This window comes from Ranitomeya variabilis, chromosome 4 (assembly GCF_051348905.1).
Source record: "Ranitomeya variabilis isolate aRanVar5 chromosome 4, aRanVar5.hap1, whole genome shotgun sequence".
NCBI lineage: Eukaryota > Metazoa > Chordata > Amphibia > Anura > Dendrobatidae > Ranitomeya > Ranitomeya variabilis.
The window spans coordinates 606,511,031-606,653,105 of record NC_135235.1 but is presented as its reverse complement, the minus strand read 5'-3'; the positions used below and the strand labels follow the sequence as shown (position 1 = coordinate 606,653,105).

Sequence of the window (142,075 nt, the reverse complement as noted above, 5' to 3'; positions counted from 1 at the left end):
ATAGAACATCTGGAAAAAAATGAGAAATGTACCAGATATTTCTTCAAAAAAATGAATGGGAAAAAAACGGACATGGATGAGTTATTGGATGAGAATGATGAGAGTGTAACTGGGGAGGGTGTGATGAAAGAGGTAAAGGGTTTCTATGGTAGACTGTATGAAGAAAAATGGATTGACTCTGGATTGATGACTGAGGTGTTAGACAGCATGGAGAAAAAATTAAATAATGATGAATGTGAGGACCTGTGTGATGATGTGATTCTGGATGAGGTTAAAAAGGTGGTGTTTAGTGCTCAGAAAAATAAAACACCAGGGAAAGATGGGCTACCAATTGAATTGTATGTGAAAGCGTGGGAGTGCATGGGTTCGGATCTGACAGAAGTATGTAAGTATATGTGGGAGAATGGAGAACTGTGTGAATCAATGAAGGAAGGTGTGGTTGTGCTCATCTATAAAAAAGGGGAAAGGAAAAAATTGGGGAATTGGAGGCCAATTACACTGCTAAATTCGGACTATAAAGTCTATAGTAAGATATTAGCGAATCGTATGCGTGAAGTAATTGGTAAGGTTGTGGAAGATGACCAAGTATGTGCTGTGCCTGGGAGATGTATAAATGATAACCTGATGTTGTTGAGAGATGTACTGGGTGACTGTAAAGATAGGAAACAGAAGTGCATGGTGTTGGCTTTGGATTTTGAGAAAGCTTTCGATAGAGTGTCGCATGTGTTTATGTTTGAAGTGTTGGAAAAAATGGGTTTCCCAAAAAAATTCTTAGATGGTGTGAGATGTCTGTATGGTGAGGTGTCGAGTGAAATTTTAGTGAATGGATGGTTGAGTGATAAATTACTGATCAGGTCTGGAGTCAGACAGGGGTGCCCTATGTCCCCTGTATTGTTTATCAGTGTGATTGAACCATTGTTATGTATGATTAGGAGAGAAAAACTCATAAGAGGAATGTTAATACCTGGAAGTAAAGGAATGAATGCCAAGGTACTAGGATATATGGATGATGTGGTGATTGTGAGTGAGAGTATTGCGTCAATGAGTAGAGTGAAGTTATTATTGGATTTTTTCTGTGGTGCGTCTGCTTTTAGGGTAAATTGGGATAAATGCTGTTTTAAATGTTTTGGTGACAGTAGAGTTAGGATGGACGGTGTGACATGTATGGAAGGTCCAATTAAAGTGCTGGGTGTATGGTTTAATGAGGATCTAAGCGGGACAGAAAGCTGGGATGAGTGTGGCTTAAGGATAGAGAAAAAGTTGAATTTTTGGCGTATGCGTGACCTGACACTGAATGGGAAGATACTCATAATTAAGGCAGTGATACTGCCCATTTTACTGTATGTGGCTGGAGTTTTTCCATCCCCATACAACAAAATAAAAAGAGTACAAAAATTAATATTTACATTCTTTTGGGGTAGTAAAATGGAGAAATTAAAAAGAGAACATCTATATAAAACATATGAGAACGGTGGTCTGGATTTTCCAGACATTGGAATTTTTTTGAACCTCCATTATATTAAAACAGTGGTAGTCTTAATGGAAAAAAGAAACAAAGGTGCATATATGGTGCGATATATGGCTGGATGGATGTTGTATGGGTTATGTTGGGTGAAAAGAGATGGAAGAGTGCCTGTCGCCTTTAAGTGTCCTGTGTGGTATGAGGTGATTGAGAGTTTTATTAGGAAGAATGATTTGTTGGCTGTGTCTATGAATGAGTTTAAAAAACCAAAAGTAGTAAGGAAAAAAATGAGAGCAAATGAGATTGAATGTGACATCAAGGATTTGAGTTTCAATGAGGGAACGGATATATGGAAAAAGTTGGGTACATGTGGAATGTCAAATAAACAGAAGGATGTAGTATGGATGGCCATGCATGATATACTGCCTGTAAGAGAGGTGCAAAAAAGAAGGGACTTGATTAGAACGAATGTATGCCCAAGAGACGGATGCGGTGCGAGTGAAACTGTGAGACATGTGATGTGGGACTGTGATTATGCGTATAGTGTGTGGAAAGGTGTGGGTGGTCTTTGTAAAGAACTAGCTGGTGTGAGTTACATTAACTGGAAGGTAGCAATGTTTGGAATGGGGGCATGTGGTAAGATGAATGAAAGAATTTTATGGTTGATAATGGTGTGTGTAATGGAAAGCTTATGGGATGTGAGGAATTTGGGATTATTCAAAAGAAAAATGATTCCTGTAAATGATTGCATAAGGATAATTCTATCTAGACTATATGTGATATACAAGTGGGACAAGAGTAGAGGTGGAGAAGGATTGGACGCTGAAGGCATCTGGAAGGTCTTAAAATGGCATTATCTGGTGAAGTACCAGTAGCTCCAGGACCCTAAAGAGTGCATTATTGTAATTATATGCTTGATTTCTGTTCCTGTTTATGGAAAATTTCTGAACTATTAAATAAAGAATAACCATGATGATGAGTTATATTTAAACAACAACAATGATGGTTTTTGGAAGACTTACATACTGTTGTTTATAAAACAACCTGAATGGTTTAAAAAAAAAAAAAAAAAAAAAAAAAAATCTGTTCTTATCAGTTTAATATCTGATACGTCCCCTATTTGGGGACCATATATTAAATGGATTTTTGGAACAGGGAGATGGAAGAAGAGCTTGCTCTGTCCACTCCACGCATTGACCCGTTATTGCAGTATCTCCGGGACCAGTGCACTCCTTCTCTGATCCAGTTTCTAAAAACAGATTGAATTGAAATCAGCGTGAGTTGTCTTTTAACCCTTTATGTGAATTGATTTCAGGGTCAAAGAAGCACTTTTCTCAGGCCAAGTGTAGCATTTTGTTTGATTTCTCCTGGCCAATTGCAACATTTTCTGCGCCTTGCCTGGCCTTGCTTTCACCTATGTCTGTCAAACATTGCATTGCATTCAATATGCAATCAATCAATCAATCAATTTGTCTTTACTGGTTGCTGCAACAGGTGTGTTAAGATTTAGGCCTTTCTTACAGTGTTGCAAATATACTGTGTCGGCTACCAAACTAGGCCCCTGTTGTCTGTCAGCACTTGCTATTTAAATTGAAGTATCCAATGAGTAGTTCTGCCATACATACTGCATTTCTGACCGCAGGAATTCTTTTTTGAAACATTGTCTCCCTCTTGTGGACCACCGGCTTTTCAATGCGTTGTATTATATGCATTTTTAAAAGAAAAAAATAAGTAAAAATGGTGCCTGTGCTGATCTTGAATAGGCTTGTCTTGTCCATCTACACCTGTGTGTGTGAGCATTCTAATGCTTTTCACCAACCAGGTGCGCTGCCCGCAGTAGATAGAATCTTAGCACGGAACATTCATGTGCTGTCACAATGGGGCTGGCTGGAGGGTGTGGTCAAAGTAGGCGGAGTTATGCAGATTCAAAACGCGTCGTGCACAGCTTGAACAAACACTCACACACAGACAGACAGACAGACAGACACACACTCTCCGTCTCTCACACACAGACACACCTACACAGCAGAACTGTCATTGACAGCAGAACTGTCATTGAGAAGGCCTCCAGAGTTTCTGAAAATGTCCTCCCTGCGGCGGCAATCTTTTGCTCTGTCTCCACAATGGGTATTGGTGGTAGGCCTTGGTGCGGCCCACGGGGCACAGCGGCTTCAGTATCGCTTCTCGGCCTTTTGGCTAAGATCAAGTGTAGTATCTTTTGAAAAGGTGGCCTGACCCCACCACCCTAGTAAATTGATACATTAATACACACTGGGATAGTGCACTTGCTAGTATGCCAGGTGGCTCGTATAGTCATCTGGTGGAAAGCATGGCCCCCAGGATCGAAGTCATTGGGCTGAGTAAGTGTGAGGGCTTATGGTGCAATGTGCCCCAGGAGTGGTGACCCTGGTGGGAGTCTGAGCTTGCTTGGAGTGGAACCCGGGGAAGTCTTAGATTCCGTAGCACGCCGCACCTAGCCTTTCATACTTTCTTTAGCAACCCCTCCTATTCCTGGCCTTCTGGCCAGAATGGGAAATTTTTACAAACCCGGTCGAAGGTCTGGTCAGCTTTGGGCTGAGAAACCAACACGAAACAGGGCTCCTAGCTCCACCAGAGTGGCAGTCTGGTTGGGCGCTGGGAGCACGACAATGGCTATCCCCCGGCTTCGGCTAGGGAGAGCATCGAAGATCCCTGACCCTCGCTGGGCCTTCTGGCTCGGAGGGACGGGGATGATTTATTGGGGACCCTCTCCTCCGGGAAGGGTCCACATGAATCCTCGCCTTGTGCTCTGTTTTTGTGTGACTTCGGTCACATTTTTCAGAGCCTTGGAAAGATGCTTCACAATAAAAAAAAATCTGTTCTTATCAGTTTAATATCTGATACGTCCCCTATTTGGGGACCATATATTAAATGGATTTTTGGAACAGGGAGATGGAAGAAGAGCTTGCTCTGTCCACTCCACGCATTGACCCGTTATTGCAGTATCTCCGGGACCAGTGCACTCCTTCTCTGATCCAGTTTCTAAAAACAGATTGAATTGAAATCAGCGTGAGTTGTCTTTTAACCCTTTATGTGAATTGATTTCAGGGTCAAAGAAGCACTTTTCTCAGGCCAAGTGTAGCATTTTGTTTGATTTCTCCTGGCCAATTGCAACATTTTCTGCGCCTTGCCTGGCCTTGCTTTCACCTATGTCTGTCAAACATTGCATTGCATTCAATATGCAATCAATCAATCAATCAATCAATCAATTTGTCTTTACTGGTTGCTGCAACAGGTGTGTTAAGATTTAGGCCTTTCTTACAGTGTTGCAAATATACTGTGTCGGCTACCAAACTAGGCCCCTGTTGTCTGTCAGCACTTGCTATTTAAATTGAAGTATCCAATGAGTAGTTCTGCCATACATACTGCATTTCTGACCGCAGGAATTCTTTTTTGAAACATTGTCTCCCTCTTGTGGACCACCGGCTTTTCAATGCGTTGTATTATATGCATTTTTAAAAGAAAAAAATAAGTAAAAATGGTGCCTGTGCTGATCTTGAATAGGCTTGTCTTGTCCATCTACACCTGTGTGTGTGAGCATTCTAATGCTTTTCACCAACCAGGTGCGCTGCCCGCAGTAGATAGAATCTTAGCACGGAACATTCATGTGCTGTCACAATGGGGCTGGCTGGAGGGTGTGGTCAAAGTAGGCGGAGTTATGCAGATTCAAAACGCGTCGTGCACAGCTTGAACAAACACTCACACACAGACAGACAGACAGACAGACACACACTCTCCGTCTCTCACACACAGACACACATACACAGCAGAACTGTCATTGACAGCAGAACTGTCATTGAGAAGGCCTCCAGAGTTTCTGAAAATGTCCTCCCTGCGGCGGCAATCTTTTGCTCTGTCTCCACAATGGGTATTGGTGGTAGGCCTTGGTGCGGCCCACGGGGCACAGCGGCTTCAGTATCGCTTCTCGGCCTTTTGGCTGCGATCATTTTGGTTGCAGCTGAATTTGGTGCGAGTTATCTGGAGGAATCCAGGCCTTTTTGCAAAGGATTTTGCGTCATCTGTGGTTTATACCGACAGTTATTTGGAAGCATGAATTTCGTCAGGAACACCATCCGAATTGGAGTGGACGCAAGGAGTTCTGAGAGGAATACCGTGAAGTTTGTCGTGCAGGATCTTCTGGAAGGTAAAGCTGGGGCAAGGCGAGGGGATTTCTACAGCGTCAATGAGTTTCCTAGGCAAGGGACTTATGATGTGACTTTTGTAGAAGAAAATGTCTGCCTTGATGTGTTTGAATGGCTGCGGAGTCATTCTAAAGATCCCTTCTTGGAAGGAATAGAGTTTGAGCCTTTGTTTGGGCTGCAAGAGAAAACTGTGTGGGTAACTGTGTATAACCCTTTTACGGACCCAGCTTTACTGGAGGGCTTCCTTTCGCGGTATTGCGAATATGTACGGAAAGGAGAGAGGCAGGTGAACTGTCTGGGGATTTTCAACTGTAAGTATAAGTTTCGTGTGAAACTTAAGAAGGACCCCGAGAGTGTGGGAGGCTTCAGGCATCCTCCGGCGAACTTCTCCGTGGCGGGACATAGGGGTTTCCTGTCTTATGCAGGGCAGCCCATGTTTTGCAGGAAGTGCTTTTCCTTTGGCCATGTGCAGGCTACATGTAAAAAAGGGCAGTGTTGCCGCAATTGTGGAAGGGAGGGACATGTGGCGGGCGAGTGCCCGAGACCCAAGTCCTGTGATATGTGTGGTAGCGAAGATCACATGTTCAAGGATTGTCCGAGGGCTATGCCCAGGAAATCGGATAAAGAATGGAAGGAGGAGGAGGAAAGGAGGAGGATGGCGGAACGGATGAAGCGTGAGACTGCCAGAGTGGAGAGGGAGGAGAGGAGGCGGAGGGAATATCTTGCCTCTCAGGCTCCTGATGACGTTCTCCTGGCACCTGCTGGATATAAGAAGAATTTGGAGAAGGAGCTTAGAAGGGAATTGAAGAAAGTGGAAAAAGGCTTTGAAGGGGCGGTAGGAGGGGAGCGCCCGGACATGTTGCAGCTTCGGGACGCTGAAGATGTTGCGGAATGTATGGAAACTGTGGAAAGTTCTGAACATCTCTCAGACCCGGAGGTTATTGAAGAGTTTTGGTCGGATGATGGTGGAGGGAGTGAAAAGTGTCACAGGGAGGGTGGTGGGGAAAGTGACGAAGAAAAAGAAGGTGTGGCACCTCAGAGGAAAGCAGGTGTCAAGAAGCCAAGGTGGAGTGAGAGTGGAGAGGCCAGTGGGTCGGAAACTAGCCACTCACTGCAGACGGTGGAGGACGATGGTGGGGGGACTGTTTAAAATTGTCTGGAATTATGCATAAGTTTTTTTTCCTCTGTCTTTAGAGCTTTGACTTAAGTCAAAGGCTTTCTGTTTTTGTATAGTGCTTGGACCTTTTTAAGTATGGTTTTCACTATAATCTCTCAAAATGTGAGAGTATTTAAAAATAGGTGCAGAAGGGCTGCAATTTTTTATTTTTTAGCTATGAAAAATGCATCAATTTTTTGTTTGCAAGAGTGTGGGGTGGTGGATGGTGTGAAAGGGGATGAATGGCCTTATGGGGCATCTGTATGGTCGGGGAGTGCATGTAATAAGAATGATGGTGTGGGATTTTTGGTAAAGGGGCGGGAGGTTGTTTTGAATGATTATGTGGTTATTGAGGTGGGTAGGTGTATATTAGCAAATTTTGTGTATAGAAATGTTAAATTTTGCGTTATTAATGTTTATGCACCGGTGGATAAGAATGAGCGGAAAAATTTATTTGAAAAAATTAAGTTTTTTGTGCCGGGGAGAATGCCTGTGGTGATTGTGGGTGATATGAATTGTGATGTGGGGAAAGCGAATGTGGATGTGTCTGGAAAGGTTTTATTAGATTTGGTTGGTGATTTTGGGTTGAGAGATATGCAGCGTTTGTGTAAGGTGAATCCTTTGTTGAATACCTTTTTTTCTGAGAGTGGAAAAATACAATCTAGATTGGATTATTGTTTTGTTTCCAAAAATATGGCTTCTATTAGTTATAAGCAGGAGAGTGTTTTGTTTTCAGATCATGTGTGTGTGTCATGTGAAGTGGATATAGATGTAAATGGGGTGTTTGGTAGGGGCTTATGGAAATTAAATAGTAGCTTGTTGGAGAATGTGGAAGTGAGAAAGATGTATGCAAGACAATATAAAGAGTGGTGTAAGGGTAAGAGTGGTTTTCGGGATGTGTGTGATTGGTGGGATTGGGTCAAAAAACAGACCAAATTTTTCTTTAAAGATTTAGGTTATAAGGTTGCTGCAATTAAGAGAGAAAAATTTGAAGCTTTAAATGCGCGTTTAAATTTTTTATATAAATTGAGGGAAGGAGGAGTGGTGGTGGAGGAGGAGATTTTGTTGGTTAAAAAGGAAATTCATGAATTTTTGATGGAGAGGGGAAGGAGTATTGTTTTTAGGTCTAAGGTTGATAGATTGGAGCATGATGAGAAATGCTCACGTTTTTTTTTCAAGAAGGTTTTTGGGGAGAAACAAAGTATGAATGTGCTGTGTGGGGCTGATGGGAGGGAAGTATGTGGGGAGGATATGTGTGAGGAAGTAGCAAAGTTTTATGAGGATCTGTATGCGGTGAAGTGGAGGGATGGAAATTTGGAAAATGAAGTGTTGAGTGTGCTAGAGAATAAGTTGAGTGAGGTAGAGAAAGGGAGTGTGATGAGTGAGTTGACTGATGATGAGGTATGGAAGGTGATGAATAGTATGGCGTTAAATAAAACGCCGGGGGAAGATGGTCTTCCGGTAGAGTTTTATCGAGTGATGTGGGAGGTGATTGGTAAGGATTTTGTGGAAGTTTGTAAATATATGTGGGCAAATGTGAAGGTAGCTGAGAGTATGCGTGCGGGAATGGTTGTGTTAATACCAAAGAAAGGTGATCTGAGAAATATAAAGAATTGGAGACCGATAACGTTATTAAACTGCGATTATAAGATCTATGCAAAAATAATGGCAAATAGAATGCGTGATGTGATAGGGAGTGTGATTGGGGATGAACAGTGTTGTGCGGTGCCTGGAAGACGTATACATGAGTGTGTGTGCATGTTGAGGGATTGTTTGTGGGATTGTAAGAGTCGCAAGAGAGGCGTGTTTTTGTTAAGTTTAGATTTTGAAAAAGCGTATGATAGGTTGTCGCATAGTTTTTTGTTTAGAGTGTTGTTAAAAATGGGTTTTCCGGCTGAGTTTGTTGGGAGAGTGAGAAGTCTATATAAGAATATTTATAGCTGTGTTTTGATGAATGGTTCTGTTGGGAGGAGAGTGAATGTTTTTTCGGGTGTGCGTCAGGGGTGCCCTTTGTCCCCTGTGGCTTTTATTTGTGCTATTGAGCCATTGCTGTGTATGTTGAGAAAGGATAAGGTGATTCGGGGTGTACAAGTGCCGGGTGGAGGGGGTAGGGAATGGAAGGTTAGTGGCTATATGGATGACGTGTGTGTATTATGTGATTCGGAATGTTCAGTGGGGCGGGTAAAATTGTTAGTGTCTATTTTTTGTGGTGCGTCTGCTTTTAAAGTTAATTGGGAGAAGAGTGAATGTAAGAGTTTTGGGGGAGGATCTTTGAGTAAGGATGTTGGTGTGAATGAAGTAAAAGGGCCTATCAAGGTATTGGGTGTAAAGTTTTCTGAGAGTCTGGATGGGAAGGAATGTTGGGATGATGCGAAAGAGAAAGTTGAAAGGAAGTTGTGTTTTTGGAGGTTGAGAAACCTTACCTTTTTTGGGAAAATTTTGATTATAAAGAGTGTGGTGCTGCCTATTTTTTTGTATATCGCTCTGGTTTTTCCACCAGGGCATATGTGTCTGAGGGGGTTAAATAGGGTATTGTTTGTTTTTTTATGGAATTCTAGAATGGAGAGGGCTAAGAGAGAAACTTTGATGAAGCATTTGGAGAAAGGTGGTTTAAATTTTCCTAACCTTGAAGTGTTTTTTGGTGTAAATAGCGTGGTGTATGTGTTGAGGATGATTAGGGCGGATGGAAAATATTCATGTATGTGTAGATATTTGTTTGGGGTTTATTTGTTTCGTTTAAAGTGGTGGGAGAGAGATTTGCGGTGTCCGGTGGCTTTTGAAGTGCCTGTATGGTATGTGTGGGTTTATAAATTCTTGGTGAAGTATGAGCTGTGTGATGTGGATATTAGGTTGTTGAGTAATAAGAAGGCTGTGTATAGGATGATTGGGTGTAGAGAGATGGAGTGTGGAATAAATATGGTTAGAGGGTCGGATGTACAGGAGGTGTGGAAGAGGGTACGAATGGATGGTATGACAAACAGACAGAGTGAGATTGTGTGGCAGTCATTGCATGGAGTGTTACCTGTTAGAGAATTTCAAAGGAACCGTGGTTTGGTGAGAAGTGAGATGTGTCCGAGAGAGGGTTGTGGTGGAAGTGAGAGTGTGATACATGTTTTTTGGAATTGTAAGTATGCTAGGAATGTGATTGCAAGAATGGGGCCTTTATGTAATGAATTGGGTGGTGTGAGTCTGTTAACTTTTGAGGTGTTCATGTTTGGTTTGGGAATGTGTGATGGGGAGAGAGGAAGAGTGTTGTGGTTAATGCTTGCGTGTATAAAGGAAGTGTTATGGGATGTAAGGAATGTGTATGTTTTCAAGAGAAAAGCTATTTTAGTTAAGGATTGTGTGAAGGTGATTTTGGGGAAATTGTATGTTTGTTATTTGTGGGAGGTGAAGAAGAGAGGAGAGCTTGATGCTGAGGGCATTTGGAAGGTAAAGAAGTGGAGATATTTTGTTAATACTTCTTGATTGTTTTTTCCTGTTGTGTAAATATGTATTTTGAAAAAAGAAAGAAAATTTTTCCGATGATGATGGGAACGGCTTTTTGTGTTTGAATTTTGACACAGCTGTTTGGGTATGTTTCTTCGGTTATGGTTTTCTAGACCGTGAAATTCCCCATCTGAGGGAGAAAAAAAAAAAAAAAAAAAATCTGTTCTTATCAGTTTAATATCTGATACGTCCCCTATTTGGGGACCATATATTAAATGGATTTTTGGAACAGGGAGATGGAAGAAGAGCTTGCTCTGTCCACTCCACGCATTGACCCGTTATTGCAGTATCTCCGGGACCAGTGCACTCCTTCTCTGATCCAGTTTCTAAAAACAGATTGAATTGAAATCAGCGTGAGTTGTCTTTTAACCCTTTATGTGAATTGATTTCAGGGTCAAAGAAGCACTTTTCTTAGGCCAAGTGTAGCATTTTGTTTGATTTCTCCTGGCCAATTGCAACATTTTCTGCGCCTTGCCTGGCCTTGCTTTCACCTATGTCTGTCAAACATTGCATTGCATTCAATATGCAATCAATCAATCAATCAATCAATCAATTTGTCTTTACTGGTTGCTGCAACAGGTGTGTTAAGATTTAGGCCTTTCTTACAGTGTTGCAAATATACTGTGTCGGCTACCAAACTAGGCCCCTGTTGTCTGTCAGCACTTGCTATTTAAATTGAAGTATCCAATGAGTAGTTCTGCCATACATACTGCATTTCTGACCGCAGGAATTCTTTTTTGAAACATTGTCTCCCTCTTGTGGACCACCGGCTTTTCAATGCGTTGTATTATATGCATTTTTAAAAGAAAAAAATAAGTAAAAATGGTGCCTGTGCTGATCTTGAATAGGCTTGTCTTGTCCATCTACACCTGTGTGTGTGAGCATTCTAATGCTTTTCACCAACCAGGTGCGCTGCCCGCAGTAGATAGAATCTTAGCACGGAACATTCATGTGCTGTCACAATGGGGCTGGCTGGAGGGTGTGGTCAAAGTAGGCGGAGTTATGCAGATTCAAAACGCGTCGTGCACAGCTTGAACAAACACTCACACACAGACAGACAGACAGACAGACACACACTCTCCGTCTCTCACACACAGACACACATACACAGCAGAACTGTCATTGACAGCAGAACTGTCATTGAGAAGGCCTCCAGAGTTTCTGAAAATGTCCTCCCTGCGGCGCCAATCTTTTGCTCTGTCTCCACAATGGGTATTGGTGGTAGGCCTTGGTGCGGCCCACGGGGCACAGCGGCTTCAGTATCGCTTCTCGGCCTTTTGGCTTCGATCCTAGTGGTTGGAGTTAGAGGGCAGGTGGTGGTCACCAGATATCTTTCTCGGCCTGTCTTTTTAGACTGCTGCTATTGGGAAGGAAGGAAGGTGTTCTACTTACCTTTTGGCGTGGAAGGATTCCTGGATCGTGGAGGATCTGCTTCAGGAGACGGGAGTTTCTGAATACGCTGGACGGAAGGGATCGAACCTGGTGAAGTTATTTACGACCTTACTGGGTTTTTTTCGTTCTATTGGTGGAAAAATGGAGCAAGAGGTGGAAGAATTTTTCCTGAAGGATACAATCCGTTTTGTGGTGGAGAAAGATTACAGGCAAGTTAAAAACCTAAATTTCTTGCATTCAAGAATCTTCTCTCCCTTATTGAAGATTGACAATGAGGATTATTTTTGTGTGCAGTCCTTTTCAAACAAAGGTGTACATGATGTGACTTTGAGATCATCAGGCATGTGTGAGAGGGTTTTTTCTCGTTTTATGCAGGAGCAGCAGGCGGAAGTGATGAGAGGTATCACCGCTTTGCCTCTGTTCCGGTTTGAGAAAAGAACCCTGACTATCCACATGTATAATCCTTTTGTAAGTGATGAAGACATAAAAGCATATTTAAGGAAGTTTTGCTCAGTTATTATATTTATGAAGAGATGTTTAACTTCTTTTGGGGCTTGGAATGGCAAGAGAATGTACCAAGTCGTCTTCAAAAAAGACCCCGATGAGGAGGGAAGTGTATTAATGCCCCCTCCAACTGTTTTCATAAAACGGGATAGGGGTTTTTTGTTTTTTTCTCATATGCCACCATTTTGTAAAACATGTCAAAAATATGGTCATGCCTTTGAAGATTGTGTGGTATGTAAAGAATGCCCGAATCAAATGCATCAAACTGATATGTGTCCGAAGAGGCGTGGTGGTACTTCGGAGATTTGGGCAGAGAATATACAGGTAGCAGCAGAGATGGAAGTCCAGAAAGAGTCATCTCTTGATGGTGCTTCACAGGAGGATACGTCTCTTTCTTCCATGAGCAACAGGGAGAAAAGAGAAGAAAGGAAGAGGAAAGAAGAAGAAAAAAGGAAGATGAAAGAAGAAAAGAAGAATGAAGAAAGGAAGAAGGAAGAAAAGAAGGAAGAAAAAAAGAAAGAAGAAAAGAAGAAGGAAGAAAAGAAGAATGAAGAAAGGAAGAAAGAAGAGGAGAGAAGATGTGAAGAAGAGAAAGTGGTGGTGGGAAGTTTAGTAGGGGAGACTCCGGAGTCTCACTTGGTGGAGTCCAGTGGTAGGGCACCGCCGGTAGAGTCTCAGGAGTCATCTGATATTCCCTGTGGTCAAGAAGAGATGGATTTTGGAAGAGATACTTTAAAGAGAAACACGGAGGAGAAAGAATCTGAGGATGTAGTGGAGGATATGAGTGGGAAGAGGGCTCGGGGTGGGTTCTCACCTACTCCTGAGCCTTTATCCCCTATTGCCACTTCGGAGGATGGCTCCTTAGTAATTGATGAAGCAGGTTCTGTGTCTGATGAGGGTGGGGGAAGCCCTTCTGTAAATGTTATGAGATGATCACCATATGTTCCCTGAATGTTCAGGGGTTAAATAACTTATATAAACGAACAGCCTTATATGATTTTTTAAATAATGAAAAATATGATTTTGTTTTTTTACAGGAGTGTAATTTACAAAGAAAGATGAGTTATGAGTTTTTACGTGGGATTTGGAAGGGTAATATGGTTTTTTCAGGTGGGAATGAATCAAAGAGTGATGGCGTGGGGTTCCTGTGTTCAAAAGAGTGGGAGGTGGTGGGACATGAGGAAATTTATCCAGGCCGCATTCTAAGAGTTGATGTAAAAAAAGATGGGAAAAAATGTCGTTGTTTTTGTATATATGCTAATGTGGAAAAAAGTCAGAGGTTGCATCTCTTTGAAATCTTACAGCTTTTTTTACCAGGTACGGATCCTGTTTTAGTTGGGGGTGATTTTAACTGCCAATTGAAAAAAGAACGGGATGGGTCTGTATCATATCTTAAAAGTATTATTTCCTCATTTAATCTTAAAGGTATGGTACCGCGATTGTAGATTATTAATAAATCACTGTAATGTAGCATAACATGCTGCTATAACCAAGTTTTAAATGCATGTGAAACAGATTTCGTGTGTTATATGTGTTTAAAGAAGGAACTGGGGGCTGACATCTTGGTTTCACAGCAGTAGCACGTCACTAGCAGTGTCATTTTACAGCACCCCATGGACATAGGAGACAATAGACAGGTGCTGACCCTATCTATAACATTGGAGGGGTGTTAGCAGTGAGCTGGGCACGCCTCTGTGGGCTGCACAACTCACTGCTGTAGGTGTGACTAGCAGCCATTTTACTATAGCTCAGTGCTCTCTGCCCAGCTCCACTTACTCTCTATCGCTGCAGGACAGAAGCGCTGACTGGAGCCGGAGAGATCGGGTGATTTACCTCCGTGCTGAGCTCCTCTACTCCAGGCACCGCACGTCCTGAGCAGACATCCTCTGCTCCTCACACGCTGCCCTGTGTCCTCCTGCTCTGTCTCCACCTCCCCACTTGCACACAGTCCCAGACTAGTGATCTCCGGTAAGCTGCACTCTCCCCCTGTGTCGCTCTGCCTCCTCCCTGCGTTCTCTCCCCGTGTCCTTCTCCCCCCCCCCCCCCCATGTGCTGGCTCTCTGGCACCGAGGACCCTGCTGATCCCGACATGCGGGAGGCACAGACCTCAGTGCGGTGACATTATCTCCTGCTCTGATCTCTCTGCTTTCATTTGGCAGAGAAGGAGATACCGGGGGAGGTGCCAGAACAGAGCTGCTGTGAACAGGAGAACTGGAAGAGCTGCATATGGACATCAACCTGCTCTGCAACACAGTGACAGAAGTGTGTGTGTGTGTAGTCTGTGAGTGTGTAAAACATGAGTGTATGGTATCTGTACTGTGTGTGTGATGTGTATGCGGTATCTGTAGTGTGTGTAATTGTGCGGTATCTAGTGTGTGTGTGATGTGTGTGCGGTATCTAGTGTGTGTGATGTGTGCGGTATCTGTAGTGTGCGTAATGTGTGCGGTATCTGTAGTGTGTGTAATGTGTGTGCGGTATCTAGTGTGTGTAATGTGTGTGCGGTATCTGTAGTGTGTGTGATGTGTGTGCGGTATCTGTAGTGTGTGTGATGTGTGTGCGGTATCTGTAGTGTGTGTAATGTGTGTGCGGTATCTGTAGTGTGTGTGATGTGTGTGCGGTATCTGTAGTGTGTGTGATGTGTGTGCGGTATCTGTAGTGTGTGTAATGTGTGTGCGGTATCTGTAGTGTGTGTGATGTGTGTGCGGTATCTGTAGTGTGTGTGATGTGTGTGTGGTATCTAGTGTGTGTGTAATGTGTGTGCGGTATCTGTAGTGTGTGTGATGTGTGTGCGGTATCTGTAGTGTGTGTAATGTGTGTGCGGTATCTGTAGTGTGTGTGATGTGTGTGCGGTATCTGTAGTGTGTGTGATGTGTGTGCGGTATCTGTAGTGTGTGTAATGTGTGTGCGGTATCTGTAGTGTGTGTGATGTGTGTGCGGTATCTGTAGTGTGTGTGATGTGTGTGCGGTATCTGTAGTGTGTGTGATGTGTGTGCGGTATCGTGTGTGTGATGTGTGTGTGGTATCTAGTGTGTGTGCGGTATCTGTAGTGTGTGTGATGTGTGTGCGGTATCTGTAGTGTGTGTAATGTGTGTGCGGTATCTGTAGTGTGTGCGGTATCTAGTGTGTGTGTGTGTGATGTGTGTGCGGTATCTGTAGTGTGTGCGGTATCTGTAGTGTGTGCGGTATCTGTAGTGTGTGTAATGTGTGTGCGGTATCTGTACTGTGTGTGCGGTATCTAGTGTGTGTGTAATGTGTGTGCGGTATACTTCATCGCGGTAATGTGACCGCGACGTCATCGCAGGTCCTTCACACACACACCACGGAAGCCGCTTAGGAGGTCGGGCCGCCAGAAGGTGAGTATATCGCTATTTTTTATTTTAATTCTTTTTTTTTTACCGTAATCTGATTACTTCCCGCATGGTGTGCACAGCCCCGTGCGGGAAGTAAGCAGATCAATGCACTCCTAGGTGTGCAGAATCGCCGCGATTCCGCAATTTTAATGAACATGCTGCGTTTTTTTCTGGATTGCGATTCCGCTCAGGAAAAAAATTCAGCATGTGCACAAAAAATGCGGATTGCATTCTGTTACATAGGATGCTTAATGTTAGGGGTTTTTTCGCGGTTTTATAGCATTTTTATAGCGGAAAAACCGCGAAAAAAAAGCAAAAAATCTGCTACGTGTGCACACAGCCACATGCTTGTGTGTGTGTGTGTGTAATAATGAGTAATGTGTACATAATGAGCCTGTGTTGTCCACCATGTGTGCTGTGTACATGTATGATGTGTGTGTCTGTGTGACTATATGAAGTGATGAGCCTGTGTTGTCCAGCATGTGTGCTGTGTACATGTATGTGTGTGTCTGTGTGACTATTTGAGGTGTATATAATGAGGTTGTGTTGTCCAGCATGTGTGCGGTGTACATCATATATGAAGTGTATGTAATCAGTCCAGCCCTGGACCTGATCCTGCAGTCCAGCGAGCCCCGTCCCGTCCACACGGAGAGCGTGGAGTCTGATGAGGAGAGCGAGACAATTATTGAAATTTCTTTTTTTTTATAAATTTAACAGATATGCCACGCTGCATTGTTAACAATTGTGGTAGTCATACCAAGAAGAATTCGTCTGAAGGAATAATATTGCATGGGTTTCCATACTCCATGGAAAGAATAAAACTGTGGCTGCAGCAGACAGGACAATTTACTAACATTGACACAGTTGCCAAAAGAATCCGCATTGGGAAAATGCACAACAAATTCAGAATGTGTTCAAAACACTTTGAAGAAGATTGTTATATTTCTGTATCGGAAAAAAAGATTCGTTGCCTAATGGATTCTGCAGTGACCACTATTTTTCAAAATAATTGCGCACTTCAACCGCCATGTAAAGTACGTAGAGTGTATGAAGAACACAACTACTTTTCTGTAAAAAAAAACATGGTAACTACTTCTATAACATCTACATCTGGTCATATGGACACATCTGGTGAACTAAAAAGAAAAAAACAACCTACATCTAGACATCTTTAAAATTGGGCATGCAGGACATGCGTATGCGTTGTTTTGACACTCCCGCCAACTGCATGGGAACGCAACAAGTTGCATTCCCGTGCTGTCGGCGTGAGCGTCAAAACGACGCATCCGCATGTCCTGCATGCCCAATGTTAATGATAGGTACGCAGGAAGCTTGTAGAAGTAGGCGGGGCTTAACGGAGGAAGTACGCAGCCCTCCAGAGCCCCCGAACGCTAATGTGAACCCAGCCTATGTGCCTATAACACCCACATAGTAATCCAAACGTTTCAGATGAAATAAAATGACAGTATTTTTGTATTAAACACACTTTATTTGCCAAAAAACATTTGTTTGAAAGTTGGGTTGCACCTTATATTCGAGTTGTGCTGTACCTGGCTGTGCTTTCTGGGTGTGAAGGCAGTGTGCAATTCTCTAGAGGCAGCCATAGGCGATCGTGTGTGTATATTCACTGCATCCCTCGCATTGTCATTGGCGTGTGAAGCATTGAGTATCACGGCAGTGGATCCGCATGCCTTTTTTGTGCGTTTTTCTCCCCTTTTTTTTTTTTTTGTGGATCTTTCGCTTTTTTTTTCTTGAGGTTCCCAATGCAATAATATAGTTGGAAATCCGCAAAATTAACCCCTTCACTCTGCAGCCCTTTTTCGTTTTTGTTTTTCGCTCCCCTCCTTCCCAGAGCCATAACTTTTTTTTTTTTTAAATATTTTTTTTTACATTTGCCATGCTTCAATAGCCTCCATGGGAGGCTAGAAGCTGGCACAACTCGACCAGCTCTGCTACATAGCAGCGTTCATCAGATCGCTGCTACGTAGCTGAAGTGCAGGCTTGCTATGAGCGCCGACCACAGGGTGTTGCTCACAGCAGGCATGCATCAGTAACTATAGAGGTCTCAAGGACCTCTATGGTTACTGTCCTGACGCATTGCCGACCTCCGATCATGTGACGGGGGTGGACGATGCGCTCATTTCTGGCCGGAAGTGGTAGTTAAATGCCGATGTCAAATGCCGCTGTCAAATGCTAACAGGTTAATAGTGGCGGGTGAATTGCGATTTCACCCGCCGCTATTGCGCGCACATGTCAGCTGTTCAAAACAGCCGACATGTTGTGACTTTGATGTGGGCTCACCGCCGGAGCCCACATCAAAGGGGGAGACACGGCATGCGCAGAACATGTTGCGTTTTTTACTGCAATGCGTTTTTTTCCCAGAAATAACGCAACATATGCACAAAAATTGCGGAATGCATTATAAATGATGGGATGCATATGTATGCACTTTAAAATTGTTTTTATCGCATTTTTATAGAGAACAAACGCTAAAAAAATGCGTAAAATCCTGAACGTGTGCACACAGCCTCAATGTGTATATCCCCATCACACTCCATATGTGTCTCACTCATCATACTTCATGCCTTTTTCTCTCCCATCAGTCACTCTTAGGGTATGTTTCCACATTCAGGAAACGCTGCGTTTTTGACGCAGCGTCCAGATGTTACAGCATAGTGGAGGGGATTTCATGAAATCCTGTCTCCACTGTGCAGGAAAAAAATTGTGCGTTTTTCAGCCTGAAGCAATCCTGAACGTGGACACATACCCTTAGCCATACAATGTATCTTTCCCCTCCCTCCATAATGCCTGGCTATTCACTGCAGACCTGGAGCTCCTTCTAATCTTCTTGAGGGATGAGTCAGACAGCTCCTAATGCTGCTCCATGCACACCAGATGTCTTCACTCTTCCTCGGGTCCAGATGCTGCTGAGTCCACTGTGTTCTGCTCCTCTGTAAGCAAGCTTTGCTTCTAATGCAGTAACTGCTGGTGATAGCAGATCACAGGTCAGTCACACACAAAATGGCGCTGCCCTGTGATGCTGCTCTGCATTCTGTCCCAGGAATATTAGACCACCCAAAAGGGGAGGGAAATGCTGATGTCAGCAGTTACTGCCCAGATTTTCCAGCTAACAGTAAAGCTGGTGAGTCTTACTGTAGCTGCTTGAGGTCTAAAACGGAAAATGCTCCCCCTAGTGGTAAATATGTATATTTCTAAAAAAAAATATAATATTTTTCATATAGAAATGTTTGCAAACAGTGCAAACATTGCATTAATACATTTTAATTACTATTATAAGCTTAATTTCACAAAAAAAAAAAAAACAAGAAAACTGGTGGCACCTTCCCTTTAAGGATGTTTGGACATTGGATGGGAGTAAAAAAGAGTTTGAGGTCACATGGTCGGCTAGAGGGTGTTCGTCCAGGATCGAACATTTTTTTATATCTGATGCTTTTAAATGCTCTTCTTTTAAAACAAGTAGTAATCCCTTTTCTGATCATAAGTTTATTATATGCACTTTAATTTTGAATCCTTCTTATAGTAAGAAATCTTCCCATTGGAAGTTGAATACTTCCTTATTGCATGGTGAGGGTTTTAAAGAAGTTTTTAGGTTATTTTATGAAAAACTTAAAAGTTGTAAGGATGGTTTTAAGTGTATTTTGGAATGGTGGGATTTTATGAAGAGCAGGATTAAATCTTTCTTTATTAAGTTGGGTAAAAAAGAAGCTGAGAAAAAACGACTTTTTTATAATTCTTTAAATGCTAACTTACATTGTTTTTATATTTTTAAGAATAATGGTGTTGAAATGGAGAATTGTATTAGGGAAACTAAAGAGAAAATTACTAAGGCTCTTAAAGAAAAAGGAAGAGAGATCATATTTAATTCTAGAGTAAGAGTGCTAGAGGAGGATGAGAAGTGTTCAAAATTTTTCTTTAAAAAAATTTGTGAAAAGAAAGATTTTATTGAAGTTTTGGAGGGCGAGATGAGTCCGGAAGGGAAAGCATCGAAGGCCAAGAGTTTTTATGATGAGTTATTTTCCCGGAAAATAGTTGACGCTTCATTTAAAAATCATTTTTTAGAATGCCTTGATAAATGTTTTAGGAAAGATGATGTAGACGTTTTAATGAAGTGTTTTACAAAGGAGGAGGTTTTTAATTCAATTAATACAATGCAGAATCAAAAAACGCCAGGGGTAGACGGACTCCCAGTTGAATTCTATAAGGCTGTATGGGATATTATTGGAGAAGATTTTTATGAGGTTTTTTTAAAGATAGAGTCTTCCTTTAGTACTCCTAAGTCGTGGGAGGAGGGTCTTATTGTTTTATTACACAAGAAAGGGGATAAGGAGCAACTAAAAAATTGGCGACCCATTACATTGTTAAATACAGATTATAAAATTTATGCTAAATTGCTAGCCAACAGATTAAAAAGGGTGATTGGATCGGTGATTGAGACTGATCAATCATGTGCAGTGCCAAATCGTAAGATCAGCAATTCTTTAATTCTTTTAAGAGACATTATATGGGATGTGGCCGATAGGAAACAAAGGTTGGCACTGGTTTCTTTAGATTTTGAGAAGGCATATGATAGGGTTGCTCATGAGTTTTTATTTGCTGTATTGGAAAAAATGGGATGCCCTGGTATTTTTATTGATCGTATTAAATGTTTATATAAATTAAGTTTTAGCCGGATTTCAATTAATGGGGTTTTATCAGGAAATATTAGCATTGACTGTGGGGTAAAGCAGGGGTGCCCTCTGTCTCCAATTCTTTTTATTGTTGCAATAGAGCCCCTTTTATCTGCTTTTAGGAAAGATAAAGTGATTAATGGTTTTTTTATTCCTGGCAGTAATAAAGATCAAGTAAAAGTGATAGCCTACATGGATGACGTGACGGTGTTGGTGCAAGATCTCAGAAGTTTTAACAGAGTTGTAAGGACGGTGGAATGGTTCGGTGGGGCATCTGGTTTTAAAATAAATTTTGAGAAATCAGGTGTTTTAACTATGGGTAATTTTGTTTTAGATGCTAACTGTAATCTTATGAGATTGTCTGAAATTAAGATTTTAGGGGTGTTCTTTACGGAGTCTTGTGGGAATGTGAAAAATTGGGAGTCATTACTTGAAAGGGTGAGAAAGAAGATCAGTTTTTGGAATTTGAGAAGTTTGACACTGGAGGGGAGGACTCTGATAATAAAACAGGTTTTACTCCCAATAATTTTATATGTATCAACTATTTTTATACCGCCAGTTAATGTTATGAGAAAAATTATTAAATTATGTTTTAATTTTTTATGGAATTCAAAAATGGAGAGGTTGAAAAGGGATGAGCTTTATAAGTCAAAAAGGAAGGGAGGGAAAAATTTCCCGAATATTAGGGAATTTATACATGCTAAATACCTCTCTAATTGTGTAAGCACTTTATTAGGTCCCGATTCTAGACTTAAATTTTTTTCAATTTATAATCTGGGTTTCTTCATAAGAAATTATAAGTGGCTTAACATGCATCGAAATAGACCGTATAGGTTTTTACCATCCGAAAACTATGTGGTTTTAGAAAGCATTTTAAGGGAGTATGTTTTGAAAAAGGTGGATGTGAATATTTTAAGGAATCATAAGAAGATTTTAAAAATACTGGAGGGGAGAGTGATTGCAAGCCCAGTGGAGCGGTTTTCTTCTAGTATCGTTGATAGGATTTGGTCGAATGTGAATGCCAGTTACTTGTCTAATGAGCATAAAGACTTGCTATGGTGCAGTATAAAAGATTGTTTGCCGACCAGAGAGTTTCAGCACAGGAGGGGACTGGTAAGTTTTGAGAAATGTCCCAGAAGGAAATGTGCTGATCCAGAAACTCCCTTACACATTTTTTGGAATTGTAGTTTTGCACAATCTGTATGGCATAAAATGTGTAATTTAATTAAGGTTTTAAGTAATATGAATTTTCTGGATTTTAATATTATCTTTTACGGGATGGGGATAAAAGAAAACGTTTTTAAGGTAGTGTGGATAATTTTAACGTGTGTAAAAATGGCACTTTGGAAAGCTCGGAATATTATACTTTTTAAACATGAGGTGCTGTCTGTGGATCAATGTGTTAAATTATGTTTAAGTTATATGTATTTATATTTCTGGAGAGATAAAGTGCTATTAGGAGAAAGTAAAGCTAATGTGATATGGAAACCAAAAGATTGGAATACGCTTACCTTATGATGTTTTTTGAAATCTTGTAACCCCCTGTGAAAAGGTTAGATATTTATCGTAAAGTATATGACAATAATAATAGAAATTAATATATAATAAGAAAACTTAAAAATCAAAAGAGGATAAATATCAGATGTACACGATGATGGATTTATGAGTTTTCATTCTTGGAAGACTTTTGTAATCTGAGTGTAAAGAAAAGAAAAAAAAAAAAAAAAAATCTGTTCTTATCAGTTTAATATCTGATACGTCCCCTATTTGGGGACCATATATTAAATGGATTTTTGGAACAGGGAGATGGAAGAAGAGCTTGCTCTGTCCACTCCACGCATTGACCCGTTATTGCAGTATCTCCGGGACCAGTGCACTCCTTCTCTGATCCAGTTTCTAAAAACAGATTGAATTGAAATCAGCGTGAGTTGTCTTTTAACCCTTTATGTGAATTGATTTCAGGGTCAAAGAAGCACTTTTCTCAGGCCAAGTGTAGCATTTTGTTTGATTTCTCCTGGCCAATTGCAACATTTTCTGCGCCTTGCCTGGCCTTGCTTTCACCTATGTCTGTCAAACATTGCATTGCATTCAATATGCAATCAATCAATCAATCAATCAATCAATTTGTCTTTACTGGTTGCTGCAACAGGTGTGTTAAGATTTAGGCCTTTCTTACAGTGTTGCAAATATACTGTGTCGGCTACCAAACTAGGCCCCTGTTGTCTGTCAGCACTTGCTATTTAAATTGAAGTATCCAATGAGTAGTTCTGCCATACATACTGCATTTCTGACCGCAGGAATTCTTTTTTGAAACATTGTCTCCCTCTTGTGGACCACCGGCTTTTCAATGCGTTGTATTATATGCATTTTTAAAAGAAAAAAATAAGTAAAAATGGTGCCTGTGCTGATCTTGAATAGGCTTGTCTTGTCCATCTACACCTGTGTGTGTGAGCATTCTAATGCTTTTCACCAACCAGGTGCGCTGCCCGCAGTAGATAGAATCTTAGCACGGAACATTCATGTGCTGTCACAATGGGGCTGGCTGGAGGGTGTGGTCAAAGTAGGCGGAGTTATGCAGATTCAAAACGCGTCGTGCACAGCTTGAACAAACACTCACACACAGACAGACAGACAGACAGACACACACTCTCCGTCTCTCACACACAGACACACATACACAGCAGAACTGTCATTGACAGCAGAACTGTCATTGAGAAGGCCTCCAGAGTTTCTGAAAATGTCCTCCCTGCGGCGGCAATCTTTTGCTCTGTCTCCACAATGGGTATTGGTGGTAGGCCTTGGTGCGGCCCACGGGGCACAGCGGCTTCAGTATCGCTTCTCGGCCTTTTGGCTAAGATCAAGTGTAGTATGCCTTGGTTTTAGTCACTATATGGCTTAAGAAAGGAGTGGAGGAAAGAGAAGGCGATCTTAAAGAAGATGGGAGTGGTAGTCCGCTTCGCAGGGACCGGAGACGCCCGGGTCCGTAATGGATTTCGCATTGATGTCGCGCAGGAGAAGAGGATGCATTTCTCGCTGGGATACCTGGTAAATATGATCCTGTATGATACGCTGAAGGTGAAGAAGGAGGACATTGTCTGCCTACAGGAGTTCAGGAAGGATGGACGGTATGTACTTATTTTCTCATCTGCTGGAGCCTGCCAGAATTTATACAGAGCACTGAGAGACCATACTGAGAATGCCCTACTCACAGGACTGACTTTTACTGTCCTTTATTCTAGAGGGGACATACCCCTAGTAGTATTCATGCACAATCCCTTTGTGCCCCTGGAGGAAATAGTGAAATTCCTTAAAAGACACTGCTCCTATGTCCAGTACGCCCACAGAGTCATCAGCATGGAGTCTGGGCTCTGGACTGGAAAGCACAAATTCTTTGTCCGTTTTGGTGTGGACCCTCAGGGCCCTGGGGGGATCCATTATCCCCCTCTAAACTTCTCTATTGGGAGGGATAGTGGGTACTTGTTTTTCCCTGAAGCCCCCTTCTACTGCAGGAGATGCAATGAGTATGGACACATTGTGGATAACTGCCCCACTGCAATGCTCTGCAGAAAGTGCAACTTACCTGGACATTTTGCTAAAAACTGCACCAACCCCATAGTGTGTAATGGCTGTGGGGAGGCAGGACATATGTATAGGGATTGTAGGGCAAACAGTGCTGCTGGAGCCAGGCTGTATGCCCAGGTAGCGTCTGCCAGCCCTACAGTCTCTGGTGGCAATGCTCTGCAGGAAAGTCGACCTCATGGCAAAGCAGGAGCCATTTCTTCTGAGGAGAAAATCTCCCCTGCAGCTGCAGGTAATCATCTTACCTCAGGTAATCAGCTCCCCTCAGGTAATCAGCAGCCAGCTGTGTGTGACTCACCCAGAGCTCCGGACACAGACAGGCAGCCTGAGGAGAGAGCAGGGGGCGTGGCTACAGAGGCTGAGGAATCTGTGACTGCACAGGAGGTGTCACGGGGGGCGGAGCTAGAAACAGAGCTCAGCTCACAGCTCCCAGGACATCTCTCTGCCTGCGGGGAGGGAGACATGGAGGTGAAAACAGCACCTCAGGTCTCCTGGGACACAGTGCAGACAGAGGAGGAGGAGGATGGCAGTGACAGTGAGTGTGAAGTGAAGGAGCAGGGGGACTTCACAGCAGCAGGGAGGTCCGCAGATGAGGACACTGGCCAAGCTGTGAAGAAGCCCCGTCTGTCATACCATTATGCAGAGGAGAGCAGTGCAAGTCCCATCAGTGACAGGGAGTACCCTGCCATCAGCTTCTCCCCTGACATGGCTTTTTTAGAGGGGGTTCCTTCTCCCAGCGTTTACCTGTCCGCCTGCCTGCCTCCAGAAGGAGAAGGCTGACACAGAAGTGGAGTGTCTGTAAAAACCTTTATCAAAAAGTGCTGACATGGCTGCCAAAGCTGCACTTAATGTCGTATCCCTGAATGTGAGACAGATTAAATCTAAAGGACGCAGGGCTACTGTGCTGAAGTATCTGAGAAATCTGGGAGCGGACATTTACTGCCTGCAGGAGTGCGGATTATCGGAAGTTCCGAATGACCAGGACTGGCCTCATGGACAGCACATATGGTCTGGGTCACATGTAAATAAAAATGATGGTGTGGGGATCCTGCTGGGAAACAAGCAGTACTGTATGGACAGTTATACAGTGGTGGAGGTGGGGCGGTGTGTTATAGCGGTTATTAAGTATAGGGGGCTGCGGTTTAGAGTGGTGAATGTATATAGTCCTACCGGTAAGGAAGAGCGTCTTGCTCTGCTAGAGAAATTAGCTTTATTTTTACCAGGAAAGATTCCTACAATTTTTGTTGGTGACTTTAACTGTGTCACAGATGATAGCGGTGATGTAACCGGGAAAAAATTATCTCATTTAATTTCTGATTTTTCTTTTTTAGATGCCGCAATGGTAAGTTCAGACAATCCACCACCTACATATAGGGCAGACAGAGGGGGGATTGAGTCAAGGATTGACAGGATGTTTTTTTCCAAAAATCTGGAGTGTTTTAATTTTGATCAAGGTTCTGTCCCTTTTTCAGACCACGAGTACTTGAGGGTAGGGTTGAGCGAAACGGGTCGATCATTTTCAAAAGTCGCCGACTTTTGGCTAAGTCGGCGTCTCATGAAACCCGATCCGACCCCTGTGCTTGTCGGCCATGCGGTACGCGACTTTCGCGCCAAAGTCGCGTTTCAATGACGCGAAAAGCGCCATTTCTCAGCCAATGAAGGTGAACGCAGAGTGTGGGCAGCGTGATGACATAGATCCTGGTCCCCACCATCTTAGAGAAGGGCATTGCAGTGATTGGCTTGCTGTCTGCGGCGTCACAGGGGCTATAAAGGGGCGTTCCCGCCGACCGCCATCTTACTGCTGCTGATCTGAGCTTAGGGACAGGTTGCTGCCGCTTCATCAGAAGCAGGGAGAGCGTTAGGCAGGGTCCACTAACCACCAAACCGCTTGTGCTGCAGCGATTTCCACTGTCCAACACCACCTTCGGTGTGCAGGGACTGTGGAAGCTATTTTTTTTTTTTTTTCCCCTCAGCGCTGTAGCTCATTGGGCTGCCCTAGAAGGCTCCGTGATAGCTGTATTGCTGTGTGTACGCCACTGTGGAAACCAACTGCTTTTTTCAAAGCACATATCCTCTTGTTCCTTCCTTTCTGCACAGCTATCTTTTCTGTTTTTCCACACTTTTTATTTAATTTGTGCATCAGTCCACTCCTATTGCTGCCTGCCATACCTGGCTTACATTACTGCAGGGAGATAGTAATTGTAGGACAGTTTTTTTTTTTTTTTTGTTTTTTTTTTTTGTGGGAGATTAAGATTGGCATTTCTGCTACAGTGCCATCCCTGTGTGTGCCATCTCTCACTGAGTGGGCCATAGAAAGCCTATTTATTTTTTCCGTGATTTGTGTTCTAAAATCTACCTCAACACAAAAACAGTACATCAATCAGTGGGAGAAAAATATTGGCCTCAGTCAGGGCTTGTGTGCCACTGCTGTGTGTGCTATCTCTCATTCAGTGGGCTATAGCAAGCCTATTTTTTTTTTTTTTTTTTAATATTATTTGGTTTCTAATTCTCCCTGAAAAAAAAAAAAAAAACCTAAAAAAACAGTGGGAGAATAATATTGCCCTTTCAGCTTGTGTGCCAGTCTTGACTCCTGGGTGTGCCACCTCTCTCCCTCTCATTCAGTGGGCCATAGAAAGCCTATTTATTTTTTTTTTTAAATATTATTGGGTTTCTAAAGTCTCCCTGAAAAAACAAAAAATACATAAAAAAACAGTGGGAGAGTAATATTGCCCTTTCAGCTTGTGTGCCAGTCTTGACTCCTGGGTGTGCCACCTCTCTCCCTTTCATTCAGTGGGCCATAGAAAGCCTATTTATTTTTTCCGTGATTTGTGTTCTAAAATCTACCTCAACACAAAAACACTACATCAATCAGTGGGAGAAAAATATTGGCCTCAGTCAGGGCTTGTGTGCCACTGCTGTGTGTGCTATCTCTCATTCAGTGGGCTATAGCAAGCCTATTTTTTTTTTTTTTTTTTTTTTTAATATTATTTGGTTTCTAAAGTCTCCCTGAAAAAAAAAAAAAAACATAAAAAAACAGTGGGAGAGTAATATTGCCCTTTCAGCTTGTGTGCCAGTCTTGACTCCTGGGTGTGCCACCTCTCTCCCTTTCATTCAGTGGGCCATAGAAAGCCTATTTATTTTTTCCGTGATTTGTGTTCTAAAATCTACCTCAACACAAAAACACTACATCAATCAGTGGGAGAAAAATATTGGCCTCAGTCAGGGCTTGTGTGCCACTGCTGTGTGTGCTATCTCTCATTCAGTGGGCTATAGCAAGCCTATTTTTTTTTTTTTTTTTTTTTTTAATATTATTTGGTTTCTAAAGTCTCCCTGAAAAAAAAAAAAAAACATAAAAAAACAGTGGGAGAGTAATATTGCCCTTTCAGCTTGTGTGCCAGTCTTGACTCCTGGGTGTGCCACCTCTCTCCCTTTCATTCAGTGGGCCATAGAAAGCCTATTTATTTTTTGGTTTTTTTAATATTATTTGGTTTCTAAAGTCTCCCTGAAAATAAAAAAAAAAAATACATAAAAAAACAGTGGGAGAGTAATATTGCCATTTCAGCTTGTGTGCCAGTCTTGACTCCTGGGTGTGCCACCTCTCTCCCTCTCATTCAGTGGGCCATAGAAAGCCTTGTTTTTTTGTTTTTTTTTTAATATTATTTGGTTTCTAAAGTCTCCCTGAAAATAAAAAAAAAAAACATAAAAAAACAGTGGGAGAGTAATATTGCCATTTCAGCTTGTGTGCCAGTCTTGACTCCTGGGTGTGCCACCTCTCTCTCTAATTGTGGGCCATAGAAAGCCTATTTATTTTTTGGTTTTTTTAATATTATTTGGTTTCTAAAGTCTCCCTGAAAATAAAAAAAAAAAATACATAAAAAAACAGTGGGAGAGTAATATTGCCCTTTCAGCTTGTGTGCCAGTCTTGACTCCTGGGTGTGCCACCTCTCTCCCTTTCATTCAGTGGGCCATAGAAAGCCTATTTATTTTTTGGTTTTTTTAATATTATTTGGTTTCTAAAGTCTCCCTGAAAATAAAAAAAAAAAATACATAAAAAAACAGTGGGAGAGTAATATTGCCATTTCAGCTTGTGTGCCAGTCTTGACTCCTGGGTGTGCCACCTCTCTCCCTCTCATTCAGTGGGCCATAGAAAGCCTTGTTTTTTTGTTTTTTTTTTAATATTATTTGGTTTCTAAAGTCTCCCTGAAAATAAAAAAAAAAAACATAAAAAAACAGTGGGAGAGTAATATTGCCATTTCAGCTTGTGTGCCAGTCTTGACTCCTGGGTGTGCCACCTCTCTCTCTAATTGTGGGCCATAGAAAGCCTATTTATTTTTTGGTTTTTTTAATATTATTTGGTTTCTAAAGTCTCCCTGAAAATAAAAAAAAAAAATACATAAAAAAACAGTGGGAGAGTAATATTGCCCTTTCAGCTTGTGTGCCAGTCTTGACTCCTGGGTGTGCCACCTCTCTCCCTTTCATTCAGTGGGCCATAGAAAGCCTATTTATTTTTTGGTTTTTTTAATATTATTTGGTTTCTAAAGTCTCCCTGAAAATAAAAAAAAAAAATACATAAAAAAACAGTGGGAGAGTAATATTGCCATTTCAGCTTGTGTGCCAGTCTTGACTCCTGGGTGTGCCACCTCTCTCCCTCTCATTCAGTGGGCCATAGAAAGCCTTGTTTTTTTGTTTTTTTTTAATATTATTTGGTTTCTAAAGTCTCCCTGAAAATAAAAAAAAAAAACATAAAAAAACAGTGGGAGAGTAATATTGCCATTTCAGCTTGTGTGCCAGTCTTGACTCCTGGGTGTGCCACCTCTCTCTCTAATTGTGGGCCATAGAAAGCCTATTTATTTTTTGGTTTTTTTAATATTATTTGGTTTCTAAAGTCTCCCTGAAAATAAAAAAAAAAAATACATAAAAAAACAGTGGGAGAGTAATATTGCCCTTTCAGCTTGTGTGCCAGTCTTGACTCCTGGGTGTGCCACCTCTCTCCCTTTCATTCAGTGGGCCATAGAAAGCCTATTTATTTTTTGGTTTTTTTAATATTATTTGGTTTCTAAAGTCTCCCTGAAAATAAAAAAAAAATACATAAAAAAACAGTGGGAGAGTAATATTGCCATTTCAGCTTGTGTGCCAGTCTTGACTCCTGGGTGTGCCACCTCTCTCTCTAATTGTGGGCCATAGAAAGCCTTTTTATTTTTTTCCTTCATTTGTGTTTTAAAATCAACCTCAACACAAAAACACTACATCAATCAGTGGGAGAAAAATATTGGCCTCAGTCAGGGCTTGTGTGCCACTCCTGTGCGTGCCATCTCTCATTCAGTGGGCCATAGAAAGCCTTGTTTTTTTGTTTTTTTTTTAAATATTATTTGGTTTCTAAAGTCTCACAGAGAAAAAAAAAAAAATAAATTAGGTGGGAGATTAATATTGACATTAGTGCTTGAGTGACAGTCCTGCGTGTGTGTCATCTCTGTGATTTGGTGTCACAGAAAACAGAGTGTGTAACATTGTGCCTGATTTTCCTTGTGGTCTCACCAACCTGTTAAGGGATATTGAAATCATACTGAAGTTATAGCTCACCGTGTAAGTTGTTTGACAGCAACAAATAAAGTTAGTTTGGTTACGATTTTTAAACAATGAGGAAGTCTGGTGCAAGAGGTCGTCGTGGGCGTTCATTGTCAGCTGGTAATGATGGTAGTGGTAGTGGAGCATCAGGTGGTCGTGGGGATAAAAATATTCCACCTAAGTCTGGAGCTGTGGAGCCAGTTTCGTCGTCAGGCTACACAAGGCCTCGAACGCTCTCTTTTCTGGGAGTAGGAAAACCGCTTTTAAAGGCTGAGCAGCAACAGCAAGTTTTGGCTTACATTGCAGACTCAGCCTCTAGCTCTTTTGCCTCCTCTTCCGAAACTGGTAAATGTAAAAGCAGCGCGTCGCTTGTGGATGTTCACGGTCAGGGACAAGTCGCTTCCTTGTCCTCCTCAGCAAAAACTACAACAAGAGAGAAGGATGCAGCAGGCGACACAACGGGTCACTCCATGGAGCTCTTTACACATACCGTCCCTGGCTTAGAAAGTGAAACATTTAACAGGCCATGCCCATTACAAGTAGATTCTGACATGGAGTGCACTGATGCACAGCCACAGCCAGAGTACTATGCTGCTCCTTTGACTCAGACCACCACATTGCCCTCTCAGGGTACAGATCCACAATCAGACCCTGATGAGACTATGTTGCCCCGCCACGAACGCTATACCACCGACCGACACAGTGACACAGACGAAGTTGCACACGAGCTCGAAGAGGAGGTAATAGATGACCCAGTTATTGACCCCGATTGGCAGCCATTGGGGGAACAGGGTGCAGGCGGCAGTAGTTCAGAAGCGGAGGTGGAGGAGGGGCCGCAGCAGGCATCAACATCGCAACAGGTTCCATCTGCCGGGCCCGTATCTGGCCCAAAACGCGTGTCAAAGCCAAAACCTGTTGGAGGACAGCGTGGCCATCCGGTTAAAGCTCAGTCTGCAATCCCTGAAAAGGGATCCGAGTCTAGGAAGAGTGCAGTCTGGCATTTTTTTAAACAACATCCAACTGATCAGCGCAAAGTCATCTGTCAAAAATGTTCAACTAGCTTAAGCAGAGGTCAGAATCTGAAAAGTCTAAATACTAGTTGCATGCATAGACACTTAACCACCATGCATTTTCAAGCCTGGACTAACTACCAAACGTCCCTTAAGGTTGTAGCACCCTCGGCCAATGAAGCTAGTCAGCAACGCAACATCCCTTCCGTCACTGTAAGGCCACCATTTTCCGCACCACCGGCAGTATCTGTGCAGGTTTCTTTGCCAGCCAAAAGCAGTCAGGGTCAGGGAATCACCAGTTTAGTAGGAGGAAATATTGCATCTAGGGCACCGGCGGAAACAATACCGTCTCCAACCGTCTCTCAGTCTGCCATGTACACCGGCACACCCGAAAGTTCCACGATCTCCTGCTCTCCAGTCCAGCTCACCCTACATGAGACTCTGGTTAGAAAAAGGAAGTACTTATCCTCGCATCCGCGTACACAGGGTTTTAACGCCCACATAGCTAGACTAATCTCGTTAGAGATGATGCCCTACCGTTTAGTTGAAAGCGAAGCTTTTAAAGCCCTGATGGAGTACGCTGAACCACGATACGAGCTACCTAGTCGACACTTTTTTTCCAGAAAAGCCATCCCAGCCCTGCACCAGCATGTTAAACAGCGCATCGTCCATGCACTTAGGCAATCTGTGAGTACAAAGGTGCACCTGACTACAGATGCATGGACCAGTAGGCATGGCCAGGGACGTTATGTGTCCATCACGGCACACTGGGTGAATGTGGTGGATGCAGGGTCCACAGGCGACATCAATTTAGGGACAGTTGTGCCTAGCCCACGGTCTAGGAAACAGTTGGCTGTAGGCGTTCGCACCCCCTCCTCCTCCTCCTCGTCCTCCTGCAGAAGCTACAGCTCTTCCACAGAACGCAGTCGGCCAACCACTCCATCGGCAGATGACACTGTTGCACACCAGTTGTCCCATTATGGGCCAGCTACTGCCAAGCGTCAGCAGGCTGTATTGGCTATGAAGTGTTTGGGCGACAACAGACACACCGCGGAAGTTCTGTCCGAGTTCTTGCAACAAGAAACGCAGTCGTGGCTGGGCACAGTAGATCTTGAGGCAGGCAAGGTAGTGAGTGATAACGGAAGGAATTTCATGGCTGCCATCTCCCTTTCCCAACTGAAACACATTCCTTGCCTGGCTCACACCTTAAACCTGGTGGTGCAGTGCTTATTGAAAACTTATCCTGGGTTCTCCGACCTGCTCCTCAAAGTGCGTGCACTTTGCTCACATATCCGACGTTCGCCTGTACACGCCAGCCGTATGCAGACCTATCAGCGGTCTTTGAACCTTCCCCAGCATCGCCTAATCATAGACGTTGCAACAAGGTGGAACTCAACACTGCACATGCTTCAGAGACTGTGCGAACAGAGGCGTGCTGTTATTTATTTGTGGGAGGATACACGGGCAGGCAGTAGGATGGCAGACATGGAGTTGTCAGGTGTGCAGTGGTCGAAGATACAAGACATGTGTCAAGTCCTTCAGTGTTTTGAGGAATGCACACGGCTGGTTAGTGCAGACAACGCCGTAATAAGCATGAGCATCCCCCTAATGCGTCTGCTGATGCAAAGTTTGACGCACATAAAGGAGCAGGCGTCTGCACCAGAGGAAGAGGGAAGCCTTGATGACAGTCAGCCATTGTCTGGTCAGGGCAGTGTACAGGACGAGGTAGCGGGCGAAGAGGAGGTGGAGGACGAGGAGGATGATGGGGATGAGTATATTTTTAATGCGGAAACTTTCACGGGGGCACAGGAAATTGGTTGCGTGTCACGGCCGGGTTCTGGTTTTTTGAGGGACACAAGTGACGTAGATTTGCCTGCAACTGCCCCTCAACCAATCACAACCGGAGATTTGACAACTGGAACTTTGGCCCACATGGCGGATTATGCCTTACGTATCCTAAAAAGGGACACACGCATTACGAAAATGATGAACGATGACGATTACTGGTTGGCCTGCCTCCTTGATCCACGCTATAAAGGCAAATTGCAAAATATTATGCCACATGAGAACTTGGAACTAATATTAGCAACCAAACAATCAACTCTTGTTGACCGTTTGCTTCAGGCATTCCCAGCACACAGCGCACGTGATCGTTCTCACACAAGCTCCAGGGGGCAGCAGACTAGGAGTGTTAGGGGTGCACACATCAGAAGTGGCGTTGGACAGAGGGGTTTTCTGACCAGGTTGTGGAGTGATTTTGCTATGACCGCAGACAGGACAGGTACTGCTGCATCAATTGAAAGTGACAGGAGACAACATTTGTCCAGTATGGTTACTAACTATTTTTCATCCCTTATCGATGTTCTCCCTCAACCGTCATTCCCATTTGATTACTGGGCCTCCAAATTAGACACCTGGCCAGAATTGGCAGAATATGCATTGCAGGAGCTTGCTTGCCCGGCAGCAAGTGTCCTATCAGAAAGAGTATTCAGTGCTGCAGGTTCAATATTAACCGAAAAAAGGACTCGTCTGGCTACCCAAAATGTTGACGATCTAACATTCATTAAAATGAACCACAACTGGATTTCGAAATCTTTTGCCCCACCTTGCCCGGCCGACACCTAGCTTTCCTATGAAAAGCTCTTGCCTGTGAATTACTTTTCTAATGTCTAATTTGCTGCAGCTGATTGTACAGCATACGACATGTTTACACCTCCCTAAATGGCAAAACTCCCCACACGGGGCCGTGGTATCGCGACTTGGCGCAAGCACCCGTGAGACTGCTGTTTGTCTGAAGAGGTGGGTGTGCTCGCTTTTGGTTGACGGCATTGCTACTGGGTCCCTCATAGTACAATGTAGTGTCTCTGGCGGTGGTGGTGCGCACCCAACGTCAGACACACCGTTGTAACATGAGGGGCCCTGGGGCGGTCCCGCCGGCCTCAAGAGAGTTCCCCCCTACCCCAGCTCAAAATGTGCTCTACCACGTGCAAAATTATGTCGCACAGCTCCACCAATCTTTAGTCTATTCGCTGACATCATTCAATGTCTGGCACTGACAATACAAATTTGTAGACATCTATGATGCAACTTAAAGTAGTCTGTGTCTGTGTCCTATATTGGCACCATTAAATAGTTACTGCCAAATTACAATGTCAGAAACTCAGTAGATGAGCCCACCCCTGTACCTAAGTATGCCACCTTTTTTTTTTGTTTTGGTTGTTTTGCGAGACATTAACATCTATTTATATTTTGGGAGTACTGGGACAGACACTCCTTGCACTACTCCTCCACTCACCACCAAGCTGCCTGTGTATCCATGTAACCGCTGTAAAACTGCCATGAGCCTATTGTTTGTTATTTTAGGCCTTTGATAGCCTGTCTGCGGTCCCTACTTTAAATACTCCTCCACTGACCACCAAGCTGCCTGCCCGTGTATCCATGTAACCGCTGTGAAACTGCCATGAGCCTATTGTTTGTTATGTTAGGCCTTTGATAGCCTGTCTGCGGTCCCTACTTTAAATACTCCTCCACTGACCAGACCACTGCTGCCCGTGTACCCCTGGAACCAATTATAAAGTGCCTACAGCCAGCCCATTTTCTTATGTTAGGCCTTTGAAGCCTGTCTGCGGTCCCTACTTTAAATACTCCTCCACTGACCAGACCACTGCTGCCCGTGTACCCCTGGAACCAATTATAAAGTGCCTACAGCCAGCCCATTTTCTTATGTTAGGCCTTTGAAGCCTTTCTGCGGTCCCTACTTTAAATACTCCTCCACTCACCACCAAGCTGCCTGCCCGTGTATCCATGTAACCGCTGTGAAACTGCCATCATGAGCCTATTGTTTGTTATGTTAGGCCTTTGATAGCCTGTCTGCGGTCCCTACTTTAAATACTCCTCCACTGACCAGACCACTGCTGCCCGTGTACCCCTGGAACCAATTATAAAGTGCCTACAGCCAGCCCATTTTCTTATGTTAGGCCTTTGAAGCCTGTCTGCGGTCCCTACTTTAAATACTCCTCCACTCACCACCACCAAGCTGCCTGCCCGTGTATCCATGTAACCGCTGTGAAACTGCCATGAGCCTATTGTTTGTTATTTTAGGCCTTTGATAGCCTGTGTGCGGTCCCTACTTTAAATACTCCTCCACTCACCACCAAGCTGCCTGCCCGTGTATCCATGTAACCGCTGTGAAACTGCCATGAGCCTATTGTTTGTTATTTTAGGCCTTTGATAGCCTGTGTGCGGTCCCTACTTTAAATACTCCTCCACTCACCACCAAGCTGCCTGCCCGTGTATCCATGTAACCGCTGTGAAACTGCCATGAGCCTATTGTTTGTTATGTTAGGCCTTTGATAGCCTGTCTGCGGTCCCTACTTTAAATACTCCTCCACTGACCAGACCACTGCTGCCCGTGTACCCCTGGAACCAATTATAAAGTGCCTACAGCCAGCCCATTTTCTTATGTTAGGCCTTTGAAGCCTGTCTGCGGTCCCTACTTTAAATACTCCTCCACTGACCAGACCACTGCTGCCCGTGTACCCCTGGAACCAATTATAAAGTGCCTACAGCCAGCCCATTTTCTTATGTTAGGCCTTTGAAGCCTGTCTGCGGTCCCTACTTTAAATACTCCTCCACTGACCAGACCACTGCTGCCCGTGTACCCCTGGAACCAATTATAAAGTGCCTACAGCCAGCCCATTTTCTTATGTTAGGCCTTTGAAGCCTGTCTGCGGTCCCTACTTTAAATACTCCTCCACTGACCAGACCACTGCTGCCCGTGTACCCCTGGAACCAATTATAAAGTGCCTACAGCCAGCCCATTTTCTTATGTTAGGCCTTTGAAGCCTGTCTGCGGTCCCTACTTTAAATACTCCTCCACTCACCACCACCAAGCTGCCTGCCCGTCTATCCATGTAACCGCTGTAAAACTGCAATGAGCCTATTGTTTGTTATTTTAGGCCTTTGATAGCCTGTCTGCGGCCCCTACTTGCAATACTCCTCCACTGACCACAATGCTGCCTGGAGTGCCTGCCTGTGTATCCATGTAACCGATGTAAAACTGCCATGACTGCCTACTGTTTGTTATTTTAGGCCTTTGATAGCCTGTCTGCAGCCCCTACTTGCAATACTCCTCCACTGACCACACCAATGCTGCCCGTGTACCCCTGGAACCTATTTAAAAGTTCATAGAGCCTAGTTATATATTTTATTTACTATTAATAAGGCCATGATGGACTACGCTGTACCACGCTACAAGCTAACCAGTCGACACTTCTTTTGCGAGAAAAGCCATCCCAACCCTCCACCAGCATGTAGAAGACCGCATTGTCCATGCACTCTGGCAATCTGTGAGTACAAAGGTGCACCTGACAACAGACGCATGGACCTGTAGGCATGGCCACGGAAGATTACGTGTCCATTACGGCGCAATGGGTTAATGTGGTGGATGCATGGTCCACAGGGGACAGCCTACTAAGTCTGTCTGCAGTCCCTAATTCAAATTGTGCTCCACTGTCTAAATCGGAACTTCCACCTTCTGGCTTTCGGCCTATAGTATCAGAAATTAAACTGCATTTGGCCTTCAACTTTGGTTAGGGCCTACTAACGGCTTCTGCCCCTCCCTGGTGTTGCCCTCAACTAAATAAAGCTGAGCTTCAACCTTCTGCTCCAAATTACCATTTTGAAAAATGCAATAGGCTTTTCAGGCCTACTAAAGGAGTCTGTCTGTGTGCCCCTCCCTGGTGTTGTCCTCAACTAAATAAAGCTGAGCTTCAACCTTCCGGCTCTCATTATGTGGTTTTAAAAAAAAAAAAGGTGGTTAGGGCCTACTAACGGCTTCTGCCCCTCCCTGGTGTTGTCCTCAACTAAATAAAGCTGAGCTTCAACCTTCCGGCTCTCATTATGTGGTTTTAAAAAAAAAAAAGGTGGTTAGGGCCTACTAACGGCTTCTGCCCCTCCCTGGTGTTGTCCTCAACTAAATAAAGCTGAGCTTCAACCTTCCGGCTCTCATTATGTGGTTTTAAAAAAAAAAAAGGTGGTTAGGGCCTACTAACGGCTTCTGCCCCTCCCTGGTGTTGTCCTCAACTAAATAAAGCTGAGCTTCAACCTTCCGGCTCTCATTATGTGGTTTTAAAAAAAAAAAAGGTGGTTAGGGCCTACTAACGGCTTCTGCCCCTCCCTGGTGTTGTCCTCAACTAAATAAAGCTGAGCTTCAACCTTCCGGCTCTCATTATGTGGTTTTAAAAAAAAAAAAGGTGGTTAGGGCCTACTAACGGCTTCTGCCCCTCCCTGGTGTTGTCCTCAACTAAATAAAGCTGAGCTTCAACCTTCCGGCTCTCATTATGTGGTTTTAAAAAAAAAAAGGTGGTTAGGGCCTACTAACGGCTTCTGCCCCTCCCTGGTGTTGTCCTCAACTAAATAAAGCTGAGCTTCAACCTTCCGGCTCTCATTATGTGGTTTTAAAAAAAAAAAAGGTGGTTAGGGCCTACTAACGGCTTCTGCCCCTCCCTGGTGTTGTCCTCAACTAAATAAAGCTGAGCTTCAACCTTCCGGCTCTCATTATGTGGTTTTAAAAAAAAAAAAGGTGGTTAGGGCCTACTAACGGCTTCTGCCCCTCCCTGGTGTTGTCCTCAACTAAATAAAGCTGAGCTTCAACCTTCCGGCTCTCATTATGTGGTTTTAAAAAAAAAAAAGGTGGTTAGGGCCTACTAACGGCTTCTGCCCCTCCCTGGTGTTGTCCTCAACTAAATAAAGCTGAGCTTCAACCTTCCGGCTCTCATTATGTGGTTTTAAAAAAAAAAAAGGTGGTTAGGGCCTACTAACGGCTTCTGCCCCTCCCTGGTGTTGTCCTCAACTAAATAAAGCTGAGCTTCAACCTTCCGGCTCTCATTATGTGGTTTTAAAAAAAAAAAAGGTGGTTAGGGCCTACTAACGGCTTCTGCCCCTCCCTGGTGTTGTCCTCAACTAAATAAAGCTGAGCTTCAACCTTCCGGCTCTCATTATGTAGTTTTAAAAAAAAAAAAGGTGGTTAGGGCCTACTAACGGCTTCTGCCCCTCCCTGGTGTTGTCCTCAACTAAATAAAGCTGAGCTTCAACCTTCCGGCTCTCATTATGTGGTTTTAAAAAAAAAAAAGGTGGTTAGGGCCTACTAACGGCTTCTGCCCCTCCCTGGTGTTGTCCTCAACTAAATAAAGCTGAGCTTCAACCTTCCGGCTCTCATTATGTGGTTTTAAAAAAAAAAAAGGTGGTTAGGGCCTACTAACGGCTTCTGCCCCTCCCTGGTGTTGTCCTCAACTAAATAAAGCTGAGCTTCAACCTTCCGGCTCTCATTATGTGGTTTTAAAAAAAAAAAAGGTGGTTAGGGCCTACTAACGGCTTCTGCCCCTCCCTGGTGTTGTCCTCAACTAAATAAAGCTGAGCTTCAACCTTCCGGCTCTCATTATGTGGTTTTAAAAAAAAAAAAGGTGGTTAGGGCCTACTAACGGCTTCTGCCCCTCCCTGGTGTTGTCCTCAACTAAATAAAGCTGAGCTTCAACCTTCCGGCTCTCATTATGTGGTTTTAAAAAAAAAAAAGGTGGTTAGGGCCTACTAACGGCTTCTGCCCCTCCCTGGTGTTGTCCTCAACTAAATAAAGCTGAGCTTCAACCTTCCGGCTCTCATTATGTGGTTTTAAAAAAAAAAAAGGTGGTTAGGGCCTACTAACGGCTTCTGCCCCTCCCTGGTGTTGTCCTCAACTAAATAAAGCTGAGCTTCAACCTTCCGGCTCTCATTATGTGGTTTTAAAAAAAAAAAAGGTGGTTAGGGCCTACTAACGGCTTCTGCCCCTCCCTGGTGTTGTCCTCAACTAAATAAAGCTGAGCTTCAACCTTCCGGCTCTCATTATGTGGTTTTAAAAAAAAAAAAGGTGGTTAGGGCCTACTAACGGCTTCTGCCCCTCCCTGGTGTTGTCCTCAACTAAATAAAGCTGAGCTTCAACCTTCCGGCTCTCATTATGTGGTTTTAAAAAAAAAAAAGGTGGTTAGGGCCTACTAACGGCTTCTGCCCCTCCCTGGTGTTGTCCTCAACTAAATAAAGCTGAGCTTCAACCTTCCGGCTCTCATTATGTGGTTTTAAAAAAAAAAAAGGTGGTTAGGGCCTACTAACGGCTTCTGCCCCTCCCTGGTGTTGTCCTCAACTAAATAAAGCTGAGCTTCAACCTTCCGGCTCTCATTATGTGGTTTTAAAAAAAAAAAAGGTGGTTAGGGCCTACTAACGGCTTCTGCCCCTCCCTGGTGTTGTCCTCAACTAAATAAAGCTGAGCTTCAACCTTCCGGCTCTCATTATGTGGTTTTAAAAAAAAAAAAGGTGGTTAGGGCCTACTAACGGCTTCTGCCCCTCCCTGGTGTTGTCCTCAACTAAATAAAGCTGAGCTTCAACCTTCCGGCTCTCATTATGTGGTTTTAAAAAAAAAAAAGGTGGTTAGGGCCTACTAACGGCTTCTGCCCCTCCCTGGTGTTGTCCTCAACTAAATAAAGCTGAGCTTCAACCTTCCGGCTCTCATTATGTGGTTTTAAAAAAAAAAAAGGTGGTTAGGGCCTACTAACGGCTTCTGCCCCTCCCTGGTGTTGTCCTCAACTAAATAAAGCTGAGCTTCAACCTTCCGGCTCTCATTATGTGGTTTTAAAAAAAAAAAAGGTGGTTAGGGCCTACTAACGGCTTCTGCCCCTCCCTGGTGTTGTCCTCAACTAAATAAAGCTGAGCTTCAACCTTCCGGCTCTCATTATGTGGTTTTAAAAAAAAAAAAGGTGGTTAGGGCCTACTAACGGCTTCTGCCCCTCCCTGGTGTTGTCCTCAACTAAATAAAGCTGAGCTTCAACCTTCCGGCTCTCATTATGTGGTTTTAAAAAAAAAAAAGGTGGTTAGGGCCTACTAACGGCTTCTGCCCCTCCCTGGTGTTGTCCTCAACTAAATAAAGCTGAGCTTCAACCTTCCGGCTCTCATTATGTGGTTTTAAAAAAAAAAAAGGTGGTTAGGGCCTACTAACGGCTTCTGCCCCTCCCTGGTGTTGTCCTCAACTAAATAAAGCTGAGCTTCAACCTTCCGGCTCTCATTATGTGGTTTTAAAAAAAAAAAAGGTGGTTAGGGCCTACTAACGGCTTCTGCCCCTCCCTGGTGTTGTCCTCAACTAAATAAAGCTGAGCTTCAACCTTCCGGCTCTCATTATGTGGTTTTAAAAAAAAAAAAGGTGGTTAGGGCCTACTAACGGCTTCTGCCCCTCCCTGGTGTTGTCCTCAACTAAATAAAGCTGAGCTTCAACCTTCCGGCTCTCATTATGTGGTTTTAAAAAAAAAAAAGGTGGTTAGGGCCTACTAACGGCTTCTGCCCCTCCCTGGTGTTGTCCTCAACTAAATAAAGCTGAGCTTCAACCTTCCGGCTCTCATTATGTGGTTTTAAAAAAAAAAAAGGTGGTTAGGGCCTACTAACGGCTTCTGCCCCTCCCTGGTGTTGTCCTCAACTAAATAAAGCTGAGCTTCAACCTTCCGGCTCTCATTATGTGGTTTTAAAAAAAAAAAAGGTGGTTAGGGCCTACTAACGGCTTCTGCCCCTCCCTGGTGTTGTCCTCAACTAAATAAAGCTGAGCTTCAACCTTCCGGCTCTCATTATGTGGTTTTAAAAAAAAAAAAGGTGGTTAGGGCCTACTAACGGCTTCTGCCCCTCCCTGGTGTTGTCCTCAACTAAATAAAGCTGAGCTTCAACCTTCCGGCTCTCATTATGTGGTTTTAAAAAAAAAAAAGGTGGTTAGGGCCTACTAACGGCTTCTGCCCCTCCCTGGTGTTGTCCTCAACTAAATAAAGCTGAGCTTCAACCTTCCGGCTCTCATTATGTGGTTTTAAAAAAAAAAAAGGTGGTTAGGGCCTACTAACGGCTTCTGCCCCTCCCTGGTGTTGTCCTCAACTAAATAAAGCTGAGCTTCAACCTTCCGGCTCTCATTATGTGGTTTTAAAAAAAAAAAAGGTGGTTAGGGCCTACTAACGGCTTCTGCCCCTCCCTGGTGTTGTCCTCAACTAAATAAAGCTGAGCTTCAACCTTCCGGCTCTCATTATGTGGTTTTAAAAAAAAAAAAGGTGGTTAGGGCCTACTAACGGCTTCTGCCCCTCCCTGGTGTTGCCCTCAACTAAATAAAGCTGAGCTTCAACCTTCTGCTCCAAATTACCATTTTAAAAAATGCAATAGGCTTTTCCGGCCTACTAAAGGTGTCTGCCCCTCCCTGGTGTTGTCCTCAACTGAACAAAGCTGAGCTTCCACATTCTGGCTTTCGCCCTATACTATCAGATATTAAACTGCATTTGGCCTACTAGTGTGGTTAGGCCCTTGAAACAGTGTCTGCTGCTCTTGGGTTTGCTACTCCACTGAACAAAGCAATGCCGCCTGTTTAGTCCTGTTACCAATTTTGAACTGCATGTAGCCTACTTTATTCTTTGGCCCTATATCTGTTTCCTCCTCATCCTGCCCATTGCCCAGCCACTGCTAAATGAGTCTGCTGGTACATTGACCGAGACCACTACATTCCCCTTGTACTCTACACAGCCAGAATCTGTCCCTGCTGAAAGTAAGGTTCCCCTTCCCGCATGTTATACCACCTTACACAGGGACAAAGAGGAAGGTGCAGATGAAAGTGCAGGTTCCTTCATCAGGTGGGGGGGCATACTCGTTGGCGACGTCACTGGCACAGGGCCCCTCAGAGTACGCAAAAGTGTCGCTGCTGGTGGGAGGCGCCCCCGCCATGCAAACACACCGCCGTACTTTGAGGGGCCCTGTGCCAGTGGCAATGCGAACGAGTGGGCCCCCCCCCTGCTTGCTCAGGATCACAGCACTTGCAACTTTTAAATAATTACCTTTCCCTGCAACACCGCCGTGACGTAGTCCGCATTTCCTGGGCCCACGAAAAACTTGAGCCGGCCCTACTCCCCCCACAACTTTTGCCAAATGACCCCCAATTCCCTATGCCCAACTATTATTATAAAGTTAATTAAGATTGACAAGCTTCAGAAACAAGAATGGATGTTTTTGGCATTAAAATGGGCACTGTAGGTGTTTTCCTGGCCTCCACTCACTGCCGACTATGCTTCCCCATTGACTTGCATTGGGTTTCGTGTTTCGGTCGATCCCCGACTTTTAGCGATAATCGGCCGACTGCACTCGACTCGACTCTGGACAAAATCGGGTTTCCCAAAACCCTACTCGATCTTAAAAAAATGAAAGTCGCTCAACCCTACTTGAGGGGTCTGTTCCAAGAGAAGGGGAGGTTTGTGCATGGCAGGGGTGTATGGAAGCTGAATGTGAGGCTGCTGGAGGATGAAAGAGTGATGAGTGATTTTAAGAAGAAGTATGAAAGATGGGGATACTGTAAAAATAGGTTTGCATGCGTGTTGGAATGGTGGGATTGGGTAAAGGAGGAAATAAAAAAATTCTTCAGAAAATGGGGCTACAAAAAAGCTGCCATGTATAGAAATAAATTCAAAGATTTAAATATGCGGATTGAATGGCTAAAAAAATGCAGTATGTCTGGAATTGATGTGGATGACCTATTAGTGCAAGCAAAAAATGAGCTAAAATGTCTGATTGAGAGAAAGGGAAAAGAAATAATGTACAGGACTAAAATAGAACATCTGGAAAAAAATGAGAAATGTACCAGATATTTCTTCAAAAAAATGAATGGGAAAAAAACGGACATGGATGAGTTATTGGATGAGAATGATGAGAGTGTAACTGGGGAGGGTGTGATGAAAGAGGTAAAGGGTTTCTATGGTAGACTGTATGAAGAAAAATGGATTGACTCTGGATTGATGACTGAGGTGTTAGACAGCATGGAGAAAAAATTAAATAATGATGAATGTGAGGACCTGTGTGATGATGTGATTCTGGATGAGGTTAAAAAGGTGGTGTTTAGTGCTCAGAAAAATAAAACACCAGGGAAAGATGGGCTACCAATTGAATTGTATGTGAAAGCGTGGGAGTGCATGGGTTCGGATCTGACAGAAGTATGTAAGTATATGTGGGAGAATGGAGAACTGTGTGAATCAATGAAGGAAGGTGTGGTTGTGCTCATCTATAAAAAAGGGGAAAGGAAAAAATTGGGGAATTGGAGGCCAATTACACTGCTAAATTCGGACTATAAAGTCTATAGTAAGATATTAGCGAATCGTATGCGTGAAGTAATTGGTAAGGTTGTGGAAGATGACCAAGTATGTGCTGTGCCTGGGAGATGTATAAATGATAACCTGATGTTGTTGAGAGATGTACTGGGTGACTGTAAAGATAGGAAACAGAAGTGCATGGTGTTGGCTTTGGATTTTGAGAAAGCTTTCGATAGAGTGTCGCATGTGTTTATGTTTGAAGTGTTGGAAAAAATGGGTTTCCCAAAAAAATTCTTAGATGGTGTGAGATGTCTGTATGGTGAGGTGTCGAGTGAAATTTTAGTGAATGGATGGTTGAGTGATAAATTACTGATCAGGTCTGGAGTCAGACAGGGGTGCCCTATGTCCCCTGTATTGTTTATCAGTGTGATTGAACCATTGTTATGTATGATTAGGAGAGAAAAACTCATAAGAGGAATGTTAATACCTGGAAGTAAAGGAATGAATGCCAAGGTACTAGGATATATGGATGATGTGGTGATTGTGAGTGAGAGTATTGCGTCAATGAGTAGAGTGAAGTTATTATTGGATTTTTTCTGTGGTGCGTCTGCTTTTAGGGTAAATTGGGATAAATGCTGTTTTAAATGTTTTGGTGACAGTAGAGTTAGGATGGACGGTGTGACATGTATGGAAGGTCCAATTAAAGTGCTGGGTGTATGGTTTAATGAGGATCTAAGCGGGACAGAAAGCTGGGATGAGTGTGGCTTAAGGATAGAGAAAAAGTTGAATTTTTGGCGTATGCGTGACCTGACACTGAATGGGAACATACTCATAATTAAGGCAGTGATACTGCCCATTTTACTGTATGTGGCTGGAGTTTTTCCATCCCCATACAACAAAATAAAAAGAGTACAAAAATTAATATTTACATTCTTTTGGGGTAGTAAAATGGAGAAATTAAAAAGAGAACATCTATATAAAACATATGAGAACGGTGGTCTGGATTTTCCAGACATTGGAATTTTTTTGAACCTCCATTATATTAAAACAGTGGTAGTCTTAATGGAAAAAAGAAACAAAGGTGCATATATGGTGCGATATATGGCTGGATGGATGTTGTATGGGTTATGTTGGGTGAAAAGAGATGGAAGAGTGCCTGTCGCCTTTAAGTGTCCTGTGTGGTATGAGGTGATTGAGAGTTTTATTAGGAAGAATGATTTGTTGGCTGTGTCTATGAATGAGTTTAAAAAACCAAAAGTAGTAAGGAAAAAAATGAGAGCAAATGAGATTGAATGTGACATCAAGGATTTGAGTTTCAATGAGGGAACGGATATATGGAAAAAGTTGGGTACATGTGGAATGTCAAATAAACAGAAGGATGTAGTATGGATGGCCATGCATGATATACTGCCTGTAAGAGAGGTGCAAAAAAGAAGGGACTTGATTAGAACGAATGTATGCCCAAGAGACGGATGCGGTGCGAGTGAAACTGTGAGACATGTGATGTGGGACTGTGATTATGCGTATAGTGTGTGGAAAGGTGTGGGTGGTCTTTGTAAAGAACTAGCTGGTGTGAGTTACATTAACTGGAAGGTAGCAATGTTTGGAATGGGGGCATGTGGTAAGATGAATGAAAGAATTTTATGGTTGATAATGGTGTGTGTAATGGAAAGCTTATGGGATGTGAGGAATTTGGGATTATTCAAAAGAAAAATGATTCCTGTAAATGATTGCATAAGGATAATTCTATCTAGACTATATGTGATATACAAGTGGGACAAGAGTAGAGGTGGAGAAGGATTGGACGCTGAAGGCATCTGGAAGGTCTTAAAATGGCATTATCTGGTGAAGTACCAGTAGCTCCAGGACCCTAAAGAGTGCATTATTGTAATTATATGCTTGATTTCTGTTCCTGTTTATGGAAAATTTCTGAACTATTAAATAAAGAATAACCATGATGATGAGTTATATTTAAACAACAACAATGATGGTTTTTGGAAGACTTACATACTGTTGTTTATAAAACAACCTGAATGGTTTAAAAAAAAAAAAAAAAAAAAAAAAAAATCTGTTCTTATCAGTTTAATATCTGATACGTCCCCTATTTGGGGACCATATATTAAATGGATTTTTGGAACAGGGAGATGGAAGAAGAGCTTGCTCTGTCCACTCCACGCATTGACCCGTTATTGCAGTATCTCCGGGACCAGTGCACTCCTTCTCTGATCCAGTTTCTAAAAACAGATTGAATTGAAATCAGCGTGAGTTGTCTTTTAACCCTTTATGTGAATTGATTTCAGGGTCAAAGAAGCACTTTTCTCAGGCCAAGTGTAGCATTTTGTTTGATTTCTCCTGGCCAATTGCAACATTTTCTGCGCCTTGCCTGGCCTTGCTTTCACCTATGTCTGTCAAACATTGCATTGCATTCAATATGCAATCAATCAATCAATCAATCAATCAATTTGTCTTTACTGGTTGCTGCAACAGGTGTGTTAAGATTTAGGCCTTTCTTACAGTGTTGCAAATATACTGTGTCGGCTACCAAACTAGGCCCCTGTTGTCTGTCAGCACTTGCTATTTAAATTGAAGTATCCAATGAGTAGTTCTGCCATACATACTGCATTTCTGACCGCAGGAATTCTTTTTTGAAACATTGTCTCCCTCTTGTGGACCACCGGCTTTTCAATGCATTGTATTATATGCATTTTTAAAAGAAAAAAATAAGTAAAAATGGTGCCTGTGCTGATCTTGAATAGGCTTGTCTTGTCCATCTACACCTGTGTGTGTGAGCATTCTAATGCTTTTCACCAACCAGGTGCGCTGCCCGCAGTAGATAGAATCTTAGCACGGAACATTCATGTGCTGTCACAATGGGGCTGGCTGGAGGGTGTGGTCAAAGTAGGCGGAGTTATGCAGATTCAAAACGCGTCGTGCACAGCTTGAACAAACACTCACACACAGACAGACAGACAGACAGACACACACTCTCCGTCTCTCACACACAGACACACCTACACAGCAGAACTGTCATTGACAGCAGAACTGTCATTGAGAAGGCCTCCAGAGTTTCTGAAAATGTCCTCCCTGCGGCGGCAATCTTTTGCTCTGTCTCCACAATGGGTATTGGTGGTAGGCCTTGGTGCGGCCCACGGGGCACAGCGGCTTCAGTATCGCTTCTCGGCCTTTTGGCTAAGATCAAGTGTAGTATCTTTTGAAAAGGTGGCCTGACCCCACCACCCTAGTAAATTGATACATTAATACACACTGGGATAGTGCACTTGCTAGTATGCCAGGTGGCTCGTATAGTCATCTGGTGGAAAGCATGGCCCCCAGGATCGAAGTCATTGGGCTGAGTAAGTGTGAGGGCTTATGGTGCAATGTGCCCCAGGAGTGGTGACCCTGGTGGGAGTCTGAGCTTGCTTGGAGTGGAACCCGGGGAAGTCTTAGATTCCGTAGCACGCCGCACCTAGCCTTTCATACTTTCTTTAGCAACCCCTCCTATTCCTGGCCTTCTGGCCAGAATGGGAAATTTTTACAAACCCGGTCGAAGGTCTGGTCAGCTTTGGGCTGAGAAACCAACACGAAACAGGGCTCCTAGCTCCACCAGAGTGGCAGTCTGGTTGGGCGCTGGGAGCACGACAATGGCTATCCCCCGGCTTCGGCTAGGGAGAGCATCGAAGATCCCTGACCCTCGCTGGGCCTTCTGGCTCGGAGGGACGGGGATGATTTATTGGGGACCCTCTCCTCCGGGAAGGGTCCACATGAATCCTCGCCTTGTGCTCTGTTTTTGTGTGACTTCGGTCACATTTTTCAGAGCCTTGGAAAGATGCTTCACAATAAAAAAAAATCTGTTCTTATCAGTTTAATATCTGATACGTCCCCTATTTGGGGACCATATATTAAATGGATTTTTGGAACAGGGAGATGGAAGAAGAGCTTGCTCTGTCCACTCCACGCATTGACCCGTTATTGCAGTATCTTCGGGACCAGTGCACTCCTTCTCTGATCCAGTTTCTAAAAACAGATTGAATTGAAATCAGCGTGAGTTGTCTTTTAACCCTTTATGTGAATTGATTTCAGGGTCAAAGAAGCACTTTTCTCAGGCCAAGTGTAGCATTTTGTTTGATTTCTCCTGGCCAATTGCAACATTTTCTGCGCCTTGCCTGGCCTTGCTTTCACCTATGTCTGTCAAACATTGCATTGCATTCAATATGCAATCAATCAATCAATCAATCAATCAATTTGTCTTTACTGGTTGCTGCAACAGGTGTGTTAAGATTTAGGCCTTTCTTACAGTGTTGCAAATATACTGTGTCGGCTACCAAACTAGGCCCCTGTTGTCTGTCAGCACTTGCTATTTAAATTGAAGTATCCAATGAGTAGTTCTGCCATACATACTGCATTTCTGACCGCAGGAATTCTTTTTTGAAACATTGTCTCCCTCTTGTGGACCACCGGCTTTTCAATGCGTTGTATTATATGCATTTTTAAAAGAAAAAAATAAGTAAAAATGGTGCCTGTGCTGATCTTGAATAGGCTTGTCTTGTCCATCTACACCTGTGTGTGTGAGCATTCTAATGCTTTTCACCAACCAGGTGCGCTGCCCGCAGTAGATAGAATCTTAGCACGGAACATTCATGTGCTGTCACAATGGGGCTGGCTGGAGGGTGTGGTCAAAGTAGGCGGAGTTATGCAGATTCAAAACGCGTCGTGCACAGCTTGAACAAACACTCACACACAGACAGACAGACAGACAGACACACACTCTCCGTCTCTCACACACAGACACACATACACAGCAGAACTGTCATTGACAGCAGAACTGTCATTGAGAAGGCCTCCAGAGTTTCTGAAAATGTCCTCCCTGCGGCGGCAATCTTTTGCTCTGTCTCCACAATGGGTATTGGTGGTAGGCCTTGGTGCGGCCCACGGGGCGCAGCGGCTTCAGTATCGCTTCTCGGCCTCATGGCTGCGATCAATCAGTCTAACTGAGAGATTGTAGTCAGGTCGGGTGCTTTCGGTACCCTCTCTCTCGGCCTGGGGGGATCGCTCCTCTTCGGAGGGGCTTCACCCCCCTGCTGCTATAGGGAGAGAGGATTAGTCCGGAGCAACGAGTTGCGATCGCCTTAAAAGGGCGCTAGCCTTTTTTTGTGTGTTTACAGCTGGAGTTCTTTTTCGGAAGGATGCCGGCTGCACTTACCTTTGCATCGGGAGAACCCCGGATGAGGAACACGGTCCGTATCGAGGTCTTGGAGAGATACAGGAAGGAGAAAGAAATCCGCTACGTTTGCAACACCGTCCTTCTTGGGATCCTGGAGTTCGGCAGAGAGGACATCTTCTGTTTTCAGGACAATGAGCAGAAAGGTACTTATACTATTACCTTTAGGAGCCATGGTTGTTGTCAGCAGTTGGTCCAAAAGGTGAATGACAACATCTGTGCTGATGAACTGGAGGGCCTGGTCTTCTCCCTGCTTTTCGTCCAAGAGGAGGTACAAATGATTGTTTTCTTTCCAAATCCTTTTGTTGAAGTATTGGACATTTTAACCTGTTTGCGTCGCTATTGCGATGAAGTAACCTTTCAAGGGAATGTTAAAAACGCCGTTGGTTTCTGGTGTGGCAAGCGGAAATTCCTGGTGCGGCTGAAGAAAAATCCTGAGGGCTTTGGAGGAACAGAGCATCCCCCCTCTACCATCACCATTGGGAAGAGCCGTGGCTACTTATTCTACACAGGTATGCCTATGTATTGCAGGAACTGTGGCAAGATGGGGCATACCCAAGGTAATTGTGTGGAAAGAAGGGCATTCCGCTGCAATAATTGTGGCCAACTCGGACACTTAATGAAGGATTGCCCTCAAAAGAAGGCTTGTAACCTATGCGGGGAGGATGGACATATGTTCCGAGGATGCCCACATAGGACCAAAGTCCGTACGTATGCAGAGGCGGCTGAGAGACCCGTGCCAAGGCAGGAACCAGCTATTGTCCCGGTCCATGCTGTGCTGAATATCCCAGAGACCGGAGTAAGGCCTGAGCCAAGTCCCACTGTTCCTACAGCAGGGGAGGCGGCTGAGAAGGCCAAGGGCGCAGAGGAGAAGGTGGGGACGGAGCAGGAGTGTGGTGGCCCTCAGGGAGGCCCTCCTGTGTCGAAGTCCCGGAAAAAGGGCGGAGGGCGGACCACCCAGAGACTGGAGCAGGGGGACTCTCCCGTTGGGGAGGTAACCCTTGTGTCGAAGGTCTCGAATGAGACTGGTGTGTTGGAGCAGAGCGCCCCCACTATGTTGGCGGTGGGGGGCACTGTGGCGAAGACCCCAGTCTTTCCCAGGGACTCGAGCCAGCAGACCACAGTTTTTTCTCCTACAGATGATGGTGTGGATACGGTCATCGTGTCAGATCTGGAGGTCCCCCAGGAAGTAAGAGGCCATGTAGCTATCACAGAGGACGACTGCACGAGTGAGCTGTCTGAGCCGTCTGGAAAGAAGCTGCGGGGGGATACTCTTCTGGAGGCCAATCCAGAATCTCCGGATGTGTGTTTTCCCAGCGGAGACATGTGGCTGAACACGGACTCTTCTGGGTATCCACTGCCTGGTTCCTCGGATCCCCAGAACATTGACTCTCTTCCTTCACTGCCAGAAGTGATTGATGATTACATGGAAACCATTGAGGATAGCTCTCCTCCCCCATGACATAAATGCCATCCATGAGGTGTCTCTCACTTAATGTGAGATCTCTAAAGAGCCCTGTCCGCAGGGCTGCTCTTTTTGATTTTTTTGAAACATTAGACTTTGACATATGTTTTTTACAGGAGTGTGGTCTGCAGCATGGAATCCGGTATAACGAGATAAAAAAGGACTGGAAACTAGGGCCCTCTGTATGGTCGGGCTCAAACGAGAACAAGTCTGCTGGTGTGGGTCTGCTCTGCCGAGGTAATAACATCATCATCTCCTCTGTTACTGAGATTGTACCCGGCAGAGCTATCCTAGTACATTTGTGTTTTAATAATTTTAATTTCCGTGTCATTAATGTGTATGCTCCACCAGATAAACAGGAGCGTATACGTTTGTTTGAAATTTTACCGGTTTTCTGTGTAGGGTCATCTCCTCTCTTAATAGCCGGGGATTTTAATTGCCTGAATGTGAATGAGCGCCGAGGAGGGGGTGACCCAATCCGTAAGATAGATAAGTCGTGTTTTTTACTAAATAGCTTGCAGACTGATTTTAAGTTATGCGATGCCTGGAGGTCGCTTTCGCCGACGGACCCAGGATTTACATGGTCCGGTCGGGGAGTGGCTTCCAGGATCGATTTTATGTTTTTATCTGAGGATTTTAGCCCTGTACAATTTGTTTTAATGCCTAATTTATTCTCTGATCATAAAATTTTAAGCTTAAAGATAGAGTATCAAGGAGAGCTGAGGATAAATAGAGGTTTATGGCGCCTGGGAGTCCATTTGCTGGAAGACCCTCAGGTGAGGTCAGACTTCTGTAACGCCTACCAGGAATGGAGACAGCTAAGGCCTCCATATATTAAAATCCTATCCTGGTGGGAAGTGATCAAAGATAAAATAAGGTTTTTTTTTATCAGGGCTGGAAAGAGGAAGGCGCGGCTGAAAAAGCAGATTTATGTAAATTTAAATATGAGACTGCAAACTCTCCATAAATTTAAAGAGATAGGACTAGAGGTGGAAGATGATATTGCAAGCCTAAAAACTGAAATACAATTGTGCCTAGATCAAAAAGGTAAAGAAATAATTTTTAATTCCAAAGTGAAACATTTAGAAGAAGGTGAGAAGTGTACACGTTTCTTTTTTAAAAAAGTGATGGAGAAAAAGGAGACGATCACCTGTCTTGATGGAGAAACAACTGTGGAAGGTATGAAGAAGGTGGCTTTTAATTTTTATAGAGACCTTTTTAGTAAAAAAAGTGTAAATAATGTGTTTTTACAAGATGCTCTTAATATCCTAGATTTTAAGTTGAGTTCTGTAGACCAGGGGTTTTTAATAGATGATGTCAGCATGGAAGAACTTTTTAGTGTTTTTAAAAGTTTTTCAAAAGGGAAAGCCCCAGGAGCAGATGGTCTACCTGTTGAATTTTATTTGACTTTTTGGGATGTTTTAAAGGAGGATCTTTTAGCACTTTTTAAAGAGGTTTTTATGTGTTCAGAGCTGCCTAAGTCATGGAGGAGGGGGATAGTGTCCTTAATTTATAAGAAAAAGGGCGCTCGTGATGACCTCAGGAATTGGAGGCCTATCACCCTCCTCAACATGGATTATAAAGTTTTAGCCAAAATTATTGCTTGTCGTTTTAAAACTGTTATTAATAAACTGATACAACCCGAACAAGTATGTGGAGTACCAGGGAGGAATATTGCTGAGATTTTAAATGTGATCAGAGATGTAATATGGTACTCTAGGGATAGAAATCAAAGCCTGGCCCTGTTGGCGCTGGACTTTGAAAAGGCGTTTGACAGGGTCTCGCATGAGTATCTTTTTAAAGTTTTAAAACAAATGGCGATCCCCGACATGTTTTTATCTCGTATTATGATTTTATATAATAATGTGTTTTCTCAAATTTCTGTCAATGGTTTTTTAACAGATTTTATCCCGTTGGAATCCGGAGTGAAGCAGGGGTGTCCATTATCCCCAATTCTTTTTATTTGTGCTATGGAACCCCTGCTGTGTATGATCCGGAGAGACAAAGTGGTCCGAGGAGTTCCTATTCCGGGTGGAGGAGGGGCCCAAGTCAAAGTATTTGCATACATGGATGATGTTACTGCCATCTGTACAGATCCTGCTTCACTCCGGAGAGTGGTAATGTGCACCAATTTTTTTAGTCAGGCTTCAGGTTTTAAAATGAATTTTAATAAAACTGAATGTTTGATTTTGGGTTCCTGGGATACAAATGACCTACCAGCAGTAAAATTGAAGCACGACAATGTTAAAATCTTGGGAATTGTATTTGACGCTAAAAATGATGGACACGTGAGCTGGGAGGAGGTACAACATAAAATAGTGAAAAAACTCTCCTTCTGGAATTTGAGAAGCTTGTCAATTGAGGGAAAAATTTTAATCATTAAATCTGTTTTGTTGCCAATGATGCTTTATATTGCCATGGTCTATCCTCCTTCTGAGTTGATGCTAAAAAAACTAACTCGATGTATCTTTATGTTCATTTGGGGATCAAAAATGGAAAAGCTGAGGCGAACGGAGATGTATAAAAAACAACAAAATGGAGGAAAAGATGTCCCTGACTTACATCTGTATTTGTATGTAAATTTCTTTTGTTTTTGTTTTAAAGTTTTTAACACTAATTCTACTTTTAGTCTGTTTTTAAAATATACTTGTGGTTTCATTTTTAAAAAATGGTTCAGACCATGTTTATCAGCACCCATTTTATTATGCCCGCCCAAGCATTTTATGGTTTTAGAAAAGGTGATAAGGACTCATAAATTAAAGGACTTGGATGCCGATCTCCTTCTGGACAGAAGAAAATTGATGGTTCATCTGAGAAGAGAAGAAGGAGTGTCCCCTGTGAGCAACTTCTCATGGAGTAGATCCAAGCGTGTGTGGAGGAACGTCTTTGGAAAATTCTTGGCCAACATTCACAAAGACCTTGCATGGATGGCTGCCCGCCAGTGCCTCCCAACCAGAGACTTCCAGCATAGGAGAGGCCTGGCGGCGCGGGCAAAGTGCCCAAGAGACTCTTGCCGAGAGGATGAGACTGTTTTACACCTTTTTTGGAACTGCTGTTTTGCACAAGAACTTTGGGGGAGATTTGGGATACTTTTAAAATGGGTTTGTGGTCTTAAAGATTTTAGCTATGAGTATGTTTTATATGGACTTTTTAATTGCCCCACTACACACCAGTTCAAAATATGCTGGTGTATAATAAACTGTGCCAAAAATGCAATCTGGAAAGTGAGAAACATTCTACTTTTTAACCGTGATTTTATCTCTGTTAATGATTGTATTAAATTGGCTTTTAGTGAAATGTTTATTTATTTTTTAAAGGATGTTAAAGATGTGGGGAAGAAAGAAGCGAATCGTAGATGGTGTTTTTATATGTGGAATACTGTTTTATATTAAGTTGTTTCATGTTGTTGTATTTTATTATTGTAATTTTTTATGTTTCTTTTGCACAAAAGGTTTCAAATTTTCTTGTTCTATGTCTTATGACTAAATAAAATTTTGTTGAAACCTTATCTGTTCTTATCAGTTTAATATCTGATACGTCCCCTATTTGGGGACCATATATTAAATGGATTTTTGGAACAGGGAGATGGAAGAAGAGCTTGCTCTGTCCACTCCACGCATTGACCCGTTATTGCAGTATCTCCGGGACCAGTGCACTCCTTCTCTGATCCAGTTTCTAAAAACAGATTGAATTGAAATCAGCGCAAGTTGTCTTTTAACCCTTTATGGGAATTGATTTCAGGGTCAAAGAAGCACTTTTTCTCAGGCCAAGTGTAGCATTTTGTTTGATTTCTCCTGGCCAATTGCAACATTTTCTGTGCCTTGCCTGGCCTTGCTTTTCACCTATGTCTGTCAAACATTGCATTGCATTCAATATGCAATCAATCAATCAATCAATCAATCAATTTGTCTTTACTGGTTGCTGCAACAGGTGTGTTAAGATATAGGCCTCTATTAGGCCTTTCTTACAGTGTTGCAAATATACTGTGTCGGCTACCAAACTAGGCCCCTGCTGTCTGTCAGCCCTTGCTATTTAAATTGAAGTATCCAATGAGTAGTTCTGCCATACATACTGCATTTCTGACCGCAGGAATTCTTTTTTGAAACATTGTCTCTCCCTCTTGTGGACCACCGGCTTTTCAATGCGGTGTATTATATGCATTTTTAAAAGAAAAAAATAAGTAAAAATGGTGCCTGTGCTGATCTTGAATAGGCTTGTCTTGTCCATCTACACCTGTGTGTGTGAGCATTCTAATGCTTTTCACCAGCCAGGTGCGCTGCCTGCAGTAGATAGAATCTTAGCACGGAACATTCATGTGCTGTCACAATGGGGCTGGCTGGAGGGTGTGGTCAAAGTAGGCGGAGTTATGCAGATTCAAAACGCGTCGTGCACAGCTTGAACAAACACACACAGACAGACAGACAGACACACACATACACTCTCTGTCTCTCACACACAGACACACATACACAGCAGAACTGTCATTGACAGCAGAACTGTCATTGAGAAGGCCTCCAGAGTTTCTGAAAATGTCCTCCCTGCGGCAATCTTTTGCTCTGTCTCCACAATGGGTATTGGTGGTGGGCCTTGGTGCGGCCCACGGGGCGCAGCGGCTTCAGTATCGCTTCTCGGCCTTTTGGCTAAGATCAAGTGTAGTGGCTTGATTGTTGCTGCACTTGGTCTGGCCTGAGGTGCCCAGGGTACCCGACTCCTTGGCCTGGGGGGATCGCTGCATCTAGCGGTGTGGCTTCACCCCCCTGCTGCTATTGGGGAGCCGGCTTAGTCCCTGGGCAACGAGAGGCGATCACCTACCGGGTCACCTTGGAAAAGGTGTCTGAAGGTCGTTTTCTGGAGAACGTTCGTGGTTTTGGTAACCTTGAAGATGGAAGAGATACCGAGTTATATGAGGACGAAGAATGCAGTACGGTTTGCGATGGACGAGAATATGAAAGATGTGAAGAATCTGGACTTCGTGATTATGGAACTTCTTTTAGGTTTGTTTCAATTGGATAGATCGTGGATTCTATCAATTATGGATTACCCAAGACGTGGGCATTTTGATGTTACTTTTTGTCAGGAAGTTTATTATCTGCAGTTTCTGGAGCGATGGTGTGAGAGGAAGACGGATCAAAGAATGGATGGGGTGAAGGTAATTCCTCATTTTGAAGTAAATCGCAAGATGTTTATTGTAAAAATGTATTCTCCATATGTGAAGGAAAATGACATTGAGTGTTTTCTGAGGAAATTCTGTGAGATAGAAGAAAGAAAAGGAAAAGTGATGAACTCGCATGGTTTTTGGACTGGCAAATGGAAATTTGTTTGCAAACTTAGAAAAGACGGTAGTGGAAATTGGTTTTTGCCACCAGCAAGGTTTAAAGTGGGAAGTGCAACAGGTGATATTTTCTTTGCAGGTATGGGTGTCTTTTGTAAGAATTGTAAGCAGTATGGTCATGTTGCGGAAGATTGTAAGAAGATTGTGTGCTCCAAATGTTTAAAAGAAGGTCATGTGTTTGCGGACTGTCAAGAAGGGAAGGTCTGTAATTTATGTGGAGGGAAGGGCCATTTATTTAGAGAGTGTCCGGAGAGAAGGAGAAATAAACAGGTGCAGGAGGTGAGATTAAATGTAAGTACGAGTGGTACAGAGGAGAAGGAAAAAGGGGGAAAAGAAGAACAAAAAGTACAATGGGGTGACACGGAATGTCAGGTGGAAAATTCAGAACCTGAAGAGATTGTTGAGAGTAGTCAGGAAGATTTAGAATCGCAAAAAATGGAAGAGAAGAAGCAAGAAGAAGGAACGTTGATGTATGGTAAAAAGGGCCAAGTGTATTATAGTAATATAGTAGCAAGGTTGATTAATGAAAAACGCTTGACTTATTTAGTGGAAAGTGTTAAGAAAGAATTATGTATAGATAGAGTAGGTTTTTTTAGGAAGTATAAGATATCAGATGAATTTTTTGCTTATTTGGATAACGCTGCCTCAGTTGAAAAGGCTTTGAAATCTGTGGCAGTAATTGCTTTAGATAATGGTTTCAAGTTTCTTACTTGAAAATATATGTTTTTTTCTTGTTGTGATCTTACTTATGTGTGAAGGTGTTAAACATACTATGTTCTTTGTTAAAAATATAAAAATTATAAAATTTGACACGATGATGGATTTGGTCCATCATCATATGTATAAATATGTGTGATGGTACTTGTAAATCTGAGTGTAAAAAAAAAAAAAAAAAAAATAAAAAAAAAATCTGTTCTTATCAGTTTAATATCTGATACGTCCCCTATTTGGGGACCATATATTAAATGGATTTTTGGAACAGGGAGATGGAAGAAGAGCTTGCTCTGTCCACTCCACGCATTGACCCGTTATTGCAGTATCTCCGGGACCAGTGCACTCCTTCTCTGATCCAGTTTCTAAAAACAGATTGAATTGAAATCAGCGCGAGTTGTCTTTTAACCCTTTATGTGGTGAATTGATTTCAGGGTCAAAGAAGCACTTTTCTCAGGCCAAGTGTAGCATTTTGTTTGATTTCTCCTGGCCAATTGCAACATTTTCTGCGCCTTGCCTGGCCTTGCTTTCACCTATGTCTGTCAAACATTGCATTGCATTCAATATGCAATCAATCAATCAATCAATCAATTTGTCTTTACTGGTTGCTGCAACAGGTGTGTTAAGATTTAGGCCTTTCTTACAGTGTTGCAAATATACTGTGTCGGCTACCAAACTAGGCCCCTGCTGTCTGTCAGCACTTGCTATTTAAATTGAAGTATCCAATGAGTAGTTCTGCCATACATACTGCATTTCTGACCGCAGGAATTCTTTTTTGAAACATTGTCTCCCTCTTGTGGACCACCGGCTTTTCAATGCGTTGTATTATATGCATTTTTAAAAGAAAAAAATAAGTAAAAATGGTGCCTGTGCTGATCTTGAATAGGCTTGTCTTGTCCATCTACACCTGTGTGTGTGAGCATTCTAATGCTTTTCACCAACCAGGTGCGCTGCCCGCAGTAGATAGAATCTTAGCACGGAACATTCATGTGCTGTCACAATGGGGCTGGCTGGAGGGTGTGGTCAAAGTAGGCGGAGTTATGCAGATTCAAAACGCGTCGTGCACAGCTTGAACAAACACTCACACACAGACAGACAGACAGACAGACACACACTCTCCGTCTCTCACACACAGACACATACACAGCAGAACTGTCATTGACAGCAGAACTGTCATTGAGAAGGCCTCCAGAGTTTCTGAAAATGTCCTCCCTGCGGCAATCTTTTGCTCTGTCTCCACAATGGGTATTGGTGGTAGGCCTTGGTGCGGCCCACGGGGCGCAGCGGCTTCAGTATCGCTTCTCGGCCTCATGGCTTAGATCAAGGTGAATAACCCTGGTCTGGGCTGCGGGGTTTTCTTGGCGTGGAGTTTCTCCGTCGTCCGTGAGTGGCGATCTTGTGCTTCGGGCACTCTTTGCTGACATGGCAGCTATTCGCAACACTGTGCGTTTGACCATTTCTCCGGAAAAGAAGTATGGCTTGCAGCTTTCCTTCATCGTGGAAGACATCCTCAAGGAACTGGCACTTATCGATTTGGGTAAAGTCTTTTGTATCCAGGATTTTCCATCTTCCGGTCAGTACGATATTACCTTTTATCAGGAGGAGGATTGTTTGAACTTTTTTCAGCTCTTGAGGGAGAATGTGGATCATCCTTCATTGAAGTATGTGACTGTGGCTCCTCTTTTTTTCTATAATTGAGAGGCCTTTGCTTCTGCATTGCTATAACCCCTTTATTGACTCTGCCTTGTTGAAAGCCTTTCTTGCCAGATATTGTTCGTCTGTGCGAATGGGGCCGATGCAGCGAAATTGCTTTGGGGTGTTCAATGGGAAGCATAAATTCTGGGTACGCTTTAAGCCTGACCCAGACGGCATAGGGGGTATAATGCATCCCCCAGCAAATTTCTCTGTTGGTGGTAATAAGGGATTTTTGCATTACCCTGGTCAGCCGACCTTTTGTAGGACATGTTTCCGATATGGGCATGTGAAAGAGCAATGTACCCATGGCACTACATGTAGGAATTGCAAGAGGTCGGGACATGAAACGGCTGGTTGTCCTTATCCCCCGGCTTGTGATTTGTGTGGGAGCCGTGAACACACTTGTAAGATGTGTCCGGGGCTTAGGCAGCAGTATGCTTCCGATAATGCCCGTTTTGCTAGACAGACTGCCAGGTTGTTTGCCACGCCTGTCGCGCCTGCTGAAGGCCAGACTGTCTTAGCTGCGGAGGAGGCGGGGCCAGAAGTTGGAGTGAGTCCTGTCTTAGACCCTCTGGAGGAACCTGATGTGGGTAGTAGTACCGTGGCTCCTGTGGAATCCATGGAGTTGCAATTGGTGGCTGAGAGTGATGGAATTCCTGTGGTGGAGGCTATAATAGCTAGTCCGGAAATGGTGGAGGAGACGCCCTGTACAAGTCTGGCGGAGTTTGATAGTCCAAGCATGGAGGCTCAGGAAGATGCCGGTGCTTCTGCAGAGATTGGGCAGTTTGAATCCCCCAATATTGACTTGTCTTCTCTGTTTGCTAAAGCAGAGAGTGCTGCTTTTGTTTATCAGGCAGTGTCCAAAAAGTCAGCTGCAAAACAGGTGAAGAGGTTGAAGAGGAAGGATATCAAGCCTATTGTAACTGAGAATCGTTTTGACATACTTGGAGATGATGCAGTTCCCCCCCCTGAGCTCCCTGACCCCCCTCTCCTTCCGGTGATGGCTCCAGTGTCTCCGGGGCAAGGTTATCTCAGCGATGAGAAGGTGGCTGACCTGGAGAGGTTAACTGGCTTCCCCAGTGGAACTTGAATGCTTGGTGTTTCTTTTCTTTTTTCTTTTTTTCCTGAGATAGCTATATGGCTATGCGTTTAAAAATTATCTCTCAAAATGTGAGAGTTTTTCAGTCTCCGGCTAGGCGTGCAGCTATTCTAGATTTTTTGAGTTTGAAAGGGGGTGATATTGTATGTGTGCAGGAGTGTGGTCTGAATAGGTGTCCTAAGAAGAATGAATGGAGGTTTGGTGAGGCTATATGGTCTTTTTCTTTGGTGAATAAGAATGATGGGGTTGGGGTATTGTTTAGGAATAAGGATATTGTGTTAAAACAAAGTGTTGTGGTGGAGGATGGAAGGTGTGTATGTCTGCTTCTTTCTTGTAGGGGGTGGGATTTTAAGTTGATTAATATTTATGCACATGCTGATAAAAATGCCAGGCTTGCTCTGTTTGATAAACTGAAATTTTTTTTGCATGGCAAACTTCCAACCTTTGTTGTGGGGGATTTGAACTGTATCCTGGAGAAAGACGCCAGGGCTGGGTCTTATGTATCCAGGGTAGATGTTACAGGTAACAGGTGGAAGCAGCTGGTGTCTGATTTTTCACTTAAAGATGCAGTGGAAGTTAGTCCTGGCCCTTTTACTTATCATGCGGATGATGGGTGCACTGAGTCTCGTTTGGATTTTTTCTTTTACACATCTTTTGCGGTGAAGTGTGTGAAGTATGAGCAGGAGCGGGTGGGGTTTTCTGATCATGAATGTTTGTCTGGAGTGTTTGAGGTTCATAATGTTTTCCATGGCCGGGGTGTGTGGCGGATGAATGTTAGTATGTTGCATGATGTGAATGTAAGGAGGGCGTTTGAGAGAAAGTATGCTTTTTGGTGTAGGAAGAAAGGCTGTTTTTCAAATCTTTTATTGTGGTGGGACTGGGTTAAAATTAAAATAGGTGGTTTTTTCAGGCACTTGGGGTATGCAAGGGCAAGGAATAGGAGGTTGTTGTATAAGAGGCATGCTGGGAGAATTTCTTATTTGCATAAATGCAAATCTTTGGGTTTGGATGTGCAGAATGATTTGGAGCGGGCAAAAAAGGAGATGAATGGTTGGCTTGGAGAGGAAGGTAAGAAGATTATTTTCAGATCAAGAGTGGAAGTGAGAGAGAAAGATGAAAAGTGTTCTCGTTTCTTTTTCAAAAAGATGTGTAGTGGTGGAAGGGACATGAATGTGTTGTTGGATGGGAATAATTGTGAGGTGCGTGGTATGGAAGTTTTGAAGGTGGTGGCTGAATTTTATAGTGGTTTATATGAAAGGAAATTTTGTGATTTGGGTGTTGATGATGAGTTTTTGGATGTGATAGAGAGGTTTGTCCCGGAGGGTGAGTTTCAGTTTCTAATGGGGGAAGTTACAAAGGAGGAAATTGGAGGGATTGTATCTAAGGCAGCCAAAAATAAAGCTCCTGGTCATGACGGGATTCCTTGGGAATTTTATGAGAAGTACTGGGAAGTGATTGGTGGTGATGTGGTGGAAGTGATGAGTATGATTTTTGGGGGTGCAAGGATGACTGAGAGTATGAAGCAAGGGGTGGTGGTGTTAATTTTCAAGAAGGGTGATAGGCGTATTTTGGGTAATTGGAGACCCATTACTCTTTTGAACACTGACTACAAAATTTTTTCTAAATTAATGGCAAATCGTATGAGAGAGGTGGTGGGTCATGTTATACATGAAGATCAGGTTTGTGCAGTGCCTGGGCGAAAGATTCATGATAATGTGGCGTTAGTACGGGATATGTTGGGGGATTGTAAAGCTAGGAAGTGTGGTGTGATTGTTTGTGCTTTAGATTTTGAGAAAGCGTTTGATCGGGTGGCTCATGTGTTTTTGTTTAAAGTGTTGAGGCGTATGGGGTTTCCAGATAGGTTTGTTGATTTGTTGTTTGGTATGTATGAGGGGGCTAAAAGTAGAGTGTTGGTGAATGGTTTTTTTACTGTTCCTTTTGATATTCTTTCTGGGGTAAGGCAGGGGTGTCCTTTGTTCATATGTGCTATTGAGTCGCTTTTGGTGATGTTGAGAAAGGATAAGGTTTTTAGAGGTTTTTTGGTTCCGGGGAGTGATGGAAGGTTTTTAAAGGCGTTGGGTTATATGGATGATATTTGTGTTTTCTGTGATTCGGTTTGTGAAGTTGCCAGAGTGAAGTTATTGGTTAGTCTTTTCTGCATTGCTTCTGCATTTAAGATTAATTGGGGGAAAAGTAATATGAAGGTTTTCTTTAAACATGTTTCTTTAGTGGATTGTGGTATGGTATTAGCTGGTGATAGTATTAGGGTGTTGGGGGTGGATTTTAGTGAGAGTTTGAATGGGGATGAGTGTTGGGTGGAATTAGGGCGTAGGATTTCTAAGAAGCTTGATTTTTGGCGTTTAAGGGATTTGTCCTTTACTGGTAAAGTGCTTGTTGTTAAGAGTGTTGTTTTGCCCATGATTTTATATATTGCTTTGGTGTTTCCTCCGTCTAACGTGATGTTAAAAAAGGTCAATCGGATTCTGTTTTTGTTCTTATGGGGGTCTGGGATGGAGAAGGCAAAGCGAGAGATATTGGTAAAGAGGAGGGAAGCTGGAGGACTGGATTTTCCCAATTTGGAGGTTTTTTTGGGGATTATATTAGTTTTTTTGTTGGGTCTCTTTCTAAGTCTTCCAAGACTGCCTGTATGTTGAGGTACTTGGCAGGTTCTGTATTGGGTCGTTTGAAGTGGGTGGTTCCTGATAGAAGTAAACCCTTTGGTTTTTTTTGTCCTGAATGGTATTTGTATGTTGAGCGGTTTGTGAGGAAGTATAGATTGGAAAACGTTAAAATGGAACAGTTTGTAAGTATGAAAAAGTCAATTAAGAGGATGTGTGTGGATGGGTCTATAAGTGAGATTAATGGTTTGAAATCTGCTGAGGCGGAAGTTGTGTGGGGGAAAGTTTCTAAGTATGATTTGACTAATAAGCAGAAGGACCTTGTTTGGATGTCCTTGCATGGTATTTTGCCAGTTAGGAGTGTGCAGAAGAGGAGAGGTCTTGTACCTTCTGAAAGGTGTCCTAGGGTTGGATGTGGAGATGATGAGGATGTATGTCATGTTTTTTGGTCTTGTAGGTATGCAAGAGATGTATGGAATAGATTAGGCAGGATGTGTTCGGGTCTGACTGGGATTAGGAGTTTGAACTTAGGAATTGTTATGTTTGGTCTTTGTAGGTTGAGTAGGAGAAGCGATAGGTTGTTATGGTTATTTTTGGCATGTGTGAAGGAAGTTTTGTGGGATGTGAGGAATTTGTATGTCTATAAGAAAGAAGTGTTTGAGATAGATGATTGTGTGAGAATGGTATTGGATAAGTTGTATTTTTGCTATAGGTGGGATGCTGATAGAGGTGTGGATGCTGAAGGTAATTGGAAATTTTTGAAGTGGAAGCATTGGGTGGCGGGTGTGTGAATTTTGTTGGTTTTTCATGTTATTCTGCTGATCTTGTATTATGGAATGTTTTGGTGTGCTAAATAAAATATGGCCATTATGATGAGTTTTGTGATAGTCTCGTCAGGTGGTTTTGCCCTTCTGGGTTTGACTCCTGACATTTGACTATGTTTGAAACCTGAATGGTTTTAAAAAAAAAAAAAAAAAATCTGTTCTTATCAGTTTAATATCTGATACGTCCCCTATTTGGGGACCATATATTAAATGGATTTTTGGAACAGGGAGATGGAAGAAGAGCTTGCTCTGTCCACTCCACGCATTGACCCGTTATTGCAGTATCTCCGGGACCAGTGCACTCCTTCTCTGATCCAGTTTCTAAAAGCAGATTGAATTGAAATCAGCGCGAGTTGTCTTTTAACCCTTTATGTGGTGAATTGATTTCAGGGTCAAAGAAGCACTTTTCTCAGGCCAAGTGTAGCATTTTGTTTGATTTCTCCTGGCCAATTGCAACATTTTCTGCGCCTTGCCTGGCCTTGCTTTCACCTATGTCTGTCAAACATTGCATTGCATTCAATATGCAATCAATCAATCAATCAATCAATTTGTCTTTACTGGTTGCTGCAACAGGTGTGTTAAGATTTAGGCCTTTCTTACAGTGTTGCAAATATACTGTGTCGGCTACCAAACTAGGCCCCTGCTGTCTGTCAGCACTTGCTATTTAAATTGAAGTATCCAATGAGTAGTTCTGCCATACATACTGCATTTCTGACCGCAGGAATTCTTTTTTGAAACATTGTCTCCCTCTTGTGGACCACCGGCTTTTCAATGCGTTGTATTATATGCATTTTTAAAAGAAAAAAATAAGTAAAAATGGTGCCTGTGCTGATCTTGAATAGGCTTGTCTTGTCCATCTACACCTGTGTGTGTGAGCATTCTAATGCTTTTCACCAACCAGGTGCGCTGCCCGCAGTAGATAGAATCTTAGCACGGAACATTCATGTGCTGTCACAATGGGGCTGGCTGGAGGGTGTGGTCAAAGTAGGCGGAGTTATGCAGATTCAAAACGCGTCGTGCACAGCTTGAACAAACACTCACACACAGACAGACAGACAGACAGACACACACTCTCCGTCTCTCACACACAGACACACATACACAGCAGAACTGTCATTGACAGCAGAACTGTCATTGAGAAGGCCTCCAGAGTTTCTGAAAATGTCCTCCCTGCGGCAATCTTTTGCTCTGTCTCCACAATGGGTATTGGTGGTAGGCCTTGGTGCGGCCCACGGGGCGCAGCGGCTTCAGTATCGCTTCTCGGCCTCTTGGCTAAGATCAAGTGTAGTGACCATATAGTTGCTGCCTTGGTCTTGGCTGGAAGGTGCCTGGGGTACCCGGCTCTTTGGCCTGGGGGGATTGTCTCACTTATGGTGGGACTTCACCCCCCTGCTGCTATTAGAGAGCTGGATTAGTCCCCAGGCAACGAGGTGCGATCCCCCGGCGAAAGGCCGAGCCCGTCGTGACGGTAAGCCTGAGCCAAGCTGCTGCAATGCCATGCGAGTGGCAATTTTCATCTGGCACCGGCCAGATAAGGAACTCGATTAAGGTCGAGGTTCCGGTAACACATGTCGGTTATGATAACCCTCGAGAGTTTTACGTACAGATTCTGAGGAATCTATTGGGCGTAAAGGAGAGCGACATCTACTGCCTGCAGGAGAAGGGGCAGAACTCGTATATCCTAACTCTGGCAACCAAGATTGCCTGCCAAAACCTATACGAGCGAGTTAAGGGCGAGCGTTTCAACAAACTGTTGGACGGAGTGGTCTTCACTGCTCTGTATGGCGAGCTTGACGTACCCCTCGTGGTACATATGTTCAATCCTCATGTGGCCCGAGAGGATATTGAGCTGTTCCTGAACAGATATTGCACGTCTGTCAGGTTCACGGGGAACGTCAAAGGGAGGAGCGGTTTCTGGAACGGGAAACGACGTTTTATGGTACGTTTCAGACCTGACCCTATGGGTGTAGAAGGCCTTATGCACCCCCCCTCCACAGTGGTGCTGGGGAGAGATCATGGCTATCTGTTTTACAATGGACAGCCGTTCAGATGTCGAAAGTGTGGCGATTTCGGTCACATGCAGAGTGACTGTAAAAATGAGCGGATGAGTCAGTGCCACAACTGTGGTAAATGGGGTCATGCCTCAAAGGACTGCAAAAACGAAAAGACCTGCAGTAGTTGTGGACAGGCTGATCACCTGTTCAGCAATTGTCCGCTGCGGACAAGGTCTCATGGTGGCTCTAGGGCATCTGCGGCTAGTTCCGCAGGGGTCCCTGCTGATGCCAGCAGGGCAAGCTCAGTAGTCACCGGTGTGAGCTTTGCGGACATCACTGCGGGTCATATGCGGTTTGACTCAGTTGAAGCTCGGACGGTACCCAAGTCTAATGACTCGGCTCCCACAGCCGTAGTGGTACCCGTGCCTACTCCTGCAGGTGTCCAGGTTCCGCCTGGCGGGGAGGGGGCACTTCCTCAGAGGAGATCTGAGAAGGATCAAAAAAAGAGGCGTGTATCCAGAACGGTTGGTGCCATTCCTGATGCCCATCCAGAGGTCCCTGCCGATGACCATGCTGACGGTAGATTGGATGTCTGCCCTGAATCCTGTCCGGAGGTCCAACCTGATGCCAATCCAGAGGAACGTCCTGATGTCTGTTTAAAGGAAGGAGGCCATGAGTCAACCGGTGTTCCTGGTGCCGGATCTGCTGGTCACCCTGTTCCTGGGGATACATCTAGCCCTGATGGGGTTATGGACTTTCCACAAGCTGCAGAGCCTGGAGAGAACCTTGCGGACCAGATGGATGTCAGTGTCAGTGGTAAGAGGAGCCGTGAGGAGACTCGGGAGGAGGAGCACCATCCAGAGTCATCCCGTAAAATCTTTCTGGCTGTTTCCTCAAAGAGCCTTCTCAGCCCAGAAGGGACTAATCAGATAGAGGAATACACAGACTCCGATGATACTGCCAGTTTACTGACTGTGTCTACTTTATCACCTCCAATATCACAGTTTAATGAGTCTGATTCTGAGAGCCAAGAATCAATAAAAAAGACTTAACATGGCAGACATCCGTATTGCCTCACTGAATGTGAGAAGCCTAAAGAGCCCAACTAGGAGGGCTGCTTTGTTTACATGGCTAATGACTTTGAGCTTTGAGGTCTTTTTCCTGCAGGAGTGTGGTATTAATCATGGACTATCATATCCCAACCTAATTAAAGACTGGACAGCAGGACCCTCTGTCTGGTCAGGGTCGAATGAAAATAAAGCTGCCGGGGTTGGGATTTTATTCAAAGGTCAAAATGTGAATATTTTATCTGTCACTGAAATCATTCCAGGTCGTGCCTTATTAATCCACGTTGTTTTAAATGGTTTTACATGTCGTTTTATGAATATTTATGCATCCCCAGAGAAAAATGAACGCGCCTCCCTTTTTAATGACATATCTTTGTTTTTAACAGGTCCATCTCCAATAATAGTGGGAGGGGATTTTAATTGTGTCATGTTGGGAGAGGGGCGGAGTGGTGGTGATGGTGTTGGAAGAACAGACAAAACGTCTAGTCTGTTAAAACACCTATTGACAGACCTTAAATTATTAGATGTATGGAGGAAGTCCCACCCTTCTGACCCAGGATACACGTGGAAGGGTAGAGGGCTGTCTTCCCGTATTGATTTTATTTTCTGTTCTAATGATGTTTTTAAATCCAGTAACGCAGGGCTGATGGAAAACATCTTTTCTGACCATGTATTACTACATACCAACCTGCAGATTCCTGGGGATGCTAATGTAGGTAAAGGTATGTGGAAACTAAATACACTCCTTCTAGAAGATGAGTTGGTAAGGGCAGACTTTATAGCCAAATATAAAATATGGAGGGGGCGGAAACACCCAAAACAGAGTATGCTGGGGTGGTGGGAGTGTGTTAAAACTCGTATAAAAGAGTTTTTTATCAAAATTGGCAAAAGAAAGGCACGTGAAAAAAGGAAATGTTTTAAAGATTTTAATGTCAGGCTGCAAACTCTCCATAGGCTTAAGGAGTGGGGAGTGCCTGGGGTGGATGACGAGATGGCAAAAATCCAAATTGAAATCCATAAATTCCTGGAATGTAAGGGTAAAGAGGTAATTTTTAATGCTCGTGTAAAATATTTAGAAGAGGGTGAGTCATGCTCAAGGTTTTTCTTTAAAAAAGTTAATGATAAAAAACAAGTGATTGTGGAATTGGAAGGAGAGACTTCCACTGGGGGCATTTTAGAGAAAACCTTTAATTTTTATGATGATCTTTTTAGTAAAAAAAATATTGACGAGACCTCTTTTATTGGAAATCTTAATGTTTTATCCCAGTTTTTAAATAAGGAGGACCAGGAGTTTTTAGAAAACGATGTTTCAACATCTGAAGTTGAAACAGCCCTAAAGAGCTTTGCTAACGGCAAGGCTCCTGGATCAGACGGCCTCCCTATTGAATTTTATATTTGTTTTTGGGATATTATTAAAAATGATTTCTTACAGGTGGTTAGTGAAGCCTTTTTGGCCGACTCTTTACCGTACTCATGGCGAAAAAGCATGATCACCCTCATTTTTAAAAAAGGCGATAGAACAAAACTGGAAAATTGGAGGCCCATTTCACTATTGAATGCAGACTACAAAATCCTAGCAAAAATTATTTCTGGCCGTTTAAAGATGGTTATTAAAAATGTGATCCATCCTGATCAGGTGTGTGGTATCCCCGGGAGATCAATCTGGGAGCACCTTAACTTAATTCGGGATCTGATCTGGTATCAAAAGGACAGAAAGCAACCATTAGCGATTTTATCTTTGGATTTTATGAAGGCCTTTGATAGGGTCTCCCACTTTTATCTTTTTAAAGTTTTAGAGAGGATGGGGTTCCCTAAGTCTTTTATCCAGAAAATATCGCTTTTATACAAACAGTCATGTGCACAGGTTTTAATTAATGGGTTTTTAACTAAAGAGGTGGTGCTCCAGTCCGGAGTAAAACAAGGCTGTCCCATGTCCCCACTTTTATTTGTCTGTTCCATTGAGCCACTGTTGTGCCTGCTGCGTCAGGACAAGGTGGTCAGGGGGATCTTTATTCCAGGTGGGGGTGGGCAGCAAGTTAAGGCTCTGGGCTATATGGATGATATATCAGTGTATGGTACCAGCTCAGCATCCATTAATAGAGCAATTTTAATTACGGAAATTTTTAGTGCGGGTTCTGGTTTTAAGCTAAATATTAACAAATGTGACTGTTTGATAATGGGCCAATGGGAATCAGACCCCCCCCGGGTCCCAACACAAACAGTTGGAATCAAGATTCTGGGTATCTTGTTCAACCAGGATAATGATGGTAAAGAAAACTGGGACCTGGTACTCAATAAATTGAACCAAAAAATTTCCCTGTGGCAAATTCGCAAGTTATCAATGGAGGGTAAGATTCTAGTGATTAAAATGGTATTGCTTCCCATCATTTTGTATGTTGCCATGGTCTTCCCTCCAAACCCCCATTACTTAAAAGGGCTTATGAAACCACTGTTTTATTTTCTATGGGGTTCCAAAATGGAGAAATTAAGGAGGGTGGTGGTTTGTAAAAGTAAGAAGAACGGTGGCAAGGCTTTTCCCAACCTGAAACTATTTATTTTTATCAAGTTCTTTGTTTTTTGTTATAAAAACTTGAACAATGTTGGGGCTTTCTCGTGCTTCCTGAGATACGCTACAGGATTCACTTTTAGGAAGCTAAATTTTAGCATGAATGCTAACTGCCCTTTCCTTTTATCACCTCCCGAACAATACAGGGTCCTGGAAAACACCATTTCCGAGTACGATTTAGTTCATGTTGACCGTCAGTTCCTTCTTGACCAGCGGAAGTTAACCATTATCTGTAAGGGTCACGAGGAGATGGAGGACGTGTCCAATTTTTCCATCTCCAGATGCAGGCTAGTATGGAATAATGTTGCCTGTCCAGCCCTTAGTAACTCCCAAAAGGATCTGGCTTGGCAGGTAGTTCATCAGTGCCTCCCAACAAGGGCTTTTCAGCATCATAGGGGTTTGGGGGCCAGTGCCAGATGCCCTAGAGACAGGTGTGCGCCAGAGGAGTCTGTGTTTCATTTATTCTGGGACTGCTCCTATGCTCAGGAGCTCTGGCAAACAGTGGGTACCCTCCTAAAATGGATATGTGGGGTACAGTCCCTAACCTGTGACACAATAATATACGGTATTATTAACTGCCCTACCATGAAACAAGCTCGGGTGGCATGGCTAATGATTAACTGTTTCAAAGAATCAATATGGAAAGTGCGAAACATACTTCTGTTTAAACGTGATGTTATTTCTGTAAATGACTGTATTGGACTGGCACTGTGTGAGATGTATACATACTACCTGCGTGACTGTAAAAAAATGGGAGTTAAAGAAGCAAAACGGTTATGGTGTTTACAAATCTGGAACATGTATTTACATATGTAAAGTATATGCTTATTAGATGTATTTATTTGTGTTCTTAATTTTTTATCAGATTGTTTTAAGCCATGTTTTATTCAAGTGTGAATTTTATTTTACTTGGATTACTTTTAACAACAATGGTTTTAAAATCTGAAGAATTGCAAATGGGTCTCAGCAAGATAAAAGAACACAGTTTTATATGCATATGTATTGTACTGTTTTTATATTTTTACCCTGTTTTATAATCAGATTTGTATTTGTTTTTATGTCATATTTTATTCAAGTCTTTGATTTGTTTGGATTTATGATGTATGTCTGATTTTAATAAACCCTATTTGAAAAGTGATCTGTTCTTATCAGTTTAATATCTGATACGTCCCCTATTTGGGGACCATATATTAAATGGATTTTTGGAACAGGGAGATGGAAGAAGAGCTTGCTCTGTCCACTCCACGCATTGACCCGTTATTGCAGTATCTCCGGGACCAGTGCACTCCTTCTCTGATCCAGTTTCTAAAAACAGATTGAATTGAAATCAGCGCGAGTTGTCTTTTAACCCTTTATGTGGTGAATTGATTTCAGGGTCAAAGAAGCACTTTTCTCAGGCCAAGTGTAGCATTTTGTTTGATTTCTCCTGGCCAATTGCAACATTTTCTGCGCCTTGCCTGGCCTTGCTTTCACCTATGTCTGTCAAACATTGCATTGCATTCAATATGCAATCAATCAATCAATCAATCAATTTGTCTTTACTGGTTGCTGCAACAGGTGTGTTAAGATTTAGGCCTTTCTTACAGTGTTGCAAATATACTGTGTCGGCTACCAAACTAGGCCCCTGCTGTCTGTCAGCACTTGCTATTTAAATTGAAGTATCCAATGAGTAGTTCTGCCATACATACTGCATTTCTGACCGCAGGAATTCTTTTTTGAAACATTGTCTCCCTCTTGTGGACCACCGGCTTTTCAATGCGTTGTATTATATGCATTTTTAAAAGAAAAAAATAAGTAAAAATGGTGCCTGTGCTGATCTTGAATAGGCTTGTCTTGTCCATCTACACCTGTGTGTGTGAGCATTCTAATGCTTTTCACCAACCAGGTGCGCTGCCCGCAGTAGATAGAATCTTAGCACGGAACATTCATGTGCTGTCACAATGGGGCTGGCTGGAGGGTGTGGTCAAAGTAGGCGGAGTTATGCAGATTCAAAACGCGTCGTGCACAGCTTGAACAAACACTCACACACAGACAGACAGACAGACAGACACACACTCTCCGTCTCTCACACACAGACACACATACACAGCAGAACTGTCATTGACAGCAGAACTGTCATTGAGAAGGCCTCCAGAGTTTCTGAAAATGTCCTCCCTGCGGCAATCTTTTGCTCTGTCTCCACAATGGGTATTGGTGGTAGGCCTTGGTGCGGCCCACGGGGCGCAGCGGCTTCAGTATCGCTTCTCGGCCTTTTGGCTAAGATCAAGTGTAGTGGCTTATGGTTGCTGCACTTGGTCTGGTCTAAGGTGCCCAGGGTACCCGGCTCCTTGGCCTGGGGGGATCGCTGCATTTAACAGTGTGGCTTCACCCCCCTGCTGCTATTGGGGAGTCGGATTAGTCCCTGGGCAACGAGAGGCGATCACCCCTGTCACCACACATAGCTGGGGGGGGCAGTCATAAGGACTTTTAAGATGGGCCTTTTCAAGAAGAAGAATTGTTTGAGATTTTTCGTTAAGAAGTTATCGTTGGATGGTCTTTTGGACGAGCAGAAGATTTTGGACTTATTGGAGAAGTATGGATCGGTTGGAAGAATGGATATTTTGTGCATGCAGGAAATTAAGGTGAAGAGAATCTTTGATATTACTTTAAAGTCTGAAGATAAGTGTTTTTGTTTTTTGGATAATTGGAGAGAAGAATTTTCGGATAGTTTCAGTGTGAAGGCGTTATTTTTGGGAGAACCAAATAAATTGATTGTTCAGATGGATGATCCTTATGTGGAAATGAGAGAGGTATTGGATTTTTTGAAAAGTGGCTTCAGGATGGTGAGGTTTCACAAGGACTATGTTAATAACATTGGAGTTTGGAACGGTAAGAGGAGATTTCTATGGTGGAAGAGTGAAAATGAAGAGATAAACACGGGAAAAATAATGGTGAATGGAAAGGTTGGCTTTTTGTATGTAGAAAAAGTTAAGGAAAAGTTGGAGGAAAATATATTTGATGAGGGAAAAATGGAAATGTCTGTGAAGGAAATGGTGGGAAAAAAGATGGCGGACTTAAAAAAGAAAAAAGAGGGAAAAATGAAGATGGAACAGACAGAGGATTTGAAGGATCCTAAAAAGGTTAAGAATGAGAAAATGGAAGGAGGTTTTAAAGTTTTGAAAAGGAAAGAAGAAGGAATCGAGAGAGGGGAATGTATGAGCCTTATATGGGATGAAGATGAGCTTGATAAGAGATTTATAATGGACAAAAATGAAGACGAAGTTAGAACGGTTGAAAGTGTGGACAAAAGAGTTAATAAAAAATGGAATCGAAAGATAATTTGGAAAGAGAAAAAGGAGACTGTGTGTAAAGAGAAGGAAAAGGAAAAATTGGAGTTTCAGGAAGAGGAAGAGATGAGCGAAGAAGATTTTAAGAAGATACAATTACCTGTAATTTGGTGGGAAGATAGTGTTACCTGAGTCAGAGCTATAGAGATTCTGGTTTTGTTATTTGTGTACAGATATGGACTTAGCCAGTATGAGTGAAACCACTTTGAATTCTATTGCGGTTATTGCTTTTGATCAAGGATACAAGTATTATACTTGAGTGTTATGTTTTTGTTTTACTTTGTAGATGTTAGAGCTGTGTTATGTATATGATGTGTATTTTTGTGTGTTGAGATTTTTTGAAATTATTATGTCATTATTGTTTTGAGAAAAAACCATGATGATGATAAGTTTTACTGAGCAAACACTTGAGAAGTATCATACTGTTTTGCAATAAAACTAACCTGAATGGTTTAAAAAAAAAAAATAAAAATAAAAAATAAAATCTGTTCTTATCAGTTTAATATCTGATACGTCCCCTATTTGGGGACCATATATTAAATGGATTTTTGGAACAGGGAGATGGAAGAAGAGCTTGCTCTGTCCACTCCACGCATTGACCCGTTATTGCAGTATCTCCGGGACCAGTGCACTCCTTCTCTGATCCAGTTTCTAAAAACAGATTGAATTGAAATCAGCGCGAGTTGTCTTTTAACCCTTTATGTGGTGAATTGATTTCAGGGTCAAAGAAGCACTTTTCTCAGGCCAAGTGTAGCATTTTGTTTGATTTCTCCTGGCCAATTGCAACATTTTCTGCGCCTTGCTTTCACCTATGTCTGTCAAACATTGCATTGCATTCAATATGCAATCAATCAATCAATCAATCAATTTGTCTTTACTGGTTGCTGCAACAGGTGTGTTAAGATTTAGGCCTTTCTTACAGTGTTGCAAATATACTGTGTCGGCTACCAAACTAGGCCCCTGCTGTCTGTCAGCACTTGCTATTTAAATTGAAGTATCCAATGAGTAGTTCTGCCATACATACTGCATTTCTGACCGCAGGAATTCTTTTTTGAAACATTGTCTCCCTCTTGTGGACCACCGGCTTTTCAATGCGTTGTATTATATGCATTTTTAAAAGAAAAAAATAAGTAAAAATGGTGCCTGTGCTGATCTTGAATAGGCTTGTCTTGTCCATCTACACCTGTGTGTGTGAGCATTCTAATGCTTTTCACCAACCAGGTGCGCTGCCCGCAGTAGATAGAATCTTAGCACGGAACATTCATGTGCTGTCACAATGGGGCTGGCTGGAGGGTGTGGTCAAAGTAGGCGGAGTTATGCAGATTCAAAACGCGTCGTGCACAGCTTGAACAAACACTCACACACAGACAGACAGACAGACACACACTCTCCGTCTCTCACACACAGACACACATACACAGCAGAACTGTCATTGACAGCAGAACTGTCATTGAGAAGGCCTCCAGAGTTTCTGAAAATGTCCTCCCTGCGGCAATCTTTTGCTCTGTCTCCACAATGGGTATTGGTGGTAGGCCTTGGTGCGGCCCACGGGGCGCAGCGGCTTCAGTATCGCTTCTCGGCCTCATGGCTGCGATCAATCAGTCTAACTGAGAGATTGTAGTCAGGTCGGGTGCTTTCGGTACCCTCTCTCTCGGCCTGGGGGGATCGCTCCTCTTCGGAGGGGCTTCACCCCCCTGCTGCTATAGGGAGAGAGGATTAGTCCGGAGCAACGAGTTGCGATCGCCTTAAAAGGGCGCTAGCCTTTTTTTGTGTGTTTACAGCTGGAGTTCTTTTTCGGAAGGATGCCGGCTGCACTTACCTTTGCATCGGGAGAACCCCGGATGAGGAACACGGTCCGTATCGAGGTCTTGGAGAGATACAGGAAGGAGAAAGAAATCCGCTACGTTTGCAACACCGTCCTTCTTGGGATCCTGGAGTTCGGCAGAGAGGACATCTTCTGTTTTCAGGACAATGAGCAGAAAGGTACTTATACTATTACCTTTAGGAGCCATGGTTGTTGTCAGCAGTTGGTCCAGAAGGTGAATGACAACATCTGTGCTGATGAACTGGAGGGCCTGGTCTTCTCCCTGCTTTTCGTCCAAGAGGAGGTACAAATGATTGTTTTCTTTCCAAATCCTTTTGTGGAAGTATTGGACATTTCAACCTGTTTGCGTCGCTATTGCGATGAAGTAACCTTTCAAGGGAATGTTAAAAACGCCGTTGGTTTCTGGTGTGGCAAGCGGAAATTCCTGGTGCGGCTGAAGAAAAATCCTGAGGGCTTTGGAGGAACAGAGCATCCCCCCTCTACCATCACCATTGGGAAGAGCCGTGGCTACTTATTCTACACAGGTATGCCTATGTATTGCAGGAACTGTGGCAAGATGGGGCATACCCAAAGTAATTGTGTGGAAAGAAGGGCATTCCGCTGCAGTAATTGTGGCCAATTCGGACACTTAATGAAGGATTGCCCTCAAAAGAAGGCTTGTAACCTATGCGGGGAGGATGGACATATGTTCCGAGGATGCCCACATAGGACCAAAGTCCGTACATATGCAGAGGCGGCTGAGAGACCCGTGCCAAGGCAAGAACCAGCTATTGTCCCGGTCCATGCTGTGCTGAATATCCCAGAGACCGGAGTAAGGCCTGAGCCAAGTCCCACTGTTCCTACAGCAGGGGAGGCGGCTGAGAAGGCCAAGGGCGCAGAGGAGAAGGTGGGGACGGAGCAGGAGTGTGGTGGCCCTCAGGGAGGCCCTCCTGTGTCGAAGTCCCGGAAAAAGGGCGGAGGGCGGACCACCCAGAGACTGGAGCAGGGGGACTCTCCCGTTGGGGGGGTAACCCTTGTGTCGAAGGTCTCGGATGAAGCTGGTGTGTTGGAGCAGAGCGCCCCCACTATGTTGGCAGTGGGGGGCACTGTGGCGAAGACCCCAGTCATTCCCAGGGACTCGAGCCAGCAGACCGCAGTTTTTTTCCCTACAGGTGTTGGTGTGGATGAGGCCGTTCTGTCAGATCTGGAGGTCCCCCAGGAAGTGAGAGGCCACATGGCTATTACAGAGGACGACTGTACGAGTGAGCTGCCTGAGCCTTCTGGAAAGAAGCTGCGAGGGGATACTCTTCTGGAGCCCAATCCGGAATCTCCGGATGTGTGCCTTGCCAGCGGAGACGTGTGGCTGAATTCGGACTCTTCTGGGTATCCACTGCCTGGCTCCTCGGATCCCCGGAACATTGACTCTTTTTCCTCACTACAAGTGGAGATTGAAGAGTTGGTGGACATTATGGAAGTCTCTTCTCCATCATGACATAAATGCCATCCATGAGGTGTCTCTCACTTAATGTGAGATCTCTAAAGAGCCCTGTCCGCAGGGCTGCTCTTTTTGATTTTTTTGAAACATTAGACTTTGATATATGTTTTTTACAGGAGTGTGGTCTGCAGCATGGAATCCGGTATAACGAGATAAAAAATGACTGGAAACTAGGGCCCTCTGTATGGTCGGGCTCGAACGAGAACAAGTCTGCTGGTGTGGGTCTGCTCTGCCGAGGTAATAACATCATCATCTCCTCTGTTACTGAGATTGTACCCGGCAGAGCTATCCTAGTACATTTGTGTTTTAATAATTTTAATTTCCGTGTCATTAATGTGTACGCTCCACCAGATAAACAGGAGCGTATACGTTTGTTTGAAATTTTACCGGTTTTCTGTGTAGGGTCATCTCCTCTCTTGATAGCGGGGGACTTTAATTGCCTGAATGTGAATGAGCGCCGGGGAGGGGGTGACCCAATCCGTAAGATAGATAAGTCGTGTTTTTTACTAAATAGCTTGCAGACTGATTTTAAGTTATGCGATGCCTGGAGGTCGCTTTCGCCGACGGACCCAGGATTTACATGGTCCGGTCGGGGAGTGGCTTCCAGGATCGATTTTATGTTTTTATCTGAGGATTTTAGCCCTGTTCAATTTGTTTTAATGTCTAATTTATTCTCTGATCATAAAATTTTAAGCTTAAAGATAGAGTATCAAGGAGAGCTGAGGATAAATAGAGGTTTATGGCGCCTGGGAGTCCATTTGCTGGAAGACCCTCAGGTGAGGTCAGACTTCTGTAATGCCTACCAGGAATGGAGACAGCTAAAGCCTCCATATATTAAAATCCTATCCTGGTGGGAAGTGATTAAAGATAAAATAAGGTGTTTTTTTTATCAGGGCTGGAAGGAGGAAGGCGCGGCTGAAAAAGCAGATTTATGTAAATTTAAATATGAGACTGCAAACTCTCCATAAATTTAAAGAGATAGGACTAGAGGTGGAAGATGATATTGCAAGCCTAAAAACTGAAATACAATTGTGCCTAGATCAAAAAGGTAAAGAAATAATTTTTAATTCCAAAGTGAAACATTTAGAAGAAGGTGAGAAGTGTACACGTTTCTTTTTTAAAAAAGTGATGGAGAAAAAGGAGACGATCACCTGTCTTGATGGAGAAACAACTGTGGAAGGTATGAAGAAGGTGGCTTTTAATTTTTATAGAGACCTTTTTAGTAAAAAAAGTGTAAATAATGTGTTTTTACAAGATGCTCTTAATATCCTAGATTTTAAGTTAAGTTCTGTAGACCAGGGGTTTTTAATAGATGATGTCAGCATGGAAGAACTTTTTAGTGTTTTTAAAAGTTTTTCAAAAGGGAAAGCCCCAGGAGCAGATGGTCTACCTGTTGAATTTTATTTGACTTTTTGGGATGTTTTAAAGGAGGATCTTTTAGCACTTTTTAAAGAGGTTTTTATGTGTTCAGAGCTGCCTAAGTCATGGAGGAGGGGGATAGTGTCCTTAATTTATAAGAAAAAGGGCGCTCGTGATGACCTCAAGAATTGGAGGCCTATCACCCTCCTCAACATGGATTATAAAGTTTTAGCCAAAATTATTGCTTGTCGTTTTAAAACTGTTATTAATAAACTGATACAACCCGAACAAGTATGTGGAGTACCAGGGAGGAATATTGCTGAGATTTTAAATGTGATCAGAGATGTAATATGGTACTCTAGGGATAGAAATCAAAGCCTGGCCCTGTTGGCGCTGGACTTTGAAAAGGCGTTTGACAGGGTCTCGCATGAGTATCTTTTTAAAGTTTTAAAACAAATGGCGATCCCCGACATGTTTTTATCTCGTATTATGATTTTATATAATAATGTGTTTTCTCAAATTTCTGTCAATGGTTTTTTAACAGATTTTATCCCGTTGGAATCCGGAGTGAAGCAGGGGTGTCCATTATCCCCAATTCTTTTTATTTGTGCTATGGAACCCCTGCTGTGTATGATCCGGAGAGACAAAGTGGTCCGAGGGGTTCCTATTCCGGGTGGAGGAGGGGCCCAAGTCAAAGTATTTGCATACATGGATGATGTTACTGCCATCTGTACAGATCCTGCTTCACTCCGGAGAGTGGTAATGTGCACCAATTTTTTTAGTCAGGCTTCAGGTTTTAAAATGAATTTTAATAAAACTGAATGTTTGATTTTGGGTTCCTGGGATATAAATGACCTACCAGCAGTAAAATTGAAGCACGACAATGTTAAAATCTTGGGAATTGTATTTGACGCTAAAAATGATGGACACGTGAGCTGGGAGGAGGTACAACATAAAATAGTGAGAAAGCTCTCCTTCTGGAATTTGAGAAGCTTGTCAATTGAGGGAAAAATTTTAATCATTAAATCTGTTTTGTTGCCAATGATGCTTTATATTGCCATGGTCTATCCTCCTTCTGAGTTGATGCTAAAAAAACTAACTCGATGTATCTTTATGTTCATTTGGGGATCAAAAATGGAAAAGCTGAGGCGAACGGAGATGTATAAAAAACAACAAAATGGAGGAAAAGATGTCCCTGACTTGCATCTGTATTTGTATGTAAATTTCTTTTGTTTTTGTTTTAAAGTTTTTAACACTAATTCTACTTTTAGTCTGTTTTTAAAATATACTTGTGGTTTTATTTTTAAAAAATGGTTCAGACCATGTTTATCAGCACCCATTTTATTATGCCCGCCCAAGCATTTTATTGTTTTAGAAAAGGTGATAAGGACTCATAAATTAAAGGACTTGGATGCCGATCTCCTTCTGGACAGAAGAAAATTGATGGTTCATCTGAGAAGAGAAGAAGGAGTGTCCCCTGTGAGCAACTTCTCATGGAGTAGATCCAAGCGTGTGTGGAGGAACGTCTTTGGAAAATTCTTGGCCAACATTCACAAAGACCTTGCATGGATGGCTGCCCGCCAGTGCCTCCCAACCAGAGACTTCCAGCATAGGAGAGGCCTGGCGGCGCGGGCAAAGTGCCCAAGAGACTCTTGCCGAGAGGATGAGACTGTTTTACACCTTTTTTGGAACTGCTGTTTTGCACAAGAACTTTGGGGGAGATTTGGGATACTTTTAAAATGGGTTTGTGGTCTTAAAGATTTTAGCTATGAGTATGTTTTATATGGACTTTTTAATTGCCCCACTACACACCAGTTCAAAATATGCTGGTGTATAATAAACTGTGCCAAAAATGCAATCTGGAAAGTGAGAAACATTCTACTTTTTAACCGTGATTTTATCTCTGTTAATGATTGTATTAAATTGGCTTTTAGTGAAATGTTTATTTATTTTTTAAAGGATGTTAAAGATGTGGGGAAGAAAGAAGCGAATCGTAGATGGTGTTTTTATATGTGGAATACTGTTTTATATTAAGTTGTTTCATGTTGTTGTATTTTATTATTGTAATTTTTTATGTTTCTTTTGCACAAAAGGTTTCAAATTTTCTTGTTCTATGTCTTATGACTAAATAAAATTTTGTTGAAACCTTATCTGTTCTTATCAGTTTAATATCTGATACGTCCCCTATTTGGGGACCATATATTAAATGGATTTTTGGAACAGGGAGATGGAAGAAGAGCTTGCTCTGTCCACTCCACGCATTGACCCGTTATTGCAGTATCTCCGGGACCAGTGCACTCCTTCTCTGATCCAGTTTCTAAAAACAGATTGAATTGAAATCAGCGCGAGTTGTCTTTTAACCCTTTATGTGGTGAATTGATTTCAGGGTCAAAGAAGCACTTTTCTCAGGCCAAGTGTAGCATTTTGTTTGATTTCTCCTGGCCAATTGCAACATTTTCTGCGCCTTGCCTGGCCTTGCTTTCACCTATGTCTGTCAAACATTGCATTGCATTCAATATGCAATCAATCAATCAATCAATCAATTTGTCTTTACTGGTTGCTGCAACAGGTGTGTTAAGATTTAGGCCTTTCTTACAGTGTTGCAAATATACTGTGTCGGCTACCAAACTAGGCCCCTGCTGTCTGTCAGCACTTGCTATTTAAATTGAAGTATCCAATGAGTAGTTCTGCCATACATACTGCATTTCTGACCGCAGGAATTCTTTTTTGAAACATTGTCTCCCTCTTGTGGACCACCGGCTTTTCAATGCGTTGTATTATATGCATTTTTAAAAGAAAAAAATAAGTAAAAATGGTGCCTGTGCTGATCTTGAATAGGCTTGTCTTGTCCATCTACACCTGTGTGTGTGAGCATTCTAATGCTTTTCACCAACCAGGTGCGCTGCCCGCAGTAGATAGAATCTTAGCACGGAACATTCATGTGCTGTCACAATGGGGCTGGCTGGAGGGTGTGGTCAAAGTAGGCGGAGTTATGCAGATTCAAAACGCGTCGTGCACAGCTTGAACAAACACTCACACACAGACAGACAGACAGACAGACACACACTCTCCGTCTCTCACACACAGACACACATACACAGCAGAACTGTCATTGACAGCAGAACTGTCATTGAGAAGGCCTCCAGAGTTTCTGAAAATGTCCTCCCTGCGGCAATCTTTTGCTCTGTCTCCACAATGGGTATTGGTGGTAGGCCTTGGTGCGGCCCACGGGGCGCAGCGGCTTCAGTATCGCTTCTCGGCCTTTTGGCTAAGATCAAGTGCAGTGACCTTACAGTCGCTGCCTTGGTCTTGGCTGAGAGGTGCTTGGGGTACCCGGCTCCTTGGCCTGGGGGGGATTGTCTCACCTCTGGTGGGACTTCACCCCCCTGCTGCTATTAGGGAGTCGGATTAGTCCCCTGGCATCCGGCTGCGATCCCCGGCTATAGGCCGTGTCCGAGTGACGTCCCTCGTGGGAAGTTTTCTTCTTTTGCTGTGGTAGGATATACCGACAGTCCTGCATCATGAGCTTCGTAAAGAACACCATCCGGTTGACCGTGGACCCGAGCAATTCAGCAAAGAACAACGTTGTCTTCATCATCCGGGATCTTATTGAAGGAAAGGCTGGAGCAAGGCGTGCGGAGATCTTCAGTTGTAATGAATTTCCTCGACAAGGTAACTACGATGTGACTTTTGTGGACCAAAACATCTGCCTGAATGTGTTCGAGTGGCTTCGGGGTAATGCTGAGGATCCTCTTCTGGAAGGAGTTGGCTGGATACCGTTGTTTGGTTTGCAAGAAAAGGAGGTAACGGTAACTGTATATAATCCTTTCACAGAGCCTGCCTTATTGCAGAGTTTTCTTTCGCAGTATTGTGACTACGTGAAAGTAGGAGAGCGACAGGTAAACATTTTAGGAATCTTCAACTGCAAATATGTTTTTCGAGTGAAGTTGAAGAGGGATCCTGACTGTGTGGGTGGCTTCAGGCACCCTCCTGCAAATTTCTCTGTGGCAGGTCACCGGGGTTTTTTGACCTACCCAGGACAGCCTCGTTTTTGCAGGAGATGTTTTTGTTTTGGTCATGTACAGGCAGAATGTACTAAGGGTCAGTGCTGTCGAAATTGCAGGGAAGAGGGGCATGCTGCAAATCAATGCCCTTTGCCAAAGACCTGTGATGTCTGTGGGAGTAGTACGCATATGTACAAGGACTGTCCCATGAGTGCTCCTAGGCGGTCCGACAAGGAGCAAATGGAGGAAGAGTTGGCTAGGAGGGAAAGGGCAAGAGTTGTAAAAGTGCTTGCAAAATTGAAGAGGGAGGAGGAAGAGGAAAGGAGGCGGAGTGCGAGTGGAGCCATGCCCCCTCCAGAGAGTGTGAGCCTAAGGCCGAGTTGTTCGGTAGAGAGAGAGGAGAAGAAGAAGGAGGAAAAGAAGAAGAAGAAGGAGAGGAGGGAAGACAAGGAGTTTTGGAGGGAAGTTGCACGGGTGGAGGCGCAGCTTCCTGAGATGGAAGTGCAGGTGTCTGATGTAAAGGGGCAGATGCCTGAAATGATGGCCTTGAGTGAGGCAATGGACGCCGTAGAAAGTGATGTGCGAATTTCTGGGGTTGATAGTCCTGAACATTTATCAAATCCCGAGCATATTGAGGAGTTTGAGTCTGAAGACGATAGAGCTGCAAAGAAGAGCCGGCGGGAGGGTGATGAAGGTGATGAGGAGGCGGAAAATAGTGCTCCTCAGAGAAAGATTGGCCCTGCAAGAAGAAGGAATGAGGGTGGTGAGATTAGCGGGTCAGATACTTGTTGTTCAGTCCAGATGGCGGAGGAGGATAGTGGTGACACTGGATAAGTGTTTGCCATATAATACACTAAATGTGTTATTGTTTGTGAGCTTTGGCTTAGGCCAAAGGCTTTTATTTTTTGTATAGTTTAGTTGAAGTGTTTGTAATATGGGGTTTACCATAATCTCTCAAAATGTGAGAGTGTTTAAAAATAGGTGCAGAAGAGCTGCAATTTTTGATTTTTTAGCTATGAAAAACGCATCAATTTTTTGTTTGCAAGAGTGTGGGGTGGTGGATGGTGTGAAAGGGGATGAATGGCCTTATGGGGCATCTGTATGGTCGGGGAGTGCATGTAATAAGAATGATGGTGTGGGATTTTTGGTTAAGGGGCGGGAGGTTGTTTTGAATGATTATGTGGTTATTGAGGTGGGTAGGTGTATATTAGCAAATTTTGTGTATAGAAATGTTAAATTTTGCGTTATTAATGTTTATGCACCGGTGGATAAGAATGAGCGGAAAAATCTATTTGAAAAAATTAAGTTTTTTGTGCCGGGGAGAATGCCTGTGGTGATTGTGGGTGATATGAATTGTGATGTGGGGAAAGCGAATGTGGATGCGTCTGGAAAGGTTTTATTAGATTTGGTTGGTGATTTTGGGTTGAGAGATATGCAGCGCTTGTGTAAGGTGAACCCTTTGTTAAATACTTTTTTTTCTGAGAGTGGTAAAATACAGTCTAGGTTGGATTATTGTTTTGTTTCCAAAAATATGGCTTCTATTAGTTATAAGCAGGAGAGTGTTTTGTTTTCAGATCATGTGTGCGTGTCATGTGAGGTGGATATAGATGTAAATGGGGTGTTTGGTAGAGGCTTATGGAAATTAAATAGTAGTTTGTTGGAGAATGTGGAAGTGAGAAAGATGTATGCAAGACAATATAAGGAGTGGTGTAAGGGTAAGAGTGGTTTTCGGGATGTGTGTGATTGGTGGGATTGGGTTAAAAAACAGACAAAATCTTTCTTTAAAGATTTAGGTTATAAGGTTGCTGCAAGTAAAAGAGGAAAATTTGTAGGTTTAAATGCGCGTTTAAATTTATTATATAAATTAAGGGAAGGTGGAGTGGTGGTGGAGGAGGAAATTTTGTCGGTTAAAAAGGAAATTCATGAATTTTTGATGGAGAGGGGAAGGAGTATTGTTTTTAGGTCTAAGGTTGATAAATTGGAGCATGATGAGAAATGCTCACGTTTTTTTTTCAAAAAGGTTTTTGGGGAGAAACAAAGTATGAATGTGCTGTGTGGGGCTGATGGGAGGGAAGTATGTGGGGAGGATATGTGTGAGGAAGTAGCAAAGATTTATGAGGATCTGTATGCGGTGAAGTGGAGGGATGGAAATTTGGAAAATGAAGTGTTGAGTGTGCTAGAGAATAAGTTGAGTGAGGTAGAGAAAGGGAGTGTGATGAGTGAGTTGACTGATGATGAGGTATGGAAGGTGATGAATAGTATGGCGTTAAATAAAACGCCGGGGGAAGATGGTCTTCCGGTAGAGTTTTATCGAGTGATGTGGGAGGTGATTGGTAAGGATTTTGTGGAGGTTTGTAAATATATGTGGGCAAATGTGAAGGTAGCTGAGAGTATGCGTGCGGGAATAGTTGTGTTAATACCAAAGAAAGGTGATCTGAGAAATATAAAGAATTGGAGACCGATAACGTTATTAAACTGCGATTATAAGATCTATGCAAAAGTAATGGCAAATAGAATGCGTGATGTGATAGGGAGTGTGATTGGGGATGAACAGTGTTGTGCGGTGCCTGGAAGGCGTATACATGAGTGTGTGTGCATGTTGAGGGATTGTTTGTGGGATTGTAAGAGTCGCAAGAGAGGAGTGTTTTTGTTAAGTTTAGATTTTGAAAAAGCGTATGATAGGTTGTCGCATAGTTTTTTGTTTAGAGTGTTGTTAAAAATGGGTTTTCTGGCTGAGTTTGTTGGGAGAGTGAGAAGTCTATATAAGAATACTTATAGCTGTGTTTTGATGAATGGTTATGTTGGGAGGAGAGTGAATGTTTTTTCGGGTGTGCGTCAGGGGTGCCCTTTGTCCCCTGTGGCTTTTATTTGTGCTATTGAGCCGTTGCTGTGTATGTTGAGAAAGGATAAGGTGATTCGGGGTGTACAAGTGCCGGGTGGAGGGGGTAGGGAATGGAAGGTTAGTGGCTATATGGATGACGTGTGTGTATTATGTGATTCGGAATGTTCAGTGGGGCGGGTAAAATTGTTAGTGTCTATTTTTTGTGGTGCGTCTGCTTTTAAAGTTAATTGGGAGAAAAGTGAATGTAAGAGTTTTGGGGGAGGATCTTTGAGTAAGGATGTTGGTGTGAATGAAGTAAAAGGGCCTATCAAGGTGTTGGGTGTAAAGTTTTCTGAGAGTCTGGATGGGAAGGAATGTTGGCATGATGCGAAAGAGAAAGTTGAAAGGAAGTTGTGTTTTTGGAGGTTGAGAAACCTTACCTTCTTTGGGAAAATTTTGATTATAAAGAGCGTGGTGTTGCCTATTTTTTTGTATATCGCTCTGGTTTTTCCACCAGGGCATATGTGTCTGAGGGGGTTAAATAGGGTATTGTTTGTTTTTTTATGGAATTCTAGAATGGAGAGGGCTAAGAGAGAAACTTTGATGAAGCATTTGGAGAAAGGTGGTTTAAATTTTCCTAACCTTGAAGTGTTTTTTGGTGTAAATAGCGTGGTGTATGTGTTGAGGATGATTAGGGCGGAAGGAAAATATTCATGTATGTGTAGATATTTGTTTGGGGTTTATTTGTTTCGTTTAAAGTGGTGGGAGAGAGATTTGCGGTGTCCGGTGGCTTTTGAAGTGCCTGTATGGTATGTGTGGGTTTATAAATTCTTGGTGAAGTATGAGCTGTGTGATGTGGATATTAGGTTGTTGAGTAATAAGAAGGCTGTGTATAGGATGATTGGGTGTAGAGAGATGGAGTGTGGAATAAATATGGTTAGAGGGTCGGATGTACAGGAGGTGTGGAAGAGGGTACGAATGGATGGTATGACAAATAGACAGAGTGAGATTGTGTGGCAGTCATTGCATGGAGTGTTACCTGTTAGAGAATTTCAAAGGAACCGTGGTTTGGTGAGAAGTGAGATGTGTCCGAGAGAGGGTTGTGGTGGAAGTGAGAGTGTGATACATGTTTTTTGGAATTGTAAGTATGCTAGGAATGTGATTGCAAGAATGGGGCCTTTATGTAAAGAATTGGGTGGTGTGAGTCTGTTAACTTTTGAGGTGTTCATGTTTGGTTTGGGAATGTGTGATGGGGAGAGAGGAAGAGTGTTGTGGTTAATGCTTGCGTGTATAAAGGAAGTGTTATGGGATGTAAGGAATGTGTATGTTTTCAAGAGAAAAGCTATTTTAGTTAAGGATTGTGTGAAGGTGATTTTGGGGAAATTGTATGTTTGTTATTTGTGGGAGGTGAAGAAGAGAGGAGAGCTTGATGCTGAGGGCATTTGGAAGGTAAAGAAGTGGAGATATTTTGTTAATACTTCTTGATTTGTTTTTTCTGTTTTGAGTAAATATGTATTTTGTAAAAGAAAGAATTTTTCCGATGATGATGGGAACGGCTTTTTGTGTTTGTTTTTTGACACAGCTGTTTGGGTATGTTTCTTCGGTTATGGTTTTCTAGACCGTGAAATTCCCCATCTGAGGGAGATAAAAAAAAAATAAAAAAATAAAAAAATAAAAAAAAATCTGTTCTTATCAGTTTAATATCTGATACGTCCCCTATTTGGGGATCATATATTAAATGGATTTTTGGAACAGGGAGATGGAAGAAGAGCTTGCTCTGTCCACTCCACGCATTGACCCGTTATTGCAGTATCTCCGGGACCAGTGCACTCCTTCTCTGATCCAGTTTCTAAAAACAGATTGAATTGAAATCAGCGCGAGTTGTCTTTTAACCCTTTATGTGGTGAATTGATTTCAGGGTCAAAGAAGCACTTTTCTCAGGCCAAGTGTAGCATTTTGTTTGATTTCTCCTGGCCAATTGCAACATTTTCTGCGCCTTGCCTGGCCTTGCTTTCACCTATGTCTGTCAAACATTGCATTGCATTCAATATGCAATCAATCAATCAATCAATCAATTTGTCTTTACTGGTTGCTGCAACAGGTGTGTTAAGATTTAGGCCTTTCTTACAGTGTTGCAAATATACTGTGTCGGCTACCAAACTAGGCCCCTGCTGTCTGTCAGCACTTGCTATTTAAATTGAAGTATCCAATGAGTAGTTCTGCCATACATACTGCATTTCTGACCGCAGGAATTCTTTTTTGAAACATTGTCTCCCTCTTGTGGACCACCGGCTTTTCAATGCGTTGTATTATATGCATTTTTAAAAGAAAAAAATAAGTAAAAATGGTGCCTGTGCTGATCTTGAATAGGCTTGTCTTGTCCATCTACACCTGTGTGTGTGAGCATTCTAATGCTTTTCACCAACCAGGTGCGCTGCCCGCAGTAGATAGAATCTTAGCACGGAACATTCATGTGCTGTCACAATGGGGCTGGCTGGAGGGTGTGGTCAAAGTAGGCGGAGTTATGCAGATTCAAAACGCGTCGTGCACAGCTTGAACAAACACTCACACACAGACAGACAGACAGACAGACACACACTCTCCGTCTCTCACACACAGACACACATACACAGCAGAACTGTCATTGACAGCAGAACTGTCATTGAGAAGGCCTCCAGAGTTTCTGAAAATGTCCTCCCTGCGGCAATCTTTTGCTCTGTCTCCACAATGGGTATTGGTGGTAGGCCTTGGTGCGGCCCACGGGGCGCAGCGGCTTCATTATCGCTTCTCGGCCTTTTGGCTAAGATCAAGTGTAGTGGCTTGATTGTTGCTGCACTTGGTCTGGCCTGAGGTGCCCAGGGTACCCGACTCCTTGGCCTGGGGGGATCGTTGCATTTAACAGTGTGACTTCACCCCCCTGCTGCTATTGGGGAGTCGGCTTAGTCCCTGGGCAACGAGAGGCGATCACCTACCTGACACCTTTGGTGTTGAAGGTTTGTTTTTTGCTGAATACGTGGAGTACGTTTCGGGAGGAAGATGACTTCAGGAGAAGAGATGAACTATGTGCCGGAGTTTGCCAAGGTCCGGAATACGATACGTTTGGTGGTTCGTGAGGATTTTCGTGGACGTAAGGATTTTCAGTTTGTGATGAAAGAGGTCATTTTGGATCTGTTCAAGGTAAAGATAGAAGATGTTATAGCTATTATGGACTACCCCAAGAGGGGTGTGTATGATATTGTCTTTCAAGATAAATTCAGATATGAGGAATATCTAAGAAGAATGACAGAAGATAAAGATGGAAGACTGGAGGGGATAAATGTGATCCCACATTTCCCTTTAAAGGAAAAATTAGTTATTATAAAGATGTATTCACCTTTGGTAGAGGAAGAGGACATTATTACCTTTTTGTCTTTTTTTTGTAAATCGGTTGTGCCAAAGGGAAAGATATTGAATGAGTTTGGCTTTTGGACATCTAAGTGGAGATTTTTGGTTCATTTTAAAGTGGATAGTCAGGGGGAGTTGTTCTATCCCCCAGCAAGATTCAAGATTGGGAGTGTTAATGGGGATTTCTTCTTTAATGGCTTACCTATTTGCTGTAGGATCTGTGGGCGATATGGTCATGGCAAAGATGCGTGTCCATGTGATGTTTGTGGCTTCTGTAAGATGTCAGATCACGTCTCAAGGGACTGTAAGAATCGAATGAGATGTAATTTGTGTTTTGATTTAACGCATGTGTTTAAGAACTGTTCAAAAAGGAAGAAGGCAAAGGATGCTACTGGTAAAAAACATGTGGTGACTGATGAAACTAAAAAAGTACAGAAAGAGAATGGTGTGAAACTGGATGAAGGTAAAAAATCATGTGAGAAGAAGGTGGAAGAGAGTGTGGAGGAGGTGGATGAAAGCGTTTTTGAAGAAGCTGCTTCTAATACCATAAATAATTGTACTGTAAGTGATCTTGAAGGTGCTGGTATGGAGGAAGAGGGTTTTGAGAGCAGTGAGAGCACAGGGGATGATGTGTCATCACAAGCGTCGGAGACAGAGAAGGATTTTGAGGAGGAAGGTGAAAAAGAAGAAGGTCTATGCATGAGAGTGACAGATGAAGATATTAGGAGAGCGCAAAATGGTGGTATGAACTTTCATGATATATACTCCAGAGTAATGAGTTTGCTTAGGAGTGACATGGAACTATTCTTTAGGTCCTCCAAAGTTCCTTTGGAGGATAGAGAGCCTGTGAGAACTCATTTCAATAGGAGAATGAGCTATTTGGATGGTGTATATCTACAAAAAATGGCTTATTATGCATGGAAGAGTGGTATGCAGCCTTATTAAGGCGTTTACGTTACTTAATATATAGATATATATGTTAAGAATTAAAATGATAAATTAACTTTTCTTCTTGAACACAATGATGGATTTGGTCCATCATTATTTATAATCGTGATGGGACTTGTAATCTGAGTGTAAAGGAAATGAAAAAAAAAAAAAAAAAAATCTGTTCTTATCAGTTTAATATCTGATACGTCCCCTATTTGGGGACCATATATTAAATGGATTTTTGGAACAGGGAGATGGAAGAAGAGCTTGCTCTGTCCACTCCACGCATTGACCCGTTATTGCAGTATCTCCGGGACCAGTGCACTCCTTCTCTGATCCAGTTTCTAAAAACAGATTGAATTGAAATCAGCGCGAGTTGTCTTTTAACCCTTTATGTGGTGAATTGATTTCAGGGTCAAAGAAGCACTTTTCTCAGGCCAAGTGTAGCATTTTGTTTGATTTCTCCTGGCCAATTGCAACATTTTCTGCGCCTTGCCTGGCCTTGCTTTCACCTATGTCTGTCAAACATTGCATTGCATTCAATATGCAATCAATCAATCAATCAATCAATTTGTCTTTACTGGTTGCTGCAACAGGTGTGTTAAGATTTAGGCCTTTCTTACAGTGTTGCAAATATACTGTGTCGGCTACCAAACTAGGCCCCTGCTGTCTGTCAGCACTTGCTATTTAAATTGAAGTATCCAATGAGTAGTTCTGCCATACATACTGCATTTCTGACCGCAGGAATTCTTTTTTGAAACATTGTCTCCCTCTTGTGGACCACCGGCTTTTCAATGCGTTGTATTATATGCATTTTTAAAAGAAAAAAATAAGTAAAAATGGTGCCTGTGCTGATCTTGAATAGGCTTGTCTTGTCCATCTACACCTGTGTGTGTGAGCATTCTAATGCTTTTCACCAACCAGGTGCGCTGCCCGCAGTAGATAGAATCTTAGCACGGAACATTCATGTGCTGTCACAATGGGGCTGGCTGGAGGGTGTGGTCAAAGTAGGCGGAGTTATGCAGATTCAAAACGCGTCGTGCACAGCTTGAACAAACACTCACACACAGACAGACAGACAGACAGACACACACTCTCCGTCTCTCACACACAGACACACATACACAGCAGAACTGTCATTGACAGCAGAACTGTCATTGAGAAGGCCTCCAGAGTTTCTGAAAATGTCCTCCCTGCGGCAATCTTTTGCTCTGTCTCCACAATGGGTATTGGTGGTAGGCCTTGGTGCGGCCCACGGGGCGCAGCGGCTTCAGTATCGCTTCTCGGCCTCATGGCTGCGATCAATCAGTCTAACTGAGAGATTGTAGTCAGGTCGGGTGCTTTCGGTACCCTCTCTCTCGGCCTGGGGGGATCGCTCCTCTTCGGAGGGGCTTCACCCCCCTGCTGCTATAGGGAGAGAGGATTAGTCCGGAGCAACGAGTTGCGATCGCCTTAAAAGGGCGCTAGCCTTTTTTTGTGTGTTTACAGCTGGAGTTCTTTTTCGGAAGGATGCCGGCTGCACTTACCTTTGCATCGGGAGAACCCCGGATGAGGAACACGGTCCGTATCGAGGTCTTGGAGAGATACAGGAAGGAGAAAGAAATCCGCTACGTTTGCAACACCGTCCTTCTTGGGATCCTGGAGTTCGGCAGAGAGGACATCTTCTGTTTTCAGGACAATGAGCAGAAAGGTACTTATACTATTACCTTTAGGAGCCATGGTTGTTGTCAGCAGTTGGTCCAAAAGGTGAATGACAACATCTGTGCTGATGAACTGGAGGGCCTGGTCTTCTCCCTGCTTTTCGTCCAAGAGGAGGTACAAATGATTGTTTTCTTTCCAAATCCTTTTGTTGAAGTATTGGACATTTTAACCTGTTTGCGTCGCTATTGCGATGAAGTAACCTTTCAAGGGAATGTTAAAAACGCCGTTGGTTTCTGGTGTGGCAAGCGGAAATTCCTGGTGCGGCTGAAGAAAAATCCTGAGGGCTTTGGAGGAACAGAGCATCCCCCCTCTACCATCACCATTGGGAAGAGCCGTGGCTACTTATTCTACACAGGTATGCCTATGTATTGCAGGAACTGTGGCAAGATGGGGCATACCCAAGGTAATTGTGTGGAAAGAAGGGCATTCCGCTGCAATAATTGTGGCCAACTCGGACACTTAATGAAGGATTGCCCTCAAAAGAAGGCTTGTAACCTATGCGGGGAGGATGGACATATGTTTCGAGGATGCCCACATAGGACCAAAGTCCGTACATATGCAGAGGCGGCTGAGAGACCCGTGCCAAGGCAGGAACCAGCTATTGTCCCGGTCCATGCTGTGCTGAATATCCCGGAGACCGGAGTAAGGCCTGAGCCAAGTCCCACTGTTCCTACAGCAGGGGAGGTGGCTGAGAAGGCCAAGGGCGCAGAGGAGAAGGTGGGGACGGAGCAGGAGTGTGGTGGCCCTCAGGGAGGCCCTCCTGTGTCGAAGTCCCGGAAAAAGGGCGGAGGGCGGACCACCCAGAGACTGGAGCAGGGGGACTCTCCCGTTGGGGAGGTAACCCTTGTGTCGAAGGTCTCGAATGAGGCTGGTGTGTTGGAGCAGAGCGCCCCCAACTATGTTGGCGGTGGGGGGCACTGTGGCGAAGACCCCAGTCTTTCCCAGGGACTCGAGCCAGCAGACCACAGTTTTTTCTCCTACAGGTGATGGTGTGGATACGGTCATCGTGTCAGATCTGGAGGTCCCCCAGGAAGTAAGAGGCCATGTAGCTATCACAGAGGACGACTGCACGAGTGAGCTGCCTGAGCCGACTGGAAAGAAGCTGCGGGGGGATACTCTTCTGGAGGCCAATCCAGAGTCTCCGGATGTGTGTTTTCCCAGCGGAGACATGTGGCTGAACACGGACTCTTCTGGGTATCCATTACCTGGTTCCTCGGATCCCCGGAACATTGACTCTTTTCCTCCACTGCCAGATGTGTTTGATGAGTTCATGGAAACCATTGAGGATAGCTCTCCTCCCCCATGACATAAATGCCATCCATGAGGTGTCTCTCACTTAATGTGAGATCTCTAAAGAGCCCTGTCCGCAGGGCTGCTCTTTTTGATTTTTTTGAAACATTAGACTTTGACATATGTTTTTTACAGGAGTGTGGTCTGCAGCATGGAATCCGGTATAACGAGATAAAAAAGGACTGGAAACTAGGGCCCTCTGTATGGTCGGGCTCAAACGAGAACAAGTCTGCTGGTGTGGGTCTGCTCTGCCGAGGTAATAACATCATCATCTCCTCTGTTACTGAGATTGTACCCGGCAGAGCTATCCTAGTACATTTGTGTTTTAATAATTTTAATTTCCGTGTCATTAATGTGTACGCTCCACCAGATAAACAGGAGCGTATACGTTTGTTTGAAATTTTACCGGTTTTCTGTGTAGGGTCATCTCCTCTCTTAATAGCCGGGGATTTTAATTGCCTGAATGTGAATGAGCGCCGAGGAGGGGGTGACCCAATCCGTAAGATAGATAAGTCGTGTTTTTTACTAAATAGCTTGCAGACTGATTTTAAGTTATGCGATGCCTGGAGGTCGCTTTCGCCGACGGACCCAGGATTTACATGGTCCGGTCGGGGAGTGGCTTCCACGATCGATTTTATGTTTTTATCTGAGGATTTTAGCCCTGTACAATTTGTTTTAATGCCTAATTTACTCTCTGATCATAAAATTTTAAGCTTAAAGATAGAGTATCAAGGAGAGCTGAGGATAAATAGAGGTTTATGGCGCCTGGGAGTCCATTTGCTGGAAGACCCTCAGGTGAGGTCAGACTTCTGTAACGCCTACCAGGAATGGAGACAGCTAAGGCCTCCATATATTAAAATCCTATCCTGGTAGGAAGTGATCAAAGATAAAATAAGGTTTTTTTTTATCAGGGCTGGAAAGAGGAAGGCGCGGCTGAAAAAGCAGATTTATGTAAATTTAAATATGAGACTGCAAACTCTCCATAAATTTAAAGAGATAGGACTAGAGGTGGAAGATGATATTGCAAGCCTAAAAACTGAAATACAATTGTGCCTAGATCAAAAAGGTAAAGAAATAATTTTTAATTCCAAAGTGAAACATTTAGAAGAAGGTGAGAAGTGTACACGTTTCTTTTTTAAAAAAGTGATGGAGAAAAAGGAGACGATCACCTGTCTTGATGGAGAAACAACTGTGGAAGGTATGAAGAAGGTGGCTTTTAATTTTTATAGAGACCTTTTTAGTAAAAAAAGTGTAAATAATGTGTTTTTACAAGATGCTCTTAATATCCTAGATTTTAAGTTAAGTTCTGTAGACCAGGGGTTTTTAATAGATGATGTCAGCATGGAAGAACTTTTTAGTGTTTTTAAAAGTTTTTCAAAAGGGAAAGCCCCAGGAGCAGATGGTCTACCTGTTGAATTTTATTTGACTTTTTGGGATGTTTTAAAGGAGGATCTTTTAGCACTTTTTAAAGAGGTTTTTATGTGTTCAGAGCTGCCGAAGTCATGGAGGAGGGGGATAGTGTCCTTAATTTATAAGAAAAAGGGCGCTCGTGATGACCTCAAGAATTGGAGGCCTATCACCCTCCTCAACATGGATTATAAAGTTTTAGCCAAAATTATTGCTTGTCGTTTTAAAACTGTTATTAATAAACTGATACAACCCGAACAAGTATGTGGAGTACCAGGGAGGAATATTGCTGAGATTTTAAATGTGATCAGAGATGTAATATGGTACTCTAGGGATAGAAGTCAGAGCCTGGCCCTGTTGGCGCTGGACTTTGAAAAGGCGTTTGACAGGGTCTCGCATGAGTATCTTTTTAAAGTTTTAAAACAAATGGCGATCCCCGACATGTTTTTATCTCGTATTATGATTTTATATAATAATGTGTTTTCTCAAATTTCTGTCAATGGCTTTTTAACAGATTTTATCCCGTTGGAATCCGGAGTGAAGCAGGGGTGTCCATTATCCCCAATTCTTTTTATTTGTGCTATGGAACCCCTGCTGTGTATGATCCGGAGAGACAAAGTGGTCCGAGGGGTTCCTATTCCGGGTGGAGGAGGGGCCCAAGTCAAAGTATTTGCCTACATGGATGATGTTACTGCCATCTGTACAGATCCTGCTTCACTCCGGAGAGTGGTAATGTGCACCAATTTTTTTAGTCAGGCTTCAGGTTTTAAAATGAATTTTAATAAAACTGAATGTTTGATTTTGGGTTCCTGGGATACAAATGACCTACCAGCAGTGAAATTGAAGCACGACAATGTTAAAATCTTGGGAATTGTATTTGACGCTAAAAATGATGGACACGTGAGCTGGGAGGAGGTACAACATAAAATAGTGAAAAAACTCTCCTTCTGGAATTTGAGAAGCTTGTCAATTGAGGGAAAAATTTTAATCATTAAATCTGTTTTGTTGCCAATGATGCTTTATATTGCCATGGTATATCCTCCTTCTGAGTTGATGCTAAAAAAACTAACTCGATGTATCTTTATGTTCATTTGGGGATCAAAAATGGAAAAGCTGAGGCGAACGGAGATGTATAAAAAACAACAAAATGGAGGAAAAGATGTCCCTGACTTGCATCTGTATTTGTATGTAAATTTCTTTTGTTTTTGTTTTAAAGTTTTTAACACTAATTCTACTTTTAGTCTGTTTTTAAAATATACTTGTGGTTTTATTTTTAAAAAATGGTTCAGACCATGTTTATCAGCACCCATTTTATTATGCCCGCCCAAGCATTTTATTGTTTTAGAAAAGGTGATAAGGACTCATAAATTAAAGGACTTGGATGCCGATCTCCTTCTGGACAGAAGAAAATTGATGGTTCATCTGAGAAGAGAAGAAGGAGTGTCCCCTGTGAGCAACTTCTCATGGAGTAGATCCAAGCGTGTGTGGAGGAACGTCTTTGGAAAATTCTTGGCCAACATTCACAAAGACCTTGCATGGATGGCTGCCCGCCAGTGCCTCCCAACCAGAGACTTCCAGCATAGGAGAGGCCTGGCGGCGCGGGCAAAGTGCCCAAGAGACTCTTGCCGAGAGGATGAGACTGTTTTACACCTTTTTTGGAACTGCTGTTTTGCACAAGAACTTTGGGGGAGATTTGGGATACTTTTAAAATGGGTTTGTGGTCTTAAAGATTTTAGCTATGAGTATGTTTTATATGGACTTTTTAATTGCCCCACTACACACCAGTTCAAAATATGCTGGTGTATAATAAACTGTGCCAAAAATGCAATCTGGAAAGTGAGAAACATTCTACTTTTTAACCGTGATTTTATCTCTGTTAATGATTGTATTAAATTGGCTTTTAGTGAAATGTTTATTTATTTTTTAAAAGATGTTAAAGATGTGGGGAAGAAAGAAGCGAATCGTAGATGGTGTTTTTATATGTGGAATACTGTTTTATATTAAGTTGTTTCATGTTGTTGTATTTTATTATTGTAATTTTTTATGTTTCTTTTGCACAAAAGGTTTCAAATTTTCTTGTTCTATGTCTTATGACTAAATAAAATTTTGTTGAAACCTTATCTGTTCTTATCAGTTTAATATCTGATACGTCCCCTATTTGGGGACCATATATTAAATGGATTTTTGGAACAGGGAGATGGAAGAAGAGCTTGCTCTGTCCACTCCACGCATTGACCCGTTATTGCAGTATCTCCGGGACCAGTGCACTCCTTCTCTGATCCAGTTTCTAAAAACAGATTGAATTGAAATCAGCGCGAGTTGTCTTTTAACCCTTTATGTGGTGAATTGATTTCAGGGTCAAAGAAGCACTTTTCTCAGGCCAAGTGTAGCATTTTGTTTGATTTCTCCTGGCCAATTGCAACATTTTCTGCGCCTTGCCTGGCCTTGCTTTCACCTATGTCTGTCAAACATTGCATTGCATTCAATATGCAATCAATCAATCAATCAATCAATTTGTCTTTACTGGTTGCTGCAACAGGTGTGTTAAGATTTAGGCCTTTCTTACAGTGTTGCAAATATACTGTGTCGGCTACCAAACTAGGCCCCTGCTGTCTGTCAGCACTTGCTATTTAAATTGAAGTATCCAATGAGTAGTTCTGCCATACATACTGCATTTCTGACCGCAGGAATTCTTTTTTGAAACATTGTCTCCCTCTTGTGGACCACCGGCTTTTCAATGCGTTGTATTATATGCATTTTTAAAAGAAAAAAATAAGTAAAAATGGTGCCTGTGCTGATCTTGAATAGGCTTGTCTTGTCCATCTACACCTGTGTGTGTGAGCATTCTAATGCTTTTCACCAACCAGGTGCGCTGCCCGCAGTAGATAGAATCTTAGCACGGAACATTCATGTGCTGTCACAATGGGGCTGGCTGGAGGGTGTGGTCAAAGTAGGCGGAGTTATGCAGATTCAAAACGCGTCGTGCACAGCTTGAACAAACACTCACACACAGACAGACAGACAGACAGACACACACTCTCCGTCTCTCACACACAGACACACATACACAGCAGAACTGTCATTGACAGCAGAACTGTCATTGAGAAGGCCTCCAGAGTTTCTGAAAATGTCCTCCCTGCGGCAATCTTTTGCTCTGTCTCCACAATGGGTATTGGTGGTAGGCCTTGGTGCGGCCCACGGGGCGCAGCGGCTTCAGTATCGCTTCTCGGCCTTTTGGCTAAGATCTGTAGTGGGTCTTACCGGATGGCTGTCTGAGCGTTGACTCTTGGCCTTGTGGCATCGCCGTTTTACGGCTTAAGCCACATGCTGCTTTAGGGAGTTGACCAGAGGACACGACTAGCGATCATGGGACGTCTTCGTTACGCAGGGCCCGGAGAGGCTCGTGTGAAATTCGGAATCCAGATCGATGTGGAGGAAGGAAAAGAAGAAATCGTCAATCTCAGCTTTGTGGTGTGGAAGGTCCTGTTTGAAGTTCTCGGTGTGAGGAAAGAGGAGATTCTGTGCCTGCAGCAGTTTAAGCGCAAGTATAACCTTGTTTTGATTTCGATGGCTGCATGTAATAATTTGTACGAGTCCCTGAAAAGGAACCTGGAGCATCCATACCTGGATGGGCTGTCTTTTGTCATTTTGTATGGTGCTAAGGAGATACCTCTGACAATTTTCATGTACAACCCACATGTACAGCTGGAGTTGATTTACGCCTTTTTAAGGAGGCATTGTTCCATCTGTAAAGCTGCTGTTAAAGTTATGAATGAAGAGGATTTATGGTCGGGGAAATACCGACTAATGGTCACATTTCGTGAAAGCCCGGATGAGCCAGGGGGTATCCACTATCCTCCTTTGAATTTTACAATTGGTCGGGAGAGAGGTTATCTCTTTTTCCCTAATGCACCTATGTTTTGCCGGCATTGCAGGAGGTACGGGCATACACAAGAAGCTTGCAACATAGACACTATCTGCAGGAAATGCAATGAGGAGGGCCATGTCTCCTCTGATTGTAAAAACACCATTGTCTGTAACCTCTGTGGAGAGAAGGGGCACTCTTTCAGAGACTGCAAGTCACGCCCAGGTTCTTATGCAGCTGCAGCGGGGAGGAGGAGTGCACATAGGTCTCCGGCTCCAGCAGGTATGCCATCGTCTGCACCGCTGTCCACCGCGGCTTTCCTGGATGAGGAGGAGGCACAGGAATGTTTCCCTGAGAGGGTTCGTGTTAATGAAAGAGGCAATATGGAGTTGGCACCTGAGCCTCCAGTACAGCAGGCTGTCTCTGTTGCCTCAGATGACAGCGATACTGAGACTGTAACTGGGGAAGGAGGTATGGAGGTATCCCTGGGGGAGGACCCGGAGGTTGGCATGGCGGCCACATTGCAGGGGGAAGAGGAGATAAACTTGTCAAAAACACCAAATCTGGATTGGAGTGGGGAAGTGTCAGACCCTGAGATGGAGGAAGGTCAGGGGGATTTTGGCTTTCAACGGAAGGATACTAGCTCTGATGAGGAGGAAGGTTCTTCTGTCAAGAAGAAGAAAAGAGTGGAGTCATCCTTTTCTCCCTTGAGTGACTGCAGTATAAGTCCGGCTCGGGTGTATCCTACGGCATCTGGCCCCCAAGGTGACTCTTTTTTAGGGGAAGGTGCGATCCTCGACTTCTGCACGTCAAACGTCCTCCCTCCAGAAGGGTTAGGATAATGCATAGGTGGTTATGTTGTCGCACTTTGGGTCCCCAAATTGACAAATGGTGTCTATACATACTCTCAGCATATTGTCACTAAATGTGAGGCAGATTAAGTCTCTACCCAGGAGAGTGGCAATATTGGACTACCTGAGTAACCTGAATGCGGATGTGTACTGCATTCAGGAATGTGGGATTTCTGATCCCTTAAGTGACAACGTTTGGCCTTTGGGTCAGAGTGTGTGGTCTGGGTCTGTATGTAATAAAAATTCTGGGGTGGGGGTTTTGGTGAATGGTAGAGGGGTTAAGGTAGAGAGTTACACGGTGGTGGAGGCAGGAAGGTGTGTAGTATGTGAGCTTAATTGTAGGGGTTGGAGGGTGAGGGTGGTTAACATGTACGCACCGGTAGATAAGGGGGAGAGGTTGGAGATTTTTGAGAAATTGTGTGTTTTTTTATCTGGGAAAATACCAGTAATTTTTGTTGGAGATTTTAATTGTGTGACGGAGGGGGATAAGATAGACGTCACAGGTAAAAGACTCAAGAGTCTTGTGTCAGATTTTTCTTTTCAGGATGCTGCGGAGGTTATCCTTGGTAAACCTCCTCCTGCGACCTATAAGGCTGACAGGGGAGGTATAGAGTCTAGAATAGACCGTATTTTTTTCTCTCCAAATATTGTTTGTAGGGATTTCCAGCAGGAAGATGTCCCTTTTTCAGATCATATGTATTTGAGAGCACGGTTGGAAGGTAAGTGTGATTTTGTGTATGGTGGAGGTGTGTGGAAGCTTAATGTGCGTTTGTTGGAAGATGAAAGAATTATGCGTGACTTTAAAAGGATGTATGTAAGATGGAGGAATAAAAAAAGTGATTTTATGGATGTGCTTGAGTGGTGGGATTGGTTGAAGTGTGAGATTGGTATTTTCTTTAAAAAATGGGGTAGGAGAAAAGCTGCTATGAATCGGGCAAAATTTAATGAGCTAAGTGTCAGATTGGAGTGGTTACGAAAGTTGAGGACAATTGGAGTGGATGTGGATGATTTGATGTGTCAGGTGAAAGATGAAATTAAGAAATTGATTGAGGCAAAAGGTAAAGAAATTATTTTCCATTCTAAGATTGAGCATTTGGAGAAAAATGAGAAATGTACAAGGTTCTTTTTTTAAAAAGTGTTTGGTAAGAAAATGGATATGCATGAGGTGGTGAATGGTGAAGGCGTGTGTGTAAGTGGTAAAGATGTGATGGATGAGGTTGTGCTGTTTTATAAGGAGTTGTATGGGGAAAAATGGTTTGATGACCAGATGATGAGTGATGTGTTGGGGTGTCTAAATGGCCGACTGGGAGAGGATGAGCGTGGAATATTGGATGATGAGATTGTGTTGGATGAAGTTAAAAAAGTGGTTATGTCTGCTAGTAAGAATAAAACTCCTGGGAAAGATGGTTTGCCTGTGGAATTGTATGTGAAGGAATGGGATACGATTGGGGCTGACTTGGTGGAAGTGTGTCAGTATATGTTTAGGGAGAATATGTTGAGTGATTCAATGAGAGAAGGAGTGGTGGTTCTGGTGTATAAGAAAGGTGATAGGAAGGATTTGGGCAACTGGAGGCCTATCACGCTTTTAAATGCTGACTATAAGGTTTTTAGCAAGTTGTTGGCTAATCGGATGAGGGAAGTGATTGGTGGTGTGGTGGATGAAGATCAGGTGTGTTCGGTGCCAGGGAGAAGTATGACTGAGAATCTGGTTTTGTTGCGTGATGTGATTGGAGATTGTATGAGTCGTAAACAGAAGTGTCTGGTTCTTTCTGTTGATTTTGAAAAAGCTTTTGACCGTGTGTCGCATAGTTTTATGTTTCACGTTTTGGCCAAGATGGGTTATTCTAGGAATTTTGTGAGCTGTGTTAGGAGTTTGTATAGTAATGTGACAAGTGAATTTTTGGTGAATGGGTGTTTGAGCGATAAAGTGAGGATTAAGTCTGGAGTGCGACAGGGGTGCCCTATGTCCCCTATTTTGTTCATTAGTGTGATTGAGGTGTTGATGTGTATGGTTAGGAAGGATAAGGTTATGAAAGGTGTATTGATTCCTGGGAGTGGTGGGAAGGATGTTAGAATTTTGGGTTATATGGATGATGTGGTGATAGTGAATGAGAGTATGGCTGCAATGAGTAGGGCGAGGTTGATATTAAGTCTGTTCTGTAGTGTTTCAGCTTTTAGGGTTAATTGGGCTAAGAGTTCCTTTAAATGTTTTGGTGATAGGAATGTTAGGATGGATGGTGTGAAATGTGAGGATGGTTCGATGAAGGTGCTTGGGATTAAGTTCAATGATGATTTAAAGGGAAATGAAAGTTGGGATGAGTGTGGGGAGAGAGTGGTGCGTAAATTGAATTTTTGGAGGTTAAGAGAATTGACTCTAACTGGGAAGGTCCTGATTATTAAGGCGGTTATTTTGCCTATTTTGTTATTTGTTGGGAATGTGTATCCTACTGCGTTTATAAAAATCAGGAAAACTGAGAAATTGATTTTTAATTTTCTTTGGGGAAGTCGCATGGAGAAATTGAAGCGGGAGTCTGTGCATAAGTTATGTGTGAATGGTGGTTTGAATTTTCTGAGTGTTGAGTTCTTTTTGGGGATTAGTTATGTGAAAATGTTTGTAGTATGTTTGGGGAAAGGTAATAAGTCTGCTTATATGATGAAGTATTCAGCTGGATGGATGTTGTATGGTTTGAATTGGGTGAAAAGGGATGCTAGTGTACCAGTTGCTTTTAAGTGTCCGTTGTGGTATGCTTGTGTTGAGAAATTTGTTAGAAAGTATGATTTGTTGTCTGTTAGTATGAATGATTTTAGGGAAAAGAAAAAAGTTGTTAGGATGGTGCGTGAGCGTGAGGTTGTATGTGATATTAATGGATTGAGAGGTGAAGAGGTGCCTGGGATGTGGAAGAAACTAAGTATAGAAGGTGTGACGAATAGACAGAGAGATATTGTTTGGATGATGTTACATGATATTTTGCCTGTTAGGGATGTGCAAAAAAGGAGGAATTTAATTAAATCTGAGGTATGCCCGAGGGATGGATGTGGTGTGAGAGAGCATGTTAGACATTTGGTTTGGGACTGTGATTTTGCGTATGCTGTATGGAAAGGTATGGGTGGTCTTTGTAAGGAATTGGCTGGAGTATCGTATCTTAATTGGAAGCTTGCAATGTTTGGAATGGGTGCATGTAGTAGGGTGAAGGATAGGATTTTATGGCTGTTGGTTGTATGTGTAATTGAAAGTATATGGGATGCGAGGAATTTGTTAGTTTTCAAGGGGAAGAAGATGGCTGTTAATGAATGTTTGAGTTTGATTCTGTCACGTATGTATGTGATTTACCTGTGGGACCAGAAACGAGGAAGTGCTATTGATGCTGAAGGCGTTTGGAAATTCAAGAAGTGGAGATTTCTTGTGAAGTTTAATTAGTGTTCTTTGTTATGATTTTATTTTTTTTCTGACTATATACCATGTGTGATGAAGGCGAGTATCATTTGAAGCTTTTATTAAGCTGATTTGATTGAGCATTGTGCTCTGCCTATCTGAGTTGGTAAAAAAAAAAAAAAAAAGAAAAAAAAAAAAAAAAAAAAAAATCTGTTCTTATCAGTTTAATATCTGATACGTCCCCTATTTGGGGACCATATATTAAATGGATTTTTGGAACAGGGAGATGGAAGAAGAGCTTGCTCTGTCCACTCCACGCATTGACCCGTTATTGCAGTATCTCCGGGACCAGTGCACTCCTTCTCTGATCCAGTTTCTAAAAACAGATTGAATTGAAATCAGCGCGAGTTGTCTTTTAACCCTTTATGTGGTGAATTGATTTCAGGGTCAAAGAAGCACTTTTCTCAGGCCAAGTGTAGCATTTTGTTTGATTTCTCCTGGCCAATTGCAACATTTTCTGCGCCTTGCCTGGCCTTGCTTTCACCTATGTCTGTCAAACATTGCATTGCATTCAATATGCAATCAATCAATCAATCAATCAATTTGTCTTTACTGGTTGCTGCAACAGGTGTGTTAAGATTTAGGCCTTTCTTACAGTGTTGCAAATATACTGTGTCGGCTACCAAACTAGGCCCCTGCTGTCTGTCAGCACTTGCTATTTAAATTGAAGTATCCAATGAGTAGTTCTGCCATACATACTGCATTTCTGACCGCAGGAATTCTTTTTTGAAACATTGTCTCCCTCTTGTGGACCACCGGCTTTTCAATGCGTTGTATTATATGCATTTTTAAAAGAAAAAAATAAGTAAAAATGGTGCCTGTGCTGATCTTGAATAGGCTTGTCTTGTCCATCTACACCTGTGTGTGTGAGCATTCTAATGCTTTTCACCAACCAGGTGCGCTGCCCGCAGTAGATAGAATCTTAGCACGGAACATTCATGTGCTGTCACAATGGGGCTGGCTGGAGGGTGTGGTCAAAGTAGGCGGAGTTATGCAGATTCAAAACGCGTCGTGCACAGCTTGAACAAACACTCACACACAGAGACAGACAGACAGACACACACTCTCCGTCTCTCACACACAGACACACATACACAGCAGAACTGTCATTGACAGCAGAACTGTCATTGAGAAGGCCTCCAGAGTTTCTGAAAATGTCCTCCCTGCGGCAATCTTTTGCTCTGTCTCCACAATGGGTATTGGTGGTAGGCCTTGGTGCGGCCCACGGGGCGCAGCGGCTTCAGTATCGCTTCTCGGCCTTTTGGCTAAGATCAAGTGTAGTGGCTTGGTTGTTGCTGCACTTGGTCTGGCCTGAGGTGCCCAGGGTACCCGGCTCCTTGGCCTGGGGGGGATCGCTGCATGTAACAGTGTGGCTTCACCCCCCTGCTGCTATCGGGGAGTCGGATTAGTCCCTGGGCAACGAGAGGCGATCACCCCTGTCACCACACATAGCTGTGGGGGGCAGTTATATGAGGATCAACATGGATTTTTTCAAGAAGAGGAATTGTATGCGCTTCTGTGTGAAGCTCGATTCGGAGGACTGTTTTTTGGATGAGAAGCGGATTTTGGATTTGCTGGAAAAGTATGGAGACATCAGAAAAGAGGACATTGTATGTATGCAAGAAATAAAGAAGAAGAAGGTCTATGATGTGACTTTAAGGTCAGTGGACAATTGTATATTTTTTTTAAAACAGTGGAAGGAGGAAGATATAAGAAGTATTGTAGTTAAAGTATCTTTTTTGGAGAAACCAATAAGCATAGTTGTGTATATGGATGATCCTTTCGTTAAAATGGAAGAAATACTGGAATATTTAAAGTCTTATTATGTGTTGGTTAAATTTCAGAAGAATTATATGAATTCCATTGGAGTTTGGAATGGGAAAAGGAGATTTTTGGTTTGGACAATAGAGAGAAATAAGTGCATTATGGGGAAAATTAGCATAAATGGTAATTCTGGTTTTTGTTATGTGGAGGAGTTTGGGAAGAGTTTTTTTCCAGAAGATAAAGCATGTTTTTCAAAGAGTGATTCTGAGGTGAATGATAGTGTAGAAAATGTGAAGAAAAAGTTGGAAGAAAAGGAGGTAAAAATGGTAATGGATTTGAAGGACCCTAAAAAGGTTGAGAAGGCGGACTTAAAAAAGAAGAAGGAGAAAAAAATGAAGATGGAACAAAGTGTGGAGAATGTGAGCATAGAGAAGGAAGAGGAAGTGAGAGATGTTACGTTTTTTGGTTTTGACCCTTTTTCGGAAGACATTGGAGCTGATTTAGAGTTAAAAGAAAATGTTTGGAAAAAGACGAAGAAAAAGGAGAACAGGAAAATGTAGTTATTTTTTTGTAATGAAGTTTGGTGGTAATGTGTTTTTTTGAGAAACTATAGTTGTTTTGTTTTATGTTCTTACTGTTTGTAATTTGTTTTTGTAGATATATTTATTTTAATAAGAAATGGTTTCAAGATGATGAGTCGAACTCATGTTTAATATCGTTTAATACGATGAGTTTTATTTTTGAGTTATGGCACTGATGAAACCTCATCTGTTCTTATCAGTTTAATATCTGATACGTCCCCTATTTGGGGACCATATATTAAATGGATTTTTGGAACAGGGAGATGGAAGAAGAGCTTGCTCTGTCCACTCCACGCATTGACCCGTTATTGCAGTATCTCCGGGACCAGTGCACTCCTTCTCTGATCCAGTTTCTAAAAACAGATTGAATTGAAATCAGCGCGAGTTGTCTTTTAACCCTTTATGTGAATTGATTTCAGGGTCAAAGAAGCACTTTTCTCAGGCCAAGTGTAGCATTTTGTTTGATTTCTCCTGGCCAATTGCAACATTTTCTGCGCCTTGCCTGGCCTTGCTTTCACCTATGTCTGTCAAACATTGCATTGCATTCAATATGCAATCAATCAATCAATTTGTCTTTACTGGTTGCTGCAACAGGTGTGTTAAGATTTAGGCCTTTCTTACAGTGTTGCAAATATACTGTGTCGGCTACCAAACTAGGCCCCTGCTGTCTGTCAGCACTTGCTATTTAAATTGAAGTATCCAATGAGTAGTTCTGCCATACATACTGCATTTCTGACCGCAGGAATTCTTTTTTGAAACATTGTCTCCCTCTTGTGGACCACCGGCTTTTCAATGCGTTGTATTATATGCATTTTTAAAAGAAAAAAATAAGTAAAAATGGTGCCTGTGCTGATCTTGAATAGGCTTGTCTTGTCCATCTACACCTGTGTGTGTGAGCATTCTAATGCTTTTCACCAACCAGGTGCGCTGCCTGCAGTAGATAGAATCTTAGCACGGAACATTCATGTGCTGTCACAATGGGGCTGGCTGGAGGGTGTGGTCAAAGTAGGCGGAGTTATGCAGATTCAAAACGCGTCGTGCACAGCTTGAACAAACACTCACACACAGACAGACAGACAGACAGACACACACACTCTCCGTCTCTCACACACAACACACATACACAGCAGAACTGTCATTGACAGCAGAACTGTCATTGAGAAGGCCTCCAGAGTTTCTGAAAATGTCCTCCCTGCGGCAATCTTTTGCTCTGTCTCCACAATGGGTATTGGTGGTAGGCCTTGGTGCGGCCCACGGGGCACAGCGGCTTCAGTATCGCTTCTCGGCCTCTTGGCTAAGATCAAGTGTCTGTCCAGGAGGTTCCTTGAGTGCTTTCCCTCGGCCTTCCGGCATCGCCACTTAGGTGGCTTAAGCCGGATGCTGCTATAGGGGGAGAGTGAGGAGGAAACGGGAAGGCGATCCCTGAAGCCGTTGACGATGGGAGTCAAGCTTCTCTTTGCTGGGACCGGGGATGCCCGGGTCAAGAATGGTTTCCGCATCGAAGTCTCTGAGGAGAAGAAGGACCATTTTTCGCTTTCCTACTTGGTTAACGCCATCTTCTACGAAATTTTGAGGATCCCGAAGTCTGAGATCATCTGCCTACAGGAATTTCGGAAATTGCGGAGGTATGTGCTTGTTCTTTCCTCCATGTCTGCTTGTCAGAACCTCTTCAAAGCTTTGAAAGTTCTTTCGGATCACCCTCAGCTGGACGGACTTACGTTCACGGTGCTGTATTCTAAAGGGGATATTCCTTTGGTGGTCTTTATGCATAATCCTTTCACCCCTTTGGATAGTATCGTTGCATTCCTGAGAAGACACTGCATTTATGTGCAATTTTCCCATAAAGTTCTAAATGAAGAAGGTCTCTGGACTGGGAAATATAAGTTCTTTGTGAGGTTTGGGGTTGACCCTAGTGGTCCGGGAGGCATTCATTATCCCCCCTTAAACTTTACAATTGGGAGAGACTCTGGCTTTTTGTTTTTCCCTGAGGCACCATTATACTGCAGGAGATGCAACAGGTTTGGTCATGTCCAGGAGTGCTGCGGGGAACTGCCGACCTGCAGAAAGTGCAACAGAACCGGACATATGGCGAAGGATTGTTCCAACCAGGTGATATGTGATGTATGTGGGGAGGAGGGACATGTTCTTCGGGATTGTAAGGCCAAAGTCAGGCCTAGGTCCTTCTCTGAAGTGGCCCAAAGTAGGCCTGCTGTCCCGGTTGCTGATGTTGTTTCACAGGTAGAAGCCACAGAACTCGGTGAGGTGACAGAGCTACCTGAGATCGAGGACTACCAGGAGGATGTCCAGCCCCTGGTGGAATCTCCGGGCCCTGCTTTGCCAGGTATGGAAGTTTCGGAAGTGGATGTGGACCTCCCTCATCAGTCTGAAGTCTGTGGTGAGGGAGAGATGGATGTGGCCCTATCTAAGTCCCCTGCATTGTCCTGGAGTGATACTGTCATTGAGGTAGCCGAGGCTCATAGACAAGGTGAGTTTTCTTCCATTAGGTCCTCTGAGGATGATGATACTTCAGAGGTTTCCTGTAAAAAACCTAGAAGAGAGGTTTCACCCATTAATGAGGGGGAGCTCAGTCCTGTAAGTGATCGGATGTATCCTCATCCTGTGTTTTCTCCGGACGCCCCTTACCTTGGAATCCCGGAGGATGCCAACGCCTTCGAGGTGCTCACTCATCTGGATGATAATGGTTGAGTTAGAGGTGTTGACTGAAGGTTAGGGTTTTCTGTTATGCCTTGCCAATCTGGTTGGGACATTGTGTCCCTTAATGTAAGGCAAATCAAATCCAAGAACAGGAGAGCAACTGTTTTGGACTACTTGAAACATTTAGGAGCTGATGTATATTGCCTTCAAGAGTGTGGTATTGTGGATGCTCCTAATGATAATGACTGGCCTTATGGACAGCATGTCTGGTCGGGGTCTAACATTAATAAAAATGATGGGGTGGGAATATTAGTGGGTAATAAAGAAATTGTAATAGATAGTTATACGGTGGTGGAGGTGGGACGTTGTTTAATTGTGTTTTTGAGTTACAGGGGGTGGCGGGTAAGAATTATTAATTTATATTGCCCTACAGGAAAGGAGGAGCGGCTTGCTCTACTTGAAAAATTATGTTTTTTTCTTCCAGGAAAATTTCCCTCTATTTTTGTTGGTGATGTTAATTGTGTCACAGAAGGTAATTGTGATATTACGGGAAAGAAATTGTCCCATTTAATTTCTGACTTTTCTTTTCTAGACGCAGCAATTATTAAGTTTGGCATGCCACCACCACCGACGTATCATGCTGACCGTGGTGAGATCGAATCTAGAATTGATTTGATGTTATTTTCTAAAAATATGGTGTGTTCAGATTTTTCGCAACATGAGGTTCCTTTTTCGGATCACGAATGTTTAAGGGGTGTGTTTAGTGCAAATGGTGACCTAGCATATGGGGGTGGGTTATGGAAGTTGAATGTAAGTTTGCTAGAGGATGCGGAAGTAATGAGTGAATTTAAAATAAAGTATAGGAGATGGTGTATGCGTAAGAAGGACTTTGAATGTGTGCTTGATTGGTGGGATTGGGTGAAAGTACGTTTTAAATTTTTTTTCAAAAAATGGGGCTATAGAAAAGCTGCCAGATATAGAAAAAGGTTTAATGACCTCAACAGGCGAATTGATTGGCTGAGAAAGTGTGTTGCAAGTGGTGTGGATTTATCTGATCAGCTTATGGATGCTAAGAATGAGTTAAAACGTGTGATTGATGAGAAAGGGAAAGAAATTATTTTCCGTACCAAAATTGAGCATTTTGAGGAAAATGAAAAGTGTACAAGGTTCTTTTTCAAAAAGATGAGTGGTAGGAAGACTGATATGTCTGTGATTGTGGATGAGAGTGGATCTACTTCTACAGGAGAGGATGTACTGAAAGAAGTGAAAAAGTTTTACAGTAAGTTGTATGATGAGAAATGGATTGACTCCGGGCTTGTTCTTGAAGTGCTAAGTAATGTGGAGAAGAAACTCGATTCTGAGGAGCGTGACATTTTATGTGAAGAAGTGATTATGGATGAGGTAAAGAATGTGGTATGGAGTGCAAAAAAGAACAAAACTCCTGGGAAGGATGGAATACCGGTAGAATTATATGTGAAAGCATGGGAGATTTTGGGAGCAGATTTGACTGAAGTATGTAAGTATATGTGGGAGCATGGTAGATTGTGTGACTCAATGAAAGAAGGTGTGGTTGTTCTTGTGTATAAAAAAGGTGATAAGAAGCGTTTAGAGAATTGGAGGCCCATAACTTTGCTTAACTCAGATTATAAAATCTACAGTAAGTTATTGGCAAACCGTATGCGTGTTGTGGTTGGAAGTGTTGTGGATGATGATCAAGTATGTGCTGTGCCTGGGAGAAGTATGAGTGATAACTTGTTATTATTGAGGGATATGATTGGGGATTGTAGGGACAGGAAGCAGAAATGTATGGTTTTAGCTATTGATTTTGAGAAGGCTTTTGATAGGGTTTCACACGTGTTTTTGTTTAAAGTTTTAGATAAGATGGGATTCCCTAGGGAATTTGTGAATAGCGTAAGGTCGTTGTATGATTGTGTGTCTAGTGAGTTTCTAGTTAATGGTTGGTTGGGTGAGAAAGTGAAGATCATGTCAGGTGTTAGGCAGGGATGCCCAATGTCCCCTATATTGTTTATATGTGTAATTGAACCATTGTTATGTTTGATAAGACGTGAGAAAGTGATGAGAGGATTGTTAGTGCCTGGGAGTGGGGGTAAGCAAGTGAAAGTGTTAGGGTATATGGATGACGTGGTGGTTGTGAGTGAGAGTATTGCTTCTTTAAGTAGAGTTAAGTTGCTTTTGGATTTTTTCTGTGGTGCGTCTGGTTTTAGGGTAAATTGGAATAAATGCAGTTTTAAATGCTTTGGGGATAATAGTATTTGTATGGATGGTGTAAAATGTGAAGAGGGTGCGATTAAGATTTTGGGTGTTTTATTTAATGATGACTTAAAAGGGAAAGAGAGTTGGGAGGAGTGTGGTATGCGGGTCGAGCGAAAATTGAATTTTTGGCGTATGAGAGATTTGACTCTGCGTGGTAAAGTTTTGATTATAAAGGCTGTGATTCTCCCCATTTTACTTTATGTGGCGATTGTTTTTCCTTCCTCTTACAGGGAAATTAAAAGAGTGGAGAAGTTGGTTTTTACTTTTCTGTGGAGTAGCAAGATGGAGAAGTTGAAAAGGGAGAGCCTTTATAAGGCTTGTCAGCATGGTGGTTTGGCCTTCCCTAATATTGAGATTTTTTTAGGTCTCAATTATATTAAAGCGGTTGTTGTTTTGTTGGGTAAAGGGAATAAAGGGGCGTATATGGCGAAATATTCTGCTGGTTGGATGCTGTATGGTTTATGTTGGAGGAAGAGAGACGCGAGTGTCCCAGTGGCTTTTAAGTGCCCTATTTGGTATGAGGTGATTGAGAAGTTTGTGAGGAAGCATGATTTGTTGAGTGTGCCGATGAATGAGTTCAGGGAAACTAAGAAGGTGGCAAAAAGAATCAACGTAAATGAGGTTGAGTGTGATATAGTTGGGCTGAGAGGGAATGAGGTTTCTGATGCTTGGAAAAAGTTAGATACGTACGGGATGTCAAATAAGCAGAAGGATGTGGTATGGATGTGTTTGCATAATATTTTACCTGTGAGAGATGTGCAGAAGAGAAGAGAGTTGATTAGAACCGATGTGTGTCCAAGAGTGGGATGTGGGGGTTGTGAGACTGTGAGGCATGTTATGTGGGATTGTGACTTTGCTTACAGTGTATGGAAGTGTGTGGGTGGATTGTGTAAAAGTTTGGCTGGTGTGAATTTCATTGATTGGCGTGTGGCGATGTTTGGTATCGGTGCTTGTAGCCGGGTAAAGGATAGGGTGTTGTGGTTAATTATGGTGTGCGTGATGGAGAGCTTGTGGGATGTAAGGAATCTTGGTTTGTTTAGGAGGAAATCTTTATCTGTGAATGAGTGTGTCAGATTAATTCTTTCTAGGTTGTACCTAATATACAAGTTGGGCAGCAGAGGCGGTGGTGGTACAGATGCCGAGGGTATTTGGAAGTTTAAGAAGTGGCATTACCTTATCAAATATCAGTAAGGTCTTGTTGTGTAACTAATTTTCTGAATTTATGCAGGATGTTAACTGTGTATATTTTTGTTACATTTTTGCTGAATAAATAGAACCATGATGATGATATGTTTTACTTAGCAAACTTTTGAGTGGTATCATACTGTTTGCTATAAAACTAACCTGAATGGTTAAAAAAAAAAAAAAAAAAAAAAAAAAAAATCTGTTCTTATCAGTTTAATATCTGATACGTCCCCTATTTGGGGACCATATATTAAATGGATTTTTGGAACAGGGAGATGGAAGAAGAGCTTGCTCTGTCCACTCCACGCATTGACCCGTTATTGCAGTATCTCCGGGACCAGTGCACTCCTTCTCTGATCCAGTTTCTAAAAACAGATTGAATTGAAATCAGCGCGAGTTGTCTTTTAACCCTTTATGTGAATTGATTTCAGGGTCAAAGAAGCACTTTTCTCAGGCCAAGTGTAGCATTTTGTTTGATTTCTCCTGGCCAATTGCAACATTTTCTGCGCCTTGCCTGGCCTTGCTTTCACCTATGTCTGTCAAACATTGCATTGCATTCAATATGCAATCAATCAATCAATCAATCAATCAATCAATTTGTCTTTACTGGTTGCTGCAACAGGTGTGTTAAGATTTAGGCCTTTCTTACAGTGTTGCAAATATACTGTGTCGGCTACCAAACTAGGCCCCTGCTGTCTGTCAGCACTTGCTATTTAAATTGAAGTATCCAATGAGTAGTTCTGCCATACATACTGCATTTCTGACCGCAGGAATTCTTTTTTGAAACATTGTCTCCCTCTTGTGGACCACCGGCTTTTCAATGCGTTGTATTATATGCATTTTTAAAAGAAAAAAATAAGTAAAAATGGTGCCTGTGCTGATCTTGAATAGGCTTGTCTTGTCCATCTACACCTGTGTGTGTGAGCATTCTAATGCTTTTCACCAACCAGGTGCGCTGCCTGCAGTAGATAGAATCTTAGCACGGAACATTCATGTGCTGTCACAATGGGGCTGGCTGGAGGGTGTGGTCAAAGTAGGCGGAGTTATGCAGATTCAAAACGCGTCGTGCACAGCTTGAACAAACACTCACACACAGACAGACAGACAGACAGACACACACACTCTCTGTCTCTCACACACAGACACACATACACAGCAGAACTGTCATTGACAGCAGAACTGTCATTGAGAAGGCCTCCAGAGTTTCTGAAAATGTCCTCCCTGCGGCAATCTTTTGCTCTGTCTCCACAATGGGTATTGGTGGTAGGCCTTGGTGCGGCCCACGGGGCACAGCGGCTTCAGTATCGCTTCTCGGCCTTTTGGCTAAGATCAAGTGTAGGTCTTGCCTTTAGGCTAAAGGTGTATGTAGTGGAAGTTCTGACTCTTGGCCTCTTGGAGATATCCATTGCTGCTATTGGGAGTCGGTTCAGAAGCTGCAGTACCTTTTTTCGCTGGTGGACGGTTTTTCTTCGTGGAGTGGTGGTCGGTTTGAAGGAGGATTGGAATCCAGGGACGTTTGGCGATTGAAGGAGTATTTTTCTTCAATTTTCCTTATTTCATCTGTGGAAAGAAGAAAAGAGTCGGAGATGGAGTTCAGGAGGAATACTGGAGGTAGGATGAGTGGGGGGTCCTCAAACCCCAATGACTATTTTTATGAGGAGTATCCACTCAAGGACACAATTCGGTTTGTGGTGTCTGCTGCATACAGACAAGAGAAGGATACTAATTTTATTTATGACAAACTTTGCAGTTTTTTGAAAATTGAGAGAGATGAGTACTTTTGTTTTCAAAGTTTTTTTTCACGGGGCTTTTATGATGTTACATTATTGAATAGTTCCCAGTGTGAGCGGGTTTTTTCTCTCTATGAAGAAAATAGAGAGAATACGCTATTTGAGGGAGTTAAAGTAATTCCCTCATTTCAATTTTCAATGAGACTTCTGACTATCCATATGTTCAGCCCTTTCATTTCTGAGCAGGAGGTCGAGAAATTTCTTTATAATTATTGTGAAAAAGTGATCGGGAAGGCGAAAGGAAGAACTGAGTTTGGGGTATGGAATGGTAAGCGGACTTATCTGGTATCTTTCAAAAAGGACTCACGGGAGGAGGGTGGTGTTGCCAGGCCCCCGCCTGTTGTTTTTATAAACCGTTGCCGTGGGTACTTATTTTTTTCGGGACAGCCTGCCTATTGTAGAGCATGTCGAAAGTATGGTCATACTGATGATGGGTGTAGAAAATGTTCACAATGTTCAGAATCTGATCATTTGAGGAAGGATTGCCCAAAAAACAAACAGAAGGTTGATGAAGATATGGATATAGCACCTGAGGGTCAGCGGCAGGAGGCTGATGAGGGTGTGGAAGAGACAAGAATGAATGTAGAAGAGGGAAAAGAAAAGGAGGAGGAGGAAAAGGAAAAGAAAAGAAAGGAGGAGAAGGAAAGAAAAGAGGAGGAGAGAAGGAAGAAGAAGGAAGAGAGGTATAAGAAGATGGAGGAGGAAGAAAAAAGGAAAAAGGAGGAGAGGAACCGATTAGAGTTATTAGAAGAAGAGGGGAAGAGAGAAGAAAAGAAGAGAGAAGAAAAGAAGAGAGAAGAAAAGAAGAGTGAAGAAAAGAAGAAAGAAGAAACGAAGAAAGAAGATCAGAAGAAGGATGTTTTGGAGGAAGAAGCAAAGGGGAGTGAGGAGAAGGAGAGTTGTCCCCCAGGAAGTGAAACAGCGAATGTGCATAGCGAGGCTAAATTAGATGATATGAAAATACAAGCAGGGGATGTTGTTGAGGGAAAAGATGGAACCTTACCTTTAGGTGAGCCTTTGACTTCTGGGTCTCTGTCCGCGGACCTGTCGGGTGTTGTCAACCCGATGGATTGCTCGGGGGGGACACTGAAAAGAAGAGTAGTGGAAGAAGGTGATGAAAATAGGATATGTGGAGGGAAAGTGATAGCCATTGAAAGAGAAGACAAAGTAGATGTAGCAAAAGACATTGAGGTCTCCGGTTCGTCATCGGATGAGCTGGTGATTGAAGCCTATACTACTTCAGATGAGGGCGAGGGGGACCGCCCTAAGATTAATACACGAAGATGATTCACTTTGCTTCCCTGAATGTTCAGGGGTTAAATAATGAACCTAAAAGAGCTGCTTTATATAACTTTTTAGAATTGGAAAATATGGACTTTATTTTTTTGCAGGAATGTAATTTGAGAAAGTCTGTTAATTATGATTTTCTTAAAGAGCATTGGAGTGGGAAGGCTATTTTTTCAGGAGGAAATGAACATAAGAGTGATGGTGTTGGTTTTTTGTGTAGTCAACAATGGGAGATTGTGGACTATGAGGAAATATACCCAGGGCGGATTTTAAAAGTGGTGGTTAAAAAATCAAACTTGACAATTAAGTGCTTTTGTGTATACGCTTATCCTGCTAAAAGTAGAAGGTGTGAACTATTTGAAATTTTACAGTTGTTTTTAACTGGGTCAGAACCGATTATTGTTAGTGGGGATTTTAATTGTCATATAAATAACAAAAAGGACAGTTCAGTTGCTTTTTTAAATGGGGTTTTATCTGCTTGCAATTTACAAGATGTCTGGGTTGCTTGTGGGAAAAACAAGGATGAAGAAGTAACATGGGCAAGTAATAGGGCCCGGTCTAGAATCGATTATTTTTTTGTATCTACCCATTTTAAATGTGACTCTTTTAAATCAGAATCAAGCTGCTTTTCAGATCATAAATTGATAAGATGTGTTGCTGGTTGTAAGGAATTAGAAAATAGGCAATCCACACATTGGAAATTAAACACTTCTCTTTTAGATGACAGAAGGGTAATTTTAGAGTTTCATACTTTTTATAAGAAGCTGAGTTTGAAAAAGAGGTGTTTTAAAGATTTTTTTAAGTGGTGGGATTTTTTTAAAAGAGAAACTAAACTTTTTTTTGTTAAGGTGGGTAGAAGGAAAGCCAGAGAGAAGAGAGAACAATATCGGTTATTAAATGCAAAATTACATTGTTTTTATACTTTTAGGAATAATGGGGATAATCTGGATGAAGAAATTGAGTGTGTGAAAAGTCAAATAGGGAAAATTTTACATGAGAAAGGTAAAGAGATAATCTTCAATGCTAGGGTGAGAACTTTGGAAGAAGATGAAAAATGTTCTAATTTTTTCTTTAAAAAGATAGTAGGGAAGAAAGATTTTATGGAGAATATAGAAGGTGAAGTTGAGTTGGAGGGGAAGATTAAGAAAGTGGAAGATTTTTATACGGACTTATTTTCTGAGAAAACAAGTAATGATTCTCTAAGGGATTATTTCTTGAATAATTTGAAGTGTTCTTTTTCCGAGGAGGGGAAGAAGTTTTTAAATGGTGTTTTTACGGTAAATGAGCTATGGGAAACAATTAAAAGTTGTGCGAACTCTAAAACCCCAGGTATGGACGGCTTGCCCATAGAATTTTATAAGTCTTTTTGGAGTATTTTAAAAGAAGATTTGTTCGAGTTGTTTTCTAAAGTGATGTCTTCTTGTTGTATTCCAGAGTCGTGGGCGGAGGGTTTGATTGTGTTACTTTTTAAGAAGGGGGAGAAGAGTCTTATTAAAAATTGGAGGCCTATAACTCTTCTTAATACTGATTACAAGATTTATGCAAAAGTCCTTGCGAACCGTCTGAAAAAGGTGATTTCAATGGTCATTGGGGAGGATCAATCCTGTGCTGTTCCTGGGAGGAAAATTACTGACTCGCTTTTAATGGTTAGAGATGTGATATGGGATTTTAAGGAGAGAGAACAGGAATTAGCATTAATTTCATTTGATTTTGAAAAGGCCTATGATAGAGTGTCGCATTGCTTTTTATTTGAAGTTTTAAAGAGAATTGGTTGCCCGGGTGATTTTATTAGCCGTATTAAGTGTTTGTATGATTCATCGTTTAGTAAGGTGTCTGTTAATGGGTTTTTATCTGGGAATATTAAGGTGTGTTGTGGGGTTAAACAGGGCTGCCCGCTATCTCCTATTTTATTTATATGTGCAATAGAGCCTCTTTTAAGTACTATTAGAAATGATAAAGTGGTGGATGGTGTGTTTTTACCGGGTAATAATAACGTGCCTGTGAAACTTGTTGCATATATGGATGATGTCACAATATTTGTGAGGAGTATGAAGAGTTTTAACAGAGTTTTAAGGACGGCAGAATGGTTTTGTGGGGCTTCAGGTTTTAAGGTTAACTTTGAAAAATCAGGGGTTTTATTAATTGGAGGTTTTAACATTGATGGGTGCTGTAGACTTGTAGTGGTTTCGGAGTTGAAAATTTTAGGGGTGTTTTTTTCATCCAATTGTGGAAATGTGAAGAATTGGGAGTCACTCTTGGAGCGTGTAAGGAAAAAGATTAGTCTGTGGAAATTAAGATGCCTATCGATGGAGGGGAAGATTTTAGTGATAAGACAAGTGCTTTTACCCTTGATTTTATATGTTGCCGTTGTTTTTATGCCTCCAAACTCTGTGATGAAGAAGATTATTAAGGAGTGTTTTAATTTTTTCTGGGGCGCAAAGATGGAAAGAGTTAGAAGAGAAGAGTTGTATAAAAAGAAGGAGGATGGAGGGAAAAATTTCCCAGATATTAGGAGATTCTTATTTTGTAAATATTTATCCTTGTGTTTTAATGTTCTGGTTGGGGGGAATTCAAATTTGAAGGCTATTATGACATATAATTGTGGTTTTTTTATTAGGAAATACAAATGGTGTGTGTTGGATCTGAAGAGACCCCATAGTTGGATACCATCAGAGCATTATTTAATTTTAGAAAGGATTATAAGAGAGTTTAATCTATCTAATGTTGGAAAAGATATTTTAATTAATCATAGGAAAATTTTAAGTTTTTTGGAGAATAACAGGTTGACGAGTACAATAGATCGTTTTTCATCCCAAGTATCGAAAGAAATATGGCTACGTGTTAATGTGCCCTTTGTGCTAAACGAGCAGAAAGATTTGTTATGGGGTATTGTTAAAAAGTGTCTTCCCACTAAGGACTTTAATCATAGGAGAGGGCTAGTGAGAAATGCTCAGTGTCCGAGATATGGATGTATAGAGGATGAGACATGTGTACATATCTTTTGGAATTGCGATTTTGCACAACAAGTATGGAGGAAGATTAGTACTTTGGTGGGTGTTTTAAGTGGCCTTAGGTCTTTTGATTTTAACCTAGTATTTTATGGAATTGGGATAAGAAATATTGATTTTAAAATTGTGTGGTTAATAATCTCTGTGACTAAAATGGCATTATGGAAAGGTAGGAATATTTTATTATTTAAGAGGACCGTATTATCTGTAAATGATTGTATCCAGCTTGGTCTTAGTTATTTATTTACATACTATTGGAAGGATAGGAAAGATCAAGGAGTAGAGGAAGCAGATCGAATATGGAGACAGAAAGAATGGAATAGGATTCTTAATTTGTAATATGTCGGTCTTAATGTTTTTTGCATATTCCTACTTACTTTTGTTTCACGATGATGATTTCTTGGTTTTTGGTCTTAATCCTATGAAATATGGAAGACATAAAACTTTTTAATTAGAAATCTGAGTGGAAAAAAAAATAAAAAAAGAAAAAAAAATCTGTTCTTATCAGTTTAATATCTGATACGTCCCCTATTTGGGGACCATATATTAAATGGATTTTTGGAACAGGGAGATGGAAGAAGAGCTTGCTCTGTCCACTCCACGCATTGACCCGTTATTGCAGTATCTCCGGGACCAGTGCACTCCTTCTCTGATCCAGTTTCTAAAAACAGATTGAATTGAAATCAGCGCGAGTTGTCTTTTAACCCTTTATGTGAATTGATTTCAGGGTCAAAGAAGCACTTTTCTCAGGCCAAGTGTAGCATTTTGTTTGATTTCTCCTGGCCAATTGCAACATTTTCTGCGCCTTGCCTGGCCTTGCTTTCACCTATGTCTGTCAAACATTGCATTGCATTCAATATGCAATCAATCAATCAATCAATCAATCAATCAATTTGTCTTTACTGGTTGCTGCAACAGGTGTGTTAAGATTTAGGCCTTTCTTACAGTGTTGCAAATATACTGTGTCGGCTACCAAACTAGGCCCCTGCTGTCTGTCAGCACTTGCTATTTAAATTGAAGTATCCAATGAGTAGTTCTGCCATACATACTGCATTTCTGACCGCAGGAATTCTTTTTTGAAACATTGTCTCCCTCTTGTGGACCACCGGCTTTTCAATGCGTTGTATTATATGCATTTTTAAAAGAAAAAAATAAGTAAAAATGGTGCCTGTGCTGATCTTGAATAGGCTTGTCTTGTCCATCTACACCTGTGTGTGTGAGCATTCTAATGCTTTTCACCAACCAGGTGCGCTGCCTGCAGTAGATAGAATCTTAGCACGGAACATTCATGTGCTGTCACAATGGGGCTGGCTGGAGGGTGTGGTCAAAGTAGGCGGAGTTATGCAGATTCAAAACGCGTCGTGCACAGCTTGAACAAACACTCACACACAGACAGACAGACAGACAGACACACACGCTCTCCGTCTCTCACACACAGACACACATACACAGCAGAACTGTCATTGACAGCAGAACTGTCATTGAGAAGGCCTCCAGAGTTTCTGAAAATGTCCTCCCTGCGGCAATCTTTTGCTCTGTCTCCACAATGGGTATTGGTGGTAGGCCTTGGTGCGGCCCACGGGGCACAGCGGCTTCAGTATCGCTTCTCGGCCTTTTGGCTAAGATCAAGTGTAGGTCTTGCCTTTAGGCTAAAGGTGTATGTAGTGGAAGTTCTGACTCTTGGCCTCTTGGAGATATCCATTGCTGCTATTGGGAGTCGGTTCAGAAGCTGCAGTACCTTTTTTCGCTGGTGGACGGTTTTTCTTCGTGGAGTGGTGGTCGGTTTGAAGGAGGATTGGAATCCAGGGACGTTTGGCGATCGAAGGAGTATTTTTCTTCAATTTTCCTTATTTCATCTGTGGAAAGAAGAAAAGAGTCGGAGATGGAGTTCAGGAGGAATACTGGAGGTAGGATGAGTGGGGGGTCCTCAAACCCCAATGACTATTTTTATGAGGAGTATCCACTCAAGGACACAATTCGGTTTGTGGTGTCTGCTGCATACAGACAAGAGAAGGATACTAATTTTATTTATGACAAACTTTGCAGTTTTTTGAAAATTGAGAGAGATGAGTACTTTTGTTTTCAAAGTTTTTTTTCACGGGGCTTTTATGATGTTACATTATTGAATAGTTCCCAGTGTGAGCGGGTTTTTTCTCTCTATGAAGAAAATAGAGAGAATACGCTATTTGAGGGAGTTAAAGTAATTCCCTCATTTCAATTTTCAATGAGACTTCTGACTATCCATATGTTCAGCCCTTTCATTTCTGAGCAGGAGGTCGAGAAATTTCTTTATAATTATTGTGAAAAAGTGATCGGGAAGGCGAAAGGAAGAACTGAGTTTGGGGTATGGAATGGTAAGCGGACTTATCTGGTATCTTTCAAAAAGGACTCACGGGAGGAGGGTGGTGTTGCCAGGCCCCCGCCTGTTGTTTTTATAAACCGTTGCCGTGGGTACTTATTTTTTTCGGGACAGCCTGCCTATTGTAGAGCATGTCGAAAGTATGGTCATACTGATGATGGGTGTAGAAAATGTTCACAATGTTCAGAATCTGATCATTTGAGGAAGGATTGCCCAAAAAACAAACAGAAGGTTGATGAAGATATGGATATAGCACCTGAGGGTCAGCGGCAGGAGGCTGATGAGGGTGTGGAAGAGACAAGAATGAATGTAGAAGAGGGAAAAGAAAAGGAGGAGGAGGAAAAGGAAAAGAAAAGAAAGGAGGAGAAGGAAAGAAAAGAGGAGGAGAGAAGGAAGAAGAAGGAAGAGAGGTATAAGAAGATGGAGGAGGAAGAAAAAAGGAAAAAGGAGGAGAGGAACCGATTAGAGTTATTAGAAGAAGAGGGGAAGAGAGAAGAAAAGAAGAGAGAAGAAAAGAAGAGAGAAGAAAAGAAGAGTGAAGAAAAGAAGAAAGAAGAAACGAAGAAAGAAGATCAGAAGAAGGATGTTTTGGAGGAAGAAGCAAAGGGGAGTGAGGAGAAGGAGAGTTGTCCCCCAGGAAGTGAAACAGCGAATGTGCATAGCGAGGCTAAATTAGATGATATGAAAATACAAGCAGGGGATGTTGTTGAGGGAAAAGATGGAACCTTACCTTTAGGTGAGCCTTTGACTTCTGGGTCTCTGTCCGCGGACCTGTCGGGTGTTGTCAACCCGATGGATTGCTCGGGGGGGACACTGAAAAGAAGAGTAGTGGAAGAAGGTGATGAAAATAGGATATGTGGAGGGAAAGTGATAGCCATTGAAAGAGAAGACAAAGTAGATGTAGCAAAAGACATTGAGGTCTCCGGTTCGTCATCGGATGAGCTGGTGATTGAAGCCTATACTACTTCAGATGAGGGCGAGGGGGACCGCCCTAAGATTAATACACGAAGATGATTCACTTTGCTTCCCTGAATGTTCAGGGGTTAAATAATGAACCTAAAAGAGCTGCTTTATATAACTTTTTAGAATTGGAAAATATGGACTTTATTTTTTTGCAGGAATGTAATTTGAGAAAGTCTGTTAATTATGATTTTCTTAAAGAGCATTGGAGTGGGAAGGCTATTTTTTCAGGAGGAAATGAACATAAGAGTGATGGTGTTGGTTTTTTGTGTAGTCAACAATGGGAGATTGTGGACTATGAGGAAATATACCCAGGGCGGATTTTAAAAGTGGTGGTTAAAAAATCAAACTTGACAATTAAGTGCTTTTGTGTATACGCTTATCCTGCTAAAAGTAGAAGGTGTGAACTATTTGAAATTTTACAGTTGTTTTTAACTGGGTCAGAACCGATTATTGTTAGTGGGGATTTTAATTGTCATATAAATAACAAAAAGGACAGTTCAGTTGCTTTTTTAAATGGGGTTTTATCTGCTTGCAATTTACAAGATGTCTGGGTTGCTTGTGGGAAAAACAAGGATGAAGAAGTAACATGGGCAAGTAATAGGGCCCGGTCTAGAATCGATTATTTTTTTGTATCTACCCATTTTAAATGTGACTCTTTTAAATCAGAATCAAGCTGCTTTTCAGATCATAAATTGATAAGATGTGTTGCTGGTTGTAAGGAATTAGAAAATAGGCAATCCACACATTGGAAATTAAACACTTCTCTTTTAGATGACAGAAGGGTAATTTTAGAGTTTCATACTTTTTATAAGAAGCTGAGTTTGAAAAAGAGGTGTTTTAAAGATTTTTTTAAGTGGTGGGATTTTTTTAAAAGAGAAACTAAACTTTTTTTTGTTAAGGTGGGTAGAAGGAAAGCCAGAGAGAAGAGAGAACAATATCGGTTATTAAATGCAAAATTACATTGTTTTTATACTTTTAGGAATAATGGGGATAATCTGGATGAAGAAATTGAGTGTGTGAAAAGTCAAATAGGGAAAATTTTACATGAGAAAGGTAAAGAGATAATCTTCAATGCTAGGGTGAGAACTTTGGAAGAAGATGAAAAATGTTCTAATTTTTTCTTTAAAAAGATAGTAGGGAAGAAAGATTTTATGGAGAATATAGAAGGTGAAGTTGAGTTGGAGGGGAAGATTAAGAAAGTGGAAGATTTTTATACGGACTTATTTTCTGAGAAAACAAGTAATGATTCTCTAAGGGATTATTTCTTGAATAATTTGAAGTGTTCTTTTTCCGAGGAGGGGAAGAAGTTTTTAAATGGTGTTTTTACGGTAAATGAGCTATGGGAAACAATTAAAAGTTGTGCGAACTCTAAAACCCCAGGTATGGACGGCTTGCCCATAGAATTTTATAAGTCTTTTTGGAGTATTTTAAAAGAAGATTTGTTCGAGTTGTTTTCTAAAGTGATGTCTTCTTGTTGTATTCCAGAGTCGTGGGCGGAGGGTTTGATTGTGTTACTTTTTAAGAAGGGGGAGAAGAGTCTTATTAAAAATTGGAGGCCTATAACTCTTCTTAATACTGATTACAAGATTTATGCAAAAGTCCTTGCGAACCGTCTGAAAAAGGTGATTTCAATGGTCATTGGGGAGGATCAATCCTGTGCTGTTCCTGGGAGGAAAATTACTGACTCGCTTTTAATGGTTAGAGATGTGATATGGGATTTTAAGGAGAGAGAACAGGAATTAGCATTAATTTCATTTGATTTTGAAAAGGCCTATGATAGAGTGTCGCATTGCTTTTTATTTGAAGTTTTAAAGAGAATTGGTTGCCCGGGTGATTTTATTAGCCGTATTAAGTGTTTGTATGATTCATCGTTTAGTAAGGTGTCTGTTAATGGGTTTTTATCTGGGAATATTAAGGTGTGTTGTGGGGTTAAACAGGGCTGCCCGCTATCTCCTATTTTATTTATATGTGCAATAGAGCCTCTTTTAAGTACTATTAGAAATGATAAAGTGGTGGATGGTGTGTTTTTACCGGGTAATAATAACGTGCCTGTGAAACTTGTTGCATATATGGATGATGTCACAATATTTGTGAGGAGTATGAAGAGTTTTAACAGAGTTTTAAGGACGGCAGAATGGTTTTGCGGGGCTTCAGGTTTTAAGGTTAACTTTGAAAAATCAGGGGTTTTATTAATTGGAGGTTTTAACATTGATGGGTGCTGTAGACTTGTAGTGGTTTCGGAGTTGAAAATTTTAGGGGTGTTTTTTTCATCCAATTGTGGAAATGTGAAGAATTGGGAGTCACTCTTGGAGCGTGTAAGGAAAAAGATTAGTCTGTGGAAATTAAGATGCCTATCGATGGAGGGGAAGATTTTAGTGATAAGACAAGTGCTTTTACCCTTGATTTTATATGTTGCCGTTGTTTTTATGCCTCCAAACTCTGTGATGAAGAAGATTATTAAGGAGTGTTTTAATTTTTTCTGGGGCGCAAAGATGGAAAGAGTTAGAAGAGAAGAGTTGTATAAAAAGAAGGAGGATGGAGGGAAAAATTTCCCAGATATTAGGAGATTCTTATTTTGTAAATATTTATCCTTGTGTTTTAATGTTCTGGTTGGGGGGAATTCAAATTTGAAGGCTATTATGACATATAATTGTGGTTTTTTTATTAGGAAATACAAATGGTGTGTGTTGGATCTGAAGAGACCCCATAGTTGGATACCATCAGAGCATTATTTAATTTTAGAAAGGATTATAAGAGAGTTTAATCTATCTAATGTTGGAAAAGATATTTTAATTAATCATAGGAAAATTTTAAGTTTTTTGGAGAATAACAGGTTGACGAGTACAATAGATCGTTTTTCATCCCAAGTATCGAAAGAAATATGGCTACGTGTTAATGTGCCCTTTGTGCTAAACGAGCAGAAAGATTTGTTATGGGGTATTGTTAAAAAGTGTCTTCCCACTAAGGACTTTAATCATAGGAGAGGGCTAGTGAGAAATGCTCAGTGTCCGAGATATGGATGTATAGAGGATGAGACATGTGTACATATCTTTTGGAACTGCGATTTTGCACAACAAGTATGGAGGAAGATTAGTACTTTGGTGGGTGTTTTAAGTGGCCTTAGGTCTTTTGATTTTAACCTAGTATTTTATGGAATTGGGATAAGAAATATTGATTTTAAAATTGTGTGGTTAATAATCTCTGTGACTAAAATGGCATTATGGAAAGGTAGGAATATTTTATTGTTTAAGAGGACCGTATTATCTGTAAATGATTGTATCCAGCTTGGTCTTAGTTATTTATTTACATACTATTGGAAGGATAGGAAAGATCAAGGAGTAGAGGAAGCAGATCGAATATGGAGACAGAAAGAATGGAATAGGATTCTTAATTTGTAATATGTCGGTCTTAATGTTTTTTGCATATTCCTACTTACTTTTGTTTCACGATGATGATTTCTTGGTTTTTGGTCTTAATCCTATGAAATATGGAAGACATAAAACTTTTTAATTAGAAATCTGAGTGGAAAAAAAAATAAAAAAAGAAAAAAAAATCTGTTCTTATCAGTTTAATATCTGATACGTCCCCTATTTGGGGACCATATATTAAATGGATTTTTGGAACAGGGAGATGGAAGAAGAGCTTGCTCTGTCCACTCCACGCATTGACCCGTTATTGCAGTATCTCCGGGACCAGTGCACTCCTTCTCTGATCCAGTTTCTAAAAACAGATTGAATTGAAATCAGCGCGAGTTGTCTTTTAACCCTTTATGTGAATTGATTTCAGGGTCAAAGAAGCACTTTTCTCAGGCCAAGTGTAGCATTTTGTTTGATTTCTCCTGGCCAATTGCAACATTTTCTGCGCCTTGCCTGGCCTTGCTTTCACCTATGTCTGTCAAACATTGCATTGCATTCAATATGCAATCAATCAATCAATCAATCAATCAATTTGTCTTTACTGGTTGCTGCAACAGGTGTGTTAAGATTTAGGCCTTTCTTACAGTGTTGCAAATATACTGTGTCGGCTACCAAACTAGGCCCCTGCTGTCTGTCAGCACTTGCTATTTAAATTGAAGTATCCAATGAGTAGTTCTGCCATACATACTGCATTTCTGACCGCAGGAATTCTTTTTTGAAACATTGTCTCCCTCTTGTGGACCACCGGCTTTTCAATGCGTTGTATTATATGCATTTTTAAAAGAAAAAAATAAGTAAAAATGGTGCCTGTGCTGATCTTGAATAGGCTTGTCTTGTCCATCTACACCTGTGTGTGTGAGCATTCTAATGCTTTTCACCAACCAGGTGCGCTGCCTGCAGTAGATAGAATCTTAGCACGGAACATTCATGTGCTGTCACAATGGGGCTGGCTGGAGGGTGTGGTCAAAGTAGGCGGAGTTATGCAGATTCAAAACGCGTCGTGCACAGCTTGAACAAACACTCACACACAGACAGACAGACAGACAGACAGACACACACACTCTCCGTCTCTCACACACAGACACACATACACAGCAGAACTGTCATTGACAGCAGAACTGTCATTGAGAAGGCCTCCAGAGTTTCTGAAAATGTCCTCCCTGCGGCAATCTTTTGCTCTGTCTCCACAATGGGTATTGGTGGTAGGCCTTGGTGCGGCCCACGGGGCACAGCGGCTTCAGTATCGCTTCTCGGCCTCATGGCTAAGATCTAGTTGGGGGAGCCTGACTGGGTCTTTGCTGGGAGGTTTCTCTGGGGTCCTCCTTTGTGGGGACCCTGAGTAAAACGATTGGCGATTGTTCGGAGTGCGGCGGACCAGTGCTATAATGGCGGGACGTGGCATGAAGGATACTATACGGTTCCAAGTGAAGCCGGATTTCCTGAAGGAGGTATCAATGAAAGTTTTCGTGGAGGAGATTCTCTTTAAGGTGTTGAAACTCACCGTGGAAGATGTGGATGTGCTTCAAGACTTTCCAAATCAAGGTACTTATGACTTGACTCTTTATGGCTATAATGCATGTGTGAATGCGGTGGATCGGTGGATAAGAAGTACTAACCCTTTCTTGGAGAAGATCAGAGTGTTGGCTTTGTTTAAAGATATAAGAAGAATGTTGGTGGTGCACATGTACAACCCAAGGGTTAAAGATGAAGTCATAACAGCCTATTTAAGTCGTTTTTGTGAGCAAATTCATGGTGGCGAGAGACTTAAAAACTCTTGGGGGATGAGAAATGGCAAACGGAGGTTTTTTGTTGTTTTTAAGCAAGAAGAAGGAAGTTTGCACGGTTTCAAGTGCCCCCCTGCCACTTTTTCTATTGGTGGAGAGAGAGGGTTTTGCTATTTTGAAGGACAATTGCAGTATTGCCGCAATTGCTGGCAATATGGACATGTGAAGGAGGAATGTGGTAAGGGCAAAGTCTGCAGGATCTGTGGCAGGCCTGAACACCCTGACGCCAAATGTACTGTTAGCAGGGTATGTGACTTATGCGGTGTGGCCGGACATATGGCGAGGAACTGCCGCACCAAAGATGGCCGCCGGCTTTTTTCACAGGTGGTGAGAGCGGATGAAGGGAGAAGAAAGGCGGTGACTGAAGAGGAGTCTTGTGTTACACAGCAGCAGACGGTTATGATTGCCGGTGAAACATCAGCTGATGTTGGTAAAGAGGGAGACTTCCTGCAAGTGATACAGAAAGGGGTAGTGGATGGAGCTACAGTGGCGCTCCCCATCGACTCTGAGTGGGGGGATGTAGACCAAATGGATACTGTTCCAGCAATGGAGCAGGTACAGAGTTCCCCAGGGGAGTCACCAGGTGGGATGGAGGAGGTTGGGTCTGTTGTTTTGCCTCAGCAAGTAAGTAATCTGGAAGATATGATAAATACTGTGGTTGAGGAGTTGGAGGCTGAGGTGGTGAGCCCTATAAGCAGGTGTTCAGATGATGATGATTTAACACCGGCTCAGAGGCAGGTGACAAGCTCATATATGGAGGCAGTGCCGGGGGGCTCGGACTCTAAGCGGTTATGTTTGGAGACTGAGAACCGTTATAGTGTACTGTCTGGGGAGGGCGAGTTGGAGTTTTCAGGGAGCGCTGGGGAGGATGGATCCCAGGGTTCGCCTGCAATAGAATTTTTGGAGAGTGATCGGGTGGATAGTTTTATCAAGGTTAGTGGATATAAGTAGTAGTCTTCAAAATGGTCATGATGGATAGGAGAATTGTGTTGTTTTTTTTCCTTTTTATCATGAGTTTAACTGTTGCTTCTATTAATGTTAGGAGTATTTGCTCAGAGATTAGAAGAGCTACTGTTTTTGATTATTTGCAAGGAATCCATGCGGATATTTTTTGTCTTCAGGAGTGTGCACTGAAGAGCACACCCCATGAGAGTGAATGGAGCCATGGTAAGTGTTTTTGGTCCCCTGCGTGCAGTAATAAGAATGAAGGCGTTGGGATTTTATTAAAAAATAGCAGTATTAATGTGTATGATTTTAAGGTTATTGTTCCTGGGCGTTTTATTATCTTAGAATTTGAGTTTTTAGGGAAGAGGAGTCGAATTTTTAATGTGTATGCTCCAGTGGAGAAACAAGCCCGTGTAAGTTTTATGGAGAACTTAAAATTATATATGCCAGGGCGTATTTTTACAATAATAGCGGGTGATTTTAATTGCATACGCAATGTTTTGGATCGTGAAAGTGGGGGGGAGGTTAAATTGGATGCCACTTCTAATGTTTTAAATAATATTATACAAGATGTGCGCTACCAGGATGCAGGGTTGTTGGTGGACGCTAAAGATAAATTTACATATGTGGCTGAGAGTGGTCTTTGTAAGTCTAGAATTGATTTTATATTAGTATCTGAAGGGGTTAAAATTAGCAGATGCCGTCACTTGGCAAATGTGTTTTCTGACCATAGAATGGTGTGCGCTGAAGTATGTGTCTCAGAATCTATTGCCTTTGGCAGGGGAATGTGGAAATTGAACACCGTTTTGTTGCAAGAAGAATCTGTGTTGCAGGAATTTAAGACTCTTTTTAACTCCTGTGTGAACAAGCAGGAGGATTTTAGTAATGTAGCAATATGGTGGGATTGGGTTAAAGAAAGGATAGCATGTTTTTTTAGGAGGGTGGGGTGTCAGAGGGCTATGCAAAAGAGGGAAAGAGATGCATTATTGGTAAAAAGGCTGGAGACTTTGAATAAATTCAGAAGTGTGGGAGTAGATGTTGAGACGGATCTGAATAATGTTAAGATGGAAATTAAGAAGGGATTGGAGGAACGTGGGAAAAAGATTTTGTATCAGTCTAAAGTGCTGCATTTAGAGGAAAATGAACAATGCTCAAGGTACTTTTTTAAGAAAAATTTTAATGCAAAAGGGATTTTTACTTCAGTCCTGGCTTCTGACGGGGAGAAATTTGGGGAGGATATGGTTAGTGAAATCAGTAGATTTTATGGGGATTTGTTTGGAGCAGATGGAGCTGCCACGGATAAGGAAATCAAAGAGTATGTTGATGTTTTAAAAAATAATATTCCTGAGGAGGAGGTGGGGTTTTTGGAAATGGATGTTACGGAGGAGGAGGTGAAGCGGGTGGTGGATAGTATGGCCAGGGGAAAGACCCCTGGTTGTGACGGACTTCCAGTGGAATTTTATTCTTTATATTGGCCAATTTTAAAGGAACATTTTATGAAAGTGATGGGTTATATTTTTAATACTGGGGTTTTGTCTGATTCTATGAGGAAAGGGGTGGTTACTCTGATTTATAAAAAAGGAGATAGGAGGGAGGTTAAGAACTGGAGGCCTATCACACTATTAAACTGCGATTACAAGATTTTTTCCAGGATTTTGGCTAGCAGAATTAACAAAGTGATTCATTATATGGTGGGTGAATATCAGACTTGTGCGGTCCCAGGACGAAGAATGACGGATAACTTATTGCTTTTACGTGATATGATATTTTATGCAAAGTCTGCAAATTTTCCCTTGCTTTTAGAATCTATCGATTTAGAAAAAGCATTTGATAAGGTGTCTCATCGTTTTATGTTTATGGTATTAGCTAAAATGGGAATACCTGAAAATTTTTTAGGGCTTATAAAATGTTTGTACACTAACGTTAGCAGTCAGATAATTGTTAATGGTAATATAAGTTCCTCAATTGCAGTAAGGTCGGGGGTAAGGCAGGGGTGCCCTTTGTCACCCATTTTATTTATATGTGTCATGGAACCTTTTTTATTGAGTTTGCAAAAAGATAAACATGTGGGTGGGTGTTTTATTCCGGGGAGTGGTGGTCAAAGGGTTAAGTCCCTGGGCTATATGGACGATGTGGTTTTAATTGGAGGGTCTCAGGCTGATTTAAATAGAGCAAACTTACATTTGAGGATCTTTTGTGCAGTGGCGGGTATGTCTGTCAATTGGGGCAAATGTCAATTGTGCAATTTTGGGAAGAAAGTTCCGGTTAAAGTGGATGGAGTTATACAGAGGGAACATATTGAAGTGTTGGGAACAGTTTTTGAGGAAGATTTAAAAGGAAAACAGAATTTTGAAAACTTGGAAAGTAAAATTGAGTAGAAGCTCTCTTTTTGGAAGCTACGTAACTTATCTTTAAAAGGTAAGGTGTTAATAATTAAGTCTGTGTTGTTACCTTTATTTTTATATTTTTGTACTATTTTTCCGCCTGGGAAAATGTGGCTCAAAAGAATGACAAGGAAAATTTTTGTTTTTTTTTGGGCATCAAAGATGGAAAGGATTAGGAGAGTAGTAGTAATGAGCAGACATGAGTTGGGGGGCTATGACTTTCCAAATTTGGAGTTTTTTTTGAGCTTGCACTATTTATTGTTAACGTTTAGAGCATTTAAAGGGGGTGGAAGGGTAGCGGATTTAATGTTTTATCTGGCAGGTGGAATGATGGCTAAATGGGAATGGTGCACTTTAACTTTAAATCGACCTAGATCTCATGTGATACCATCTTTTTACGTTGTAGTCAAGTTGTTCTATGAATCAAGAGGCTTTAATAGTTTGGGACTACCTGACAAAAAGAAAATGGTAAAGCACTTTAGGCAGGGGGAAGTGCAATGTGAGGTTCCGTTTCTGAATACAGCTCAATCGGCTACTATATGGAAGCTGTTTAAAATCCCAGGGGTAACAGGAAGACAATTGGACATTGTATGGTTGGCTATACACGGAGCTTTGCCAACAAAGGCCTTTTTACAGAGAAGAGGGATGAAGATTGCTGAGGGGTGCCCAAGGGAGGGATGCAAAGGGATTGAAGATTTACCTCATTTATTTTGGTCTTGCGGGTATATGTGTCAGGTTTTAAAAATATTAAGAGGTTTTATGATGAAATTGTTGGGGTTTAATGAACTGACTTATGAGGTTATTCTTACCGGGCAGGATTTTGACAGACAACAAAATGCAAGAGTGGTGTGGGTTTTCCTAACAATTTTAAAGGAAGTAATATGGGATGTGCGGAATCTATTAGTTTTTAAAAAAACTGATGTATTGCCAAATGATGCTGTCAAACTTCTTTTATCTAGGCTTTTTATTGTGTATTTATATGACAAGAAGAGACTAGGTGAGGATAAAGCGGAGCAGGTATGGCACTTCTCTGTATGGAATGTTTTAGTATGAAATGTATATGATGGTATAATAGGTGTACTGTATATGCATATATGTATGCAAATAAAGGTACATGCCCAGATGATGAAGTTTACTCTAGAAATAACTTTTATACAAGTGATAAGACAAGCTGATCTTATAGAGTAAATTGACTGATGGGAAAAAAAAAAAAAAAAAAAATCTGTTCTTATCAGTTTAATATCTGATACGTCCCCTATTTGGGGACCATATATTAAATGGATTTTTGGAACAGGGAGATGGAAGAAGAGCTTGCTCTGTCCACTCCACGCATTGACCCGTTATTGCAGTATCTCCGGGACCAGTGCACTCCTTCTCTGATCCAGTTTCTAAAAACAGATTGAATTGAAATCAGCGCAAGTTGTCTTTTAACCCTTTATGTGAATTGATTTCAGGGTCAAAGAAGCACTTTTCTCAGGCCAAGTGTAGCATTTTGTTTGATTTCTCCTGGCCAATTGCAACATTTTCTGCGCCTTGCCTGGCCTTGCTTTCACCTATGTCTGTCAAACATTGCATTGCATTCAATATGCAATCAATCAATCAATCAATCAATCAATTTGTCTTTACTGGTTGCTGCAACAGGTGTGTTAAGATATAGGCCTCTATTAGGCCTTTCTTACAGTGTTGCAAATATACTGTGTCGGCTACCAAACTAGGCCCCTGCTGTCTGTCAGCCCTTGCTATTTAAATTGAAGTATCCAATGAGTAGTTCTGCCATACATACTGCATTTCTGACCGCAGGAATTCTTTTTTGAAACATTGTCTCCCTCTTGTGGACCACCGGCTTTTCAATGCGTTGTATTCTATGCATTTTTAAAAGAAAAAAATAAGTAAAAATGGTGCCTGTGCTGATCTTGAATAGGCTTGTCTTGTCCATCTACACCTGTGTGTGTGAGCATTCTAATGCTTTTCACCAACCAGGTGCGCTGCCTGCAGTAGATAGAATCTTAGCACTGAACATTCATGTGCTGTCACAATGGGGCTGGCTGGAGGGTGTGGTCAAAGTAGGCGGAGTTATGCAGATTCAAAACGCGTCGTGCACAGCTTGAACAAACACACACAGACAGACAGACAGACACACACACTCTCTGTCTGTCTCTCACACACAGACACACATACACAGCAGAACTGTCATTGACAGCAGAACTGTCATTGAGAAGGCCTCCAGAGTTTCTGAAAATGTCCTCCCTGCGGCAATCTTTTGCTCTGTCTCCACAATGGGTATTGGTGGTAGGCCTTGGTGCGGCCCACGGGGCACAGCGGGTTCAGGATCGCTTCTCGGCCTCATGGCTTAGATCAAGGTGAATAACCCTGGTCTGGGCTGCGGGGTTTTCTTGGCGTGGAGTTTCTCCGGCGTCCGTGAGTGGCGATCTTGTGCTTCGGGCACTCTTTGCTGACATGGCAGCTATTCGCAACACTGTGCGTTTGACCATTTCTCCGGAAAAGAAGTATGGCTTGCAGCTTTCCTTCATCGTGGAAGACATCCTCAAGGAACTGGCACTTATCGATTTGGGTAAAGTCTTTTGTATCCAGGATTTTCCATCTTCCGGTCAGTACGATATTACCTTTTATCAGGAGGAGGATTGTTTGAACTTTTTTCAGCTCTTGAGGGAGAATGTGGATCATCCTTCATTGAAGTATGTGACTGTGGCTCCTCTTTTTTCTATAATTGAGAGGCCTTTGCTTCTGCATTGCTATAACCCCTTTATTGACTCTGCCTTGTTGAAAGCCTTTCTTGCCAGATATTGTTCGTCTGTGCGAATGGGGCCGATGCAGCGAAATTGCTTTGGGGTGTTCAATGGGAAGCATAAATTCTGGGTACGCTTTAAGCCTGACCCAGACGGCATAGGGGGTATAATGCATCCCCCAGCAAATTTCTCTGTTGGTGGTAATAAGGGATTTTTGCATTACCCTGGTCAGCCGACCTTTTGTAGGACATGTTTCCGATATGGGCATGTGAAAGAGCAATGTACCCATGGCACTACATGTAGGAATTGCAAGAGGTCGGGACATGAAACGGCTGGTTGTCCTTATCCCCCGGCTTGTGATTTGTGTGGGAGCCGTGAACACACTTGTAAGATGTGTCCGGGGCTTAGGCAGCAGTATGCTTCCGATAATGCCCGTTTTGCTAGACAGACTGCCAGGTTGTTTGCCACGCCTGTCGCGCCTGCTGAAGGCCAGACTGTCTTAGCTGCGGAGGAGGCGGGGCCAGAAGTTGGAGTGAGTCCTGTCTTAGACCCTCTGGAGGAACCTGATGTGGGTAGTAGTACCGTGGCTCCTGTGGAATCCATGGAGTTGCAATTGGTGGCTGAGAGTGATGGAATTCCTGTGGTGGAGGCTATAATAGCTAGTCCGGAAATGGTGGAGGAGACGCCCTGTACAAGTCTGGCGGAGTTTGATAGTCCAAGCATGGAGGCTCAGGAAGATGCCGGTGCTTCTGCAGAGATTGTGCAGTTTGAATCCCCCAATATTGACTTGTCTTCTCTGTTTGCTAAAGCAGAGAGTGCTGCTTTTGTTTATCAGGCAGTGTCCAAAAAGTCAGCTGCAAAACAGGTGAAGAGGTTGAAGAGGAAGGATATCAAGCCTATTGTAACTGAGAATCGTTTTGACATACTTGGAGATGATGCAGTTCCCCCCCCTGAGCTCCCTGACCCCCCTCTCCTTCCGGTGATGGCTCCAGTGTCTCCGGGGCAAGGTTATCTCAGCGATGAGAAGGTGGCTGACCTGGAGAGGTTAACTGGCTTCCCCAGTGGAACTTGAACGCTTGGTGTTTCTTTTCTTTTTTTCTTTTTTTCCTGAGATAGCTATATGGCTATGCGTTTAAAAATTATCTCTCAAAATGTGAGAGTTTTTCAGTCTCCGGCTAGGCGTGCATCTATTCTAGATTTTTTGAGTTTGAAAGGGGGTGATATTGTATGTGTGCAGGAGTGTGGTCTGAATAGGTGTCCTAAGAAGAATGAATGGAGGTTTGGTGAGGCTATATGGTCTTTTTCTTTGGTGAATAAGAATGATGGGATTGGGGTATTGTTTAGGAATAAGGATATTGTGTTAAAACAAAGTGTTGTGGTGGAGGATGGAAGGTGTGTATGTCTGCTTCTTTCTTGTAGGGGGTGGGATTTTAAGTTGATTAATATTTATGCACATGCTGATAAAAATGCCAGGCTTGCTCTGTTTGATAAACTGACATTTTTTTTGCATGGCAAACTTCCAACCTTTGTTGTGGGGGATTTGAACTGTATCCTGGAGAAAGATGCCAGGGCTGGGTCTTATGTATCCAGGGTAGATGTTACAGGTAACAGGTGGAAGCAGCTGGTGTCTGATTTTTCACTTAAAGATGCAGTGGAAGTTAGTCCTGGCCCTTTTACTTATCATGCGGATGATGGGTGCACTGAGTCTCGTTTGGATTTTTTCTTTTACACATCTTTTGCGGTTAAGTGTGTGAAGTATGAGCAGGAGCGGGTGGGGTTTTCTGATCATGAATGTTTGTCTGGAGTGTTTGAGGTTCATAATGTTTTCCATGGCCGGGGTGTGTGGCGGATGATTGTTAGTATGTTGCATGATGTGAATGTAAGGAGGGCGTTTGAGAGAAAGTATGCTTTTTGGTGTAGGAAGAAAGGCTGTTTTTCAAATCTTTTATTGTGGTGGGACTGGGTTAAAATTAAAATAGGTGGTTTTTTCAGGCACTTGGGGTATGCAAGGGCAAGGAATAGGAGGTTGTTGTATAAGAGGCATGCTGGGAGAATTTCTTATTTGCATAAATGCAAATCTTTGGGTTTGGATGTGCAGAATGATTTGGAGCGGGCAAAAAAGGAGATGAATGGTTGGCTTGGAGAGGAAGGTAAGAAGATTATTTTCAGATCAAGAGTGGAAGTGAGAGAGAAAGATGAAAAGTGTTCTCGTTTCTTTTTCAAAAAGATGTGTAGTGGTGGAAGGGACATGAATGTGTTGTTGGATGGGAATAATTGTGAGGTGCGTGGTATGGAAGTTTTGAAGGTGGTGGCTGAATTTTATAGTGGTTTATATGAAAGGAAATTTTGTGATTTGGGTGTTGATGATGAGTTTTTGGATGTGATAGAGAGGTTTGTCCCGGAGGGTGAGTTTCAGTTTCTAATGGGGGAAGTTACAAAGGAGGAAATTGGAGGGATTGTATCTAAGGCAGCCAAAAATAAAGCTCCTGGTCATGACGGGATTCCTTGGGAATTTTATGAGAAGTACTGGGAAGTGATTGGTGGTGATGTGGTGGAAGTGATGAGTATGATTTTTGGGGGTGCAAGGATGACTGAGAGTATGAAGCAAGGGGTGGTGGTGTTAATTTTCAAGAAGGGTGATAGGCGTATTTTGGGTAATTGGAGACCCATTACTCTTTTGAACACTGACTACAAAATTTTTTCTAAATTAATGGCAAATCGTATGAGAGAGGTGGTGGGTCATGTTATACATGAAGATCAGGTTTGTGCAGTGCCTGGGCGAAAGATTCATGATAATGTGGCGTTAGTACGGGATATGTTGGGGGATTGTAAAGCTAGGAAGTGTGGTGTGATTGTTTGTGCTTTAGATTTTGAGAAAGCGTTTGATCGGGTGGCTCATGTGTTTTTATTTAAAGTGTTGAGGCGTATGGGGTTTCCAGATAGGTTTGTTGATTTGTTGTTTGGTATGTATGAGGGGGCTAAAAGTAGAGTGTTGGTGAATGGTTTTTTTACTGTTCCTTTTGATATTCTTTCTGGGGTAAGGCAGGGGTGTCCTTTGTCGCCCATCTTGTTCATATGTGCTATTGAGCCGCTTTTGGTGATGTTGAGAAAGGATAAGGTTTTTAGAGGTTTTTTGGTTCCGGGGAGTGATGGAAGGTTTTTAAAGGCGTTGGGTTATATGGATGATATTTGTGTTTTCTGTGATTCGGTTTGTGAAGTTGCCAGAGTGAAGTTATTGGTTAGTCTTTTCTGCATTGCTTCTGCATTTAAGATTAATTGGGGGAAAAGTAATATGAAGGTTTTCTTTAAACATGTTTCTTTAGTGGATTGTGGTATGGTATTAGCTGGTGATAGTATTAGGGTGTTGGGGGTGGATTTTAGTGAGAGTTTGAATGGGGATGAGTGTTGGGTGGAATTAGGACGTAGGATTTCTAAGAAGCTTGATTTTTGGCGTTTAAGGGATTTGTCCTTTACTGGTAAAGTGCTTGTTGTTAAGAGTGTTGTTTTGCCCATGATTTTATATATTGCTTTGGTGTTTCCTCCGTCTAACGTGATGTTAAAAAAGGTCAATTGGATTCTGTTTTTGTTCTTATGGGGGTCTGGGATGGAGAAGGCAAAGCGAGATATATTGGTAAAGAGGAGGGAAGCTGGAGGACTGGATTTTCCCAATTTGGAGGTTTTTTTGGGGATTAATTATATTAGTTTTTTTGTTGGGTCCCTTTCTAAGTCTTCCAAGACTGCCTGTATGTTGAGGTACTTGGCAGGTTCTGTATTGGGTCGTTTGAAGTGGGTGGTTCCTGATAGAAGTAAACCCTTTGGTTTTTTCTGTCCTGAATGGTATTTGTATGTTGAGCGGTTTGTGAGGAAGTATAGATTGGAAAACGTTAAAATGGAACAGTTTGTAAGTATGAAAAAGTCAATTAAGAGGATGTGTGTGGATGGGTCTATAAGTGAGATTAATGGTTTGAAATCTGCTGAGGCGGAAGTTGTGTGGGGGAAAGTTTCTAAGTACGATTTGACTAATAAGCAGAAGGACCTTGTTTGGATGTCCTTGCATGGTATTTTGCCAGTTAGGAGTGTGCAGAAGAGGAGAGGTCTTGTACCTTCTGAAAGGTGTCCTAGGGTTGGATGTGGAGATGATGAGGATGTATGTCATGTTTTTTGGTCTTGTAGGTATGCAAGAGATGTATGGAATAGATTAGGCAGGATGTGTTCGGGTCTGACTGGGATTAGGAGTTTGAACTTAGGAATTGTTATGTTTGGTCTTTGTAGGTTGAGTAGGAGAAGCGATAGGTTGTTATGGTTATTTTTGGCATGTGTGAAGGAAGTTTTGTGGGATGTGAGGAATTTGTATGTCTATAAGAAAGAAGTGTTTGAGATAGATGATTGTGTGAGAATGGTATTGGATAAGTTGTATTTTTGCTATAGGTGGGATGCTGATAGAGGTGTGGATGCTGAAGGTAATTGGAAATTTTTGAAGTGGAAGCATTGGGTGGCGGGTGTGTGAATTTTGTTGGGTTTTCATGTTATTCTGCTGATCTTGTATTATGGATTGTTTTGGTGTGCTAAATAAAATATGGCCATTATGATGAGTTTTGTGATAGTCTCGTCAGGTGGTTTTGCCCTTCTGGGTTTGACTCCTGACATTTGACTATGTTTGAAACCTGAATGGTTTAAAAAAAAAAAAAATAAAATCTGTTCTTATCAGTTTAATATCTGATACGTCCCCTATTTGGGGACCATATATTTAATGGATTTTTGGAACAGGGAGATGGAAGAAGAGCTTGCTCTGTCCACTCCACGCATTGACCCGTTATTGCAGTATCTCCGGGACCAGTGCACTCCTTCTCTGATCCAGTTTCTAAAAACAGATTGAATTGAAATCAGCGCAAGTTGTCTTTTAACCCTTTATGTGAATTGATTTCAGGGTCAAAGAAGCACTTTTCTCAGGCCAAGTGTAGCATTTTGTTTGATTTCTCCTGGCCAATTGCAACATTTTCTGTGCCTTGCCTGGCCTTGCTTTCACCTATGTCTGTCAAACATTGCATTGCATTCAATATGCAATCAATCAATCAATCAATCAATTTGTCTTTACTGGTTGCTGCAACAGGTGTGTTAAGATATAGGCCTCTATTAGGCCTTTCTTACAGTGTTGCAAATATACTGTGTCGGCTACCAAACTAGGCCCCTGCTGTCTGTCAGCCCTTGCTATTTAAATTGAAGTATCCAATGAGTAGTTCTGCCATACATACTGCATTTCTGACCGCAGGAATTCTTTTTTGAAACATTGTCTCCCTCTTGTGGACCACCGGCTTTTGAATGCGTTGTATTATATGCATTTTTAAAAGAAAAAAATAAGTAAAAATGGTGCCTGTGCTGATCTTGAATAGGCTTGTCTTGTCCATCTACACCTGTGTGTGTGAGCATTCTAATGCTTTTCACCAACCAGGTGCGCTGCCTGCAGTAGATAGAATCTTAGCACGGAACATTCATGTGCTGTCACAATGGGGCTGGCTGGAGGGTGTGGTCAAAGTAGGCGGAGTTATGCAGATTCAAAACGCGACGTGCACAGCTTGAACAAACACACACAGACAGACAGACAGACAGACACACACACTCTCTGTCTCTCACACACAGACACACATACACAGCAGAACTGTCATTGACAGCAGAACTGTCATTGAGAAGGCCTCCAGAGTTTCTGAAAATGTCCTCCCTGCGGCAATCTTTTGCTCTGTCTCCACAATGGGTATTGGTGGTAGGCCTTGGTGCGGCCCACGGGGCACAGCGGGTTCAGGATCGCTTCTCGGCCTTTTGGCTGCGATCATTTTGGTTGCAGCTGAATTTGGTGCGAGTTATCTGGAGGAATCCAGGCCTTTTTGCAAAGGATTTTGCGTCATCTGTGGTTTATACCGACAGTTATTTGGAAGCATGAATTTCGTCAGGAACACCATCCGAATTGGAGTGGACGCAAGGAGTTCTGAGAGGAATACCGTGAAGTTTGTCGTGCAGGATCTTCTGGAAGGTAAAGCTGGGGCAAGGCGAGGGGATTTCTACAGCGTCAATGAGTTTCCTAGGCAAGGGACTTATGATGTGACTTTTGTAGAAGAAAATGTCTGCCTTGATGTGTTTGAATGGCTGCGGAGTCATTCTAAAGATCCCTTCTTGGAAGGAATAGTTTGAGCCTTTGTTTGGGCTGCAAGAGAAAACTGTGTGGGTAACTGTGTATAACCCTTTTACGGACCCAGTTTTACTGGAGGGCTTCCTTTCGCGGTATTGCGAATATGTACGGAAAGGAGAGAGGCAGGTGAACTGTCTGGGGATTTTCAACTGTAAGTATAAGTTTCGTGTGAAACTTAAGAAGGACCCCGAGAGTGTGGGAGGCTTCAGGCATCCTCCGGCGAACTTCTCCGTGGCGGGACATAGGGGTTTCCTGTCTTATGCAGGGCAGCCCATGTTTTGCAGGAAGTGCTTTTCCTTTGGCCATGTGCAGGCTACATGTAAAAAAGGGCAGTGTTGCCGCAATTGTGGAAGGGAGGGACATGTGGCGGGCGAGTGCCCGAGACCCAAGTCCTGTGATATGTGTGGTAGCGAAGATCACATGTTCAAGGATTGTCCGAGGGCTATGCCCAGGAAATCGGATAAAGAATGGAAGGAGGAGGAGGAAAGGAGGAGGATGGCGGAACGGATGAAGCGTGAGACTGCCAGAGTGGAGAGGGAGGAGAGGAGGCGGAGGGAATATCTTGCCTCTCAGGCTCCTGATGACGTTCTCCTGGCACCTGCTGGATATAAGAAGAATTTGGAGAAGGAGCTTAGAAGGGAATTGAAGAAAGTGGAAAGAGGCTTTGAAGGGGCGGTAGGAGGGGAGCGCCCGGACATGTTGCAGCTTCGGGACGCTGAAGATGTTGCGGAATGTATGGAAACTGTGGAAAGTTCTGAACATCTCTCAGACCCGGAGGTTATTGAAGAGTTTTGGTCGGATGATGGTGGAGGGAGTGAAAAGTGTCACAGGGAGGGTGGTGGGGAAAGTGACGAAGAAAAAGAAGGTGTGGCACCTCAGAGGAAAGCAGGTGTCAAGAAGCCAAGGTGGAGTGAGAGTGGAGAGGCCAGCGGGTCGGAAACTAGCCACTCACTGCAGATGGTGGAGGGCGATGGTGGGGGGACTGTTTAAAATTGTCTGGAATTATGCATAAGTTTTTTTTTTTTCCTCTGTCTTTAGAGCTTTGACTTAAGTCAAAGGCTTTCTGTTTTTGTATAGTGCTTGGACTTTTTTAAGTATGGTTTTCACTATAATCTCTCAAAATGTGAGAGTATTTAAAAATAGGTGCAGAAGGGCTGCAATTTTTGATTTTTTAGCTATGAAAAATGCATCAATTTTTTGTTTGCAAGAGTGTGGGGTGGTGGATGGTGTGAAAGGGGATGAATGGCCTTATGGGGCATCTGTATGGTCGGGGAGTGCATGTAATAAGAATGATGGTGTGGGATTTTTGGTAAAGGGGCGGGAGGTTGTTTTGAATGATTATGTGGTTATTGAGGTGGGTAGGTGTATATTAGCAAATTTTGTGTATAGAAATGTTAAATTTTGCGTTATTAATGTTTATGCACCGGTGGATAAGAATGAGCGGAAAAATTTATTTGAAAAAATTAAGTTTTTTGTGCCGGGGAGAATGCCTGTGGTGATTGTGGGTGATATGAATTGTGATGTGGGGAAAGCGAATGTGGATGTGTCTGGAAAGGTTTTATTAGATTTGGTTGGTGATTTTGGGTTGAGAGATATGCAGCGTTTGTGTAAGGTGAATCCTTTGTTGAATACCTTTTTTTCTGAGAGTGGAAAAATACAATCTAGATTGGACTATTGTTTTGTTTCCAAAAATATGGCTTCTATTAGTTATAAGCAGGAGAATGTTTTGTTTTCAGATCATGTGTGTGTGTCATGTGAAGTGGATATAGATGTAAATGGGGTGTTTGGTAGGGGCTTATGGAAATTAAATAGTAGCTTGTTGGAGAATGTGGAAGTGAGAAAGATGTATGCAAGACAATATAAAGAGTGGTGTAAGGGTAAGAGTGGTTTTCGGGATGTGTGTGATTGGTGGGATTGGGTCAAAAAACAGACCAAATTTTTCAAATTTTTCTTTAAAGATTTAGGTTATAAGGTTGCTGCAATTAAGAGAGAAAAATTTGAAGCTTTAAATGCGCGTTTAAATTTTTTATATAAATTGAGGGAAGGAGGAGTGGTGGTGGAGGAGGAGATTTTGTTGGTTAAAAAGGAAATTCATGAATTTTTGATGGAGAGGGGAAGGAGTATTGTTTTTAGGTCTAAGGTTGATAGATTGGAGCATGATGAGAAATGCTCACGTTTTTTTTTCAAGAAGGTTTTTGGGGAGAAACAAAGTATGAATGTGCTGTGTGGGGCTGACGGGAGAGAAATATATGGGGAAGATATGTGTGAGGAAGTAGCAAAGTTTTATGAGGATCTGTATGCGGTGAAGTGGAGGGATGGAAATTTGGAAAATGAAGTGTTGAGTGTGCTAGAGAATAAGTTGAGTGAGGTAGAGAAAGGGAGTGTGATGAGTGAGTTGACAGATGATGAGGTATGGAAGGTGATGAATAGTATGGCGTTAAATAAAACGCCGGGGGAAGATGGTCTTCCGGTAGAGTTTTATCGAGTGATGTGGGAGGTGATTGGTAAGGATTTTGTGGAGGTTTGTAAATATATGTGGGCAAATGTGAAGGTAGCTGAGAGTATGCGTGCGGGAATGGTTGTGTTAATACCAAAGAAAGGAGATTTGAGAAATATAAAGAATTGGAGACCGATAACGTTGTTAAACTGCGATTATAAGATCTATGCAAAAGTAATGGCAAATAGAATGCGTGATGTGATAGGGAGTGTGATTGGGGATGAACAGTGTTGTGCGGTGCCTGGAAGGCGTATACATGAGTGTGTGTGCATGTTGAGGGATTGTTTGTGGGATTGTAAGAGTCGCAAGAGAGGTGTGTTTTTGTTAAGTTTAGATTTTGAAAAAGCGTATGATAGGTTGTCGCATAGTTTTTTGTTTAGAGTGTTGTTAAAAATGGGTTTTCCGGCTGAGTTTGTTGGGAGAGTGAGAAGTTTATATAGGAATATTTATAGCTGTGTTTTGATGAATGGTTATGTTGGGAGGAGAGTGAATGTTTTTTCGGGTGTGCGTCAGGGGTGTCCTTTGTCCCCTGTGGCTTTTATTTGTGCTATTGAACCGTTGCTTTGTATGTTGAGAAAGGATAAGGTGATTCGGGGTGTACAAGTGCCGGGTGGAGGGGGTAGGGAGTGGAAGGTTAGTGGTTATATGGATGACGTGTGTGTATTATGTGATTCGGAATGTTCAGTGAGGCGGGTAAAGTTATTAGTGTCCTTTTTTTGTGGTGCGTCTGCTTTTAAAGTTAATTGGGAGAAAAGTGAATGTAAGAGTTTTGGGGGAGGATCTTTGAGTAAGGATGTTGGTGTGAATGAAGTAAAGGGGCCTATTAAGGTGTTGGGTGTAAAGTTTTCTGAGAGACTGGATGGGAAGGAATGTTGGGATGATGCGAAAGAGAAAGTTGAAAGGAAGTTGTGCTTTTGGAGGTTGAGAAACCTTACTTTTTTTGGGAAAATTTTGATTATAAAGAGTGTGGTGTTGCCTATTTTTTTGTATATTGCTCTGGTTTTTCCACCAGAGTATATGTGTCTGAGGGGGTTAAATAGGGTACTGTTTGTTTTTTTATGGAATTCTAGAATGGAGAGGGCTAAGAGAGAAACTTTGATGAAGCATTTGGAGAAAGGTGGTTTGAATTTTCCTAACCTTGAAGTGTTTTTTGGTGTAAATAGTGTGGTGTATGTGTTGAGGATGATTAGGGCGGATGGAAAATATTCATGTATGTGTAGGTATTTGTTTGGGGCTTATTTGTTTCGTTTAAAGTGGTGGGAGAGAGATTTGCGGTGTCCGGTGGCTTTTGAAGTGCCTGTATGGTATGTGTGGGTTTATAAATTTTTGGTGAAGTATGAGCTGTGTGATGTGGATATTAGGTTGTTGAGTAATAAGAAGGCTGTGTATAGGATGATTGAGAGTAGAGAGATGGAGTGTGGAATAAATATGGTTAGAGGGTTGGATGTACAGAAAGTGTGGAAGAGGGTACGAATGGATGGTATGACAAATAGGCAGAGTGAGATTGTGTGGCAGTCATTGCATGGAGTTTTACCTGTTAGAGAATTTCAAAGGAACCGTGGTTTGGTGAGAAGTGAGATGTGTCCGAGAGAGGGTTGTGGTGGAAGTGAGAGTGTGATACATGTTTTCTGGAATTGTAAGTATGCTAGGAATGTGATTGCAAGGATGGGGCCTTTATGTAAAGAATTGGGTGGTGTGAGCCTGTTATCTTTTGAGGTGTTCATGTTTGGTTTGGGAATGTGTGATGGGGAGAGAGGAAGAGTGTTGTGGTTGATGCTTGCGTGTATAAAGGAAGTGTTGTGGGATGTAAGGAATGTGTATGTTTTCAAGAGGAAAGCTATTTTAGTTAAGGATTGTGTAAAGGTGATTTTGGGGAAATTGTATGTTTGTTATTTGTGGGAGGTGAAGAGGAGAGGGGAGCTTGATGCTGAAGGCATTTGGAAGGTAAAGAAGTGGAGATATTTTGTTAATACTTCTTGATTGTTTTTTCTGTTGTGTAAATATGTATTTTGAAAAAAGAAAGAAAATTTTTCCGATGATGATGGGAACGGCTTTTTGTGTTTGAATTTTGACACAGCTGTTTGGGTATGTTTCTTCGGTTATGGTTTTCTAGACCGTGAAATTCCCCATCTGAGGGAAAAAAAAAAAAAAAAAATCTGTTCTTATCAGTTTAATATCTGATACGTCCCCTATTTGGGGACCATATATTAAATGGATTTTTGGAACAGGGAGATGGAAGAAGAGCTTGCTCTGTCCACTCCACGCATTGACCCGTTATTGCAGTATCTCCGGGACCAGTGCACTCCTTCTCTGATCCAGTTTCTAAAAACAGATTGAATTGAAATCAACGCAAGTTGTCTTTTAACCCTTTATGTGAATTGATTTCAGGGTCAAATAAGCACTTTTCTCAGGCCAAGTGTAGCATTTTGTTTGATTTCTCCTGGCCAATTGCAACATTTTCTGTGCCTTGCCTGGCCTTGCTTTCACCTATGTCTGTCAAACATTGCATTGCATTCAATATGCAATCAATCAATCAATCAATCAATCAATTTGTCTTTACTGGTTGCTGCAACAGGTGTGTTAAGATATAGGCCTCTATTAGGCCTTTCTTACAGTGTTGCAAATATACTGTGTCGGCTACCAAACTAGGCCCCTGCTGTCTGTCAGCCCTTGCTATTTAAATTGAAGTATCCAATGAGTAGTTCTGCCATACATACTGCATTTCTGACCGCAGGAATTCTTTTTTGAAACATTGTCTCCCTCTTGTGGACCACCGGCTTTTCAATGCGTTGTATTCTATGCATTTTTAAAAGAAAAAAATAAGTAAAAATGGTGCCTGTGCTGATCTTGAATAGGCTTGTCTTGTCCATCTACACCTGTGTGTGTGAGCATTCTAATGCTTTTCACCAACCAGGTGCGCTGCCTGCAGTAGATAGAATCTTAGCACTGAACATTCATGTGCTGTCACAATGGGGCTGGCTGGAGGGTGTGGTCAAAGTAGGCGGAGTTATGCAGATTCAAAACGCGTCGTGCACAGCTTGAACAAACACACACAGACAGACAGACAGACAGACAGACACACACACTCTCTGTCTGTCTCTCACACACAGACACACATACACAGCAGAACTGTCATTGACAGCAGAACTGTCATTGAGAAGGCCTCCAGAGTTTCTGAAAATGTCCTCCCTGCGGCAATCTTTTGCTCTGTCTCCACAATGGGTATTGGTGGTAGGCCTTGGTGCGGCCCACGGGGCACAGCGGGTTCAGGATCGCTTCTCGGCCTTTTGGCTGCGATCGGGGTTTATTGCCCTGGTCTTGGCTGGAGGGTGCGGTACGCAGAGGGTGACCTTTGGCGTGTATCGAGTGGTGATCGTGCTTTGGGCATTTTGGATCGACAATGGCTGCTATTCGGAATACGGTGAGGCTGGAAGTTGAAGTTGGACACAGGTATCAATTGAATCTTGGCTATATATGCAACGACATAATCATTGGACTGGCTGGTTTCGAGTTGGACCACGTGTTTTGTATCCAGGAATTCACTTCTTCAGGTACGTTTGATGTGTCTTTTTACCGGGAGGAGGATAGTCTGAATTTTTATCAGTGTCTAAAGGAGAAAAGAGGGGATGCGGTGTTGGATCATGTCCAAGTGAAGGCCCTTTTTGCGGAGGTAGAAAAGCCATTGATGGTACATATGTACAATCCTTTTGTGGAGTCGTCTTTGGTTAAAGCCTTTTTGTCTAGATACTGTTCTGCCATCAGAGGGGGTGTTCAGCAAAAAAACGTCTTCGGTGTGTTCAATGGCAATGTGAAGTACTTCGTGCGGTTTAAGCCTGATTCCGAAGGTATTGGAGGAATTATGCACCCCCCTGCTAATTTCTCTATCGGAGGAAACAAAGGATTCCTGCACTATCCAGGTCAACCATCTTTTTGTAGACAATGTTTCAGATACGGTCATGTTAAGGAGCAGTGTTCCCATGGAAAGACATGTCGTAATTGCAAACGTGTTGGTCATGAAGCTGGGGACTGTCCTTACCCGCCAGTGTGTGATCTGTGTGGCGGTACTGACCATACATGTAGAAATTGTCCTGACCTGGGCAGGCAGAGTATGGTGGACAGGCTGAATAGGAGAAGATGGGAGGCCAGAGAAGAGAGACGTGGGGAGTTGCAGACCCTAGATGGTAAAAGTCGGGCTGAATCTGTTGGTGGTGGGGAGGCCGCTATAGCGGTCATGGCTGCTCCCATAAGCCCTATTGTTAATGTGGCAGAGACCTCAGATGCAAATCAGCCGCAAGTGATGCCTTGTGTTGTGGAACAGCCACAGGTGCAGGAAGTGGATGTAAATCCCAGTGAGGACATCCAGGAGTATGATAGCCCAGAAGAAATGGAGGCTAGGGCGGTCTCTGAAGATGAAGAGGATATTCAGTGTCCCTCCTCTCCGGAGGAGATGGTGACTGTTGGGAGGCATAATGTAATTGTGCAAAAATTTATAGCAGCAAAGAAAAAGGCTGGGAAAACAGTGAAGAGATTAAAAAGCACTGAGAAACCAAGACCTTTTCATTCCCAGAATCCTTTTGATACATTATTGGCGGTTTCTGATGCGGACTCTGATGGCTCAGATGGCTATAAAACAGCACCTATATCTCCCAGCGAGGGTTTTCTCAGTGAGGCGAAAGTAGCTGAATATGAGAAGATTACTCAGTTTGCGGATACAGATACCTGATGTTCATGTTCCTTTCCCTAAAAAAGGGTTTGCTAGGTGGCCTCTATAACACTGACACTTCACTATGGTGATGCTTTTGAAGATCATTTCCCTTAATGTCAGGATGTTTGCTTCTGCGGCTAAGAGGGCTGCTGTCTTGGACTTTTTGGCCTCTAAGGGCAGTGATATCATTTGTGTGCAGGAATGTGGGCTTTCTAAGTCCCCTAAAAAATCAGAATGGCGGGGTGAAGCTTTTTGGTCTTTTTCAAATGTTAACCGGAATGACGGAGTGGGAATTTTGATCCAAAATAAAGACATTCTCATCAAGCAGTCCATTGTAATTGAAGAAGGGAGATGTATTTGTTTTTTGTTGGACTTCCGAGGCTGGGTATTCAAGATACTTTGCATATATGCAAATGCGGAGAAGAAAGAACGTTTGCTATTGTTTGAGAAATTGAAGGTTTTTTTACATGGGAAAGTTCCAGTTTGGATTGTAGGGGACCTTAATTGTATATTGCATAAACAGGCAAGAGCAGGCTCTTATGAGTCTAACGTCGATGTGACAGGTAACCTGTGGAAACGCATGATGTCTGACTTTTCACTCCAGGATGCTGTTGCTGAGGTGCCTGGTCCATTTACTTTTCATGCGGATGATGGGCTTACAGACTCAAGGCTGGATTATTTTTTTTTCTCTAGCAGTGCTGGAAAATGTGTGAACTATTGGCAAGAGAGAGTTAGTTTTTCAGATCATGAGTGTTTGTTCGGGGTGTTTGAGGTGAATGGTTTTGCCTACGGTAAGGGG

The 142,075-nt window shown here is 42.5% G+C and overlaps 1 long non-coding RNA gene, 6 other non-coding genes and 20 pseudogenes across 7 annotated transcripts in view; 26 read left to right on the top strand and 1 right to left on the bottom strand.

The window, feature by feature from the left end:
* LOC143769239 (uncharacterized) overlaps positions 1–26,997 on the bottom strand; it is a 281,786-nt gene extending 254,789 nt beyond the window's left edge. The window contains exon 1 of the long non-coding RNA XR_013214294.1: positions 26,827–26,997. This is a non-coding gene — a long non-coding RNA (uncharacterized LOC143769239). The remainder of the gene's footprint in view (positions 1–26,826) is intronic.
* Positions 2,487–2,697, top strand: LOC143771342 (U2 spliceosomal RNA; annotated as a pseudogene).
* LOC143770798 (U2 spliceosomal RNA) lies at positions 3,639–3,735 on the top strand (annotated as a pseudogene).
* On the top strand, positions 4,282–4,469 carry LOC143771313 (U2 spliceosomal RNA). The gene has a single exon (XR_013215074.1). It is a non-coding gene; the product is annotated as a U2 spliceosomal RNA (small nuclear RNA).
* Positions 10,390–10,600, top strand: LOC143771355 (U2 spliceosomal RNA; annotated as a pseudogene).
* Positions 21,903–22,104, top strand: LOC143771327 (U2 spliceosomal RNA; annotated as a pseudogene).
* A 17,504-nt stretch (positions 26,998–44,501) lies between the features above and the next one.
* On the top strand, positions 44,502–44,712 carry LOC143771341 (U2 spliceosomal RNA; annotated as a pseudogene).
* A 949-nt stretch (positions 44,713–45,661) lies between these two features.
* LOC143770797 (U2 spliceosomal RNA) lies at positions 45,662–45,758 on the top strand (annotated as a pseudogene).
* Positions 45,759–46,304: 546 nt separating this feature from the next.
* Positions 46,305–46,492, top strand: LOC143771296 (U2 spliceosomal RNA). Its single transcript, XR_013215067.1, has one exon. It is a non-coding gene; the product is annotated as a U2 spliceosomal RNA (small nuclear RNA).
* A 6,143-nt stretch (positions 46,493–52,635) lies between these two features.
* LOC143771262 (U2 spliceosomal RNA) lies at positions 52,636–52,836 on the top strand (annotated as a pseudogene).
* A 2,539-nt stretch (positions 52,837–55,375) lies between these two features.
* Positions 55,376–55,569, top strand: LOC143770679 (U2 spliceosomal RNA). The gene has a single exon (XR_013214698.1). It is a non-coding gene; the product is annotated as a U2 spliceosomal RNA (small nuclear RNA).
* Positions 55,570–61,582: 6,013 nt separating this feature from the next.
* Positions 61,583–61,761, top strand: LOC143771307 (U2 spliceosomal RNA; annotated as a pseudogene).
* Positions 61,762–68,200: 6,439 nt separating this feature from the next.
* LOC143771295 (U2 spliceosomal RNA) lies at positions 68,201–68,372 on the top strand (annotated as a pseudogene).
* A 945-nt stretch (positions 68,373–69,317) lies between these two features.
* On the top strand, positions 69,318–69,460 carry LOC143770821 (U2 spliceosomal RNA; annotated as a pseudogene).
* A 1,366-nt stretch (positions 69,461–70,826) lies between these two features.
* LOC143771250 (U2 spliceosomal RNA) lies at positions 70,827–71,044 on the top strand (annotated as a pseudogene).
* A 6,123-nt stretch (positions 71,045–77,167) lies between these two features.
* On the top strand, positions 77,168–77,368 carry LOC143771261 (U2 spliceosomal RNA; annotated as a pseudogene).
* A 6,149-nt stretch (positions 77,369–83,517) lies between these two features.
* Positions 83,518–83,725, top strand: LOC143770707 (U2 spliceosomal RNA; annotated as a pseudogene).
* Positions 83,726–86,314: 2,589 nt separating this feature from the next.
* On the top strand, positions 86,315–86,534 carry LOC143770672 (U2 spliceosomal RNA; annotated as a pseudogene).
* Positions 86,535–92,674: 6,140 nt separating this feature from the next.
* LOC143771260 (U2 spliceosomal RNA) lies at positions 92,675–92,875 on the top strand (annotated as a pseudogene).
* Positions 92,876–98,841: 5,966 nt separating this feature from the next.
* LOC143770699 (U2 spliceosomal RNA) lies at positions 98,842–99,053 on the top strand (annotated as a pseudogene).
* Positions 99,054–101,249: 2,196 nt separating this feature from the next.
* LOC143771336 (U2 spliceosomal RNA) lies at positions 101,250–101,435 on the top strand. Its single transcript, XR_013215086.1, has one exon. It is a non-coding gene; the product is annotated as a U2 spliceosomal RNA (small nuclear RNA).
* A 5,911-nt stretch (positions 101,436–107,346) lies between these two features.
* On the top strand, positions 107,347–107,561 carry LOC143771346 (U2 spliceosomal RNA; annotated as a pseudogene).
* A 6,173-nt stretch (positions 107,562–113,734) lies between these two features.
* Positions 113,735–113,942, top strand: LOC143771306 (U2 spliceosomal RNA; annotated as a pseudogene).
* Positions 113,943–120,115: 6,173 nt separating this feature from the next.
* On the top strand, positions 120,116–120,323 carry LOC143771305 (U2 spliceosomal RNA; annotated as a pseudogene).
* Positions 120,324–126,320: 5,997 nt separating this feature from the next.
* On the top strand, positions 126,321–126,520 carry LOC143770668 (U2 spliceosomal RNA). The gene has a single exon (XR_013214692.1). It is a non-coding gene; the product is annotated as a U2 spliceosomal RNA (small nuclear RNA).
* Positions 126,521–132,546: 6,026 nt separating this feature from the next.
* LOC143771324 (U2 spliceosomal RNA) lies at positions 132,547–132,740 on the top strand. The gene has a single exon (XR_013215082.1). It is a non-coding gene; the product is annotated as a U2 spliceosomal RNA (small nuclear RNA).
* A 5,932-nt stretch (positions 132,741–138,672) lies between these two features.
* On the top strand, positions 138,673–138,879 carry LOC143771345 (U2 spliceosomal RNA; annotated as a pseudogene).
* The last annotated feature ends 3,196 nt before the right edge of the window (positions 138,880–142,075 follow it).